Source organism: Sceloporus occidentalis, unplaced genomic scaffold (genome assembly GCF_023333645.1).
Source record: "Sceloporus occidentalis isolate IW3139 unplaced genomic scaffold, rSceOcc1.0.p SCAF_5, whole genome shotgun sequence".
Taxonomy (NCBI): Eukaryota; Metazoa; Chordata; class Lepidosauria; order Squamata; family Phrynosomatidae; genus Sceloporus; species Sceloporus occidentalis.
Genome location: NW_028316985.1, coordinates 3,327,858 through 3,454,286, shown reverse-complemented (window position 1 = coordinate 3,454,286; position 126,429 = coordinate 3,327,858). Strand labels below are relative to the sequence as shown.

The 126,429-nt window shown below is 42.9% G+C and overlaps 1 protein-coding gene across 2 annotated transcripts; it reads left to right on the top strand.

Annotated features, from left to right (window-relative positions):
• The first annotated feature begins 15,240 nt into the window (after positions 1–15,240).
• UBE2H (ubiquitin conjugating enzyme E2 H) lies at positions 15,241–87,949 on the top strand. Of its 2 annotated transcripts, XM_089527405.1 has the most exons (7): positions 15,241–15,561; positions 60,460–60,536; positions 62,975–63,049; positions 77,800–77,839; positions 80,632–80,684; positions 82,064–82,192; positions 83,693–87,949. In XM_089527405.1, exons 1-7 carry the CDS (start codon positions 15,509–15,511, stop codon positions 83,815–83,817), a joined length of 552 nt encoding a protein of 183 aa, XP_089383531.1. In that variant the 5' UTR covers positions 15,241–15,508; the 3' UTR covers positions 83,818–87,949. The 2 variants fall into 2 exon arrangements, with proteins under 2 accessions (XP_089383531.1, XP_089383532.1); XM_089527406.1 differs by lacking the exons at positions 15,241–15,561; positions 60,460–60,536; positions 62,975–63,049 and adding an exon at positions 65,928–65,947.
• Positions 87,950–126,429: the final 38,480 nt, after the last annotated feature.

Below are 126,429 nucleotides of genomic sequence, written 5' to 3'. Positions count from 1 at the left end.
AGCTCCAAACAGTAAATGTTCTCTGTTTAAAGAAAAAGATGGAACTATTGACCACCTCAGTTTATGTAGCAAGATTGCATGGACGAAGACATAAAGCAATGGGTTCAAACTACAGGACAAGAGATTCCCCTTCAACCAGGGTGACCAGATGTCCCAACCACAAAGGAGGACAAGGCACTGCAAAGTGTCGGACATTCAAGAAAAATGGGGGAGACTACAAAATAAAAGCAAAAACTCTAAATATAAATTCATTTCATAGGGTTTCTTTACAGCTGTATGACATAACACTATATTTTATAAGGTACTGAGCCATATTTTTCTAATTAACCTTTAAAATGCTTTGTTTTATGTGGGCTTTCCAGGTTATGTGGCCATGTTCTAGAAGAGTTTGTTTCTGATGTTTCCAAACCCTTTTAATCGTCTTTATGTTATTTATAACAAGACAACAGCAAGAGCTTAACATTGTACTTTAGTAGCCACAAATCCTCAACTGAATCTACATTTCACTTATTCCTTTAATTTGTCCGTTGTGTTGAAATTAAGGGGGGAGGAAACCCCTTTCAATGTTTGCATTGTGTCCTCAAGCAGCCCATTGCCTAACATGTTTGCTGTCCTTTCCCCATCTAAGATACAAATGCACACTGAGCTCTGGGTGCGAATCTTGTCTACTGCTGCTCCTGGGGAAAAAGAACTTTAGAAGGATCCATCCTATCCCCCTTATTTGCAATAAGGACAGGCTGCCAAGTAGACAAATTTCTCAAAGGGGAACAGCAAATGTAGTGCTACTCAATGGGCTTTTCAGTCATGCTCAAAATGGAGGTCATTTTGGAATTCCTCCTGCACAGAAGGTTGAAATGTGGGGCATGGCCTGGAAAAGGAGGGTTTCTGGTCACCCTGGCCTCAACATTAGGAAGAAATGAATGATGGTAACAGTTGTTTAAGAGCAGAAGACACTGCCTCAGAGTGTGGTGGAGTCTCCTTCTTTGGAGAGTATTTTGAAACAGAGGCTGGATGGCCATCTGTTCCAGGGAGGGCTTGGATGGTGCCTTCCTGCATGGCAGAATGTGGCTGGAGTGGATGACCCTTGAGGTCTCTTCCATCTCTAGGATTCTATGAATATGAGAAATGGCATAACAAAGTGGCTGCAGTACAACATTGTTTTTTATTTGAAGGGCAAACTCTGTGCAGCTGTGGTTGGTGATGCTTACTGCATCATGCTTAAAGCCATCATCAGGACCCCTCCCTTGTGACATCACCAGGCATCATCCCTTGAACTCACCTTTGCGCCCTGAAATTGCAGGGCCTGTCATAATCCTGATCTGGTAACCCAAACTGTAAACTATGGTGGGTCTCACTTTAAGAGAATGGCGAGTTATTAGATACAGACACATGTATGTGTATGTACATACACACATATATGTAGAAAGCCAGCATGGCTTAGTGGTTTGAGTGCTGGACTATTACTTCGGAGACCAAGGTTAGATTCCTTGCTCAGCCATGGAAACCCACTGGGTGACCTTGGGTGAGTCACACACTCTCAGCCCCAAAAACCCTGTGATAGGTTCGCCTTAGGGTTGCCATAATTTGGAAATAACTTGAAGGCACACTACAACCTTCTGTGCAACAACCTGTACACTTTTTGTGAATGTAGTGGTGAGACTAGTTTAAGAAAACACAGTCCATATGTCATTATGATACACACCCACACACCCTACCCTGCCCTAGTTCTTGGATTTGGGAGTACTGCCCACTAACCCCATGAATCCCATTTAAAACAATAAAGCATTCAAAGACATAAAGGAACCCAGTAACACCTTTGAGACTAACTGGGAAACTAATTTTTTTAGCAAAAGCTTTCATGAGCACATGCTTCATCATTAGGAAATGTTCTTCATACCTTCTTATGCTAAAATCAGGATCTTCCAAGCCATTGCATTCCCCATCACCATGTACAGATGCAAGAACTGGACAGTGAAGAACGTGGGTAAGAAGAAAATCAATTCAGTTGAGATGTGGTGCTGGAGAAGAGTGCTGAGGATCCTGTGGATGGCCAAAAAGACAAACAAATGGGTTCTAGAACAGATAAAGCTTGAAATCTCCCTAGAAGCCAAGATGAATGAATTGAGCCTGTCATATTTTGGCCTCATCAAGAGAAAGAATGACTCACTGGAAAAGACAATAATGATAGGAAAAATGGAAGGAAATAGAAAGAGAGGAAGGCTGCATGCTGGATGGATGGATGGATGGATGGATGGATGGATGGATGAGGGGGGTCACGGGTATGAATTTACAGGGAGTCCTGGAGATGTCTCATCCACAGGATTGCCATGAGTCAGGATCAGCTGGAAGATGCTTAATAACAAACAACAAATGCTAAAACAAACACAGCTATCTGTTTGACTACAACAACAAACCTGTGAGCCCCATGTCAATTAAGGAGATGGTGAATGAGGCATGAAACAGAGATGCATGCTAGACCTGAAAGGCTACCAAAACAGCTTCCCTCTGCACTGTCTTGATGTTGTTTTTGCCAGAGGGCTTCTCTGTGTCATCGCTGGGTTGCCACACCTTTGTGCAGCTGACTCTGCCACATTCCAGGTCACAGAACAGACTGTAAGCCGGAAGGCGTCAAATAATTCATTTATGTTGCTGTGTCAAAAAGGGGTGGTGCTGATGGTGGTATACCTATGTGTGAATGATGCGCAACTGGCGCGTAGACAGCACATGCCATTAGGTAATGAGAGGGAAGATCAGATGTGGGCACAAAGGAAATTGACAGTCATTCTTGGCAGGTGCTTAACAATGCCCCAAGGAAGTGAAGGATGAGCACACTTGTTTGGCACAGCATGATGGGCTTGTGCCATGTGAGAACTTGGGACAGGAGTTGCGACAGGAAGAAAGGCACAAGCAGCCCAAGATCCAGTGTGGGCAAGCTGCTTCCTGTCTATCTTTCTGGAGAAGATCAAAAGAGAGAGACAGAGAGGGCACAAGAGGAGGGATGGATAAAGAACATCAAGGATTACACCCAAACAACCTAGGATTCAAGTCTGAATCTAGGTTTGTCACTTTACAGATTGTACCTAGTTTGGGCATAAAAAAACCCCCAAACCCAAGTCCTAACCCACATAGCTATTGGAGAAGGATCATGGGACCTGCAGCTGAAAACATCTGGAGGACCACAGGCTGCCATGGCCATTGTACAAAGACCCCTGTTATCCTCATATTTGTGATGGTGTTCAGTGCTATCATTTACTTAAAGACATCATAGTAAATTAATCATATATAGACAAATTAACTGATGCTATCTGTAATATATTTGCATGTGAGGAAATTTAATTGTTCTGATCAGGAAAGAGCATACCTTTGTTTGTCTGAAGATAATTTTGTGCTCTGTCTAAAGGAATACTTCTGAAGGCCTGTCACCTGCAGCTTATTAAGAACGTGTTTTGGAACCTGCTGCCTAGTTAATTGGGGTTAGCTTTTTTTAAAAATCCAGTTCATCCACAAAGCTTTGCAGCCAGATGAGAAACGAACAATCCTTTTTCTATTGCGATGTAGTCATGCCAGGATAAGTATCACTTGTTGAATTTCAGTCTGCAGCTGAAGAAGGTACAAAGAAGGAAGGAAGGAAGGAAGGAAGGATTTTTCATTAGACAGAGATGACAAAAATGCTCTTGAACCAAATGGAAGACAATCATCTGACTGAGTTTAATAGGCTAAACTTTCTGCAAAGGTTCAAGGATAAGTTTTTTAGAGCTCATGAAGAAAGCTCTATATATTGTAGGGGAGAGTTCAAGTGTTTTCTTAGGCAAGGAATCTTCAGAGGTGGTTTTGCCAGTTCCTTCCCCTGAAATACAGCCTCCAGCACCTCGGATTCCTAGGCAGTCTGCCATCCAAGTCCTAACCAGGGCTGACCCTGCTTCGTTTCCAACATCAGGTGGGATCTGGTGCCTTCAGGGTATTTAGGATGTGCAAATAGTTATTATACACAAAACCGGTGTACCCAGGCAAATCCAGTTTGAGATGCCAATAGAAGACAAAATGTGTGTGTCTGTGTGTGTCTTCAAGGTGCCTCTTAATTTATGGTGAGCCCATGAATTTCCATCGGGTTTTCTTAGGTAAAGAATCATCAGAGGTGGTTTTGCCAGTTCCTTCCTCTGAAATAGAGCCTCCAGTACCAGTGTGGTCTCCCAAGATCAGACAGTGCCTTTAGGATATTTAAGACCTCCGGGGATTATACCTCTATAGAAATGCCCATAGTGGATCAGCCACTGCATGTAAGGGCCTGCTTTTCTCTTTGTGGCCAGACTGGGGGATGGAGCTCAGCCTTTACCCAACAGGAGATAAGGAAAATAATAGTATCTGGGGGTCTCATTGCTGCTCCCTCTTTCTAACCCACACCTGCTTCCTTCATTAAAAGAAGGGCTTCGTTAGCCACTGTTTGTACAGATGTGTCTCAGCAAGACTATTCTCTCTTCTCCGAGTGTGTTTTGGTATTCCCTTCCCCCTCAAACAATGGATGAGCTTCCTCACCATCTTTTTCTGTACAAGACCACTCAGAATATTCTCTCTCAAGGAGCTTGATCTATTCTCCAGCATCCAGAATGTTAACATTTTAAGAGCTAAATAGTATTTGTTGAGCGGGGAAGAGATGCTCTTCTATCCTCCCCTCTGTCTGGCAATGGAAGAGGATCTCAAGGTCGACTTCCCCCATTCAGATATGGGCACTTGATTCGGATGGATAAACCATTCATGAAGGGGCAGGGGGTTGCTTTCTCAGAGGAATGAAGAGAACCCATGCTGAAACGATACCTGTTAGTGGAAGCAGTTTCTATACTGTCTGAAAAAGAGACATGACTCTGAGGTTTGTGTATAAATGGTTTCAATTTCAAATCCTAAAGTCTCCAATTAAAAGATAATAATACTCAGGGACATAGCCAAGGGGGAGGTGTCTTGGGGTCCGGACCCCCCCTTCCGTTAGATAAAATGAATGGTGTGTGCTGCCGCGCCACCGCACCCAAGCCCCATTATAATGGTGGCACTTGGTCTGGACCCCCCCTTCCCAAAATCCTGGCTACGTCCCTGTAATACTGTACAGTGGGCCCTTGGCATCCGCTGGGGTTTGGTTCCAGGACCCTCTGTGGAAACCAAAATTGGTGGATGTTCAAGTCCCATTAAATACAATGGCATAGTAAATTGGTGCCCCTTATATAAAATGACAAAATAAATATTTGCTTTTTGGAATATGTGTGTGTATATGTACACACACACACACTCTCTTAATATTTTCAATCTGTGGATGGGTGAAGGAATCCATAGATACTGAGGGACAACTGTAATAAGTAGCAGAAACTGAGAAGCACTTTGCTATGAGATTTTGGGAGTATATAGAATATTAGGATCGATACAGGATTAAAACAAAAATGTTGGAGCATTTTATTATACTCCTATGTCATGAAGCACAAAACAGGCTACATCAGGCAGGCAAAGTGTAGTTCTAGGGCCATCTGTGGCTCACCCAATCTGTTCTTCTGGTGCTTGACTCCCCTGGACTCCATTATTATTATTATTATTATTATTATTATTATTATGCTTTATTTATATAGCGCTGTAGATTTACACAGTGCTGTATATACAAACAATAAAATAGATAAAGGAAACCTGCCCATGGCATATAATCTAAAAATAATAGCATAATACATATACATAATACATAAGAATATAGGAAAGGGTTCAATAAAGTAAAGCAGGCAACAATTAAAAACGTCAAATAACCAACATGGATGACTTGGTTAATGGGGTGCAAGTGGTGGGATCATTAGGTGGAAGTGACCATGTTCTCCTGGAGTTTGTTATACAATGGAAAGGAGAAGCCAGGCAGAGTCAGACATGTATGCTAGACTTTAGGAGAGCGGATTTCAGTAAACTTAGGCCTGTTACAGACTGCCAAAATAAAGCTGCTTCGGGTCTCTTTGGAGGTATGCTATTTAAATGATGCTTGGGTCCTAAGAGTCCGGAGGTCGTGCCAAAGCCACACTCCATTCCTAAGCACTGGAGTGCAGCTTTGGTGCACCTTTCGGATTCTTAGGATGCATGCATCATTTTAACAGCATACCTCCAAAGAGACCCGAAGCAGCTTTATTTTGGCAGTCTGTAACAGACCTCAGAGAAGTATTGAGGGTGATCCCACAGTCAGAAATACTAAAAGGGAAGGGAGTTCAGGACGGGGGGGGAGTTTCTCAAAAGGGAGATACTGAAGGCACAATTTCAAACAGTTCCAGTGAGAAAGAAAAATGGGAGAAGTCTCAAGAAACCAGGATGGATGACTAAGGAACTTTCAACTGAGCTAAGTTTTAAACGGAACATGTATAAGAAATGGAAAAAGGGGGAAATCACGAAAAAGGAATTCAAAGAAATAGCAGGCATGTGTAGGGGTAAAGTCAGAAAAGCTAAAGCGCAGAATGAACTCAGGCTTGCTAGAGAGGTTAAGAACAATAAAAAGGGCTTTTTTGGATATGTCCGCAGCAAGAGGAAGAAGGAAACGGTAGGGCCACTGCGTGGAGAAGATGGCAAAATGCTAACAGGAGATAGAGAAAAGGCAGAATTACTCAACACCTTCTTTGCCTCAGTCTTCTCAGAAAAGGAAAAGGGAGCTCAACCTGAGGATAATGGAGCAGAGAATAGGGGAATTTCAGCACAGAATAAGTAAAGAGACAGTAGAGGAATACCTTGTTAATCTAAATGAATTTAAGTCTCCAGGACCAGATGAACTACATCCAAGGGTACTAAAAGAACTGGCAAATGTCATATCGGAGCCATTGGCAATAATCTTTGAAAACTCCTGGAGAACAGGAGAAGTCCCAGCAGACTGGAGGAGGGCAAACATTGTCCCCATCTTCAAAAAGGGGAAAAAAGAGGATCCCAACAATTATCGTCCAGTTAGTCTGACATCAGTTCTAGGAAAGATTCTGGAGCAGATCATTAAACAGAGAGTCTGGGAACATCTAGAAGGCAATGCCATCATCACAAAAAGTCAACACGGGTTTCAGAGAAAGAAGTCATGCCAGACAATTCTAATCTCTTTCTTTGATAAAATTACCAGCTTGGTAGATGAAGGGAATGTGTGGATATAGTATATCTTGATTTCAGTAAGGCCTTTGACAAGGTTTCCCATGACATTCTTGCAAACAAGCTTCTAAAATGTGGGCTAGACAAAGGAACTGTTAAATGGATCTGTAATTGGTTGACCGGCCGAACCCAAAGGGTGCTCAACAATGGCTCCTTTTCATCCTGGAGAGAAGTGACCAGTGGGGTCCCACAGGGCTCTGTCCTGGGCCCAGTGCTATTCAACATCTTTATCAATGACCTGGATGACAGAATTGGGAGCATACTTATCAAATTTGCAGATGACACCAAATTAGGAGTAGCTAATACTCCAGAGGACAGGATCAAGATTCAAAATGACCTGAACAGACTAGAAAGCTGGGCCAAAGCTAACAAAAAGAAATTCAACACAGAGAAATGTAAGGTACTGCACTTAGGGCAGAAAAATAAAATGCACAGATATAGGATTATGGGTGCCACCTGGCTGAATGACTGTTATATGTGTGAAAGGGATCTGGAAGTCCAAATAGACCACAAATTGAACATGAGTCAACAGTGCGATGCGGCAGCTAACAAGGCCAATGTGATTTTAGGCTGCATCAATAGAAGTATAGTATCTAGATCAAGAGAAGTAATAGTGCCACTCTATTCTGCTCTAGTCAGGCCTCACCTGGAATACTGTGTCCAGTTCTGGGCACCACAATTCAAAAAGGATGTTGAGAAACTGGAGCGTGTCTAAAGGAGGGCAACTAAAATGGTGAAGGGTCTGGAAACCATGTCCTATGAGGAATGCCTTAGGGAGCTGGGGATGTTCAGCCTGGAGAAGAGAAGGTTAAGAGGTGATATGACAGCCCTGTTTAAATATTTGAAGGAATGTCATATTGAGGAGGGAGCAAGCTTGTTTTCTGCTGCTTCAGAGAACAGGACCCGGAACAATGGATGCAAGCTACAGGAAAAGAGATTCCACCTCAACATTAGGAAGAACTTCCTGACAGTAAGGGCTGTTCGACAGTGGAACACACTCCCTTGGAGTGTAGTGGAGTCTCCTTCCTTGGAGGTCTTCAAACAGAGGCTAGATCACCATCTGTTGGGGATGCTTTGATTTGGATTTCCTGCATGGCAGGGGGTTGGACTGGATGGCCCTTGTGGTCTCTTCCAACTCTATTATTCTATGATTCTATGAAATAATAGTCATGCACCACTTTTCTGGGCAAAAAGGGGTGAATTGCCTATCTCTTGTGCATTTGAGTGGGTTGCTGTATGGTCAAATGGCCTGGAAGATGGATGGGTTGAAGGAAGTGATTGATGGCTGCTGGAGGCATGTCCATCCATGTCTGCATGTGTTTGGAGTGGAAAATAAAAAACTAATAATAGTGTGGCACAACTTGCACCTGTGAATGTCCCATTTTGGCAGGTCCATCCTTTCCAGTGAAGGGAGGCAGTGTGGACTGCCCATGCAGGCTGACCAGTAGTCAAAACTGCAAAGGAAGACAAGGTACCTCAAAATGTAAGGCGTTAAAGACAAATGTGGGACATTCCAAAAAGTTAAAAGCACTAATATAAATATATATTAATTTCATATAGTTTATTACAGCTATATTACATGTACCATATTTTATTATATACTCAGCCATATTCTTCAGATGAGCCTGATGAACCAGACGAAATGCCTTGTTGGCCTGCAGTGTTACTTTCCAGCAACAACTTCAGTCAATAATCTACATTCAGTCCATCCCTATCCCCCTCTTTGCAGCAAGGACAGGCTGCCAAGTGGACAAATTTCTCAAAGGGGAAGAGTAAGTGGTGTTACTCAATGGGATTCTTAGTCATGGTCAAAATGGAGAATATTTTGGAATTTCTCCTGAACAAGAGGGTAAAATGTAAGATATGTCAGGGAAAAGGAGAATGTCCAGTCGCTCTGTGCCCGTGGGTGTTGGGCCCGTTGTGAGAGCTGGTGGTGTGGTCAGCAGGTTCTCCCTGTGAAGTGGAAGATCCTGGAGGTAAGCCAGCTTTTCCCCTCCTGCCTCAGATGGAAGATTTTAAATGGAAAGAAAAACACCTCATCTTGTAAAATACAAGCTATGTTAACTGGTATTTTGCTATACCTTTATCTATTCACACTCATACACAGAGGAATTGTAATGCTTCACCAGTTCAGTGAGATAGTTTGCACATAGCATTAACAAAATGAATTTCAACAGAGAGAAATGTAAGGTACTAAACTTAAGCATTAAAAATGAAATGCACGGATATGGGATGGGGACACCAGGTTTGACAACAGTACATGTGAAAGGGATCTTGGAGTCCTGGTAGAGCACAAGTTGAACATGAGTCAACAGTACGATGCAGCAGCTGAAAAAGCCAATGGTCCCAACTAATCCGCTGTCACCCCACTTTTTCAGCTGCTTTTCAAATGGCTCAGTTTCTCTCTCTTCCCACGTTTGGTCCTCAGTTTCTGTTTCTGCAAAATGAAATCAAAGTGCAAAAGTAGTTTGCACTCAATTAACTAAGCAGGGGCCAGAGCTGAGGAGTGACAGTGGAGTCTTGCCCTTCCCAGGAGGCACAGGCAGAACCAAACAGATGTCGCTCCTTCTAGCTTGGCCATCCAGCCCAATCTCCATTCTGCCATGCAGGAAGACACAGTCTAAAGCCTCCCTGTGACAGGTGGCCATCCAGCCTCTGTTTAGAAACCTCCAAAGGAGATTCCACCACCTTCCAAGGTAGCATCTTCCAGTGTCAAACAGCTCTTACCATCAAGACTTTCTTCTTAATGTTTAGGTGGAATCTCTTTTACTATATTGAATCCACTAGTAAGTCCAAATATTTATGTAGCAGAGGAGTGGACAAAGTGCAGGTAATGGGCTGCACGCAGCCCCTCAGACCTTTCTGTGCCCCCCAAATGCTTCCCCAGAATTAAAAACAAACAAACAATTGAGACTGTGGTTTGCCACTAACTTTCAGAGGCAAGTCACTAAATGCCTTGTAGTCAATAGTAGAGTCATTGTCATAGCCAAAACCATTTCCAGTTTAGTTTCTTTTAGTTCTATTTGTTGTTATGTACCTTCAAGTAGACTCTGACTTATGGCAACATAGTTATAGGGTTTTCTCCATTAACAACTTTTGTCATCTTAACTACACTCTGCTACTGCCTGGACACACTTGTCCCCGTTTTGTCCAGAAGTGTGTGCCACTTTTACCTGGCATGGGAGGAAGCAGAGAGGAAGTTCTGGGGTGAAGCTTGTGTGTGAGCCATCCAAATGCACTTCAGGAAGTCCTTATAATGGGATTGGAAGTGACAGGCTGCACAACAGGCTCCGCTCCTTCAACATGAGTCACACACAGGATGCTACTCTGGCTTCAGAGGTGCCAAGCTTTCTGCTCTCCTTGAAAGCTACACTCATCTATAGGTAGTAGGGCTGGAACTCAAAGAATGCATTGCATTTGAGCTCTGGAAAAGCTACATTTTGGACTACAACTTCCAGAATCCCCCAGCCAGCATGCTGGCTGAGATTACAGGAACTGTGGTCTCAGCATAATTCAACGTCTTGGTTATGATGTACAAAGCTCTATACAGCTTGTGTGTGTGCTGTGTGCCTTCAAGTCCTTTTCGACTGATGTTGACTCTATGGCAATCCTATTCTAGAGTTTTCTTGGTAAGATTGGTTCAGATAAAGTTTGTCATTGCCTTCTTCTGAGGCTGAGAGCATGTGGCACATCCAAGGGTCACCCAGTGAGTTTCCGTGGGTGAGCTAGGAATCGAACCCTGGTCTCCAGAGCTGCAGTCCAACACCATGCTTTCTGTCTATACATCTTAGGTTCAGTCTATCTATAAGTCCCTATTTCCCCATATATGACTGCCAAAGTAGTCTGATCTACAGAGGAGGGCTTTCTTTGTATCTCACCACCCTCACAAACTCATCTGATGGAGACACAAGACAGGGCCTTCTTGGAGGCAGTTCCAAAGCTGTGGAATTCCCTTCCACTGGAGTCGGTCTCTTCTTTGCCCTCTGGAAGAACTTTTTAATCCAAGTAGGCCTTCAGCTTTTGACCAGCGGGGCACATAAATGCTTTACAGGTTGACTATACTATTGTTTGAACAAGTTTTTGTTTTAAATTAAGGCTTTAAACTAAATTGGCTATTTTTTAAAAAAAACATTGTACACCAGAATCAGATGGCATAACTATACAGCTGCTTCAAACTACAAAGACAAAATCTACTCTAGTCCTAAGTAAAATCTGTCAACAAATATAGAAAACAAAATAATGGCCCACAGTTTGGAAACACTCAATATATAGGCCAATCCCCAAGAAAGGGGACACCTTGCATTAATTTTCTATGCAAACAAAACCATGCTCAATACTCTACAACAAAGACTTTAACCATATATGCAAAATGAGAAATGCCAGATGTCCAAGTTGGGCTCAATAAAGGAAGAGGCATTAGGGTTCATATTGCAAACACACATTGGGTAATTGGGTAATGGAGCACAGCAAGAATTTCAAAATAAAGTCAGCCAGGGCTTTCTAGATTATAGCAAAGCCTTTGATTATATAGATCTTGAAAAGCTATGGATAACTCTTAAAGAAAGGAGTGTGCCACACCATTTGAGGAGAAGAGTTCTGTGGATATGATAGGCTGCTAGAAATGGGTCCTAGAGCAAATCAGGCCTAAAATCTCCCTAGAAGCCAAGATGCCTAAACTGAGGCTGTTCTACTTTGTCCATATCATGACAAGACATGACTCACTAGAAAAGACAATAATGCTTGGAAAGGTAGAAAGCAGCAGGAAAAAAGGAAGATGACATTACAGATGAATAGACTCAGTCTAGGAAGCCACAGCCCTCAACCTGCAACACCTGACTAGGGCTTTTAAAGTGACTTGGAGGTCTCTCCTTCATGGGATCGCCATAAGTAAGTTGACTTAATGACACTTAACAACTACATCCTGTTTCAGATATTTTGTTCTAACTTATATTGTAAGCTTTTGGGTCCCATATCAGGAGATAGGCAGGAATATACATAAAATTATTGTTGTGTGCCTTCAAGTAATTTCTGACTTAGGGTGACCCTAATGCCAACCTATCAGGGGGTTTTCTTGCCAAAATTTTATTCTGAAGAGGTTTGCCATTGCCTTCCCTGGGGCTGGGAGAAGGTGGCTTGTCCGTGGTCATGCAGTGGGTTTCCATGAATAAGAAATAAACATTTAAAAGGTCACATTTCCAACTTTTGCTGAAACAACAGAGCACAATCTGCCTGGAAGATGTTTCCTACACAAACAAAAGAGTGCTTTCATGGAGCATTTCCCGCTCATTCATTTAAATTATATGGCAGAAATTAAATATGACACTGGATTGTGCTTGGTCCAAATACATATTCAATCATTATTCCGTTGTTGTTGTTGTTAATTCACTTTCCATAAAAGCACCCAGAACAGCTTACAGAAGAAATCAATACAAACAGAATCAAAATTATAAGGATACCAATCCTTTAAAAGAATGGAAGCAGTATTTGAAATAATTGAAAGCAGCAACAGAACCACTTCCGTTTTCAAAGCCAACAAGGAGTTTATCACACAAAGGAGATCGGCAGTTTATCCCATGAATATCCTGGGAAAACCACGTAGTTATGCAAAATGATTTCACACGTTGCACAAAACCCGCCATTAAAGTGGTCACAAAGAAACATTAACGCACACCTTTTGACTTTCTGGATTTCAGCAACAATGCAATTCTGATATCACTTTATTTGAGCCATTGCATGTGATAATCATTCATGCAATTACTCACCATTTCTGCTTTATTTGCGGGATGCTTTACATGCGCTTTAATCTCTCCTTAATGCCAAAATTAGCCGCAAACTCCTAGGTTACATTGAAATAGTTATTTCCTCTCCTCCTAACCTACCTTTCATGGCTGTTGTGTGGATAAAATGGGCTCAAAGAAAAAAAAGATGTAGGATACCTTAAGTTGTTTGGTAGAAGCTGCATTTCTCCTTGGATTAGAAACAGGTGTGGAAGAGAGAGGCCTGGATCAGGACCACAGAGTTGGAAGAAGAGAGATAATGATTTCATTGGGTTTTCTCCATCATAATTACCACTTGCAGCTGCAGTATTGTTGGGGGCAGGAAGACTTCTACTGTACTTTGACTCACCCACCCCATTTCTAAGCACAGCTTGAGGAGACAATGGAAGAAATTGGGATAAGGAGAAAGATTGACCCTTTCTCACCCAGCACTGTGGTTCCAGTCAAAGTTAGGGCCCTCTGAATATGATTTTGAACAAAGGAAAACCCATCAGATGATCTCATTCCCCCATATTTCTGCATCTGGTTTGGTTGAAAGAGACAGACAGCTAGACCACAGTCTGTCTATTCAGCGCAACATCATCTGAAAGTCTTTTGCATTACCATGGTTAATTGCACTTTTCAGACATGTTAATGATGGGATCTGTGCAATGTCATCTGAAAGCCTTTTGCGTGACCATGGTCAATTGCACATTTTGGACGGGTTAATGATGGGATCTGTGCAACATCATCTGAAAGTCTTTTGCATGACCATGGTCAATCATACTTTTTGGATGGGGGAATAACAGGATCTGTGCGAGGCCATATGAAAGTCCTTCCTCAGATTGCGGAGGAAGGATGGGACAGGAATGGGACAAGGACGGGATAACCCCCATGTGATTATCTCCAAGACATTTAGTGCTTTAGTGCTCAGTTGTGTAGCTTTATACTTTCGAATCTTGTCTAATTCTTTCATACGCATGATGCACATCATTGCTGTTGTTTGTTAGCTGCCCTCACCCTGCGGATGAGACACCTCCAAGACGCCCTTGTCCTCCTCCTCTCTACTCAAGTCTCTTGATGCGATAGAAGCATAGAGTTGGAATCATACAAAACGCAGCTGGCCCTCCACATTTGCGGCTTTGACTTTTGCGGATTTGATTATTTGCAGATTTGATTAATATACACTTGTCCCTCCATATTCGCTAGGGTTAGGGGTAAGACCCCCATGAATATGGAAACACCTCAAATAAGAAAAACACCATGTTTTTACCTGAGAGGACACCTCTCTAGGAATCTCTAGGTCCGACAGACACTGACCATAGAACCGCGCTAAAGATGCTACAAATGCCTAGTGGAGCGTTCTTTCTAGGCATCTCTAGGTCTTCCAGTGTAACGTTTAGTTAAAGTTGACCATAGAGTTACACTGGAGGACCTAGATATTCCTAGAGAGAACATAGTAATCAAATTCGAGAATAATCAAATCCGCAAATGTCAAAGCCGCAAATATGGAGGGATGAGTGTATTCTATGAATCTCTAGATCCTCTGGCGCAATTCTGCCAGAGGTTGGCCATAGAGTTGTGCCATAGAAGCTCTTAGAGAAACCACTTCTCTAGGCATTTGTAGGTCCTCCAGCACAACTCTATGGTCAACTTCTGGCAGATGTTGACCATAGAGTTGCACTGGAGGACCTGGAGATTCCTAGAGAGGTGTTTATTTATTTATTTATTTGCAGTTTATCCACATTCACAGGGATGTCCTTCGTCCCTAACCCCAGCGAATGTGGAGGGACCACCACCATGCGTTTTGTACTTGTTTTTTTGGACTTGGTTGTTATCCCTGTTTTGTGGATTTGGGGATGTTATTGTACTTCGCATGTGGGGAGGGGGAAAGCACTCTGCCCATGCTCAGGGGCACTGTTTTTGCTTCTGGAGACCTGGAAACACGGACCTCTTCGACTCATGAATGGCTCCCGCATGCCTAATATGTGACTCAGTCAGAACACTCAAGAGGCCGAAGTCTCGGACGTTACACTACGAAGAAGGCCCTAACAGTGCTTCCATGGAGGGTTATTACTCTACCAACCAAGGCCTCTGTCTCTTATCCCTCCCCTTATCTCCCCTTGTCCCTGTGTTCCCCTCAGAGAGCGAGGACTACAACTCCCGGCATGCCACGGGGCATCGGGTCTGTGGGCGTGGCCTAAGGGGCGTGGCCTGTGCGGCGTCGCTCCCTGCGCGGACCAATAAGAGGAGGCCTGGGGAGTGAGGTCACTGTGGATGACGTCAGGGGTTCAGAGGGAGCGAGAGAGAGGCAGGCAGAAGAGCTGAGGCAGCCAGCGAAGCAGCGACTGGGGAGCGGGAGGGCGCGGGGAGCAGAGCGGGGCCAGGGAGCAGCAAAGGCGGAGGGGGAAGGAAGGAAGGGCCGGCTCTTGGAGGGGAGGAGGAAGGAGAGGCCGCGGAGGGATTGAGGGGGGAGGCAGGAAGAAGGCCGGCCGGCCTCCGCGCAGGCGCAGTCAGCGGGGCTGGGAGCCCCCTCCTGGCAGCCCCCCGTCCCTCCCCATCGCCAAAGGGGTCCTGACAGGAGAAGGGAGGCCGCCTCAGACTCCGCCGGCCGGGGGGGCGCCATGTCCTCCCCCAGCCCTGGTAAGAGGCGGATGGACACCGACGTGGTCAAGCTGTATCCTTACCAGCAGGCCTTCTTTTTTCTTTTGAGGGGGGCATGGGGGAAATGGGGCCCAGGAACACTCCTTCACCCCAAAATTGGGATGTCTGTGGAGGAAGAAAAAGAGGGGTTCAGGAAATGGGGGGACCCCTTTTGAAAGGGCATGGAAGACTTTAGGAGAGGTGCCCCCCCCCCCTCAGATGTGGAGCTGACCCCCAATGAAACAGGACCATTTCTTCCTCACTTGCTTGGAGGGAGACAAAAAGGAACCCCCCCACAGAAGAGGGGTCAAGAAATGGGGACCCCCTTTGAGAGAGCAATGAGGGTAGAGAATTTAGAAGAGCTGCCCCCCTTAGATGTGGGGGTGACCCCCCACTAAGACTGGACGATGGCTTCCTCACCTGGGGGGGGGAGAGACAAAAAGGAGACCCACCCACCCCATAGAACTGGAGTATAGCAATAGAGGGGCCTTTTCCACTTAGGGGTCTGCACCCCAAGTGAGTCGACCCTTCTATTGATATGCTCCATTGACATGCCTTAGGAACACCCCCCTCTCCCAAAATTGGGATATCTGGGGAGAAAGAAAAAGAGGGGTTCAAGAAATGGGGGGCAATTAGGGTATAAAGGAAGACTTTGGGGGGGAAGAGACAAAAAGGAGGAACACCCCCCATAGAACTGGAGTATATCAATAGAAGAGGCTTCTTCACCTGGGGGTCTCTAGTTGGGGGGAGCTTTTCCTCTAGAGATCCCCTTCCCAGGTGAGTAGGCCCTCTATTGATACGCTCCACTTCCATGGCGGCAGGGAGGAGGGGACATGGTCCAAGGTTATTGGTGGTTAGCCTTCCCCACATTTGAGGGGGGCACCACTCCTTTGGAGACCCTTCCCCTGGTGAAGGAGCCCCCTCTATTGCTATCTTCTAGAGAGCACCCCCCCTTCCAGGTGAGGAAGTCCCCTTTGTTGACATATGTTCCCTTTTTATGGGGTTAACCTCCCACCCAATCTAAGGGAGGAACCTCTCCTTTACAGACCCTCAGGTGAAGAAGGCCCCTCTGTTGACATACTTCAGCTCCAGGGAGAACCTCTCTTTGAGAGACCCTCAGGTGAGGAAGTCCCCTTTATTGACATATTTCAGTTCTAGGGAGAACCTCTCTTTGAGAGACCCACAGGTGAGGAAGCCCCCTTTATTGGCATGCTTCAGTTTTATGGGGTGAGCCTCTCCCCCATCTGTGGGGGGGAACCTCTCCTCTAGAGACTCCCCAGGTGAGGAAGCCTCTTCTATTGACATGTTTTAGTTCTGTGGAGGTAGGAGACTCTCTAGGGACCCCCCAGGTGAAGAAGCCTCCTCTGTTGACATGTCCCAGTTCTGTGGGGTCAGCCTCCTCCCTCATCTGAGGAGGGGAACCTCTCTGGAGACCCCCAGGTGAAGAAGCCCCCTGTATTGACATGCTCCACTTCCTTGAGGGGAGCCTCCTTTTTGTCTGTTTGTCCTCCTTCCCCTCCCCCCCAATAATGGTGGTGCCTTTATTCTTGTTTGTTTTTCTAGGTTTAGAAAGAAAAGACCTTTTCCAAAATATGGGGTGAAAAGTAAAATGCTAGGACAGGATGGTTTGGGTGGATTGGGGGGGGGGGGGAGGCTTTCAACTCTGGTAGAGAGTAGTGATTTTCACCAACTCCAGGTGGATTTTATTTATCAGGATTTAACTAATTGGGGCGGAAGAGCAGCGACTCCTGTTAAGGCATTTTGGAAAGGAGCCACAGACTCAAAGAAAGAAAGAAGGAAAGAAAGAAATGTGGGACAACCTAGGTCTGCAAAGAACAAAAATATCCACCCTCCCTCCCTGTAGATATATAGAAAAGACCTACATTTTCAGGCACTGAGAGAGAGGTTCATTTACAGTTTTAAGAAAGAGACACCTTAGGAGAACAAGTAATCTCCCCCCCATTCCAAGAATGGAGAAAACTCTTGTGAACTTCTCATTTGGAGGAAAGAATCAAGAGCACATCTCATGCTGCCCCCCCCCCCCCCCAAAGCAGGAAATGGAAGACATTTTCCCTTCAGCTTTGTACAAACAAGGTTCTGCCTTCTTATGAATCCCAGCCTCCCCCTTCTTTCCCCCAAATATAGACATCTCCAAAACAGGTTTTCATTTCCCCATCCACCTCCCTTGCTTTAGAAATGGCAGAGGTCCCCCTTTAAACCAGCCCCCTTCATGTCTGAGCAAATAATGGGCCCCGCTTACACAATCAGACCTCCACAGTCAGCACCCCCTCCTTGCAAAATAACTGACTTGTGGGGAGCATAGCCCTCCTTTCTGTGTCAGAGGCCTGTTTCCAAAGCCAGGTTTTCTGGGGTGTAAACGGGAACCCTCCTTATTTGCCATCTATAAATAACCCTCCGTGTCTCGGTGAAGGGAGTAAACAGATTTTACTTGGACAATATCCATGGTTTTGTGTGTGTTGGAGGTGGGGGGGCTGTCTCTATTTGTGCCCAGACTGAGTGCACCCCATTTCAGGCTTTGTGGTGGTCCTGGAATCACAACACCCCACACAACCCCACGGTTGCTCTTCTTCCCTCTCCCCTCCAAACCAGAATGAATAGAAGCGGCTTTGTAGAGTGGGGTGCATTGGACCCATACTTAGCTGTGGGGGGGGGGGGAAGCATTGGCCATGTTCAGGGGGAGACTTGGTTGTTGACAGTTACAATCTTGTGATCAGCTTCTGGGGATGTGTTACTATTGACTCAGTTTAGTTCTAGTCTGTTGTTCGGGAAGCTTCTCATGCCAGCAAAGGGGGGAGAGGAATTTAATGTGGGGTGGGGGTGGGGAATCTGGATAACCAAATTCATTTAAGTGGGGTTGCGGGAGGGGGAAGAAGACCAAAACGACAGAAATGTGTCCCCTCTCTTTTCCTTTCCTCTCCTCTGGCTGCCGATTTTGTTTATGTAACACTTCAGTTCCATGTAGATTTTCCCCTTTACTTTTTTTTTATGAGGATCTATCCTTGTTTTTCAAATTACATTTTCTCTTGCCCCTCCTGGGATGTTAACCTAATGCCCATGTCTGCATGTCTCTGTGTGTATATATTTGGAGAGTCAGGCTTCAGAATTATCGCCATGAATTTGCTTATAGAATTGTTTTATTAATAGTTCTGTTTGTCAGGTGATGGTGGTGGGGAGGGAAGCGAAGGCATGGTTGGGGGTGACACAACCACTTGAAATGCGTTTGGAGATGTTTATTGAATACGTTAACCTCCCCCAGGAGTATTTAATGGAGGAGGAATTAACCCTGCCGAGGGGCGAAGGGGTTACAAATGGCATTTCGTTTCCAGAGATAAACAAACTTGCTTAGATTAGGCCTGCTGGGGAGGAATTATTACAGCCAACGGTGACAGTGCATGGTGAGTTTCTAACCTCCTCCTTAACCACCGGTCTGTATCTGTTGAAAATTACAAAAACCTCTGCTTCATACTCTCTTTTAAAATGTTTTTAACAAATAGGAAGTGGCTCATGACTGCTCTGGAATCGAAGCTATTTTTATCCCTGGCTTGAGTTGCCATATGCATGTCATAGCCTCCTTCACATGCAAACTTTTATTTGATGGCAATTTTCTCCTGGTTTGAGGGAGGGTTAGGACTCCAGCAGGTTCAGTGATCAAAAAGTGTAAGTGTGTGTGTGTAGATTCTCATTACATACAAATTGTGAAAAGGCAGCTGGATTATGCCAAGATGAGGCCCCACTGTGACCTAGTCTATCCTTTCTCCCTTCTGCCCTCCCCCACTTTCTGTTCACTTGGTTCCTGCGATAGCATTTTAGGAGACAAAGAGCAGGGTTTTGTTAAAATACATACATGACTTCATTGGGCTCAGGATTGGTTGGTGTGTATAACATGTTATCTGGCAGGAAAAAAGCAAATAGTGTGGCATTCTTCTTCAGTTCATGACTAGCTGCTGATCTCTTTTCCCCTGTACATCAGAAGAAACAAAACAGCTAAAAACAAAGCCTCATTCTAAACCTTTTATTATCATTTATTGTCAGACCACTTTTCTCCTGTGTGAAAAGTTTGTGTGGTTGTGATGACCAAACTGCATTTTTGTTGTTGTTGTTCTCTGTGGTGTTCCCAGCTTGCATTTGTGCCTGTACAGTCAGTGTTTTGGGTACACGGATCTCAGCTACAGTGACACCAACCATTGTTTGCTAGGAAGTCCACTGTTTGTGTTGTTGTTGTTGTTGCCGTATGTCTTCAAATCATTTCTGACTTACGGTGAACCTATCATGGGTTTTCTTGGCAAGATTTGTTCAGAGGAGGTTTGCCATTGCCTATCCCTGATGCTAAGAGAGTGGGACTTGCCTAATGTCACCCAGGGGGTATTATGACTGAGCTGGGAATTGAACCCTGGCCTCCAGGGTCACAATCCAACACTCCAACCACTATGCCACGCTGGCTGTTGGGTACTCAGATCTCTGCTACTGTGATACTAACCACTGTTTGCTAGCAAGTCCCATTGGTTTTTAGTGGGGTTTATGTCCTAGTAAGTATGTCCAGAATAGCAGCCTTGGTTTTATATGAAGTTGTAGATAGAACATTTTTTGTATGAAGAAGTGGATTGTTTCTGGTGGCTACCAAGCAGAAGAGCTGTCGTATATATACAGTTGGCCCTCCACATTTGCAGCTTTGACTTTTGTGATTTCATTATTTGTGGTTTTGATTAATAGGTTCCCTCTAGGAATCTCTAGATCCTCCAGCAGAACTCTGCCAGAAGTTGATCATAGAGTTGTGCTGGAGAACAGAGATGTTCTTAGAGAAAACAATTCTCTAGGCATTTGTAGGTCCTCTAGCATGATTTCATGGTCAACATCTGGCAGATGTTGACCATAGAGTTGTACTGGAAGACCTGGAGAGTCCTAGAGAGGTGTTCTGTTAGGTAAAAAGGGTAGTGTTTCTTTGTTTGCGATTTTTTTACGTTCACATGGGTCCTTCACCCCTCACCCAGCAGATGTGGAGGAACCACTGTATTTTTTTGTTTTGTGTTCTCAGGTTCTGTGCTTTCTCTGTTGCTCATGGCAGCGTCTCCTGCTTTGTCAGGTACTACCTCCCCTGTGTAATCTTCATTCGCAGCCCGTGAGCCTGTACCTAACTTTGGGACAAGGTGTGGGCGGGGAATGAGGACATGGCCCCATGGAAAGTGTGCAGAGTTGTCTCTTTCCTTCTCTGACAGGTTTGGTGGGATGGTTGGTGGCGTAGCTTCCCACCACCTTCCTATTTTTATTCTCTCGACATGGCTTGTGCTTTCTGTGCACACACATCTGTGCAACTCAAAAAGGGAGAGGTTGGTTGGCCAACCTCTCGTATTACATGGGTAACTTGTTCGCTTGTCTAGTTGGAAGCAAACCTCATCTTGGCAATTGCATGACAGTGATCTGAAACTCTGAGTCATCTCAGTTGCTTTTTTGGACGCTTCTCTAAACATTGTGCAAAGCTTTGAAAGAAATGAGAATCTCTCTCTTTATGTGTGTATGTGTGTCTGTCTTTGTATTTCAACCTGAGTTGGGGAATTGCAACCCTTGGTTGGTTTATTTATTTGGCTGTCTTTTTCTCAGGTTTCTTTCTTGTGTTGCAGAGTTAATTATTAGTTTAAAACAAAGAAACTCCAATGTCTTTCTGACTTTGGCAGGGGTGTCCTTCTTATAATAGGCATCAGTGAACTTAGACCTTGAAGTTTTAAGTTCTCCACCACCTCCACCCCCACTTTGTGAAGAGGTTTGGGGAAATGGCGTTTGGTTCCCGGCGGCTGATGAGTAGAGAAATCCCCCCCTTCCCTCCCTTTGCCTGGCACTTGGATTCCCTCTCCTTGCTCCGGAAGGACCCAGGACGGCTTGTTTTGGAAAAGTCTTTGGAGGCTAAAGGCCTTTGGGCAGGCCCTGCAAGCCAGCTCATTGGCTGTTCTGTTACTACCCGGAAACTGAAGCTTAGGCGGAGCTACCCAAACAGCTGATGGAGTGTGTGACAAGCGTGTGTTTATGTACAGGAGCATGGGGGCTGGGAAGTGTTGGGGGGACTTGTTTGGAAGGCTTTGGCGATTGTGAGTAGGACAGTCTGTGCTGGGTCAAGGGTGTACATGGTGCAGGACGGGAAGGAAAAGTTCCCTGCCAGCGGAAGGATGCACTTGTTAATTCTAAATCATTTTAATCTTAAAGGCTAGCCTAAAGGACAGGGATGGGCTCCCTCTGCCTCAATGAATTTGCAATTAAAGTTTGGTTATAAATTGTTGTCTTTGCCCTCAATTTGATCTTGACTCATGGCGACCCTGTAGATGAGACCTCTCAATACTCCCTAACATCCACTGATCTGTTTGGGTCCTATAAATTCATACCAGGGACCTCCTGGTGGGAATACTGTGGCTATAGTATATCTCGATTTCAGTAAGGCTTTTGACAGGGTTCCCCATGATATTCTTGCAGACAAGCTAGTGAAATGTGGGCTAGACAACGTAACTGTTACATGGATTTGTAATTGGTTGACCGGCCAAACCCAAAGGGTGCTCAACAATGGCTCCTTTTCATCCTGGAGGGAAGTGACCAGTGGGGTCCCACAGGGCTCTGTCCTGGGCCCAGTGTTATTCAACATCTTTATCAATGACCTGGATGACAGAATTGGGGGCATACTTATCAAATTTGCAGATGACACCAAATTAGGAGGAGTAGCTAATACCCCAGATGACAGGATCAAAATTCAAAATGACCTTAATGGATTAGAAAGCTGGTCCAAATCTAACAAAATGAATTTCAACACGGAGAAATGTAAGGTACTGCACTTAGGGCGGAAAAATAAAATGGACAGATATAGGATGGGGGACACCTGGCTGAACGAGAGTTATATGTGTGAAAGGGATCTGGGAGTCCAAGTAGACCACAAATTGAACATGAGTCAACGGTGCGATGCAGTAGCTAACAAGGCCAATGCAATTTTAGGCTGCATCAATAGAAGTATAGTATCTAGATCAAGGGAAGTAATAGTGCCACTCTATTCTGCTCTGGTCAGGCCTCACCTGGAATACTGTGTCCAGTTCTGGGCACCACAATTCAAAAAGGATGTTGAGAAACTGGAGCGTGTCTAAAGGAGGGCGACTAAAATGGTGAAGGTTCTAGAAACTATGCTCTGTGAGGAACGACTTAGGGAGCTGGGGATGTTTAGCCTGGAGAAGAGAAGGTTAAGGGGTCATATGATAGCCCTGTTTAAATATTTGAAGGGATGTCATATTGAGGAGGGAGTAACTTGTTTTCTGCTGCTCCAGAGAACAGGACCCAGAACAATGGAAGCAAGCTGCAGGAAAAGAGATTCCACCTCAACATTAGGAGGAACTTCCTGACAGTAAAGGCTGTTCAACAATGGAACACACTCCCTCGGAGAGTGATGGAGTCTCCTTCCTTGAAGATCTTCAAACAGAGGCTGGATGGCCATCTGTCGGGTATGCTTTGATTTAGATTTCCTGCATGGCAGGGGGTTGGACTGGATGGCCCTTACGGTCTCTTCCAACTCTATGATTCTGTGATCCTTTATAGAATCCGACCAGCTAGCATGTGGCCTTCCTCTCGTTTTGCATCCCTCTACTTTTCCCAACATAATTCTCTTTTTAAATAAGTCCTACCTTCTCATGATGTGGCCAAAGTACGACAGCCTCAGCTTCATCATCTTGGCTTTCAGGGAGATTTCTGCCTTGATTTATTGTCTTTTTTGGCTGTCCACAGAATCCTTAGTACTCTTCTCCAGCACCACATTTCAAATGAAATAGTGCTATAAATTACTGTGCAACAATTTGATGCATGGGGTTGAAAGTCTCGTGGGTCATAGGAGCAGTGTTTCTCAAATATTGCCCTCTGAACCTGTTCTATCTTGAGATCTGTTTTCTTTCATTGATTTTTATTCTCTTTCTGGGGGTTGGGCAGTGTTTGTTTTGTTTTTAATACAAGATAATTGGGCCATGTTGATCTTCTGGCACCGATACAGGATTTGTTCCAGTATTTCTGCAACAAGTGGAAATGTGTCCAGATTGTCAATTACTTTTAAAAAGTTTAAAAAAACAAACACTGTAATCTATCTTTGAATAATCTTTCTATCTTTTAATACCTCTGCCAAAAGATCAGGCCATGGTGAAATGGACACTTGAGAAAGAGCTTTGAATAGGGAAACAAGGTGAGGATTGCCACTAGAAGCTGGGGAAGTCTCTCTCCTCGCAGACATAAGGTGTGTTAGTAAGAAAGTCAAGTTCCAGAATAGTACCCATATGGAAGCTGGTGATAAAGAGCTGAATGATGGGAACCCTGGGCTCATCTCTGCTGTTTTGCCTTGTCGTCTAACACTGGACATGTCACAATTTCTGAATATTAGCATTCCCTCCTGTAACATGAAGATAGGAGTAAGCATAGGATTTCTTCATTAGTAGAGCAAGGTATCTTAGACTGGCTTGCTCTTCTACTTGGTCCCAAAAGACAGGGCCAGGATTTAAATATGTCTGATGTGCTCTTCCTATGTAGAAGGAGGATTCTTCCCAGTTCTGGTCCTTCCTGGTTTCAGGAAGCAGTGCATTTACCAAGGTCCACTTAAGAGGAATTATTTTCACCATTCTTTTCATCCCCCTTTCTACCTGTCTATTGAGAACAGATGCCAGAAGGTACGAGAGGGAGAGAGTTCCACATTGTCACTGGGCATTTGATGAGGTGCCATAGGGCTGGAGCAGGCAAAAAAAGGGGCAAGAATGCCACCTATGGAGTTCTTCAGTGGCTGTACAAATAGGCTTGAGGCCCCACAAGTAGTACAGACATGCTAGTCAAACAGCAATAGTTCCAGCAGTGAATTTTGCTTTGAAATCCCACTGGATATAAGGTGCTCCCTAGGAAGGTATGTTCCCAGCTTCAGCTGAATTGCCATAGAATCCTCAACATGAAAATTGGTGGCCTCTTCATCTTCAGTAAAGGCATGTTTGTCCTTTTCTTGAAGGAACCCAATGTGATGTATATCATGTTTGTTCTCCTCCACTTTATCCTCAGCAATATTGTGAGGCGAGAGGGTAACAGGATTCAAAATTGAAAGCAGCAAACCAAATCCAGCTTGATGCTCCCCAATCCTAGTTATTTTTGGATATCTATTTTTTTTAACTCTCACTGGTTTGTAGCAGAATTTAAAAAGCAGTACAGAGAGCCAGCCTAGTGTGGTGGTTTGAGTGTTGGACTATGACTCTGGAGACCAGGGATTGTTTCCCAGCTTGGCTATGAAACCCACTGAGTGACCTTGGGCAGGTCACACACTCTCAGCCTCAGCGGAAGGCAATGGCATACCTCCTCTGAACAAATCTTGCTAGAAAACTATAGGGGAAGGGTGTCATAATTCAGATTTGATGTGAAGGCAAACTGCTTCTGAACAAATCTTGCCAAGAAAATCCCATGATAGATTAATTTTAGGATTGCCATAAATCAGAAACAATTTGAAGACATACACAGAGTAGAAGAATCATAGAATGTACTTAGTGAAATTAAATATACAGTTCTAAAACATTAAACACAAAATGTACCCCATATCCATTTAACTTCAGCATACAGCAACCATTAGTTTCCTGCTCATGACCAGTTCTTCAGGTATTTATATCAGGGGTGTGCAAAGTTATGCCCAGGGGTTGTAATACCCCAGGCCACACATTTGTGGTTACAGAAGCCCCCACATCAGCTCCAAATACTTTTTTTTTAAGTTGGTCCAATTTGGAGGTAATTTTCTATCCCAGACCATGGAGAAAGTATTCAAAGGTATGAAAGTAAGTAAATAAATAAAACTTTGCATACAAATAAAAAATAACCCTTTAAGTACCAAGAACTGCACTACTACCAAATGCATCAGTTTTTCATTGCAGTCTCTCTCAAAACAATGACAGGAAGGAACAGCCCATCAGTTTCTGTCACCATTTTGAGAGGTGCAGAGGAAAACTGTCATTGAGGCATGTTATGGAGGGAATGCAGTCCTTGGGGAAGAGGAATTGGTTCATGGCTCCCACCCAGTTGCCCCTCCCTCATTTACTTAGCAGTTAGTGGGGAAAGGAGATTTAAAGCTCTTTGGTATGATTTATAAACAGCCTTTGAAAATGTAATTAAAGACGCTAGCATGAAAGGGATGCTGAAGGGTTGGACAGACAAACAAGCTATTGAATCAAGTATATTTGACTGAAACAGAATTTGTCCCAATTGTTACAAATCCTTAATTGAAGCACAAACTTAGAATCTTGTTGAAATGCAATATCATGTATACTTTTTCTTTTCTTATGATTGGGGTTGGGGAGCAGGGAGAAAAGTCCTGTGTGTGAAGTGTCCTTTGAAGGCTTTATCACTGTTGTGATGTTCAGAATCAATGTTCGGATGTCCTCTCTCCACCTTGTATGGTGTTTTAGTTGGTTGTCACACAAGATACAGTACTTCCCTTAACTCCCAGTCTTATTGACTCATGCTTTGCAATCCAGTCTTGTTCTTTTTTGCAGAAAAACTAGCCACTTTAATCTGTAGCTGCAGAAAATCCTAAAGAATTGTAAGTGAAAATAGCCATTGTGAACACAAAGTGTTGAAAATGATTATGAAATACACAGTTATACATATGGGACTACTAGCCAATTAATGCGGCTTATAGATTGCCTTATAGCCAAAAATTAAAATAAAATAAAGTTCTATTTTTCATTGTGTATGTTTAACTTAAATTACTTTCCCACTAGTTTTGACTAAACATGGGCAAATCAAATATAATGTGGCAAACCTATGTAGTGAGGAACAGTCTGCTTACAACAATATAAGCAGGGAACACCATTTCACAGAGGGGCAGCTCTGATTAAAAATTCATATTTTTAATCTGCAATTAATGAGTTGCTTGAGCATGCTGATTGATTGCTAATGTGATATCAGCTGTGCATAAATGATAGCTTTCCAGGATTCCACCTCGCTGCTTTCAGAAATAAACTTAACTAGCCTGTGCTAGGTTCCTTGCTTGTATGGAAGGGGGGCTTGGCTTTGATTTTAAATTCACTGTCTCATTGTTGCTTTGTCAGTTTGATTGCGTATCCCATTGAAGCTTAGTCTTGTAACCCAGACTTGAAAGAGTGCTGCATCTACTTATAATATCATTAAAATGGTGATTTGGGGCTGGAGCAGCCTAACACGAATTGGCTGAGAACAGCATGCAATACAAGGCCTCTGCAACCTTTTCATTTTGATCTGTCTTCTAATAAGAGCTTGTTTGTGTGTGGATTCAGCTTCATTAACTGGTACAGCTGAAAGTAGATATTCAGTTGTAGTGCAATTAATGTGTTAATTGGATTTCAAAGATATATAAAATGCATTTTTTTAAAAAGCAGTTGGAATTGGCTCACTTGAAGGGTTAGACAGCAGTCTTGGGAGAAGGTTCCACATCTCAAGTTAGTAAGTAAGACATAGTTTGGGACTTGGAATGGTAATCTCAAAATACAAAAGTGCCAATATCCTAATTTCTTTAGTTGAAAACTAGCAAGATCATCCCATATTTTCATTTGTCGGTCTTGCTATGCATTTTTGATTCTCAAGTTGGGCCTGGACACTGACTGTCATCATCAGATGTCTTAAGAGAGGTTCCTCTCCAGCAGGGTGCTCATCCTGAGCCTCTTGGTTTTTCTCCGTGCAAGGAATATTGGTTCCTGGCTTCCAAGATTGTAGTTTTCTGTCGATCCTGACACCAGTAGCAGGGGCAAACTCTGAAGGTCATGGAGTGAGTTTTTGTTCTGCTGTTCCAGGCACTAGAACAAGAGCCAGTTCAAATTAGAAAATAAAGGATTCCTCTTAAACATTAGGAAGAACTTATTTAGTGTAAGAACTCCTCAACAGTGGAGCGGATTGCCTCAAATGGTGGTGAACTCTCCATATTCAAACAGCTTTAAAGAGAGGTTGGATGCCCATCTCTCAGGCAGTGGAGTCCCTAGTGTTGGTGTCACCCAGTGTGGCTGCCTTGAAGGGATTGGGGGGGAGTGACGGCCTGTGCTTCCCCTCTCCCCTCATCTGATTCACCTGCCCCCCTTCCTGGGTTGCCTGCCACCCGCTCAGATGCCCACCCAGGCCTGCAAGGGGGGGGGTAGGAGGACAGGCAGGTAAGTGCCTGTCAAATTTTAGCTGCAGTTTCCTGCAGCTGTGTGTATTGAGTGATACTGGTATTGTTGTTGCAGTTTTTGAGGTTTTACTTGTAATTTTAGCAGAAGGAGGGAGGGTTAAGGGGGTTAAGTAATATTTTATCATTGCTTGTGAAATTGTTATATTGGATTGTTGTTACCCGCCTAGATCCTTGAAAAGGAGAAGCGGGATATAAATAAATATTTTATTATTATTAGTGAGGCAGCGGGCGAGGATGGAACTGGCATGTGCTGTCCCTCCTTCTTGGGTGCCATGGCTCCCTCATCCCAGAGAGACAAGGCACTGGAGAAGGTGGGAGGGAGGCCCAGGTGTCAGCCCTCTTCAGGTGCCATCTAGTGTGGTATGCACTCTTGTACCCCCTAGTGATGCCACTGCTCTCAGAGATGCTTTAGCTGTGTATTCCTGCATGGCAGGGGGTTGAACTTGATGGAACTTGCAATCCCTTCCAGTTAAAATTCAATGACTTGGGTACAGGAGAGTTTTTTCATCTGCCACCATCCCGTGATCCCCATATCTCAGCTTATCAGGGAGGGATCATAGAATTGTAGAGTTGGAGGAAACCACAAGGGCCATCTAATACAACCCCATTCTGCCATGCAAGAACTCACAGTGAAAGCACCCCCAACAGATGGCCCTCCAGCCTCTGTTTCAAGACCTCCAAAGGAGATTCCAACATCTTTATCAATGACTTCGATGACAGAATTGGGGGTATACTTATCAAATTTGCAGATGACACCAAATTAGGAGGAGTAGCTCATACCCCAGAGGACAGCTCTCAGTGTCAGGGAGTTCTCCCGAAGGTTGAGGTGGAATCTTTTTCTGATTACATCTCCTTGGTTTACATCCCCCTGTGTTAGCACATTGAGGGGTGTAGAGGGCAGAGGGGTTGAGACTCTAAACCCCATATGACACCTAGATGTGGCTGGCAGAGCCAGGAAAGATTGTATAAGCCTGCTGTACAGCATGTGATGGTAGCCTTGGTTTCCTATCACCTGGTAGGTAGTGACATTTCTTGAACTGCAAAATGGAAGTTAGTCTTAATGGGTATAGCATCCTTTGATGTATTCTTTTAGACAAGTGGATTTTTAATTCCAAGGGAACCTTGCAATTCCTCTCAGTCTTATTTTGGAGCTCATCAGCAAGTTCACAAATGGCAGAGGTGCTCCTCTGGTAGAGATATATCCTACCCACCATAATTGATTCTCACCCATGCAATATGCAGCGGTAGTCAGGTTTTGATGAGGTTCTTGGTTCACATAAGGGGAGAATCCTCTGCAACTCATGAGGGTTCTCTGAGAAGTAAGCTGGTGCATAGAAAGGTTTTTCAGATGACAGTGTTCATTCTGTTGTTAGTAATCTTTGGTCTCCTATGGCACCGAAGACCAGACGATGGCGTTTCTACACTGTTGCATAGTAGCTGAAGAATTCCAAAGTGGAGAGGAGAACGAATTTCTTGGTGGAGTTGTGTTAAAGTTCTCACAACCCTAGTCAAAAAGGTGAGCAGATAATGATAATATTCTGAATAATGCAGTGGATTGACTTGGTTGGGCTGAATAGAGAATGGGCCTGAAAAGAGCTGACAGAAAAAAAAATGGTCTGTAGCCTGAAAGCTGTGTGAGACACACTGAAAGCATGGGATTTAAGGGCCTGCTGCCATATGTCAGTGTGTGGGTTCCCAAAACTGCAAAACCAAATGGGAATTTAAATAGCTCAGGGGATAGTCACTTGTACTGGTTATGACCTGTAGATAGCTTGGATCCATGCTATAGAAGGATTGATTTGAAGTTGGTATTTGGTGATATATTTGTGATGGTATATCACATATATGTGTGTGCTGATATAGGATATATGAATGAATAATATCTTTGCATAGTTTTTAATCTGTACTGGGTTTGTACTTTGGGATGCCTGTTTCTTACGGGAGGAAAGGTGGGATGTGTTGTTGTTTGCCATCCCATCAACTTTGACTACGGGTCTATGAATGGGAGAATTCCATGAGCCCCAGGCATCTGTTGTTCTGCTAATGTGATATTCTCTTTGTCTACTGCCTTCCACTTTTTGTGCATTGGTAGCTTTTCCAGTGAGTCATGTCATTGTACAGGTTGAGTCTTCCTTATGAGAAATGCTTGCAACCAGAATTGTTTAGGACTTTGGGATGTCTGTATTTACATATAGGTACATAATGAGATATCTCAGAAGTGGAAACCCAAGTCTAAACATGAAATTCATTTATGTTTCATATACATCTTCTACATATATCCTGAAAATAATTTTATACATAATACTTTAAATACTTAAACAGTTCGTGTACATTGAACCATCACAAAGCAAAGGGATCACTCTGTGAGCCGCCCATGCAAAAAGTTTTGGTTTTTGGAATATTTTGGACTCCAGAATTCTGGATAAGGAAGGCTCAGCCTCTTTGTCCAAAGTACAACAGTATCAGTGTAATCATTTTTGCTTCTTGCGAGTGTTCAAGCTTGAATTGTTCTAGGAACCATATATGTGTATTTTTGGCAATCCATAGCATCTGTAGAACCGTCCTCCAGCACCACATTTCCAATGAGTTTAGTTTCTTTCTGTCTGCTTTCTTCACTGTCCAGCTTTCACACCCAAACATAGAAGTCAGAAATAGTATGGCATGGGAAAAATGAGATATAAATGAATTAAACAATAACAAAGCAGCTCTCTGCAAAGTGTGACCCATACAGACAGCCTCTCCAAGGCCATTCTTGCCACCACTCTCATGCCCCCAAATTTTCAGTTGGAAGAAATCCTGCTGGTGTTGAGTCAGTTTAGTGTGGTTAGGTTAGCCCTCCCAATTTTTTTTTTTTAAAAATCCAAACCACAAGTGAATATCTAATCATATTAGATACATAATCATGGGGTGGCTTTTATTTGGGTTGTTTGTTACATGGGGTGTTGTTGTAGTTTTTAATGTTTGTAATTTTATACTGTTTCTGTGATGTCTGCTGTTGGAATCCAAACTTGTAAGAATCCACACAGAGTCCAATCTTCATGTAGGAGCAGTAAGTTTATTCATCCATGAACTACTGAGCACAGCCAGTCCCAGGAGAGTGAGATGAGGAAGAGAGAACAATCAATCCCTCTCCAACCCTCTTAATAGAGTGTGTGTGTGTGTGTGTGTACACACACACACACACACACACACACGACAGCTGATATTACTAAGGGCTGTGTCTTAAAGGTACCTTACATCACATCTCCTTTTCATAGGAATATAAAAACAATAATTATGCACTTTAGAAAATAATACATTTTATACAGAATATTAGAAACATGAGTAGAAAACATAAATACAAAGAATACAATTTTCCTCATTGACCTAACTTGCACAAATCATAAAAAGTCACCTTAGGGCCAAGGTGCATTTTCAAGGAGTATATCTCTCTGGCCTAAACACTGGTCTACTATATGATGTTATGTATGAAGGTTGCCTATCTGTTGTTGGTGGTGATGTTTGCATTTCATCATTATTCTCAGGAGCACCGCCATATCCATTGATTAATGCATCTTGTCTTACACTTCTGTCACTGATAGTTTCTGGCATCCGTTTTCTTAATTGGCGTCTATTATGCCAATATATCCTACCATTAAGAGTCTTTATTTGGTATAACCGTGGTTGTTTACATCTTTCTATCACTGTGGCAGGAAGCCATCTTTCCTTGGGGTCATTAGATTGCATCCAAACTGCATCTCCCTCTTGTAATGGTTGAAGTGGTCTAGCTGTTTGATCATAAAAATGTTTTTGTCTTTGCTGAACTCTTTGTAGATCTTGATGCACATTAATAGGAATCTTAGGGCATAATAAACCAGTTGTTATGGGAAGTTTACTTCTCAACATCCTGTCCACCAACATTTGTGCAGGCGAATATGACAACCCTGTGACTGGTGTATTGTGATATTCCAAGAATGCTAGATGAAAATCCCCACCAGCCTTCCCTACTTTGTTCATAAGCTGTTTAATAGACTGAATTGCTCGTTCTGCCATACCATTAGATTGTGCATATCCTGAACTACTGAAACATTGTTCAAACCCCCATTCTTTAGCAAATGTTTTAAATTCTTGACTAGCAAACGGCATGTTATCACTCACCACTGTTCTTGGTATCTCATGGCGAGCAAACACAGACTTAAGCCTACAAATTACCATTTTTGCAGTTTTATCAGGTAGACTTATGATTTCTGGATATTTTGAAAAATAATCAACTATCAACAGAAATGGACAACTGTTCAAAAATGTCTATCCCCACCTTTTCCCATGGTACTTCAGGGATATCATGTGGTTTGAGTGGTTCCTTTTGGTTGTTTGGAGCAAAACATGCACAGACACTACAGCTCCCCACAGCCAGCTCAATATCTCTTGTCATCCCAGGCCAATACATTAACTTCCTTGCTCTTTCTTTAGTCCTTTGAATCCCTTGATGGGACTCATGAAGTTGTGTAAGTATGTTTTGTCTTTGACTTGTTGGAATAATCATTCTTTCTCCCATAAAAAGAACTCCATCCTGGCACCACACATGATCTTTAACTGGCCAGAAAGCTTTTACAATCGGACTTACACCTCTCATATATTGTGGCCATCCTTGATCTAGGTATGTTTGAACCATCTTAAGCTGGGGATCACGTTTTGTTGCCTCTTGCATTATACACACTTTGTCTGGATGCATTGCTAAAGCAATGTGAAGTCTTTTAAAGTATTTTTTTTATTTGTGAGCTGCCTTTCTGGGAGAAAGGAAGCATGAAAATGAAATAATTAAATAAATAACCACTTTGGAGAAGGATACTGGGGGTCAAAATTTGGCCCTCCAGTTGTGCTGGGAGTTTCTACTCTTCCTCTGAGGCTTATTGGTTAAAGAGATCCTGTTGACTATAGCTTTGCTCTTGCAGTTGGCCCTCCACATTCATTGGGGTTAGGGGCACAGGACCCCTGTGGAAGTAGAAAACACACAAATAAAAAACCACTTAATTTTCCCCTGAGAGAACACCTCTCTGGGAATCTCTAGGTCCTCCAGCACAATTCAGTGGTCAACAGCTGCCAGATGTTGACCACAGAACCATGCTAGAGGACCTACAAATGCCTAGAGAAGTGTTTTCTCTAGGAATCTCCAGTTCCTCCAGTGTAACTCTTATGGTTAATTTCCAGCAGAGTTGTGCTGAAGGACCCAGCAATTCCTAAAGAGAACATATTAATCAAAGCTGCAAATGTGGAGGGTTGGCTGTATTTGTTTTTTCAATGCAACAAAAGTTATACAGTATTTAAAGTAAAGCAGCAGGGTTTATTTGGTTTGTTTCCCCATTCGTCATGTCATCCTGCTCACCTCTGGGGTTGCCTGTTAATGCTCTTGTGATGATATGAGGAGCCGTTTTATTTGAGCCTGCGAAGGAGCTTTTGAAGTCTGCTGTCTGGCTGACTCCTTGCAGCGTGATCAAGCTGGCCTCTCCAGGGAAACCTGGGGAAGACCTTGGGAGCTCTTGTTGTTGAAAGGGACACCACCATCTTGTAGTTTAAAGGGACACCACATGTTAACAGGAACTATTCTGGGGTGACAACTGGAGGCTGGGGGCAGCGGAGGAGATTGGCTAAGCATGCATTTTATATCTGTTGTGGTTTCAAAAACACACAGAACCCGTGTCTAATCAAATGGCCCCTCTCCTGGAAAATGTCTGTCTCCATGTTCCTAGGCTCTCTGCGTTGTCTTTCACTGGCCTGTGTGAAACTTTAGCAGTTAACATCCTCCAAGTCCAGGAACTGAATGCAAAGCTGGCTGGCTTCTGTTATTGCTGGTGTTGCTGCTTGGAGAAGAGAAGTGGCAAAGGGAGTGAGGGAAAGGAGGCGAGGGTTGTGGAGGGAAAGAATAGCTGCTGAGCTCACTTTTAAAAAAAAAAGTGGAAGGGGCACTTGTGTGTAAAAAGGGCTATTCATGAAAGTGAAGCCTTGAAGTTTTCTGTGTGCTTGTCCTGTTGCTATTATGGTAGCTTTTCCCATGGCTCACATAATGGCACTGGAGTGGTTTAGACTGCGGATGTCAAATTGCATTGGACGGCCCCCCCCAGCCGATACTCATAAATTAAGAGACTCTTCCTCTTCCCGATGGTCGATGGTCACGTCGCATGACCTTTGGTCAACTGTATGGTGAGGCTTGAACCACTCAAACGAGGGTTGGGGGGAATGCAGAGTGATTTCTCAAAAGATAGTTTAGACTCCTGTGATGTTGGAGTTGTCCCAGTAAGATGGGGCTGTTGCATCTGCCAGACCTCATAAGCAGAGCCATTGTTCTAGCAGCAGTAATTGGGGGCCTCAAGTTGATCATTAATCTGAAAGCCCCAGTGCCAGAATAGCACTTGTTCCAAGTCTGGTGTACCCTTGGCGCTCATTAATTAGAGGGAGAGAGGACTTGCGGCAGGATCATGCCCACAGCATCTTAATGCGATAGCGCCTTGTCAGATGTATAGAGCGAATGAGAGGAAGAGAGCAAGAGTAAAGTGGAAAGAAAATAAATACAAAAAAAAAATTAAAGCTCTGTTCAAGGGGATGCAGGTTCTTTGGTTAGTCACCAGGCAAAATCCAAAGATGGTGAATTCTTGGCAAGATAGTCTTGATTTTGAAAGCACATAACTTCAGTAATCCAAGATAGCAAATGGAATGTAAAATGCAGCGCTTAAACACAGGCTGGCCTCAAGAACTGGAAGTTGTTGGCCATCCTTCGCCTTTATTTACATAACAGGGACAATGTTTTGAGCCTGGCTTGTTGATAATTTAGTGAAATGAGCAATCGTTCCTTTGAAGAAGGATACAGGAGAAAGAAAAAATCACACTGGTGAAAAGCCAGTTATTCAGAAAGGAGGGCTGCAGTACTTTTTGGCTCCTCCTAAGTAAAGCATTTGGGGGGTTGGGAGAGGGCCAGATTTTAAGATGTGAGCTGCAGATAGAGACAGGTGAATTCACCCCCACCTCATGTTGTGTTAGCTCACAAACAAGCCAGACTGTTTTCTCCAAACGTTGTTGTTGTTGTGTGCCACCAAGTCATTTTTGACTTAGGGCAACCCTAAGGCAACCCTATCTTAGGGTTTTCTTGACAAGTTTCTTCAGAGGGGTTTTGCCATTGCCATCCTCTGAAGCTGAGAGAGTCTCACTTGCCCAAGGTCACCCAGTGGGTTTTTATGCTCAAGTGGGAAATCGAACCCTGATCTCCAGAGTCATATTCCAACACTCAAACCATTTACCTTGGTTAACCTTGAACTGGCACACAGGGGAAACCCTTGCACTCACCCCTCTGGCAAACTAAATGAAATAACCCCAAGAATGCATCAAGGGATATCCTGTAAATGTATAGTAAAAAATATAGTCATATGTTCCTCACATTTTAAGTGAGACATTTTGACTGATTGGTTTTGTCAGCTCGTATCCTTCAAATATGATACTGTGATAGTCCTGCTTTATCAGTCATAAGGATTGAGTTTATAAGTGACTGACACCTAAACTAATAAACACAAACAATATTTTGAACCAATCCAGAATTCTAGTCTTCTCCATCTATTGGGGAAAAAAGCTGCTTGCTTCAGAGTTTGAAGGAGGATTCAAGTGCTTTTAATGATCACCTCTGCATGAGATTAACTGAAAGAAAGAAGCTGATAGCATGAGCTTTTGTAGACTTCAGTCTACTTCCTCAGATGCATGGGTTGGTGTCTGAAACGTAGACTGAAGTCTACAAAAGCTCTTGCTACCATCTTCTTTCAGTTAGTCTCAAAGGTTCTGCATGATTCCTTTTCACATTGATTTCCCATACTAACATGGATATGTCTTTGAATTCTACATTGATATGAAAAGCACACAACCTTTCATGCTTATTCCCATCCCTGAGGCTTGTAAATGTTGGAATTTGATGCATTGAATCATGATTGCTTGAATATATGGATGGACTGAATTGGCCCAGCTTCTGCATTTACTGCCCTCAGGGGTTCTTACCAACATTCACTGTGGACTTATAGAAAAGGATCCTTTGTCTTAAAGAAGAGGAGCTTTTTCAGCCTGGGATCCCACAGCTGGGATTTTATAACTGGAAAACATAGTTGGAAGAGACCGCAAGGGCCATCCAGTCCAACCCCCTGTCATGCAGGAAATCTAAATCAAAGCATCCCCGACAGATGGCCATCCAGCCTCTGTTTAAAGACCTCTAAGTAAGGAGACCCCACTACACTCCGAAGGAGTTTGTTCCACTGTTGAACAGCCCTTACTGTCAGAAAGTTCCTCCCAATGTTGAGGTGGAATCTCTTTTCCTGCAGTTTGCATCCATTGTTCCGCGTTCTAGTCTCTGGAGCAGCAGAAAACAAGCTTGCTCCCTCCTCAATATGACATTCCTTCAAATATTTAAACAGGGCTGTCATATCACCTCTTAATCTTCTTTTCTCCAGGCTGAACATCCCCAGCTCCCTAAGGCATTCCTCATAGGACATGGTTTCCAGACCCTTCACCATTTTAGTTGCCCTCCTTTAGACACGCTCCAGTTTCTCAACATCCTTTTTGAATTGTGGTGCCCAGAACTGGACACAGTATTCCAGGTGAGGCCTGACTAGAGCAGAATAGAGTGGCACTATTACTTCTCTTGATCTAGATACTATACTTCTATTGATGCAGCCTAAAATCACATTGGCCTTGTTAGCTGCCGCATCGCACTGTTGACTCATGTTCAATTTGTGGTCTACTTGGACTTCCAGATCCCTTTCACACATATAACAGTCATTCAGCCAGGTGGCACCCATAATCCTATATCTGTGCATTTTATTTTTCTGCCCTAAGTGCAGTACCTTACATTTCTCTGTGTTGAATTTCTTTTTGTTAGCTTTGGCCCAGCTTTCTAGTCTGTTCAGGTCATTTTGAATTTTGATCCTGTCCTCTGGAGTATTAGCTACTCCTAATTTGGTGTCATCTGCAAATTTGATAAGTATGGCTTCAGTTTTGTCCTCCAAGTCATTGATAAAGATGTTGAATAGCACTGGGCCCAGGACAGAGCCCTGTGGGACCCTACTGGTCACTTCTCTCCAGGATGAAAAGGAGCCATTGTTGAGCACCCTTTGGGTTCGGCTGGTCAACCAATTACAAATCCACTCAAATGGAAATTCTTCTACTTAATATCAGTAAATGGAAGGCCTAAATACCCTGAGGCCACCAGATCCCTTCTGAGCTTGGAAACTAAACAGGGCATGGCCTGGTTAGTATTTGGATGAGAGACCATCAAGGCATAGCAGGGATTGTAGACTATAGAGGAAAGCAATGGCAAACTACCTCTAAGTAACCCTTGCCTAAAATGGGGCACCTGTGAGTCAGTATAAGTGCTTAAACCAGGTGAGCTGCTAAGATCTTTAATTGCTGCCAGTTTTTTAAAAATTAGGGAGACAGATAAATTTGGGAGCAGAGGGACTGTGGGAATGGGAGTAGTATAAAACCAAATTTTTCCCCCACTGGAGGGGGAAACATCAGCACTAGAACTCTTCTTTGGGGGGATCTGCTGCTTAGAAGGTATGAAAAAGGATATCTGTGGCAGAAATTCTACAATGCATTTGGCCATCATTTTATTGAAGTCTTCTTAAGACCCATGACCATTAGTCTCCCTCTATTTTTAGAGTCATACATACCCAATAGACCTTCACATCTATTGCTACTGTATTGTTTGGACTGTGTGTTTTCTTATATATGGACTATTGATCATTTGATAGGTTTATTATAATTTTCTAATCTCTGTTGATTAGGTATATATTTATTTCCTGACTCTTGTTTGCTTTTGACTGATTTTGTGAGTTAGATCCTATGTCCCTTTCTTTCTTTCATTACAGACTAATTTCTCACTTTCTCCAGGCACAGTTGGGTTCCCCCTTTATTTCTTAAAAACCCCTGCAAGGTAAGTTAGGCTGAGAGGATGAGTGACTTTCCAAAAACTTCTCTGGCCAAAAGGTTTGCAGAGAGCTAAATTTGGAGGACATTGTCCAAATCAGCCTTCCTTTCAGAGCCAGAATGATATGTTCTTCCATGTACAAATGCCAACTGGCAAATTTCTCTCATTTTCTGATATCAAACAAGACTGCAGCGATGGTCTCCTATTTGTTTTGTGAACTTAAATTTGTAGAGTGGGAATTGCAATTTTGCAATGCAGTATTTATTGCATTTTCCCTCTTGGATACTTCTCTGAGAGAGGCCACTTACTCCATTTCTTAGATTGGCTGTACAGTGCTCAAGGTGAGACTTAAGAACCAAGGGTTACTTATTCAAGTCAGATAAATCATAAAGTTGGAAGGAGCCCCAGAATTCAACCTCCCACTCAGTGCAAGAAATCCAGCTAGAGCATCCTAGCAGGTAATATTCATCTACCCTGTTTCCAATAGGAGCTTAGCTGGATACGAAGCATAGAAAATTTGCTTTTTGGATGCCCTTTCCAACATGAGAGTTGTAGTGTCCTCCCCCCCCCCCAAAAAAAAAAACAAAACAAAAAAACAGGAACTTTTCTAAACTCATTGCTGAACAGGGAACTCTCAAGTAGGACTGAGTAGCCATTTTTTGCATTTTCCAAACATCTAGAAGTCAGGCAGGTTTTGTTGTAGACTCTCATGGCTATCACTGGTGTATTATTTGTATTCCCCCCCCCCCCCTTTTCATAACATAAAATCCCACATCGCAGGTTCGCGCCAAGCTATTCACTGGAGTGGACCGCCTGAAACCCATGAACTGATTTGCTTTCCCGGTTGGAACTTCATTTTCTGCCCATTTGCCAAGTAGTGAGAACCACAAAATTGTAAGAGGGTCTGTTTTAATATCTAAATGGGATGCTCAGAGCAGGCTGTGGGGCAATGTCTGCTAGTTGCTAAGTAACTACATTCTTTCCACCTGTTAATCTTTGTGCTTTTTCCTGAAAACTATGCTCTTAACCACCATGCTTCATAGTTAAGGGGTGGGGTGGGGGAACCAAAGATACCCATATCTGTAACTTGTATGCAGGGTGCAGGCTAGGTCCCCCCCCCCCCCCCCCCCAAACACCTAATCTGAGATCCAAATGATTGTTTGTAAATCTAAGGCAGGAAAAGAAGGAGGAAACCAACTTGTTCCTAAGTAGGCCTTTGTGTGTGTTTTTTTCTGGATCTCTGCCCAATCTATTTGCAAGAAAGATGAAAGGCCACAGTTTACTGAGTGACTTGTGAATATTGAATGCGTCTGTAGAGCTGGGTGTGTATATGGAGGTATTTATTTTCTGAAGACACTGTATACCTTTTATTGTGTGTGTTTAGCTACCCCGTTGCCATTGTTTCCTCTTGTTTCGCCTGGAGTCTTGGTGTATAAGGAGCACACAAAGCACCTTCTGAGTGCTTCTTATATGACTTTAAAAAATTCTGTCCTTTTATGCATCTCTTAGCAAGCTAACTGCTGTTTGCATGCCCTGTGTGGGAACATGGGACACCAGCCCTCCCACTCCTCCATTGGAACCTGTTGAAGGTGCTAGGACATGCGTACTAATCCCCAAACAACATAGGACCCAGTTGTAGGTATGTTGCAGTTCATGTAATAGATGTATGCCTATGCATTTTGTTGTTGTTATCCTCTGAGTCATTTTTTACTTATGGCAATTGTGAGGCAAATCTACCATAAGCTTTTCTTGCACGTTTCTTCAGAGGGGGTTTGCCATTGCCATCCTCTGAGGCTGAGAGATTGTGACTTGCCCAAAGTCACCCTCTCGGTTTTTGTGCCTGAGTGGGGAATCAGACCCTGATCTCCAGAGTCATAATCTGACACTCACAATTTATTTATTTTATTTTAGCTATTTATTTATTTACTACTTTAACAGAAAATTTTAATACCAGAGACAAAAATAACATCGAAAGAATAGTGATAGATTCCTGACCTTCACCATAAAGTGAGAGTTCAACATGTTTCAACAAACTTTTTATTCAAAGTGAGCAAGAGACACATCTACTCCATTAATTGAGGTATATGTAGAATTCCCTGTCCAGGGGAGTATGCCTGACCCACAAGCTGGTTTCTAAACATGTATTTATTCACCTGGGTTTTTGAGCTGTAACTTGGGACATTAATGCTTCAAGACTGTTGTTATCTTAGTTTAATGGTTGATGTTTTTAATTATGTGTAATATATTTTTCATTACGCTATCTACTGCCCTGTGTTCCTTTGGGAGGAAGGGTGGTACAGTATTAAAATAATTAAGCCATCCTTCAGTGCCTTGAATAGCTTGGTTGAGCAGTTGAAACTGGAAAATGTCCAGGCAATGGCCCCTCCTCTGTCTCGGGGAACCTGTCCCATAGCCAAAAGCGATATTGCTGTCAGACAGCTTTTGATGGCATGTGCCCAAAATCTTGCACTTTGACCAGTTCTTCTTTGGCTCGGCCACCTGAAGTTCTGCTTTTCCCCCCTTGGTTTTAGAATTGTATTTATTGTCACAGCCTGCCACCATTTTTTTTCCCTCTAGTGAAGAATGCCTTTTATGTATTCTGAGACTTTGAGGAAGAGCAGGTCACTTAACTCTAAACATATGTATAGGCTGTGTTTGGACAGTTGGAATTTTGGCTTAAGCCAAGTCATGCACAGCTTTTGCAAGACGCCTCAGTTAACCATTTGAACAGGGAAACTATAATTAATGGCTTCCGAGCAATGGTTTAAATTTGGCTTCTGTATGCTGGCATGTATGGATGCCATTAATTATAATTTCCAGACATGGCAGGAACAACTGGAAAACTACAGCTTCCTGCTTTTACTACTCATGGGAAGGGAAGGACATTGGGGCCTAGCTGCATTGTACATCTCCTGTCTATTCCACTGAGATAGACTGAAGATGGTCATCATGTTAACATTACTCTGTGCTCAAAGAGAACCCATTCCTGCGTGGATGGTTTGCCCAGTTGAACATGCATTTGCACACCTGTTATTTCATCACTGTTTCATCAGTTTCCATCAAGTTAGCTTTGGTTCCTAGTGACCCCATGAACGAGAGATCTCCAGGAGCTCAGGTCACCAGCAGCTCTGCCCAGGTTTTGCAAACTCAAGGCATCCGTGGCTTCCTTGTTTGAGTCTATCCACCTGTGGTGAAGTCTTTCTCTTTTCCTACTGCCTTCCTTTGTACCTAGCACCATCATTCTACCTAGTTCATATTAAAACCCCATGTGCTGAAGACCAGGAATTAACACAATTTCTGTTTTAAGTGCTCTCTTATACTGGTGCCTTCTAGTATACTTGCTGATTAGTGTGGAGTTTTTCATTTTGGTTTTGGTTTTTTAGTCATACATTCTGGATCCATCTCCAACCCTGGAGTTCCTGAGTGGACCAAAGAATTGCAGACCTTGGGTAAATCCACTTGTCACTGCTAGAACAGACCTGTTAAATGAGTCTTGTTACTCACCACTTATGGATGTCCCATCAGAATGAAGCCCTAGCCAGCACAGCAAGTGGAGAGGAATGGTTGGAGTTGCAGTCCAACAACATCTGGAAGGTTAAATGAGTCCCATTTGTGCCCTATGGCAAGGCATCCAGTGTTATATCTGTTTATCCTTTCACTTGAGGGGGGGGGACTGGTTCGAGAGCATTTGTGGGTGGCACAGAACCTTAGTTTGGAAAAGTTCCTTTTTTGAACTACAGCTTCCATAATCCTTCAGCCAATTTGGCCAGTTGTCCTCCTTATTTCCCCCTACTGCCATTCCTATATGAGCACCTTGTAGAAAATGGTTGATCTTCTCTTTCTTGAACTGGATATGCAGCCAGTTCAAATTCCTTGCACTTCTCCTCATATGTGCTCTTCTGAACTGCACAAATCTTGAATTATGATGTCAAGAATGCATGCAGTCTGTTGACGTCTTACCTGTATTCTCCCAAGTTTGGGGGTAGAATCTATTATGTCCTCTCTCTCTCTTTCCTTCTTAAAATTGCTATTCCCTCTTCATGGTTCCATAGTCTTCAGACAGCTTTGAGATCCTTGTAGGCTTCTTCCTCACAGACATCCTCTAGGAGACTAACTCTGTTGAGGCTTTACTCGTGTGTGGCGGTCAGTTGTCAGGATTGTAGGAGTACATCTGACTGTTGATATGCAAGGGAATTGGGGCTAAGTTAGTATGCCTTCCCAACAACAGTGGTGTCTGTGTACCAAAGTGAATAACCCTGTGAGAATTCAGAGCAGGCTTTTATATTTTATTGTGATAGCAAGAAAAGATGGAAATTGGTTTTTTAAAAGCTCATTATTCAAAAGGCAATTCTAGGCTATAGCCACATTGCACAATTTAAAGCAGTTTCATGTCACTTTAACTGTCATGGCTGTATCCTATGGAATCCTGAGATTTTTAGTTTAGTGGAGTAAACTAGAAATCTCTGTCAGAGAGTTCTGTTACCTCTCCTCAACTCTAGCACTAGCATTGTCTAGCAAAGGATTCTAAATCTTTCCCCAATCTACAAATCCCAGGGTTCCCCTAGAATGGAACCATGGCAGTTAAAGTGGTACCGAAGTGCTGCAAATGTGCACTGTGGGTGTTTGTTTGTTTGTTTGTTTATAGCCTGCCTTTCTCCTGATATAGGGACTCAAGGCAACCATGATCGAAGAAATAGCTGCAGTTCAGGTTATGGGTTTTCAGTTCCTACCTGAAAACACTCCATTCAACTCTGTGGAACCTATTCCTTGATTAGGCATGTTTAGGATTGGGCATCTGGGATAGAAATCCATATTGTCTGAATGGTAATGTTATAAATCATATGCAATCCATATTTGTGCAGTTTCAGTAAAGGTGTAGCCATCTGTTGGCAAAGGAAAATGAGGACCAGTTTTGTACATACAGATTCCACATGGCTTAGCAGCATTTGTGTGCAGAATTTTATTTACGTCTTACCACAGTCTGGGCTGAGTTTGGAAGTAGGAGCAGAAAAACTTCCTGTATGTTTGTGGTTTGATTGACCAGGGTTTCTAGCAACTTTGAAAAGTTGTTTGACTGTTTTTGCAAAGCAGATGCCAGGGATTCTGAGGAAATGCCTTGTTTCAGAGTCACATAAAGACTCGGGCAAAAATTCTTTGGTAACAAACAGAAAAGAAATGAAAGTGGATTAACTGAATTTGGATATCCATTTGGGCTTTCTTCAGGAGCGGCTGCTTAATAATAATTTGGTTCATTTTTTTATAAATATTTGTATAGACTTAAGATCATACGACCAAAAATTGTGGAGCGGTAAGGAGACCCAAAACCAGTTGTTAATCCAGATTAGCGTATGCCTGTTGAATCAATGAAACTTCATAAAGATTTTACTGTTGATTCAGTGGGTCTATTTGAGTTTAGACTGGCAGTTGGGTTTCAGCCTAAATGTGTGTGTGTAAATCATAACGACACATTCATTGAATCCAATCTGTCTTGCATGACAAGCACCCAGCAATCTCCCATCCAAGCCCAGACAGGCCAGCATTTTAAGTGTCAGCAGTACAAGCACATCAGTTGTGTAACAAGTGAATCTTACATTAAAGAAGCTCAAAGGTCAAGATAAAAAGGGCAAGTAATTATAAGATGCCACTTAGCATTCTTAATTCTGAACAGAATTTTCTGTGCAGAATTTCTCTACAGCCTTCAGTTTGTTTGCTCTTGCAATGCCTGTGGCATAGGTCAGTGTCCCCCCCCCCCTTTTTTTTTTTTTTTCCAGATGGTGAATTGAGGGAGAGGGGCAGTTGGTCTTGTCAAAGGCTCCATCAATATTTCCTAATCTCCAGGTGCTGATACCCAGTATTGTGAACCACAGTGACCTTCATTGGGAAAATACACCATCAATGCATGCCGCTTGAATTATGTTGGGTCTTGAATTCAGAAAGCAGCATGACAGATTTAAGATGAGGATGCTCCTCTTTGAAGAGCTTGGTTTGGTTGCTTCCAGGATGGATGATTGCTTAGGAACTCAATGTACATAGTTCTTAAATGAAAACGTAGCAGTTTAAAAACTGGGCTGACTGAATGCTTATGCCCATAATATGCATTGACATTAGGAGTTAATCATGTGAAACGATGGATCTCATATTTTAGTCTTCTGGTTATATGATTGCAGTGAAGCTATGCTGAAGCTCTGTTACGCTACTACTTGTTTCTAGGATCCTCTGTGGATGCCAAAATCCATGGATGCTTAAGTCCCATTATTTACAATGGTGTAGTAAAATGGAGTCCATTGTATAAAATGGTAAAATCAAGGTTTGCCTTTTTCATTTTTTAAAATATATATTTTCAAGCTTTCTTCTGCTGACTTGTCCTGTGGGGCGCTTGTGAATCTCCACTCTTCCTCACCAGTTCTTGTGTTCAGTTTGGGCTTCTCTCTGCTTGCTGAGTCCCATTTTCAAACTGGTGTTGGGAGGAACGGTGTAGGAAAAGCAGCCTTTCCGACTTTTCTGATACTCTTTAAACTGGGCCCTGGCAGAGACTGTACCTGCAAAGCAAGCATTGCTTACACAGGGATCTTAGGGATTAAGATCTACAATATCTAGTCATTCTCCGTCCTTACTAAAGTCTTAGGCTAGTGACCCCATCTTCAAAAAGGGGAAAAAAGAGGATCCCAACAATTATCGTCCAATTAGTCTGACATCTATATCAGGAAAGATTCTGGAGCAGATCATTAAACAGAGAGTCTGTGAACATCTAGAAGGCAATGCCATGATCACAAAAAGTCAACATGGGTTTCAGAGAAACAAGTCATGCCAGACAAACCTAATCTCTTTCTTTGATAAAATTACCAGCTTGGTAGATGAAGGGAATGCTGTGGATATAGTATATCTTGATTTCACTAAGGCCTTTGACAAGGTTTCCCATGACATACTAGCAAACAAGCTTGTAAAATGTGGGCTAGACAAAGGAACTGTTACATGGATCTGTAATTGGTTGACCGGCCGAACCCAAAGGGTGCTCAACAATGGTTCCTTTTCATCCTGGAGAGAAGTGACCAGTGGGGTCCCACAGGGCTCTGTCCTGGGCCCAGTGCTATTCAACATCTTTATCAATGACCTGGATGACAGAATTGGGAGCATACTTATCAAATTTGCAGATGACACCAAATTAGGGGGAATAGCTAATACCCCAGAGGACAGGATCAAGATTCAAAATGACCTGAATAGACTAGAAAGCTGGGCCAAAGCTAACAAAATGAAATTCAACACAGAGAAATGTAAGGTATTGCACTTAGGGCGGAAAAATAAAATGCACAGATATAGGATGGGTGACACCTGGCTGAATGAAACTACGTGTGAAAGGGATCTAGGAGTCCAAGTAGACCACAAGTTGAACATGAGTGAACAGTGTGATGCGGCAGCTAAAAAGGCCAATGCTATTTTAGGCTGCATCAATAGAAGTATAGTGTCTAGATCAAGAGAAGTAATAGTGCCACTGTATTCTGCTCTGGTCAGGCCCCACCTAGAATATTGTGTCCAGTTCTGGGCGCCACAATTCAGAAAGGACATTGAGAAACTGGAGCGTGTCCAAAGGAGGGCGACAAAAATGGTGAAGGGTCTGGAAACCATGCCCTATGAGGAACGACTTAGGGAGCTGGGGATGTTTGGCCTGGAGAAAAGAAGGTTAAGAGGTGATATGATAGCCCTGTTTAAATATTTGAAAGGATGTCATATTGAAGAGGGAGCAAGCTTGTTTTCTGCTGCTCCAGAGAACAGGACCCGGAACAATGGATGCAAGCTACAGGAAAAGAGATTCCACCTCAACATTAGGAGGAACTTCCTGACAGTAAGGGCTGTTCGACAGTGGAATGCACTCCCTCGGAGGGTGATAGAGTCTCCTTCCTTGGAGGTCTTTAAACAGAGGCTGGATGGCCATCTGTCAGGGATGCTTTGAATTGGATTTCCTGCATGGCAGGGGGTTGGACTGGATGGCCCTAGTGGTCTCTTCCAACTCTACGATTCTATGATTCTATGACCTGTCCATATCTCTGGCACTAGTAACAGGTGTTTCTGGATTTATTTCCATATTTGCATGGGAAGTTACATGTGTGGAATGGAGAGAAGTGTTTTGTGGCATGGAGAAAGTTGGATGGGTTGACCTGTGTGATTGACTTAACTTTGCTCTCCTTCCATTGACCTTTTTGTATAAACAGGCATCTGGCAATGAACTGGTCGTGTGTGTGTGTGTGTGTGTGTGTGTGTTGTGCCTTCACGTCATTTCCAACTCTAAGGTTTTCTTAGCAAGATTGGTTCAGAGGAGGATTGCCATTGCCTTCCCTTGAGGCTGAGAGAATGTGACCTGCCCAAGGTCGTTCAATGGGTTTCATGGCTGAGCTGGGAATCAAACCGTGGTCTCAGGAGTCGTAGTCCAACACTCAAAACCACTACAGCACTATGCATGCTCATACTGTACTTTGTTCTAAATGCTATTTTTAAATGCTTTTTAACTCTTCAAACAGTAGCATTTTTAATAGAATAGCTTTTTAAATTGTATCTGACAGTGTTATATCATCATATTTTAGAGTGTGCTTTGTTTGAATCTCTTTTGTAAGCTGTTGAATCCCCTTTTAGGAGAAAGATGGGATATAATTAAAATAAGATAAAACAAGTAGAAGCACCTGGTGGGAAGCTAATGCAATCCCAGAGCTGCATGGCCTTGGAAGCCATCTTGTTTGAGCAACAGAGCTAATCACAGTAAAGTTGCCTTGAGCAATAGGATATATTTCCCACTTCACACCCTCCCCTAAAACTGCAGTATGTGGGCAGTTTTGTTTTAACTTGTGAGGTCCTTTGAGGGTTGCTTGAATGTAATTTATTTATTTATTTATTTAGAGTATTTATACCCCGCTCTTTGCCCAAAAGGCTCTCAGAGCAGCTTACAAATTGTTAATTAGACAAATGTGCCAATGTTAAAGATACAATTGAACCCGATTATTACAAAACAATAAATTAAACCATTGAAACAAAGTATACCACCTGCTGTTAAATGCCCCTTCCTCAGCAGCCCTAGTGCCAAAAACCCATTGAATACTCTCTGGAAGAAGGACAACAGGGAAGGGTCTTTGGTTTAAAGTGTTTTGAGTACTTCAAAAGTGATGTGGAAATAGGAAGTAGGGTTGCCAGGGTTTTTCTGACTCCTTTAACAGGACAGCTCTTTTCTGTTCTCCAGCCAGATCAAGACTTTGCAGTGCAAGTCAGGCAGGCCTATATGAAGTCTCAAATATCTCAAATATTATGAGAAGAGACCCTCAAGAGTTCCAGGCTCCCACGAGATTTGCGAACCACTGTGATATAATGGTTGGCGTATTGGACTACCACTCTTCTCTTGGCCACAGGAACCCACTGGGTGACCTTGGGCACATTCTCTCAGCCTCAAAGTAACTCCATGGCAAACCCAACCTGCCTCTGAGCAAACCCTGTGGTAGGTTTGCCTTCGTTGTTGTTGCTGTGTGCCTCCAAGTCATATTTAACCTAATGGCGAACTTTTCATAGGGTTTTCTTGGAAGGTTTCTTCAGCGCCAGTTTGCCATTCTTATCCTTTGAGGCCGAGAAAGTGTGAGTTGCCTAAAGTCACCCAGTAGGTGTCTGTGACCAAGTGGAGAATTGAACTCTGGCCTCCAGAATCATAGTCCACCTCTAAAACTGCTGTGCTATGCTGGCTCTCAGGTTTGCCTTAGGGTCACCATAAGTCAAAAATAACAAAGGCACACAAGAAAAACAAATAGGTCTGAGTTACTTTTAAAGCTCATCTCATTCTGAAATATCGGTCTTGTGTGTGTGTGGATGTGCTCCCACACACATGAAAATGAGGGCATTTTCAAATGACATAGCCTGAGGCCTGGTGCCCCCCATAAGATCTGCGCCCCTTTCCTTTTCCTCTAGATCACTGGTTCTCAACCTGTGGGTCACAACCTCTTTGGGGATCAAACAACCCTTTCACAGGGGTCGCCTAAGACCATCTGAAAACAGTAGCAAAATTACAGTTATGAAGTAGCACGAAAATAATTTTATGGGTGGGGGTCACCACAACATGAGGAACTGTATTAAAGAGTCATGGCATTAGGAAGGTTGAGAACCACTGCTCTAGATGAACAGTGGGCTCTCCACATTTGCTGGGGTTAGGGGTGCAAGACGGCTGTGAAAGTACAAAAAATACAAATAAAAATACTTTTTTAAATGTAAGAGGACACCTCTAGGAATCTCTAAGTCCTCCAATGCAAGTCTCTGGTCAACATCTTCCAGAGGTTGCCCATAGAAATTGTGCTGGAGGACCTACAGATGCCTAGAGAAATGTTCTCTCTGGGAATCTCTAGGTCCTGCAATGCAACCTGTGGTGGGCATTGACCATAGACTCAAACGTAGGAGCTAGAGATTCCTTTGTTATTGTTGTTGTTGCTGTGTACCTTCAAGTGATTTCCAACTTATGGCGACCCCTAAGGCAAACCTATCCTGGGATTTTCTTGGCATGTTTTGTACAGAGGAGGTGTGACATTGCCTTCCCCTGAGGCTGAGAATATGTGACTTGCTCAAGGTCACCCAGTGCGTTTCATAACCGAATCAAACCCTGGTCTCCAGAGTTGCAGTCCAACACTCAAACCACTACAGCATGCCAGTTCCAGATAGAACATATTAATCAAATCCAGGAACAACCAATGCCACAAATGTGGAGGGCCGACTATACCTTCAGCAGTTTTGTGGTGGGAAGCAGTGTTTTGTACCTTCATTGGGCCTGCAGAAACTTCCTAGTATATAAAGATCTCAGCAGCTTGTAATTTGCAAGGGTTTCTGGGCCCCTATTGAGGGCCTAGGAGGCCTCATAAGCTGCTGTGACCGCAGAGCCTTGCTGCCAGAGGGCTTGGGAGTTGAAAAGGAGGATCAAGATTGATTATGAGGTGAGCCAAAATATGAGGCGTTTTTGAGTTGGATTGCAATAGCTAAAAGTACCTAGTATCTCTCTGCCTCACCTTTAATAAAACTAGAATTGGCAAACTCCATGAATGTACATATTCACCCAATGTATGGTTTAGGTGGTGACTTAGACTACTGGGGTGAGGATTGTGGCATGTAGTAAGAGCAAAGAGGAGGGCAGAGAAGCAGGGCAATTCTATATCTGGTGAGAGAAATTGAAATCCTCATAGGAGAAGTCTGCCTACCTATTCCATGCTCCCCCCATCACAAGATCAACTGGGATGGCAAAGTCTCAGCTTTTGCTTTTTTAAAAAATAGCATGTTGCTAGAGCTCATGATGTGGTGCCTTGTTGCAGGTGCTCCGCTTTCCAGTCCCTGGAAAATCCTGCCACTTCCAGCATGGCAGCTGTCAAATTTTCCAGTGGTCCTTCACAGTTTTAAGGACTGGAAAGGGCTGGGCAGGGCAGAAGGTGAGAGTGAGTAAGTACATGTGCCTTGGAAGTGGGGTTCCACCTGAATCTTTTTAGGCTCAACTTAAATTAAATCCCTCCACCACAAGAACCTCTGGGAGCCCTTGGACTCAGGCTGAACAAATCACATGCGGAGGGCTTGCCTTTCTTGTAGAAACGTTGCCTCCTCATGAGAGCAGTTGTGTCTCTGCCACAGTAGACTTAGCAATGGTAGGCTCCGAACAGGACTGTTTTGTCTGAACCAGACAGCTGGGCTCCATCATCTGTGAGACAGATGTCTTTTGTGAGTTGACACATCTGGCAAAGGTAGCTGGGGCTGGGAGAGGAGAAAGAAGATTGCCCTCAGGTTTCCCTGTGGTCGTTGTGCGGATAATGTTGTTGATCCGTTTATGTTGGAAAACAGGCCCTCCAGCTGGGAGAGAACCTGCTGATGATTGGCCAGCCCCCAAATGCCTACACATCCCTCCCCCCTCCCTTTTTTTATGACTCCGTAGTGTGTTGGAAAAACATTCCTTTTTGTCAACATCTTTTCCAGGGAGGAAGGAAGGGAGGCGGTGTAATCCAAGTGTTCACTCCAACCTTGGAAGTTCAATAACAATTCTTCTTAGAATTCTGAGCATATCTCTATGTGTATGTTTTTTTCCTCATGTTATGCCAGCTTCCTGCCTCTCCCCAGTAGTTAATACTAATGCTTGGCAGGTGCCACCAAGACACTTACAGTGGCTGCAGGAAGGCTGTGTATTACAATAAAATGGCTCCAAAAAGCTCTTTGAGAAAGGTAATTAAACTGACCCTCCATGGATTTCTTTATTATCAAGTCTTAGCCACATAACCTTCATCTCTGGACGTGGTTTGGATCTTGATTATTTTGGGGCAACCATAGTAGAAAGTCCTTGTCCTTTTTCTGAGTATGCTGTCTTAGAAAGTGATGGAGTCTCCTCCTTTGGAGGTTTTTAATCAGAGGCTGGATGGCCATCTGTTGTGGGTGCTTTGATGGTGTATTCATGGCAAAATGGGGTTGGATGGGATAGCCCTTGAGTTCTCCTCCACCTCTATAGTCTATGAAAGTTTTTGTCTTACAACTGCAGAACTAAACTTTGCAAAGTTATTTGTTTTGGATTATAGCTCCTAGCTTCCTTCAGCCACCTTGACAGACTCTGAGGTTTTAGTTCCTCCCAAAAAAGTAGTTTCTCCAAGCTTTGGGAAGCAGTGTGGTGGATTAGATAGGGTGTTGGGGGGGTCTTATTTAGGTGTCAATGTTTATCGTTTTCCTCTGCTTGCTTCTAGCCTGGCTTCTGAGCTTGTTTACATCATCTGTTGCCCTGAGATAATGCCACCTTAATTCACGTCTGTCTCTGCCTTGTACAGTACCAAGAGGTTATTTGGGGCCACTTCAAGGCTTAATGTGTTGATCAAAGCTGTTCTTCAGGTTTCCCATGGTAGCCAGTTTTTAAAAGACTAATGGAGGTGGTGCAGCTGTACTTAGTGGATTCTGCTTTCTGCTTGCAACAGTCTCAGCTTCCAAAGGTGCTTCACTTCTGATGGAGAAGTGAATGTGAATGTCAGAATGTGAAGCCAACCTTTCAGGTACCAGATTTAGGGGGAGGACCTCTAAATGAGAACAAGCAGCTAAGGACAAAAGACCCTGAAATGAGGGGTATGTGAGGAGGGAGGTTGGGGTTAGAAACGTGAAATCTGTACCCTTGAAATTTTTGTGGAGAGAAATGGCTGGAAAGAGTGTTTTCTAATTCCCTCCAATTCCCCACTCCTCCCACCCCTTTGAGACCTTCACATTTCTAATCAGATTTTCTCTTGGTAGTGTCTTAAATCTGGGGCTGGGTTTTAAAAAACTGAAGATGCCACAATGCTGTGTACTTCTTTTTCTATCCTACATTTTGTTACTGCCCTACTCTTGTTATTCTGCCCTATGCTTCTGAAACAAGTCTTGGCAAGCTTTTTGCCTGCTGGTTGTGATTTAAAAGCCTGCAAGACCTGTTTCACCAGAGACAGGAGTGTGACAAGAGATGTATATGAGACCAGTATGATGTAGTGGTTGGAGTGGTGGACTGTGACTCGGGAACAGGGTTCGAATCTTGGTTCAGCCACAGAAACCCACTGGGTGATCTTGGATAAGCCAGACATTCTTAGCCTCAGATGAAGGCAATTGCTAAATCTCTCTGAACAAATCTTGCTGAAAAAAACCTCATGACCTTAGGGTCACGATAAGTTGAAAATGATTTGAAGGCACACAACAATAACATGGGACCTTTATAAATGGTCTTTGTATCACACTGCTTTCTTTGGACTGTTTGTTAGGGATGGTGCCTTTCAAGGGGGAACAGAACTAGATAATTGGCATTCATTCTACAGGCTGAACTTCTCAAATATTCAGAGAGTTGGACACACATGTTTAATTCTGATGACTCGGAGGACACTGTGTAGTGCAGTGGTTTGAGTGTTGGACTAAGAGTCCAGGAGACCAGGGCTTGCTTGTCGCTCGGTCATGGGAATCCACTCTCTCACCTTTAGAAAAAGGCAATGGTGGCAAAACCGCTTGGCAAGAAAGAAGAGGGTTGCAATGAATGGGAGTCAATTTGAAGGCGCATAACAGTAACAAATAGTGAGGGAGTTAATCTTTCCCCTTTGATCAGTTTTGTAATCAATATACCCTTATGTTTCTGCTCCCCTCCCATCAGTGGCTGGGAATTTATCCCAGAGGGTCAGTTTGGACCGGGCAAAAGACCCAAGAGGTTGTGTGGCTGGGCCCTTTCCCCTCTTGTTGACCAGATTGCACCCCCTGACCCCCACCCTGGCTGCTCCTGCACCCCACTTCTGCAAAATCCAGGACACTATAGGTTTTTCTTTTTCCCTTTATGGAGCAGGAAGCAAGAAAGCAGATCCTCCCTGGCTGTTAAAGACAAAGGCTGGCTGCCCAGCCTACACATATGCCCCCTCTCCTGCAGGGCATTATGGAGCTATTCTCTAAAACTGGCATGTTTTTGCTATGAACAGACATCCTCTGCAGAAATCTGACAGCACCTGACAGAATGTTCTCCATCAGCCACCGTCAGAATTGGGGACAAATCCAGAAAGGAAAGAGCATGTGATAGAAAAGAATAGCATGGGGCAAATAATCATAGTGAAGATAGGAATTAGGGATACATAAGAGCTGTTGGGTATGTCCAGGCCAGAGGTTGGAAATGTTACTTTTTGGACTGCGTTTCCCAGAATCTCCTGACTTGCATGGCCTACAGATGTTCTTGGGAATTGCAGTCCAAAAACTAGACTTTGAAGCTTTGAATTGATAACATGAATAAAACATCTGACTCCTGGAATTACATACATACATATCCATGTTCTATAGGTGTGGTGTGTAGTAATGTTGGTGTTGGCATCTTTAGGGTTTCCAAGCGCACTTTGTGTATTTTATTGCCATAATTCTTTAACTGTTATTCCACAGCCTGGTGCCCTTCCTCAGGATGGTGGAAATTGTAGTCTCAGTACATCCAAAGGCCACTAAGGTGGGAAAAGGCTGCCTTAGAACAACCCAGTGGGGATACTATCCCGCCTTCATATTGCGGATGAGTGGCTGAGATTGTATGGACTGTCTGGGGCTACAAAATGAGTCCATGAGGTGACATTTGAAAAGGGAAATCCACAGCTTTCCCTTGGCAGAAGGGCTAGGCCAATTTTAATTCTTTTGATTGAACAGGTGGATCCAGCAGCCCCCAGAATTCTTGAAGGAGTGATTTTTCTTGTTGTTGACAATATGAAAAGTTGTTGAGAGAAGGAAAAGGAAGGAAACCCTAGCACCTTCTTTGATTTAGACTTCTGAAAGCATTTTTTGTGAGTCTGAGAGATTTAATGAGGCCTGGATTTATTTTGTGAGATCTTTGTACTTTTGTATTTTTGCAGTGGTTTTTGGGTCTACTGAGTTGATATTGCCTAAGCAGAGGAACATGAAGGCAGAAACCATCTTGACACCGAATTGTATGTTTCTTTCCATGGCAAACAGCAACAGTTACTTCAGCAGTTGCGAACTTTTGCCTGTCCTCCTGGGACACCAACTAAGCCAGAGTGTGTTTGAGGAATTCAAGATGCAAATACAGTCTGAGTTTGATTATCTCTTGCCTTGAACAAAATGTGCTCTGTTCAAGCCCACAGAGGTCCAGCCAGTCTTGGGATTAACCCTCCACCCTTCTCTTCCAAAGCTATTTGTGTGTGAAAATGTTTGCCAGTTCTTTCACTAATAGGGTACTAAGAATAAGGAATGTCTTCTGAATCTGCCCATTTTTGAAAAGGATATGGCCCAGCTGAGGCTGCTTCAGGCAGTGTTCTTATTTATTAATTCATGCATATTCTGCCTCGTATGTGGCTCTTCTTGTCTCTATTTTTTTTTAATCAAAACCCTGTAAAGTACATCAAGCTGAGAAAAAATGACTGGCCCAAGATCACTCAGTCAGTTTCATGGCTGCATGGGGACTTAGAGGCGAATATCCCAAGTCCCAGTCCAAGACTCTTAACTGGCTGTCACTGGCTGTCTATCTAGAATTAGATAAAATAAGGAGGTAACAGATTGAGAACTTCAGTGATCAAATAACATAAAATACCATTTCTGGATTCTATTTGGGCTGGTCTTCAGTGGTTCGTGGGGGTCAGAAGCAAACAGCCAGATTTGGGCTGGATTTAGCTGGGTTTTGTATGAAACATCACCTCAAAATTGTCACAAATTTTTGCTTTTTTAAAATGAGCCTAGGAGGGCTTCAGAGGCTACACTTTGGAGTTCCAAGAGCCACATGGAGCCCATATTTTGCCCATCCCTGATTTAAGGTTTGCTGGTATGAAATGAACAAGGGTTTTAACTCAGGATGGAGAAATGCTTCCATTTTTAATTCTGCCAAACTGGCACAGCGCTGTCTAAAATAGGGGGCCACTGTGGCATTTCTTGGCAAGAAAGTACGTGTGATATTTTCAGCTCTGGCCAACGCTATTTATCCTGTGTTTGGAATCCTCTTGGATGAATATGATAAATGTTACAGGGTTTGAACTGGGTGTGCAGGTTTTGACTTTCCTTGTGGGTTTGGGTGTGAGGGTAGAATGAGATTGTGTTGGCTTGGCAAAGTATAGTGTCAGCTCTCTTTTTTGCCAGTTTGCTTATTTGTCTGTTTTGTGCCCTGTCATTGGCCTTGGGCACTTTATGGGGAAAGAGTTCAAAAAGAAGAGAGATGGTGCTGCCCTTTTTGGGTCTGTATGGATTGAAAGAAGTATGCTGAATGAGTATCCCTTACCTGAAATGCTTGGGACCAGAGATATTACAGATTCCAATTTTATTTCCCCAGATTTTGGAATGTTTATATATACATAATGAGTTATCTTGGAAATGGGACCCAGGTCTAAACAGAAAATTCTTTTATGTTTCATACAGTCGTTAGACACATAGCCTGAAAGTACTTTAATACAAAGTTTGTGTACAGTACATTGAACCGTCAGAATGCAAAGGTGTCACTATCTCAGCCACCCATGAAAAATGAAAAAAGCCATTTTGGGTTCTGGCCTGGGAGAAAGACGGCATATAAAGTAAATAAAGAAAGTGAAGTAAATAACAGTTTCAGATTTTGGATTAGGGATACTCGACCTGCAGTTTATATTCTTAGTTTAATTCCCACCATTTCTTCAGAACTTGGATTCAGGAACAGTTTACGAAAACAGATACTGAAGCATATAAACAGTTCATGTTAAAACATAATATTTCTGTTCAATTAAAAGCCGTTTAAAATATATCAGTTAAAAAGGCAAGAAATAAAAACAATAGAGCACTTTCCTTATTTAAAAACAAAGTCAGTTCCCAAAAGCCTTTTGTAAATAAAAAAAATAATTTCAGCCATTGGCAACCAGACAAGGAAGTCTGTTGTACCTGGGAACGGAGTGGTAAGCTGTATGTATGTGGATGCAGCCCACATGTGCAGCCCAGGGGTGCAGAATGTTTGCCAGCATGGGCACTGCTGAGGAATTGTGCAAGTTGTATTTCCAACAATATCTGGAGTGCCACAATATGGCTTTCCCCTTTCTAAGTGAGTTGTGACTCCTTGTCCAAGATAGAAGCCTTTCCTTACTTTCAGCAGGATGGAATTAGGATCTGAACCTCTGGTTCCTTGGATCCAAACTAAAATCTGTTACAAATTTGGAACACCAAATGTTCTTTTCTTTGACTTGGGAGGGTTAGGTTTTAGGGTTTCTTCTCAAGAACTTTGGGGGTAACCAGAGTGCTTTGGCCTCTATGCATTTTATTTATATATTAAAATAGTGGTATGCTGCCTTGAAGATCTCAGGGCAAAGTGCAATATATAAGGCAATAAATATGCATAAGAATAATTTTAGAAGGCTAAAAGATATATTAGATTGTTCTTCACTTAAAATCAGACATTTTAAAACCAGGTAAAATAATCTGCAATAATGTTGACCCACAAGCTATTGGCTAATTTTGATGAAACTAAATAGACCCGGAGGCCTTTGGAGATCCAGCATAGTGGTTTGAGTGCTGGACTCTGGAGACCAGGGTTTGACTCCCAGCTTGGACATGAAACCCACTGGGTGATCTTGGGCAAGTCACATGCTCTCAACCTCAGGGGAAGGCAATGGCCAAACCTCCCCTGAACCAATCTTGCCAAGAGAACCCCATGATACGGTCACCTTAGGGCTGCCATAGGTCAGAAACAACTCAAAGACACACAACAACAATAATAAACAAAACAAACATGCTTCATTTATATACCACTTCATACCTCCTAAGCAGTGTCCAAGTGGTTTACAACTGTAAGCTCATAAAGGCCTTCATAAAAAGCCATGTCTTGACATGGTGTGGGAATGACACTGGTGTTGGTGCCAGTTGGGCCTCTGAGGGGAGGATCTTCTGTAACCAGGGTGCCAGAGTAGAGAAGGCTTCTGTACATACATTGGTCTCCTGTATATGTCCCCTTCTGTACATATATTGGCACCAGCTCCAGGGAACTGTGGAACAGCACAGTATTTTTCCATCTTGGCTTGTCATCCAAAAATCACAGGGTTTCAGAGTTTCTCCCTCTCTATTTTGCTCCTGTTTCAGCAACTAAAAGCCAGCCTGAGTCGGTCTTACTGCACTTCTAAAAAATGTACTTTTGCATTCTTCCCATCATCCCCAAGAAACTCAAATCAGCAGCTGCCTGCTCTGAAAATAACATGTCTATTGTCTCATGCGTGGCTTCAGATTTGGCATGACTTGTACTTGGAAAGAGTTCCTTTCAACAGGTTATTTGAGGGCAAAGGAATTTTGTTAGCCTTGCAAGTGTAATTTTTTCTCCCTGTCTGCTTATGTGTGGCTTTCTCCTGCAGGGAATTTACAGTGGGGGTGGTGGGGGAATTGTGTACTTCAAGTTCTGTTTTATGGGTAAGGCCTGCTCTCAGGGATGATAGTAATCTGGCAGCCCTCTGGCATTGAAGTGTGTTTGCTTAACAAGGTAGAAGCTTTGTTTGAAATGTGGTGCTGGAGAAGAGTTCTGTGGATTCCATGGAGAAATGACTGTGTCTTAGAGGAAATGAAGTCTGACTTTCTCTAGAATCCAAAATGACTAAACTGAGTTTGTCATACTTCGGACATATCATGAGATGACATGACTCAGTGGAAAAGATGATAATGCTTAGTAAAGTAGAAGGCAGTAGGAACAGAGGAAGACCACATTACTGAGAAGGCTCAGCTGCCCTGAGTTTGCAAGACCTGAGCAGGGCTGTGGTTGACTGAGGGTCTTGGAAGTCTCTCATTCACAGTTGATTTGATAGCAAAGTGCAGCAACAAGGTAGAAGCTATGTCCTGTCTCCTGAAGAGAGAACAGTTTACATGATCTTGAAAGTGTAGGCCAAGGCGGGGAGACAGATGTTTTGGGGACTAGCTCTTATAAACCCTAGCCAGCATAATCAGTGGTGAGATATGCTGGGAGTTTCAGTCTAGCAACATCTGGACAGCCGCATGATTTTCATTCCTGGTATGGGCATTGCTTTTAGCACTGTTTTTAGCACTGTAGTGATCTTAGATCTATATTCTTTTCTCCCTTGGGGAAAAGTGATGGCAGTGTGTTCCTTCCCCCCGCCCCCATTGCTTAGCAGGTTGCAAAACAGCGGATACATTCAAGTAATGCTTTTTCCAAGCTGGGAAACAGTAAATGCAATGTAGGAAAGCCAATTTTCTTAAGTGCTGGTCCTGAGGCTTTCTGAAGGAAGGTCAAGCACCTTAATTAAAATCCATTTTTTATCTCAAACAGGTACCCTTTTAATAATTGATTCCATAGTTTCCCAGCCACCAAGGACTGAGACCTGCCTGAGATTCCCTCTTTTAAATCCCACCAATGCAGGCAAAATAGCAAAGGAGGGTCATCTCTCCTGAGACACTCCACTTGTAGAATATCCTCCTCTTAGAAAGTTGAATGATGCCAGCACTGGTGTCATTCTTGCAGCACACCAGAAAAAAAGCATAGCTTTGTTTCTTTAGTGCAAGAACCAAACCTTAGTTCCTCATGTGTTTTGGACTTCAACTCCCTGAAGCTCTAGTCAGCTGGGTCAACGGTCAGGAATTCTGGAAGCGGAAGTTCAAAACATCTGGAGGACCAGGTTTGGGAATTACTGCTTTAGAGTCTCATTAATTCCCTCCAAAACTGTACTTGTGCATGGCTTTAAGTTGTCCCAGACTGTTTCAACTCATTTTAAACCATCTTGTTTTATCATGTCAGATTTTTAAAATAGGCTGTTAGTTCTAACAGTTTTAACTGGTTATAAACTGCTTAAATTGATTTTATTGGAACCTTCCCTGAGATGTAGGTATAAATGTTTGAATTGTACATGTTGCTATGACTTCCAGATCTCTAAGCAAACCAGGAGCAATGCAAGATCTGCTGTCTAGGTGGTGTGCCACCAACATAGCATAGTGGTTTGAGCATTGGGCTATGTCTCTGGATACTGGGGTTCGATTCCTTGCTTGGCCTTGAAACCCACTGGATGACCTTGGCCAAGTCACATGCTCTCAGCCTCAGGGGAAGGCAATGGCAAACCTCTGAACAACTCTTGCCAAGAAAAAACCCATGATAGGTTTGTTTTAGGGTCGCCATAAGTCAGAAATAACTTCAAGGTACACAGCACACACTTCCTGTGGATTCTGTGCAGTTGTTGAATGCACTTCCTCATTCAGAAATGCTAACTATCAAAGTGGTGGGTAGGCCTCCCTCGCAGACAGTACTGTTCAGTTGAGGCTTTTCTTACCTTAGTTGCTACTCGATTAGTTAATAATCCACTGTAACCTCTTCACAGTTCCACGTAAAGAGTGCATAGCAGTGCATAGCCAAATAAAGATTATGTTGTGGTGTGAAATCCTTGTGAGTAAGAGTCCTGTAACTGGGTCTTCACAGGATGCATCTAAGAGATATTGAGTATGCCCTCCGGCTCCTTTTTCTCTTGATTTAAACTGCAAAAACAGCTTTAAGAATGTTTAAAATTATTTACTAATTTATTATAACATTTATATCCCATGATCTCAGGGTGACATACAATAAAATCAGTTTATACAGGCTGAGTCTTCCTTATCCGTTATTCCAAAATCTGAAATATTCCAAAAATCAAATTTATTTTAATGGCAGCCAAAATAGTGACCCCTTTGCTTTTTGATGATTTGATGCACACAAACTTTATTTCAGGCATACAATTATTTACAATATTTTATAAAATTACCTTCAGGCTATGTATATAATGTGCATGTGAAACATAAATGATATTTTGTTTTGTTTAAATGAGGGTCCCATCTCCAAAATATTTCATAATGTACATATATGCAAATGCAGGTATTTCAAAATCATCTCCTGCTGCTGCTGATGATGATGCAAACTCACAAGCATTTTGGATAAGGCAGACTCAATTATATATAATGTAAACAATATAGATAAGAACTAATTTTATAGATTAAAGGATTTAAAACAGTTTGATAAGTTTAGACAATTGAAATTAGTCAAAACATTTGAAATCAGTGCTGCAATAAAAGGCTAGATTTAAAAAAGACATGTTTTTATTTAGTGCCAGAATGACACCATGGTTTGTTTAAACCATCCTGTTTTATCTTGGCAGATTTTTAAAATAGGTTTTTAGTTTTAACTGTTTTAAGTGGTAATAAACTGTTTAAATTGATTTTATTGGACTATGCCCTGAGATGTAAATATAAATATTTTTCCCTTTGCTTAGCAAGTTGCAAAAAGAGCAGGGACAACCAAGTAAAGCTTTTTACAAGCTTCACGTATTGTTTACAGTGGAAAAAGGGAAGACAAAAGCCTGTAAAGAAGGGCCATTCACAATTTGTATGCTACAGCAAAGAAGTCCCTGTTCCCACATCCTCCCATAATGTATTGCCCCCATTGATGGGAGACATTGATGTTAGGGTGTGTATGTATAATTTCCTTTGCCCACAGACAGTGTGAGCCAGGCCTGCCTTCAGAAAGCTCCCTATTGTTATAACCAGCTAACCTAGCCTGACTTGAGAGACCTTACAAGTTTACCTGAGGATTGCAAATATCCAAGGGTAATGGTGGCGGCAAGTCCTCACTCCCTTCCTTTTGAATGTGAATTAATAACTTAGGCACATCTGGGCCTGTGGGCTAGGAAGAACTCTTGTGGGCTTGTAACACTGAGGACTTGTATATAAGGGTCTCTTATGTTCTAGGCATTGTGTCACCATCACTGTAAGAAAACCAAAGTATGTATAATTCTTTTAAAAATATCTTGCATTGTCTACCCTGTTTCTGCTCCTGGCCCTTCCTCTTACTTGCCTTTCTTGAATTTTAGTTTATAAGCAACTAAGCAACTGTGGGGCAGGAACTGTCCATTTTTCTTTGCAAAGATCCATGCACATTCTCACAAAAATAAGATGGCTTTACGGAAATGACCCAAAAGAACTACACAGAGATTGCCTTATTTGGACTCTTATTTGTTGTTGTTGTTTTTCAATATGTTCAACTGGTTTCAAATGGTATAATGGTTTTATTGCTTTTTAACTTTTATATGCTGTGAAGTTTTACTACATATGTCTGTTTTAAATGTGGTAAACTGCGTTGAATCCCAAACTGGGGGGAATACAATAAATAAAAAAATTGTAGTTATTCTTTACTTGAACTTTGTTGTCTTTCACCTGTATTAACTGCACTTTAAACATGTCAAATGTATTCTGAATGGAGTTCATTGACGGGAGGATTAATTCATATTTGTTTGGGAAGTATTGTAACTATTTAAGCTGTTAGCCATTCCTGAGGCAGAAGGTTCTCAAGTGACCTGTTCAACAAGCTTTCTATGTATAAACTATTTCCTTAACTTTGATGCATCCAGTATTGAAAGTAAACATGAGGTCACAATCCTAGGAGGACTCAATGAATTTGTAGTAAAGTTCTATGGACCACAAGGAAGTAAGTATGCAAATATGCTTCATCTCTCGTGATGCTTTATGTAGCTAATGCTTAACAAAATCTTAATTTTTTTTTAATAGCTAATGTTGGGGAAATGCAAGATGGAACAAAACAAAAAACTAGAAAGCAAAGACTGGGGTGATGAAAATAACAATCTCCAATCTTCATATCATCTCCACATCTGTTCTCAAATCCTTTTGATGCCTATACTTATGGCCTTTTTGCCAAAGTGACCCAGCAATTATCCGCATCTTCATGTAACATTCACAGTGGAAAAAAGAGAAGACCAAGTCCCACATGCTGTGTGATGATCAAAAGTTTTATTTTTAAAAAAGCTCAATGCATTTTGGCCTTGTTGCCAACTGGTCTACATCAGGGGCAATTCAATCCTCAGACATTTCTAGGGGTACAGTCTGCAGTCTCTATACAAGTGGACAGTTGATTGAAGGAAAGACATTTGGGCAGCTTTTATATATGCCCAGACTTAACTGGACAAAATTTCATGATTGGTTAAGCTTTCTTCAATCAGATGATAGCCCTAGTAATTTTGGCTTAATAATTAAGACCAGAGCAGGGCTATTAATGGTAAAGTGACTTGGAGGTCTCTCATTCATTGGGTCGCCATAAATCAACGTTGACAGCAGTTAACAACAAAATTAAGGACTTTTATGATAACTTTGAAATCCTTCCTGTTCTTTTGTACTAATTTACTAGAGCACTTAAAGGGGTTTGGAATATTCCAGACTGGCTTCTCTAGACATACATATTCCACAGCTGTCTTAGTAGATTTCCATTGAAGACTTTGGCCTTTTTCAAAAGACATTAGCCCCAGAAGAAGCCCTTTTATATTACCAGTGTGGATATTAAGACATAACAGTTCCTTCATAACCTCAGCCCTACTGTCCCTGGCTTTGCTTCACAAGCTGCTCTTCAGTGTTTAAAACTTTTAAAAATGAAATCTTTTCTTGGGAGGAAGAACCAAGAAAGAAGCTAGATGCATAACTTTTGTCAAAGGAGGAAGGAGCAAGGGTGAAAGCTTTGGATTGCACTTTCCTTAAGAGTATGCAGGATTTGTACAGCAGCTGTTCAACTTAACCAAAACTGGGGCACTGGGTCAGCCCTCTGATGTGATGGCCTTTCTATCGGTCAGTTCTTATGTCTTGCAAGTCATAGTCAATCTTTCGTCTTCGCGTACATACTGATACACTCAGGTGCAGCACTACACAAGTGAATGCTTGGATTTTTTTAAAAACATCAGTGTTTCATAGTACCCACATTCAGGGAACCAAGCACACCGACCCTTCTCTTACCAAAAAGCTGAAGAAGGTAATGGTGATGCATCTCAAAAATCTGCCATCTTCGGAAGGAGATGATTTGGAACAGGGCGCCTCAATTGCAGGTCTTAAACAGGAAAAGGTATCCTTTGGACTAGTGTTGAGTGTGCCTTGTCAGTGCAGTTCTTATGTTCTTTCATTGCATTCATAGGGAGGACAAATTTGAAACTATATTTTCATTGCCACCTGTCTCAGAACCTTGCACTCCTGGGTTTCGAACTCAAGTTCATTAAAGTGGATGTCTAAATTATTTCAGGGGGATACCTTTTTATTGGTTGAGTTGGATAGCTAGGATATTGAACTCTGGGTGCCACTGGCATTTTAAAACATGCTCCTGTATCCTTCTAAAGAGTCCATGTGGGGCAGTAGTTTGAGCATAGGACTAGAACTGAGGATAGGATTATGTTCAGTCATAGAAGCCCACTGAGTAATCTGGAGCAAGTCACACACTAACTCTAAGGCAATAACAAACCTCCTCTGAATGAGTCTTGCCAAGAAAACCCTGTGATAGGCTGCCATATATTCAGCCTGAAGGCACATAACTACTGCAACAATTCTTTCCAGATAAAAGGATGCAGGGCAGGAGTGAGTGACTTCCTCTCACTTCCTGTTGTCATCCTGAGTGGAACTGTAGAGGAAAACAGATATTTAGGTGTGTTTGGGGGTTCTGGTATGTTTGTAGGGGTGACATGGGGATATTTCACACATTTCTGTGCATTTGGGGTGCTTTTCTGGTTTTGGGTAAACTTTCCCAAAAATTGCCAAGAATTTTTTAATGATGTGGAACCTTTGTTGGACTGGTGGTGGATTCAGGGACCACCACCATGTGGTCCAGTGGTCACATGTGGCCCACAGGCTGCAATTTGTACATCCCTGATACAGAGGATCCTCAGAATCCAAGAGCTTGCTCTACCAGGAAGGTCTTCTGTACATGCAGAAGCAGTGCTCTTGGATGATTCTTTTAAGACTTGTTCAGGAGATACTCCCAGTGGACTTGTGCCATCTCAGGCCATATGTCTGTCTTAGATGTCTGGCTAAGCAAGACTTTTCCAGAAATCTTTCGTGGTTGTGTACAACTAACATGCTTTCCCCCTCTTATTGCAGCCCCATACGAAGGTGGCGTGTGGAAAGTAAGAGTGGACCTTCCCGACAAATACCCCTTCAAATCCCCATCAATAGGTAAGGGTTCAGAAACAGTCACATTACATGTTTTTCCCATGGGGTGAGTAGCCAGATGGATCTAGAGGGCAGTTTTCTCTCCCTTGGATCCTCCAAGGGCCAAATGGACTTCCAAAAATGTCCAACATAACAAGGCAAAAAAGGGAAGTGTCTAAAGCCCACTTTAAAAAAACACACAACACATTTTTTAAAAATGTAAAACAGTGCATGGGAGCCCCTGTGATCTAGTTAAAAGATTATTTATCATTCCTGGGGCATTCAGGAAAGGCACTCCAAGGGCACTCCAAGGGTATCTGGAGGGCTCAGGGGTCACAAAGCCAGTGAGAGAGCACATGCAGTCATTCTTTGCCACCCCTGTCCTAGAGTAATGATTACAGAGCAGCTGAGTAACACTGATGCTAACAGGATTCTGGGTGCTTTTTAAACAAAAAAAATAAGGTGTGGTACCTTGGAGGAGGTTTAGTGTCAGACTTCAGAGCTGGACCCAGGAGATGAAAATAATATCCTCAGCTATGTCTTATTTACAAGGTTCATATGGGAGCTGATTTGGATTACCCTGGGAGCCATGGCAATGGCTAGGTGACATTACTGTGAGGGACACTGCTAATTCGGTATGAAGCAGTATATAAGTGAAGCTGGTTGAATGGCATGCCACACTTCTTGTTGCTGTTGTCCAGAATCCAGGTGCAGGTGTTCCTGGCTGAACCTTGTACACCAGCAGTCTGCACAGCTGGCTTTCTGTGGTGACTGAAGTTGCCCTGGAGGGCTACATGTCTCTGCCTGTCTCTCTAAGCCAGATAACCAGAGCTTGCAGCATCTGAGGAAGTAAACATAAGTCTGTGAAAGCTCATGCTGCCAATTTCTTTCTTTCAGGTAGTCTCAAAAGTGCTACAAGATCCCTTAACATACTGATTTTACAGATTAACACGGCTATATCTTTGAATTCTCACAGCCAGAGACATATGTCCCTGTGTTTTTTCCCCAACTGGATGAAGAAATTCTTCCTACCCTCACCATCAGATTTGTGAATTTCTGATTCCTTAATGGCCAAGATGAAATGTTAGTAGCCAGCTTACTTCACTGACAATGGGGTTGCTTCCTTGTGTCAAGATGATACACTTGGTGAATTGTGTTGTGCGGATTACAGAGCCCAATGGTGATTATTTTTCATTAGTAGATTTTACATTTTCATGTCCAGGGTGATAAATCCATGGATTTCAGTCCCTTTCCTGGGGGACACACAGTTTATCTGTGTATTTGTATCCCCCAAAATACATATGTGATCCTGTTGCTTCCCAACTCTAAGGAAGGTTTGCCTCCACTTCCACTGGTGCCTGTCACTGCCAATCCTTTTAATATTTTCCCATCTTGATCAGCAAGAGATCTGCATAACATGCAAAGTATGTATAAAAAGAGCAAAGGAAGGAAAGTAGAGTCTTCTGACACCTTTCAGACTTACCAGGTTATTTCAGCATATACTTTTGTGAACTGTGGCCCACTTTCAAATTCAGGGAGGTTGCAGCCTACAAATGTTGAAGTAATAATAAATTGGTGACTGTTAAGGTGCTGTAAGACGTCCTCTCTTTGGTAACAGAGCGTACAACTGTCTCTTTGAAAATACGATAATATGCGGCTGACCTCTAGAGGACAGGAGGGCACATCACACTTGGAAGCAAGGCATGATGAAATGATCATAGTCATGGATAGGCTTTCTGTATTAATATCATCCATGTAATATGGAATATTTTTTAAAATATGTTTACCAGCAGGTTATCAAATACAGCATTTTACATCCCCCCCTTGGGAATAAGTGATGACCACGTTATCAAATGTAGCTGTGTTAGTCCATGTGAAGAAAAAGCCCAACCGTAGATTGTACCTTTACTATCCTAAATATTACAGAAGCACACAAGCATTTTCAGTCTTCAAAAAGTTTTTGAGTACTGAAGAACTGTTCATTGGGTGATACAAAAAATTAATGCATGGGAGAAGGAAACAGGAAGGTTCAAATTTAGACCAGATGTTCTAGTCATGAGGCCTTCAGCTAAACATAGTCCCAAAATTAAGATGGCTGGTTGAATGAGTCACCATGGCATCTTCCCTAAGCTCCTTGTCCCAGATGTTTTGGATGATAACTCCCATCTTCCCCCAACCAGCACTGCCCACATTTTTAATTTTTTTAAAATTTATTTGCTGAATTTGTATCCTGACTTTTTCCTAAATTGGGATTCAAGACAGTTAAAATCAGAATGTGGTGGAATATTGGGAATGGCTTCCTTATGCTATTTGTTTGATATAAGTATAACCTTCAGTAGACTTTATAGAAGTGGAAAATGCACATAATTTAGGGCACACCCTTGTTGTATACAGTTTCTAAACAGTATCATTTGTTTTAAATTGTGGCTAAGCCACATTGTTTGAAAATGAGACTTGAAAGAGAAAATTAGCAGTTTGTTCCTTTCGGTTTTTGAAAGGGAACTGCTAACTCTACACTGATTAAACTCTTTCCAGTTAAGCACAGGTTTATAAGTCTGCACATGGAGAGACTTACTAGAACTCTTGCCTCTTAAGGTAAAGGAGAGGTTTGATGAGGAATTGGTATGGAAATGCGACAACTCCCAAGAGATGTTGGCAAGCCAGACCTCTTATACACATACACACACACATCCCTACAAACACCAACATCCTTATTTGAGTCAGCAGGTCCAGGGTGTTTGTACTACTTAAAATAGACCTTTGCATAGAATCTATTTCTAATCTGTTTGCCACTTAGGCATCCTTGGTTTGCTTTTTCAGCGCTGTTATCAGCCGCCTTTATTTTCTTGATGGCATTTTATACTAACTTTTTAAAAAACAAAATCTCAGTACAGAATGCAAACATTGAAAAAAAATGAAACGGTAAGATCCATTTATAAACAATTCATTGTAAGCTAGAAGTAATTGATAATCATAGAATCATAGAGTTGGAAGAGACCACAAGGGCCATCCAGTTCAAACCCCCTGCCATGCAGGAAATCACAATCAAATGTTGAGAGCCAGAGTGGTGGTGTGGTTTGAGCATTGGATTAGATTCTGGAGAACAGGGTTGGGATCCCCACTCAGCCATGAAAGCCACTAGGCAACCCTATGTAAGTCACACTTTCCCAGCCTCAGAGGATGGCAGTGGCAAACCTCCTCTGAAGAAACTTGCCAAGAGAACCCTGTGATAGGGTTGCCATAAGTTGGAAACAACTTGAAGGCATACAACAACAACAATGATAATGTTAACAGTCCGTGTCTTTAATTCAGAGCAGAAACATCTAACAGGAGCCTTGCCTAATCCCAGTATGGAAGGTACTATTCCACATAGTGGGGAGGCCACAAGAGAGGAGGCCCTGCTCCACAAAACTGTCAAATAAACTTCACTAAGTAAACCCAAATGTAAACCTTATGGTGGTCTTTTCTTGTGGACAGTCATCAGGAATGTGTCCAAACTTGCATCCCAAATGAACCTAGGAGTCACTGCTCCACAGTAAACCCCACTAAGACTGGGTCTCAGTCTATTCAAGATAAAACTCTTGAAAGCTTTTAGCATGTCCTATCTGTTAAGATTGTTGCATTTACTGAAAACTAATCTGTACTGAAACTAAATTTTAATTGCATTCAGAATTAACAACCTAATTGGCAACTTAGATAATAGGAATTGTATCTCAGTTATGAAGGGTTGGAACTGGAGTTAGGGTGACTGGTTCCATTTCCTGATTTTTCAGATGTTTGCCTTTTGTGTGTTTATATTTATAACATTCAATCCCAGGGTATGACTTTGCAAAATTTTGGGGAAATTTTCCACTGAGCTTTTACTATCTTGTAGTCTTGCACATCCACAGGAGACTGAAGGGCGTCCCAAGCCTTCTGCTCTTGAGTCAGCTTGCATTTCAACATTCCTGTCATGTTCTTTTCAACAAACACAAATAGCAGTTTGGCAGCCTAGATGAAGAGGTGACTCACGTCATGCTGTGGTGAGGGAAACCTGGTCAGAGTTGTTCTCCTTTCCTTCCCAAACTAGACTCTTCCATGAACACAGGTTAGGAAAGCAATGGTGTGTGTAATTTGCTCTTAAGTTACCTTTTCAATTTGGATTCAGGCATGGGACCCAATCCAAAGAGATCATTCCTCCTTTATTTACCTCTTCTGGTCTTCCCATTAGCCACTCGTCTGCCTCATTCTAGTCTTGCTTCTTTTAATCTTGATCAGTTTTTATGCTGAAAAAGGATCCACAGAAATAACCAAGTAAGAAGAGTTGAATCGTCATAATCATAATCAATTTAGTCCTTAATTCATATTATTATGTTTGTTGTTGTTGACTTTATGTATGTTCCACCTTTTCCCCCAAGAATGAATGTCAAGGCAGGTTACAAAATAAAATGACTACAATATTATTAAAAACATACAAAAAGTCAACATTGAAATTGAATTTAAGTATCAACCATATTAAAACAGTTTAAAAGATAAACTTGGTAAGATTAAACAACCCAGTTGAAACAGTACAGTACCCTTTTACAGCCATCAGTTCTAAAATCCTGTCTGCATTTTCATTTTTTAAAAAGTCTGTTTGCCAATGGGAAGCCAACAAAGAGGGGGGCATTCTAGCCTTCCTAGGGAGGGAGTTTCAAAGTCTAGGAGTAGCCACTGAGAAGGTCCTCACTTGTTTTCCTACCTGTTGTATGTAGTGGTGGGATTGAAAGAAGAACCTCTCCTGTGGATCTCAGTGTTTGGAAAGACTGATGGGGGAGATACGGTCTTTCAGATAGTCTGGACCTAAACCATATAAGCTTTTCTAGATCATAACCAGTACAGGGACCAGGGACAAAAGGAGGGCAATAAGGGGAGGGGGGGCTACACACATTTTAAAAATTCACCTCATCTGTAGGATTCAGCATTCCCTAGTGCAGAATTTACAGTTGGCTCTCTGTATCCACATGTTCCTTATCCACAGATTCAAACACCCATGGCTTGAAAATTTTATATAGCCTTGATTTTTCCATTTTATATAGGAGACACCATTTTACTGTGCCATTGTACATAATGGGACTTGAGCATCCACAGATTCTGGTATCCATGGAGAGTCCTAGAACCAAACCCCAGCAGATTTCAAGGACCCATTGTATGTTACTTTGTCTGAAAACATAATTTTCCTTTTAGAGCATAAAATATGTTCCAAGAGCAAAGAGAAACTGAGGAAGAGTTTGCGAATGACATATAATTGGTGGCTCTCTCCTGTCAATCTCCCCTTCAAATCTTTGTTCTCCATAAAAAAAAAGGTGGTGTTCCAGCAGTAAGAGGAGGCCATCTGCCAACTGTTATTTTCCAAGCCCTTGGCAAGCGAGAAGAGCTGGCTGGACTTTGTGCAGAAGGCACCGCAGCAGTTCTTTTGACTCTGAGATAACAGAGGCAAATGTGACCTGAATTGACTCGCTGAGTGCATTGTTCCCAGATTTAGCTCCAGCCAGGATTGGTGCTGGTAATTGAAAGGAAACCTCCATCATTCTACAGCAAGGGAACAGTCCCATGAGACAATCCCCTGCACAGACTCCCTTGAAATGAACGGGACCTGTGCAAGAAGAGCATAGTCATCCTATTTGGATTTCTAATGCAGACAGAACAGCAGGAGAGGTTACTGGAAGCAAAGGTGCTCCTGCAGCATGACAAAAAAAGGAGACAGGCAAGTTCTAGAGCCAAGAACAGCAGCCAGAGCTTAGACCAGAGCTTGGGAAATGTCCTTTTTTGGAGTACAGTGGGATTGTCAGTCCAAAAAAGTAACTTTGCCTCAATATGTGACTGGATTCTGAAGAGCAGAGATGGAGTATACCATCTATTTTGTGCTAGCCATTTGTTCACTTGCCCACATGCAGTTCCTGGTTGCCTTGTGATCATAAAGATGCTTAAAGAAAAGGCTGTTTTAAAATACATTTATATGGCAAAAGCAGCCATCTCATACCAAGTCAGGCCATTGGTCCATTGCTCAGAGCTTGGAAAAGTTGCATTGTACTACTTGGTGGTTGTTGTTAATTGCCTTAAAGTCAACCACATCTCATAGCAACCCTCTGGATGAGACATCTCCAAGACTCCCTGTCTGCCACTGCTCCGCTCAGGTCCTGCAAATTCATACCTGTGACCGGGATCCCTAGTTGAGTCTGGCATGTCCATCTGGCATGTGGCCCTCCTCTCTTTATTCTGATCAATACCTTTCTTAGCATTATTGTCTTTTCTAATGAGATATGCCTTCTCATGATGTGACCATAGTACAGTGGACCCTTGTTATACGCTGCGGTTTGGTTCCAAGATCCTCCGTGGATAACAAAATCCATGTATGCTCAAGTCCCATTAAATATAATGACATAGCAAAATGGTGTCCCTTATAAAAAATGGAAAATCAAGGTTTGATATTTGAAACTTATACTTTTTTTTAACATTTTCAAACTGTGGATGATTGAATCCGTGTATAACAAATCCATGTATAAGAAGGGCTGACTGTACGATATCCTCAGTTTAATTATCTTGGCTTCCAGAGAGAGTTCAGGCTTAATCTGTTCTAGGATCCATTTGTTATTTTTGGCTGTCCACTGTATTCTCAGCATTCTTCTCCTGCGCCCCATTTCAAATGAGTTTATTTTCTTGTTCACTTTTTTCACTGTCCAGCTGTCTCATCTGTACATGGTGATAGGGAATACTATGGCTTGGACGGTTCTAACTCTTGTGCTCAGTTGTATATCTTTAGGATCTTGTCTAGTTCTTTCATAGCTGCCCTTCCCATTCCTAGTCTTCTTCTTAGGAAGGCTGTACTACTACAGCCTCCGCAATCCCTCAGCCAGTGTGTCTGTGGTCATGCTGATTGTGGAAGTAAATCTGGGAGGAGATGTTGGAGTAAATTCTCAAAGCCCTGACTTGGATACCTCTGTATGGGAAGGTGGGTTAACTAGACCACAGATTTTGTTTTTGAGGGGAAGAGGTTGTTGAGTTGCACTAAGCTTTGGCATGGGAAAGGCCAAAGCCAGGAACATACATGCTTTTCACCATCGCACAAATATAGGCCAGTGCAGTTTTGTTCGATTGCACAGTTGTGCAACTGACACCAAGACCTTAGGTTCACCTGTTGTGCAATAGTCAAATAGCTCCCCATGCACCAGATTCTATATGAGAGGGAGGAAGAGCTGGGTGTGTGTTTATAGAAGTATTTCCTTCTTAGAGATCACATTTACTCTACCTCTTGAGAAAGCATGGCTAGTTTTGTAACTATTTTTACACCAGTGTAGTGTCTCAACAGGATACTGGCCCTAGACCCAGTGTCTTGCCCAAGAGCTGCAGAGTGAGCAGACTGGAGGAGCCAGCCACACAGAACCTGTTAGCCTCACTATAGTCGAGAACAGAAGGCAGAGACAGAGGAAGAGAGGAAAGTGATTAGGGTTAAGGCTCCAGGGTAGGAAGGACAAAAGGGAAGGCACCAAGCTGCCAGTGGGTGGTTGCAGGGAAGTAGGGTGATCCTAACCCATCCTGACCTGGTGCCTTCCTGCCATGTGGCTGCACCTGTTAGCATCCATAACCCTATTAGTACCTTTTTTTTTATATATATATTTTTATTCTCATTTTGTATACATAAAAGAAAAAAAACATCGCACAAACATAAAAAGGAGATACTTCATCTATTCTGTACATGAATCATAGTGTTTTGTAATACATCTAATCCTTTAAATTATTCCCTTGTTATAGTTCCAAACCCTTCCTTAACCCATATTACTCAATTGTGTCTAGTTCAAACTACTTGTCGGATTTTCCTTTAATTTCTTAATTCTTTTTCCTTTTGTCTATCTGGAATTTACATCCTTTATTAATCATTAAATATTTACAATACAGCTTTAATATTGTCATTTCGAACTATCAATGTACCTCTTCGTTTAACCACCTAGCTTCCCAAAATTGTTGAACTGGGTACCAATCCTTTTCTATCCTGTCCATGTTTTTAAATTTTAAATATGCTGTAAGTTTGTCCATTTCTGCCATGTCCATGAGTTTTTGGAGCCACAAATCTATATTCGGAGTATTGTAATCCTTCCAGAATTGTGCTATAAATAGCCTCGCAGCTGTTATCATGTACAACATTATTCTTCCTTGTACTTTTTCAATCTCTATTGGCAGCTTATTTGTCATGTTTAGGAGGTATAATTCTGGTTTAAGTTCAAATTTTATATTTAACATGTTCTCAATTGTTGTGTGAATCTTTTTCCAATAGATTTTCAATTTAGGGCACCGCCACCACATGTGATACCATGTTCCTTTTGCCTCGTTGCATTTCCAACATTTATTAGATCTTTTATTATCAATCATTGCCAATCTGCTCGGAGTTAGATACCAGCGATTCTCCATCTTCCAATGGTTTTCCCTTAGACTTTGCGAATATGTAAACTCCTTAGTCTTCTTTCTGGCCCGTTCCCAACTTTCTATTTCAATGGTGTGCCCACAGTCCGTAGCCCATTTAATCATTGCATCCGATATTATTTCTTTTTCTTGGTCAATTTTTAATAGAAATTGATATAATTTGGATACTCTTTTTTTTCTTCTCCTAATAATATTTTATCAAGTTCCTCCATATTTCCTTCAATTCCATACAGCTTTACATCCATTTTATAACGTTCTTTTAATTGTGTGTATAAGAACCAGTTCATCTTCGTATCTATAAGAGTTAGTTCCTCCAATGTTTTCATTTGATAGCTGTCATCTTTGTTTTTGTTTAGTAAATCTTTATAATTTAGCCATTTATCAGTTAATGTCCATCTTCCAAAAAAGGCTTCTTGCGTTGATGTCCATTGGGGCAATTTTCTATAGATCTTCTTTTTTATTTTCTCCCACGTTGTTAATAACACTTTTCTAATCATGTGTTGCATAAATTCTTTATGGACTTTAGCTTTTTCATAACACATATACGCATGCCAACCAAATCTGTTGTTGAACCCCTCTAATTTTAACATGTTTTGGTTTTCAAGTTTTACCCAGTCTGTGATCCAATTTAGTATATTTGCTTGATAGTACAACTCTAAATTCGGCACTCCTCCTCCTCCATCCTTCTTTTGTCTTGCCATTGTCTTCCATTTGACTCGTGCTTTTTTATTTTCCCATATAAAATTTCTAATATCTCTGTGCCATTCTCTGAATGTAGATTCTTTGATGTGTATTGGTATCATTTGGAATAGGAAGTTTATTTTTGGTAACACCATCATTTTTATGGTTTCTATTCTTCCTGATAGAGATATGTCTAATTGGGACCATTTTTTAAGATCTTCCTTGATTTTCCTCCAAAGTTTTTTATAGTTATTTTCAAAGAGATCCGCGTTCTTACTGGTTAACCATATTCCTAGATATCTTACTTTTTTTTCCACTTTACAGTTTGATATCTTTTCCACTTCTTGCTCTTCCATTTTGGAGAGATTTTTGGTTAAGATTGCAGTTTTGTTTTTATTGATTTTAAATCCTGCCACTTTCCCGAATTCTTCAAAACTTTGAAACAGGTTGTTAACTTGTATTATGGGATCCTCTAATATTACCACTAAATCATCTGCAAACAGCTTAAGCTTATATTCTTTATCTTTTACTTTGGTCCCAAAGATTTCCTTGTTTCTCCTAATATTATTAGCTAGAATTTCTATAATAGTTATGAAAAGTAGCGGTGACAGAGGACAACCCTGACGCGTTCCTTTACATATGTTAAATGTTTTAGTTTTCCTTCCATTGATTATTAATTGAGCTTTCTGTTCCAAATAGATATTTTCAATATAATTTAGAAAGTTCGCCCCTACTTTCATTCTTTTTAAAACTTCTTTCATGAAATTCCAGTTCACTTTGTCGAAGGCTTTCTCCGCGTCCGCAAATATTAAAGCCAGCTTATCTCCTTTATTTATTTCATAATACTCCAAAATATCTATTATTGTTCTCATGTTTCCTTTTATGTATCTGGCAGGCAGAAATCCATTCTGGTCTATATTAATATATCCTTCCAAAACTTTTTTAAATCTTTTTGCTAAAATTGATGTCAAAATTTTATAATCCGTATTCAGAAGGGATATAGGTCTATAGTTAGTCATTTCAGATTTGTCCTTTGATTCTTTTGGTATTAATACAATGTTCGCAGTTTTCCAAGTTTCTGGTAGGCCATGATTCCTTATATCATTTAGAGTATTTAATAATGGTACTTTAAGTTCTTCTTTGAATATTTTATAGTAATATGCTGAATAGCCATCTGGGCCTGGCGCTTTGTTGGATTTTAAATCTTTTATAGCTTCTTCCACTTCCTCCATGGAGAAGGCCGCATTCAGACTTATTTGCTGATTTTTGGATATTTCTGCTATTTCTTGTTTGTCTAAATATTTAGTTATTTCCTGTATTGGGACTTCCTCATCTTTGTATAAATCCAAATAATAATCTTTGAAGGCATCCATTATGCCTTCTTGGGTTCTTTCCATCTTCCCTTTGATCTTAATTTCTATAATTGTGTTTTCTTCTTTTTGTTGTCTTAATCTGTTTGATAGCCATTTCCCATTTTTGTTCGCTGATTCAAAATGTTTTTGCTTCATTAATTTTATTTTCTTGGCTACTTGTTTCGTAACTTCCTTATTCAATTGCTTCCTCCAAAATTTTAATTGTTTATCAAGTTTGTCGCTTGTGGGTTCTTTATTAAGTTGCCGTTCCACCATTTTGATTTTCCCTTCAATAGTTTCAAGTTCTTGATTCCATTTTCTTTTCATCTCTGTTCCTTTTTGAATAAAAAAACCCCTCATGACCGCCTTAGAAGCATCCCATACTGTTTTCGTTAATACCTCTCCATTACAGTTTTCTTGGAAATAATTCTTCAACATTAACTTGGCTTCTTCAATTATTTTGTTATGATTTAAAAGAAAATCATTCAATCTCCAGTTGAACTGTTTCTTTTGACCTTCTATAGTCATGGTTAATAAGTTATGATCTGAAATTAATTTAGGTAGAATGTCAATATTTTTAACTTTTGTATTAGTACCTTTGAGGAAGCATGGTTTGCCCAATGTGAGTGTTTGATATGTACCAAAAATAACTTGTTCCTTTGGGAATGTATCCATGCTCCAGAAATAAAGCAGTTTGACACCACTTTAACTGCTATGGCTCTGTCCTACAGAATCCTGGGTTTTGTAGTTTGGTGAGGCACCAAAGCTTTCAGACAGACCAGATTGAATACCTCACCCAATTGCAAATCCCAGGATTCCATAGGATGCAGTCATGACAGTTAATGTGGTGTCAATCTGCTTTATTTCTGCAGTATGAATAGACTGGGTCTCAAGATGCAGTCTAATAGTGAGCCCCTCCCCCCCAGTTTTTAAGGGGAAATAATTGAGTTGAAGCCCCTTGTATTATTATTACTCTTTTTACTTGTACCCTGATGTTTCCTCAAAACTGGGACATCAGGTGTTTTACAAATTAAAATTACTGCAATATCGCTGAAAACAAAAAAGACCATTGAGCGGCCAGCTAGGCCAGGATTTTAACCAGGGCTTGTCCCCTTGTGGGTTCAGGTGTGCCTTTTGCTCATCCTGAATCCACAACCCCTCTCTCTCTCCATATCCACCACCTGAAAAGGCTGTCTTCAACAAGCTATCCTGTTTAGGCTGCCACTTACTCCAGCATCACTCCAGCCATCTTTGCTAATCCAGTGTGTGTGTGTAAAACAGAGCTCTTGGAGTGGAGATGGTGGGAGACTGGCTTGTCTAGACCGGCCTGGGCCACTGTGTACCTCATTAAGAGGCACTGGCTTTCCAGCGAGGCAATCCAGGCTAATCGGGAACAAAAGGGTGGGCGCTAATTGCTGTCAAGGCATTACTGCTGCTAATTATTGTTTGTGCTGGGAGAAATGCCCATCATCATGATGGGCAGGCTCTCTGTATCTGTGTGTGCATGCGTGAACACTTCTGTATTTGGAAGATTTCTGGGGTTGCATTGCACCTGCATGCAAATGCACTGCTTCTCTCATGCTGTGGCAAGTGTGGGTCAGGCCCATGTTGGCGGTGGAGAGCTGATTTGTGTGTTCTGCTTTCTGCAAGGACTGAATGACAGCCATTCTTCAATACAAGGGAGTATGAATGGAGATTTTTATTGTTATTATTGATATATAACCAGCCTTTTCCTCACTATTGGGACTCAAGGCAGCTTACAATATTTTAAAGTCTGAACAGAAACCATAATATAATATATATATAAGTTATTTTTAAAAGTAAGTAATAAAAACCCCATGATAGGTTCATCTTAGGGTCACTGTAGGTCAGAAATGTCTTGAAGGCACACAACAAACAGCAGAATTAAACCATTTTTTAAAAAAAACCTGTTAAAGTCAAGATATACAGTTGGGCCACTGTTTTCATGGGATTCGTTCCAGACGCCCCTCCCCTGAGCGAAAATGGAGGCTCTCACATATTCAAGCTCCATAGGCTTGAATGGGACATGCGCTCCATTGAAAATAGGGGAGACTGCCCCTCTGCAGATTTTCAAGGTCGCGGCATTCAGATGCATGAGTTAAGAGGGGTGACTGTATATGTGTGTATGTGTACACACACACACACACACATTGCCACTGTTGGAAGCCTATTGCAGGCCTATTGCAGCCTGCTTGAATAAGAACGTTTTCACTCTGTGGTGGAAGGAGAGCAAGGAGGAAGCTGTTCTAGCCTCCTTAGTCTCAGAGCTCAAGCAGGCTCTTTTAGGGAGAAATGATCCTTTTGATAAGAGTGGACCCAAGCTGTACAGGGCTTTTATACAGCATAACCAGCATTGGACACAAAACGAGGAGTGAAAATAGGAGGAAGGCACATCAACAGTCAAAAATATGCAGATAACGCCATACTACTAGTGGAAAGCATCATGGACTTGGAACAATTATCAAAGAAGGTCAAAGAAGAAAGTGCAAAGGCAGGCTTAATGGTGAGTATAAAGAAAACTAAATGACCACAGAAGAACTGCATAAATTTAAACTAGACAATGAGGAACTGGAAATAGTTAAAGAGTTCTTCTACCTTGGATCAAAAATTGATCAGAATGGAGACTAGTCAGGAAATCAGAAGAAGATTGGGAATGGGAAAGACATCCATGAAAGAACTACCTTAACTTAGCTTTTTGTGGTCAGGAAACATTGCCACCAAGTGATCGGATAGGGAAGCTTTATTGTTGGTTTCTTCTCCCCTGCTCCCCCAAAACTTTTCAGATTGCATAGGCCAGAAGAAAAAAATATTAACTAGTAACTTGTATTGCCCTTATTTGTTACACTGCTTTAGCCAAGCCACATTCTCTCCTGCTGTGCATCTTTTTACCTCTGTTATTGCTTTCTTGTTTTTAGTTGAGGATCTCAGGAAGAAGGCATTTGCCCCTCTCTTACTCCAAGCTACAGCTTGGTGGTGGAGTACTTTCTTAATGTGGAAAAGAGACGACTGAGAGAGAACATGATAGCTATCTTTAAATAGATACATGGGTGTCATGCACAGTGTGGAGCGAACTCATTTTCTGCTGCTCCAGAGACTAAAACAACAACAACAACAACAACAATGGTTTTAAATGGCAAGAAAAGAGATTCCACCTAAAACATAGGAAGAACCTTTTGACTGGATTGATTGATTGATTGATTGATTGACTGTAAGAGCTGTTTTGCAGTAGAAAATATCTTTGGGGTGGTGAGAGTGATGTTGGTGGACTCTCCTTTTTAGGAGGGCTTCAAACAGAGGTTGGATGACCATTTTTGAGACCTCTTTAGTTATGTGTTCCTATATGGCAGGAAATGGAATTAAAGGGGTCTTGCGGTCCCTTTTAAGTCTTAAGATTCTGTGATTGTTTGAGAGGCACATTTCTGCATACTTTAATTCCTGTGTATATAGTAGAAGACGCCCCAATTGTTCTCAGAGGGGCGGGATACAAATTATTATTATTATTATTATTATTATTATTATTATTATTATTATTATTATCGAAGTCCCAAATATTCTAATATTCAGTGTTAGTCTGATGTGGGACTACATAGACACCAGTGGAAATTCTTTGCAAGTAGACTTAGTTTCTTTGTGAACAGTTTTGTTCCCCTTCCCACCCTTCCTGATGATTGTAGAAGGAAAGTCCTGTGATTTATTCCCAGCTAGTTTAGTAGGATTTTGAGTAGACAGGCTGGAAAACCTGGGAGTTGAGATATACCAGTGACTTTAGTTACAGAGATGGCTTTCCGCTGTTTTGCCTCAACATCAGGCACTTCCTTTTCCCTATAAATCTGGACTGGAAAGCTTTTGTGAGTCCAGGGGCCACCATCCAGAATTCACTGTTAGGATGCATTGGCTCACCAAAACAGGAAATGACTGGAATCTCTGGTTTCCAGAAAGCCTTTGGGCAGAGAATGGAGTAAAAAAAACCAAACCAAAAAAAAAACCTAGGCACATAATATGTGTATTTGTTTTAAAAGAAAAAATGTATTTCCTTAACACTTCCAGATTTTCTCTGTAGATTACACTTAACAAATTCAGTTGGAGATGGTAGTGGATTGTTTTGTCATGCTGTATCCAATTTCTTTTCTTGCTGTGTTTGAATTAAAGAACCTGAAATTCTCCTCTGTGGTCTTTTTTTTACAAAACAACACAAGCTCAATGGTTCCAAAACTATTGGCTTCAGAAAGAACTGTGATACAGGGACCTGACTGCTAACAACTTTTTTTTTTGTCTCTGTTACAGGATTCATGAATAAAATTTTCCATCCCAACATTGATGAAGCGTAAGTGACTTTTAAGATGTTTTGCACAAAAGATTCTTATTTTGGGCAGGAGTGAAGGGAAAGATGTCTTCATTTTCAGTTGGGCAACTTCTGTTCCAGTTTGAAAATGAGAGATACATTAAGGTATTTAGATATGAACAGGCTGAGGGAAAGAAGTGCATATTGCCCACCCTGTCCGCTTGGATACCTTTACACCCACAAATGGGTACACTTACTATTATTATTATTATTATTATTATTAACCTTTATTTATGAAGCACTGTAAATTTACACAGCGCTGTACATGCAATCTTTTTAGTTAGACGGATCCCTGCCCTCGGGCTTACAATCTAAAAAGACATGACACAGAAGGAGAAGGGAGTGGTGGAGGGAAAGGGTAAGAGGTCCAGCAGTTCCTCTCTACCTCCAAGGCCTGGACCAAGGCAGATGGACTGGAGGGAGGGCTTGGCTTCATAATGGATGGTTAATCATTTTCCAGGGAAAATACATACTCTCAAATAGGATAATGCATATACAGTACATAGCAATACAGGAAATGGTTTGATAAACAGGCACCAAAAGAACATCAAATAGTAAGCGACAATTATGCAATGCCTGGGAAGGCTTCTCTGAACAGGATGGTTTTCAACTCCGTTTTGAAGCTGGTTAAAGAAGTGATGGCTCTTGCTTGTGGGGGAACCTTAAAAAAAACCTTTAAAAAAACCTTAAATTTTTTTGAAGGGAATCAAAACATTATATTTCACCACTAAAATGTCCAGTAATATCAGCCAAAGCTACTGGGGGTACTACTGGCCTTTGGGGGCTATACTCACATTGGTAAGGCTCAGAGGAGGTCTTTTCCAAAATAAGGCTCCTCTAGACCTGGAACAGGTGAGGAAGGAATCCTTAAAGTCCAACCAAACACACTAAAATAGTCAGTAGTGTCTTCCAAAGACACTGCTAGCCACAAAGTTAAACAAAATGAATGAAGAGGGGAAATTAGGGAGTGTCCCTTTATGGCCCCAAGGAGCATTAATGCAATCTCCAAAACAATTGAATAGTCAGTGGCATCAGTAGGATTGATGTCACCCCTTTGCAGTGGCTCACGTTGCTACTCCCAGGCATGCATACAGCTACCCACAGTTCTGATGAGTGGGAGCTTCTGACAAAGAGAGGATCTACATTTGGTTGCCTCCTTCTGCTCACTTAGCAAAGATGGGTGAGTGGGGCCATCACTGCTGTCACCAGCACCTCCATCTCCTGGCACAGTCAGCAGTCCTGCCAGATGTAGAAGGGGCTGTTGGAGAGCTGCAACACACCACTAGCAGTTACAGTGGGCAGATGGCAGAGGTGCTCCGGCTAATGGAGGGAGGTGACCAAAGGGTCTTGGGGGCAGATGGTGAGTGACTGCCACATGGGGTGTTTATTCCCTTCTGAAGTAATATCTGGTGCGAGCCACACCTCCCTCCAAAGATTTGCTCAGGCCCTACAACCCTGGTGGTATGCTGACTAAACTTAGAGTGTTTACTATACATAGGGGTCTTTCCCTTCCTCTCCAGCAGACATATAAACATGGAACGCACCCCTGGATAAAGTTGCCTACCCCTGTTTTACATTTCCAGACATATAAAGGATGTTGGGAAGGTAGTGAGCACTCATGTCTTTCCTAAATCAGCACTGGGGAGGATGTGGATTGCAGGCCATGTGCATCACCCACACTTCACTTTTCTGGTCCCTGAAGCCTACTAAGCACCCACATACCTATTAGTTTTTTTTAGGAAAGATACATGATTTTAGATTAATTTTGACTTAAAAACCATGCAGCAAAATCCCCTAAACACACAAAAATACCCACACAACTCCACCCCCAAGGCCCTGCTACTTCTAAATACCTTCTACATTTCCCCCTCTCTAATCCCTCTCATAATGGTGACAGTAAAAGATCCAATATCACTTCCAGTTGGCATTTTAAGAGAGACAGAGGAAAACAGGTATTAGGATTTGCTGGGAGGTGCAGTGCCCCATGGGAGGATCAGGAAGATTTTGCCCTTACCCATCACACAATTGTGCATCAGTATCCTAGACAATAGGATAAGAAGCCATTGGTTTCACCTTGTTTTCAAACCTCCTGGTGGGCCTTTTCCATGTTCACCTGTCTGTTGGAGGAGAAAGGAAGGACCGCTATGTGTAGTAAATACTCTCAGTTCACCAGGGTTGTAGGGCCTGAGCAGATCTTTGGAGAAATTGGGAACATACTCTAAAAAACATAACCTACTGGTCCAATTAAATAGTATGGTGTGAAACATCAGTTCTTTTGAAAATAGTAACCATGACCTATCTGTATCCCTCCATCTCACCAGCTCCTCTTGAGCTAATAGGCATGTATAAATAATGCCATAGCTTTAAGGGGCAAATTTGTTTAGGGTGAGCAGACCTCTGGATGGCAGGATTAATGTTCTCTTTTACTTGAACATGAGATCTGCTGCCAAGTTCCACACTGTGGCTGGGGGGAGCAAGCATATTCTCAGAAATCAGGAACAGAGTGCCTCCAAGGACTCACTCAACTCATGAACTTGTTTTTAGCACCAGAGCTGAGCTCATGATACCAAACAGAAGTCCCCTCCTCACTGTCCTCCTCACTCCCTGCCATCATGCTGGTGGAATGCATTAACAGCAGAGGTGAGATCTGAGCTGGCTACGGCCCAGACTATTCTCTCAGCAACTCTGCCAAACCAACACTGCTCAACTCTACATTGAAGCCATTACTTCACATGTGTGTGTATGTGTGTTGGTTTTTTTTTTTCTTGTTTCAGGTCAGGAACCGTATGTCTAGATGTAATTAATCAGACTTGGACAGCTCTTTATGGTGAGTTGTTTCTAGAAGTGACTTTGTAAAGTACAAAGAGATAAAAAGAAATCTAGTAGCACCTTTGAGACTAACTAGAAAAAATAAATTTCTAGTAAAAGTTTTCATGAACCCATAATTTCTCTGGGGAAGTAAACTGGAGTCCAGGAAAGCTTATGCTGGAAATTTATATTTCTTAGTCAAAAACAGACTGCAAAATAATCCAGTTTGAGACCGCTTTAACTGCCCTGGCTCAAGGCTAGGGAATTCTGGGAACTGTAGCTTTATGAGAAATCTAGCCTTCTCTCTCAGAGAGCTCTGGTGCCACAATAAACTATACTTCCCAGGATTCCCTAGTATTGAGCCAGTCTCAGACTGGATTATTTCTGTAGTGTGTTTTGGACTTGGTCTCAAGCATCAATCAGGATTTTTTTATATCTTTTTAATGTCTTGGCATATTACATTGTAAAATATAGTATGTATTTATGTTATTACAGTGTATAGGCTGGGAGTGATCTACTGTATTCCTTGTTAAGTTGTAAACTCTCACAGACATTCTTTTAAATGCATGCTTTGCCATTGCAATTCTCAACTGAGCATGCATAAAATGTGCTGTAGTAGCTCACTATTTGAATTCAGATGGTGACATGTCTCTTCCCAAGCATCAGTGAAGGATTTTAGTGAATGAAGATATCTGCTTCACAACTAGTCTGTATTGTTGTGGGAGCCCCTCTAATTCTGGGGTGTCCGTATAGTGAATCCATTTTCCCACAGTCTTTGTGCTTCATTTTATGGTTGACTTGCCCAATATGGAGTATACAGATGCCTGCATACTGTTCCTCTGGCTTTGCTGTGTTTTGTCTTACTAGGGTAGGGCAGAGCTTGAAAAAGTAATTTTTTGTATTGTATGCCACAGAACCACCACCTCTAGCTAGCGTGGCCATTCTGAGATTGTAATGCAAAAGGGTAACCTTTCCAAGCTTTGGGTTAAAGTCACAGTCACTTTGGTTGAAACATAGAATATTGAAATGAAATAAGTGTTAGTGATAGAGGAAGAGAAAGGATTAGAGAAAAACCTGCCCTCAGTAGGGCACTTCAGATACAGTCTGCCCTTGCCTTACGCGGGGGATCCATTCCGGACCCCGTCGCATAAGGCCAATTCCGCCTATGCTCGAGCCCCATTGGAAACAATGGGGCTCATGAGCGGCAGCGTGGTGGCACACGGGGTGCCATGGACGTGCGCGCCCATTCATTTGAATGGGACGCGCCATCCCTTGCACCCCGCATGTGCCCTGTGGCTTGAGCGCATACGCTCAAGACCACGTAAAGCACGCCCGCATATAACACAGGGGCACTGTATTACATGTCTCTCATGAATTCTTCTTTGCTGATATTTTCAGATCTTACCAATATATTTGAGTCGTTCCTGCCCCAGTTGCTGGCCTATCCCAACCCCATAGACCCCCTTAATGGTGATGCGGCAGCCATGTACCTTCACCGACCAGAAGAATACAAACAGAAAATTAAAGGTAAGGACTTTGATGGAAAATGAAATGGTCAGTGTGCTTGTCTTGGAGAGTCTGGATTGAGACAACTTGTACCCTTCAGTTGACAGTTGTTGAGTTTGGTTGGGAAGAGTTGTTACTTCATCAAAAAGTCAGTTCCTAGATCCATGTCAGAAGATCCACAAATGAATGAAAATATATTGCTCTGGGAAGCAAGTCCCTGATATATACTAGTTATGTATGTAATGCAACCTTCCTTCACTTTAAAAAGGAAGAAGGGAGGAGGGGAGAGGGAAAGGAAGGTAGCAGCACCTTTAAGACAAACTGGTTTTTATTTTGCATGAGCTTTTGTGGATATGCATCCATTTCTAGAGATGTTCATAGACTGGGCATTTTAAGCCTTAGTCCCTCCCAGACCTGTAACTCCCACCACATCACCATTGGCCCATGTTGGTTGGAGCTAATGAGAGTTGTAGGCTGAAACATCTGGAGAGGCCCAATTTGAAGGAGGCATTCCATCTAGTAAAATCAGTGTGTGTACGTGGCCCTTTATAGGAAAACATAAGTCTGAAAAGTGAGTTCTGCCACACACAGTTTACATTTTTAAAAAAGCTGCTGATTGAGGAGCCTTCAGCTAACCCACGCAAGTAAAGCTCACAAACTGTCTTAGTAACATGCCTATGTTGCAAAGACAGATTGTGAGCTTTGCCTGAGTGGATTTTCTGAAGGCTTCCCAATTGACAGGCAGAGAATCATAGAGTTGGAAGAGAGAATCATAGAATCATAGAATCTTAGAGTTGGAAGAGACCACTAGGATCAAAGATACTTCACGTGTGTGTACATGTGCACACAATCACTTGCCTAACTTTCTCTGTCTGCTATTTCTCCCTTCCTTTCCTGGCTGTTTTTATCCCAGGAGTTGAGAAGGCAAGAACAGGGGGAAATAACCAATTCCATAATGAATTCCATGGGTGGGCTATGCTTATAAAAATTAAAAAATAGTTTAATACTCTTTTAATCTTGATCTGTGTATGTTTTTAGCCACTCATGATTTTATACTGGCACCTTAGTATCCTCAGGGGATCTGTTCTGGACCCTTCCCCCCCCCAACGGAGACCAAAATCTGTGGATACTGAAGTCCCGTCCCCAGTGGGACACGTGCAGTCCCATTGTCCCTAATGGTGGCACAGCCATGTGCACATGCTGCCACTGGGGACAATGGGGGCTGTCCCTAATGGCAGTATGGCCATGCCCCCATTGGGGACAATGGGGGCTTGCCATCCATGGATGATGAAATCCACAGATGGTAAGTCCGTGCATACCAAGGTCCCTCTGTACTTGTATTTCCTTTAATCTGTAAGCCATCCGGAGTCCCAGCTTGAAAAGAAGGCAAGATATAAATAAAGTAATTGATTGATATTGATACACCAACTGGTTAGCAATGCATCATTGGTCTCAGATGTTCCTCGTGTGTGTTGACCATCCTCCTTCTCACCCCCACCCTGTTTCTTTCACCCCATGCAGAATACATTCAGAAATATGCAACAGAGGAAGCACTAAAAGAACAGGAAGAAGGCACCGGGGACAGCTCTTCAGAGAGCTCCATGTCTGACTTTTCAGAGGATGAGGCCCAGGATATGGAATTGTAGTAAAAGAAGCACCCTGCTTTTCAGAGAGACTGACTTCCTAACCATGCGCTGAGAAGCAGACTATAATATTCATATTTAAACAAAGCAATTTTTTATTACTAAAGGTTTTTATGAATAATAGCATTGAGATATATATACATATATATATATCACCCTTTAGATCTTGATTTCTTGGTCATTTCTCAGAACCCAGAGTGCATCGTAGCACATTTCCCACATTCCACATGGTAGCAATATGAAGCCCAGATGCGCATGCATGCATCCCATTAATAATTCCATTTGAGCTGAGTCAACGTGTGGGCTACTGAACCGTCAGTCTAAACAGCTGCTTTGCTAGGGAGAGGGTCTGGATGTCTCCCTTTCTTCTACTGCTTCTGTTTCTTTTTTTTGAAAAATTAATGGTTCCAAAGACAGCAGGCACCCTTGGATGCAAAAAACAAACAAACAAGGAACAGCACTTTGAGAATGTAAAAAAGAGATGTGTTGGGGATAAATTGCTAGCAAGACGAGGCAATGAAGTCAGCCTGCTCTGTCATTTCAACTTGGCTGCTTGCACTTTGAATGGCGTTTTATTTAAAAATGAAACGAACAAAAAAGAAAAGCCACCACCTGAAAGCACGGAGATCTTTTGAAGTGTCATTTTTACGAAGCGGCTTTTGGTTTGGTTTTGGTTTTTTTAAAAAAGAAGTACATTTTTTATGGATGTCCTGCCTGCCTCTAAAGACTGGTGATGATTAGTCTGCTTGGGGAAACCTCACGAAAGCCGATGCCTGGGCCATTAAGTCACCTTTACTGATCTGGATTCTCAAGTGAGAGAGAGGGAGGAAGCAAGCACTGTCCAAAATTTGTCTTAACTTTCCTGGAATCCGTGGAGTCCAACCCACTTTGGTTCCACCACCAAAGCCTCCAGCATTATTGATAAGTCTTGTGCACCCATGCTCACCCCTTGCTGTTTGCCGCAAACACCGTACGAGTGATTTGCTTGTTCAAAGAGAGTCTCCAAGCCAGGTGGATTTCTCCAGGCCCTTGTTGCTCATGGATGGTCTTGTTGACTCCTTTTGCCACTGATCCTAATCCACTCCATCGGCACGTGTGCTTGCTTACTTGCTTTTTATTAATCAGCAGGCCAGACAATCTAGGAAAATCCAGTCTAATGGGCCAAGGAGGGAGATTCCCCCCCCCCCTATTTAAAAGAGAGGAATTGATCAGAGTTTTGGTTTCAGAGATCCTTCTAATTGGAAATGTTTAATTTTATTTTTCTCCGCTGGTGCATTTTGAACATACAAAGCCTCTCCCCACCCCCTGAAAAATTAATGGTTAAAGAACCATAAATGCCTACCTGGGACGTTGATGATACTTGAATATGGATACTAGCATGTTCGCCTAACAAGATGGATTTCCAATCTGGATGTTTCCTCTGCTGTCTTTGTAAAGGGTTTTTTTCATCAGGATGTGAGGAGCAAAGAGGTTTGGTGCTGCTTCTAAGGGGCAGTGCTTGGAATTTAAACTTGGGCGATGCAACAAAGAACACTGAATGTCAATCTAAGCTCCATAAATTGTATTTTCCCCTCAGTTTCTTCTTAAAACGCCGTCAGTATGTATATGTTGGGTAGGGTGGGTTTGTCAGAAGGAGAGTGCAATCCTAAAGCGTGATCAGTTTGCTTTTCCCCCCCTTTTGGAAAGATCTTCTGTAAAGTAGGATTTAACTTTGGCATGATTATTTTTTCCTTTAATAAAGCAAAAGCATACCAAGTATTTGAATTATGGGCATGAAGCAAAAAAGCAAACAAAACCACACAACAAAACTGAACTTTACTTTTGCCATTTTAAAACAAAAGGTTATTTAGGGCTGAGCTAAAACTCTCTATTCTAACAGCTACGGCTTGTTGGAAGGTATAGTATTAACTGTGGGACACGTAACGCGTACCATAACTCTTAACCTAGCCCTTTTCTTGACTTTGAAGGAGGGCGGGCAGAGCCTTGTTTTGACGCTCTGTTTGCCGTCTGCTTGGGCAATGATGACCTCTTAGGTGCTATTTAGGTATAGATTTGAGTGCTGAGGTGGCAGTGGTGGTGATGGTGGTACCAATTTAAACAAGAAATAAATTGTATTTTTTCAATATTGTATATATACAAATATTAGTGTTCTAATTCCCTTTTCTTTATGCAGGTAATGCCTTTCTTTTCTTTTTTTAAAAAGATAAGCAAAAATCTCAGTCCTGATGAAGGATCAGATTTTAACCATTCATGACACACATCTATTCTCTCGTAAGCGAGCATCCATTTCTTTTTAATTTCCCCTGACAAAATAGCCCTGGTTTTAGTTAAGTATAAGTATGCGAAAGATTCGCAACACACATATGCTGGAGGTACAAAATGGAGTCCTCAAAAATGCAACCCTGGCTTTATCTCTCCTCTTTTCTCCCTTCCATTGCCCTGGTGTTTAAAATTCAGAAGAGGGGGAACAGCCGTCCTCTCACATATGGCAGCATCCTTCTCTTCAACGGGGACAGATGTTAACCCAAACAGTGCCTTAGTTAGCTCTTGGCACATGGTTGCAGAGATCTCTGGCATTGTACTGACTTCCAAAGTGATCCTGGCAAGCCACAGAGGTTGGCCAGATGCCCATCGTTTAATAGAAGGGATTGACTTTGAAAGAGGGCCATTCTTATGGAACTATCTCAGAGGCACTGAAGTAGCCTGGACCAGCTTATGGCTTCCTCATCCTCCCTGCTTCCCCCCACCATCCCTTTTTCCCTCGGTTTGCTGAGATCTCCTTTTATTTGGTTGCTGCCTTTCCACCACATGGGCTCTTTTAACTGCTAGTCCATTTGACTTTCTTCTGAATTGCTCATGTTCCTTTTCAAAGCACCTTCCCGCTCTGGTCTCTTCAAAGCTACGCACACCCTGTTGCTAAGTTAACAAAAACTCCAGTCCAAATGGAGCAGTCCCACAGGCTGTAAATGGTATCTTGAGTTCACACACATGATCTTCCCCCACATTATTCTTTGGCAAACTACATCAATAGTAGAGGAAACCTTCTGTGTTGTTTTTGGCCCTCAGTCTGTTCCTCTTAATCAGAATGCCTTCTAGGCCTCTGCAGTTTTTTCCTTGACTCATTTTTTTAATTCCAGTATTTTCCTCTCCTTCCAATCTCCCATCTGTTTGACCTTCCATTAGCAGTTCTTGTCATGTCTTAAGTTAGTAGATTTAAAAAAGGTGGAGGGAGCCTGAGAGTAGTCTTTTAAGACAGAGACGGAGCGGTTGGAGCATCCTTTGAGTTTTGTTCCAGTTGACTCTGAAACTGGTGGGTGGTAGAGACAGGTGCGAGATGCCTTCTCTCTGCTCTGCTGCTGCAAGTTTAGGTTGGCAAGATGAATCTGTAAAAACCAAGCGTTCCAGGACTCCTTCTGTAATCTCTCTTGTATTTGTGGTTAGTGGATGTTTTCCTACCTCTTGCTGGGGGCAGGATGGGGGCGGGTGGGCAGGAACTCGTGCCAAGAAGGTAGATCCAAAAGTGCGTAAGAGATGAGAAATGCTTTAACTTTTAGGGGGCGATGCAAGCTTTCTTCAGCTCGACTTAAGAACGGACAGCGGCAGAAGTATTTAATCTGGGAATGTCCAGAGACGACTCCTGCTATCCCATCTTATCTCACCATTGCAGGAGTCGGGATCTGGGAATGCTGGTTTTATAAATATATAAATATATATCTAACATTTTTCTCTCTTGCTTCCTCTTGCTCGTCTTGAGTTGTGCCAGCACTTTGAAGCAGGAGTCTGTGCCGCATGAGAAATGGCCATTTTTTTCCTTTTTCTTTTTGAAGTTTTATTTTACTGACTGTATTTGGTACATATTGTGTGAATACTTGAAGAGATAAAACACCGGGCATCTCGCCCTTCCATTTGAGTCTGAACTGCCCCCCACCCGCCCCATCGCCGCCTCCTCTCTCTCTCTCCCACCCTCCCTTGCCCTCCCTTGCCCACCTTTTCCTCTTTGCATTGTGATGATGTAGTGGGCATGCCTGATGCCACGGCAAATGCCTCTTCTAAGAATTATAACCTCTCTCAAATAGTTGTGTATAATTAAAGAAACTGTAAACTTTTTTTAAAAATAAAATATGTATATACCTTGTCCCTCGACTGGTTATAATTAACCCCAAGAGAGATGAGGTGGTCAGCTCACTAGCTGGAAAGGAGCCCTGTGGAGCAGCAATGGTCGCGTGGAATAAATAAGGCGTCTCTCCTTCCAGCATCCCATCCCAATGCTTTGACAGCTACAGATGTTTGCAGGGGGAGCTGTGGTGGCCATAATACAAAATACACATTGTGGCGAGACCTTTATAAGGCCAACCAGAAAGTGCAAAATTCCTTACCCTGTCAGTGGTTTTCCAAACTTGGGTTCTGCAGGTAATTTTGGACACCAGCTCCCAGAAGCCCCAGCCAGCTTGGCCAATGGTTGGGAATTCTGGGAGCTGAAATGAAAAATACCTGGAAGACCAACGTTTGGGCTCTATTACCTAGATGTATGTATGTTTGTTTTAAGCTAGTAGCTTCAACAGACAAGGAATGTTAAAAAATCATGCAGAGGATGAAGTGTGATGTTAAGGGTCATAAGTCTGTATCTTTTTGTATCTTTTGTTTCTTGATAAGGCATGTAAATCCTTACCTATTTGCATCCTTGTGTGAAAGGACAATTAACTGCAGTAGTTTTCTCCCTGGGCAGCATTCTCCCCATTTTTAAATGTCTGACAGTATTGGGCAGAAGTATTCTGCAGAGAAAAACACACATTTTTTTTTGCACAAAACCATTTTCTGTGCAGAAAATGGGTTTCCACCACAAGGAATTAAGTTTTTTACAATTTTTGTGCACCCCCCCCCCAATAATTTTTCTACACAGAATAATTTCTCTGCAGTACTTTTGGATGTTGAATACCTGGAGAAAATTGTACAAAACTCTTTATTCTTCCCAGCAGGGCTTCCCAACTGCCAGGAAACCAATTTTTCAACCCAGGAACGAATAATCAAGAATATTTTTTCCGTTGCTATTTGAAATGTTAGCAAGGGTCCCACACATGTGGATATTCACCCACACCCTAAAAATAGAAGTAGAAAAGCAGTAAAAGAAGGCAATAATATTTCCTTTCTTCATTAGCAGTCACAAATTATCTGCCTTTAAGATCTGGGTCAGTCCCTGTCCTATATAAAGCCACATGTCCCTGTTTTGGCACAGTGCTCTGGTCATCTCAGGAAGCCTCTCTGCTTTCAGGTCTGGAGTTAAATGTAGATGTTAACAACAGGCAAAGCATGCTGATCGGATCCAAATTTAGATATCTTTGTCCTGTTCTGGAAAAATCAAGGCCCAGGGAATGATGGCAGCCCATTGCCGCTAGGATTCCCCTGTTTTAGTGTCTTAATTCCACAACAAACATTCCAAAATTAAAAGATATAGCTGTGTTAGTCTGTGGAATCAGTATGTAGAGAGATCTTGTAGCATCCTTGGGACTAACTGAAAGAATGCTTTCTATGGCTGAGCCAGAATTCAAACCTTGGCTACAAAAACATTAATTGTGCAATGGATTTGCTTTCAAGTTGCTTGTTGACTTATATGATCACATGAAGGGTTTTCTTATAGAAGAAATACTCAGAGGTGGTGTGCCATTGTCATCTTTTGAACATGGCCTACAGCAGTGCTCCTCAAAGTTGGTGGCCCATGGGCAGCTGGCACTCTGTGGGCCATTGGCTGCAGATGCTCAGCATTGCCAATAAAGAAAGAAACAGGTATAGCCAATGGACACAAATACAAGATTGATCTTGGCATATTAGGAAATAAAATGGGTGAGTTCCCTAAATCAGCCTGAGAAGCACTGCCATGCCTCATTCCCAGGACCCAAATTCAGACTCTGGCACAGACAGTGAAGCAGAGGCACAGCCTCAACAGTACATGCTACAGCTGAATGTAGATGATAGACGGAGGGGTTGTATTGTTCAGAGCATTGATGCAGGAAATGCTCATTAATCAGGAACGAGGTGCCAAGAGGCTGCCAGACCATAAATATTCCAGCAACTCCCATGGGAAATTGTTGCTGACAACTGACCATTCTGGAGGAAGCAACACTTTCCTCTCTTGATTCCTGACTTATGTTCCTGAAGATCCTTGGACCTTGCATCATAAGCTGACCGTAATATTCAACACTCACTTGGACTGACCCCTTTGGATTTACTGCTGTACTCTACTGACCAGGAAAGCTGGACTCAGAACTGTAACTGACAGGTAAGCTGGGGCTACTTTTGTCTCATTTCTGATGGACTTTGCTTGGTATTTACCCCTGGCTGGCCTCCAAGACAGGACATGTTGGTCCATAATGCCTAGCATTCCTTGGCGGTCTCCCAAGTGTCAACCAGGCCTGATTCTGCTTAGCTTCTGAGTTCAAGCTGGACACAATGTCTTCACAGTATTTAGGCAGACACAGGAACATTACATTTGTTTTCAAACTTAGGGCATCCCTAAGGTGATCCTATCATGAGGTTTGCATGGCAAGAACCCCTCCCTCTTTCATCAGAAAGTACTCCTAATGTTGAGGTGGAATTTTTTCCCTGTAGTTTGCATCCATTGCATTGTGTCCTAGTCTCTGGAGCAGCAGAAAACAAGTTTGCTCTATCTTCTCCATCTCATCCCTTCAGGTATTTGAATGTGACTATCAGGTCTCCTCAGTCTTCTCCTCCAAGCTAATGTTGTTGAGAGATTGCTTCATTTCCACTTGGATCTGGTGAATCTGTCTTTAAAGCACTGTAATTATATGCCTATGTATTTAGCTGGTAGGTCCATGTCATTGGGGTGGTGAATTCACATCAGGTTTTGGGAGTGGTTTAAAAGCCCTATGCAAGACGTTGGAGCTATTTAAGAAAAAGATTCAGCACCTTGGACAGCTCCTTGAAAGGTTTATTTAAAGCCTGCAGTGGATTCACTGCTCCACTGATATGGAGCGCCCAATCCACAACTCTTTTACTGAAGAAATTATTCCATTAAAAGGAAAAGGAAAAAGTATGATTCCGTTGAAAATAAATCCTCATTTGCATTAAAAAGGAAATGATACAATGATTTTTTTAATCCTCATTTTTTGTTTTCATATTGTAGAGAGATCTTGTAGCACCTTTGAGACTAGCTGAAGCAAAGAAGTTGGCAGCATGAGCTTTCCTAGACTTCAGTCTACTTTCTCAGATGTGTTTGGACTGCAATATAGGTGGAGCGATAAAGGGTGCATCTTCATCCAAATGCATCTGAGGAAGTAGACTTAAGTCTAGGAAAGCTCATGCTGCCAACTTCTTTCAGCCTCAAAAGTGCTACAAGATCTTTAAATACTGATTCTACAGTTTTCACTCTTCCATTGCTTTCACTCTTGGGAAGCGGGTGGCAATGGCTCCCTTCCACCAGAAGGTGCTGCTCTTTCTCTGTTGAAATTTTCTGGTGGCCGGTTTATACAAATGGATTGCCACATAGAGATGTTCTCCACCTTGGAGCCTGTATCTGTGGGACTGCAATTCCCAGAATCCCTAGCCAGTGGTGAAGGATTCTGGGAGTTGTACTGCAACAACACCTGAGCAACAAACCAAGGCTGGGAATCACAAGTCTAGGGAATCTGTCTCTAACCTGGATCCTCCTGGATGCATTGGGCTGTTTCTATTTACTAATTTAAAAAGTGGTGTCAAACTGCATTATTTCTACAGTCTAGATGCACCCTTAGTCAAAGAAACCATGACTTTCTCCCAAAAGTGGGATTGGAGGGGATTCATGATAAAGCTGAATTTTAAAAAATGGAGTCAAAGACCAATGGACACTTAAATGCAGTTGGCCCTCCATATCCATGATTTTTTTTATTCATGGATACAAGCATTCACGGCTTGAAAATATTAAGCAGACCTTGATTTTGCCATTTAATTTACTTTGCCATTGTATTGAATGGGACTTTGGTATTAATGGGGGGTCCTGGAACCAAACCCCAGTGGATACCAAGGGCTCACTGTAATAGAGTTAAATTTGAAAGCAGTGGCAAACCTCCTCTGCACAAATCTTGCCTTGAAAACCCCAATAAGTCCACCTTAGGGTTGCCATAAGTCAGAAGTGACTTGAAGGCACACAACAACAACAACAACAACAACAACAACAACAACGAGATATTTGGAAGATGGGACCCATGTCTAACCTGAAATTCATTTATGTTTTGTATACACCTTATACACATAATCTGAAGGTCATTTTATACACAATATTTCACAGAATTTTGTGCATGGAACAAAAATTTGTGTACATTGAACCATCAGAAAGCAAAGATGTCACTTTCTCAGCCATCCATGAATAAAGCTTTTAGTTTTTGGACTATTTTGGATTTTGGAATTGCACATATGGGAGACTCAACCTGCAATAAAGCGACTTCACTCTTAGTTATGTTGCTTTTGAAATGGGGCTGTGTTGTATGTTTGTGTTGTTTGCCTTCAAGTTATTTATGACTTATGGCAACCCTAAAGTGGTGAACCTATCAAGGGGTTTTCTTAGCAAGTTTCTTCAGAAGGGGTTTGTCATTGCCCTCCTCTGAGGCTGAGAGAGTGTGACTTGCCCAAGGGAACCCAGTGGGTTTCATGGCTGAGCCAGGATTTGAACCCTGCTCTCCAGAGTCATGCTCTTAAGAGCTGTGTCACACCCTTGTTGCCCCCCCCCCCCCCAAAAAGTAAGTCTTTAATGCAGCTTCCAAACTCTGCAAGGGAGTGTACTTTTAACACCAGAATTGTGGGGTTGCAGGGCATGCAGATAGTAAAAGCAACAAAAAGTTGCCACTTTAGTTATTTCTGAAAAACAATTAAGTTACTTTTAAAAACTGAAGTGCAACAGTCCCTTGGGGATTGAAATTATAACTAATTGTTGTTAAACAGTGACATTCTGAGTTCAGATCTCGGTCTAATCCTGCACTGTATTGTGTTCCCTTTCTTTAAGGTGCACGCAGTATTTTCCTTGGCCAGCAGGGGGTGCTCCTGCTCTGTCCTTGCAAACCTCAAACACCATCCAAACCCCACAAAACAGGGATACCTTTGTTGGCCAACCAAATAAAGGCATCACTGTTTTGTGGATTTGGGTTGCTATTGCATATAGCTACATGGCTAACAGGACTACCCCTGGATCTGCTTGCAAATCTCAGAGAGACCTAAGTTAGAACTGAGGTGCAAGAAGCAATGGTTGTTGTTTGGTAACAACACGATGTAGTTAGAATCATAGAATCATAGAGTTGGAAGAGACCACAGGGGCCATCCAGTCCAACCCCATTCCGCCATGCAGGAAATCACAATCAAAGCATCCCCGACAGATGGCCATCCAGCCTCTGCTTGATGACCTCCAAGGAAGGAGACTCCACTACACTCCGAGGGAGTTTGTTCCACTGTTGAACAGCCCCTGGACTATGACTCTGGAGACCTTGGGTGAGTCACACACTCTCAGCCCCAGAAAACCCCGTGATAGGTTCATGTGAGGCCAGCATGGTTTGAGCATTGGACTAGGAGACTTAGCAGACCACGGATCAAATTGCAGCTCAGCCATGAAAACCCACTGGGTTTATTAAGGGATTCTGGAGGCCACTGCTTCTTACCTTGCCTGCTATAGGCCAGCACACATGCATACTTTAGGACCAGGTAGAGCAGAATTGAGAGCCATTGTGTTGTAGTGGTTTGAGTGTTGGACTAGGACTCTGGAGACCATGGTTTGAATCCCAGCTCAGCCATGTAAACCTTGGGCAAGACACACAATCTCAGCCTCAGAGGATGGCAATAGCAAACCCCCTCTGAACAAACCATGCCAAGAAAACCCCATTATAGGGTTGCTTTAGGGTTGCCATAAGTCAGAAACAACTTGAAGGCACACAACGACAACAACCAAATACCCCACTAGAGAATGAACATTGGCAGAAGAAACCTCAACAGATTAAGATACGCAGATGACACCATACTACTAGTAGAAAATAGCCAGACTTGGAACAACTACTGAAGAAAAATGAAGGAAGAAAGTGCAAAGGCAGGGTTATAGCTGAATATTAAGAAAATGAAAATAGAATTGGCCCTCTGTATCAATGGAGTCAACCATCCACAACTTGAAAATATCACACACACACACACACACAATAAAATACAAAACAGCCATAGGAGTATCTGAATGAAAAAGTCTTTGCCTGCCTGAGGAAAATGAGCAGACAGGGATCAACCTTGTCTCTTATGGGAAGGGACTCCATATTCTGGGAGCAAGAAGGCTGTTCCTCATGTCTTCGCCAAACCTGTCAGTGATGGTTGGGGAGAGTGAAAGGAAGACCCCCCCCCCCCCCGGCTCATTTCCCATTTCCATGGTCAACATTGGATGCATCTGCTGGTCCAGGCGCATGACGTGACGAAGGGGGACATCATCTCATCCTTTGCATCAGTATGCCCTCCATTAAGCACCACTGCATACCTTGCGCTGTATTTTGAGGTCCTCATATTTTCATATATCTGGAGATAACATGTTTTTGAGAGATCGACAACCTTTCAAAAAGGTCAGGTTCCCATGAAAAAAGGATCATTCCCACCCTCAAGGCATACGGACGTCTAGGTAAACAAAACCATCAAATCTAAAGCGCTCCTTCCTTCCCCAAGTAATCTGCGTTTCCTCTCAAAACTCAAGAAAAGATCTTTTTGCGCCCAAATCTCTGACTAACCCCCCGTTGCGTCCCTAACCAAATTTCCCCGTCCATCCAATCACAGTTTTCATTACACTAAAATTAAAACCAATCAAAAAATTAAAATCAATCCATCCGGAATACCATTGTTGATTCCTAGGACAAAACTTTGCTACCTGGCCAGACAGCCCTTTGCTTAAGGCTAGTTTTAAGGTATGAGTGTGGTTTCAAAACCTAAGCTCTGCGAACACAACTGACATATACACACACCTGCACTCTGTGTATGTTTTGTGTTGCCCTCAGATCTCCCATTCTGAGCCACTCCAGGTTTCCATGGTCTTCTCATGAAACAGGCATTATAACCCCACTGTAACCCCCTCAGACTCCACTACTTTCCCTGTTTGCATTCTGGGTAGCTCTGGATGCTGTGTCTGTGTTTGTATGCATTGCTGACTTATGTGTGTGATTGCACTTTGCATATTTTCTAAATAAAACTCTCTTAATTCACAGAAGACCTGGAGTCCTCCCCAGTCACTATGCATAGACACGGGTGCAAATGGTCCAATGGTTACCCAAGCCTCTTGCAAAGCAAATTTCCCCAAAACTTCGAGTAACACTCATAGTTGGTGGGGACTCCACTATTCTTTGGGAAACACTTCCAACTGTCCTGATTTGCAAAGGACAATCCCCATTAATCTTGTTGTCCCACTTTTTCAGTTGGTGCTCAAATGTCCCCATTTCTCTCTCCTCCTCCCGTCTTCAGCTCCTTCCATTGAAGCAAACCAAGTTTAAATTACAAAAGCTATTTGCATTGAATTAATCCCACAGTGGGGAGAGGAAAGAGGGGGCAGAATCTTGTCCTTCCCAGCCCGCTCTGGAAAAAGCAAACTGCTGCAGCTTCTTCTAGCTGATCTGTTGTTCCTCATGGATAACTTCTGCCATCTTTGACCACACTTCTATATTGTTAGGCCACATGTGTCCTGGTTTTCATCTGGGAAATGTTGGAGGGTATACATCAGGTGGCACTATATCTCAGCTTAGCCCTGAGCAACTGTGTGTGTGTGTGTGTGTGTGTGAGAGAGAGAGAGAGAGAGAGAGAGAGAGAGTTATAGAGACGAAGAGAGAGATGGGGGCATGGATGGAAAGAGGTGGAGAAGACTAGCAGGGCAGCTTAGCCTGTCTCCTAATGAACAGCGTGTGGCATGAAGGCAGCTTAGAGGCTTAGCAAGGTAAAACCAGGTGGCACCGTTATTGCCAGAGGCACAGAAAGAAAGAGACAGGAGAACCAGGTGCTGCTGGCTTTTGTAAGAGATGGGAAGCAGGCTACACTCAGCCCTCTGCATCCGTGGATTTTTTAAATCCACAGATTCAAGCATCCACAGCTTCAAAATATTTTAAAAATATATAAATTCCAAATAGCAAACACTGACTTTGGCATTATATACAAGGGACACCATTTTGCTATGCCACTGTATTTAATGGGGCTTGAGCATCCATGGAAGGTCGTGGAACCAAATCCCACCAGATACCAAGGGCCCAGTATAGTAGTAGTAGTAGTGGTAGTAGTAGTCTCATAGTATATATGAAAAAACTAGAAAAGATCCTAAATCCTTCTGCTGGAAGTTGATCAGAGAATACTGGTCCCTTGGTAATAACCCCATTATATATAATGAGACAAGCATCCACAAATTTTGGTATCCATGCAGAGGGGGGGGGGGGTCCTGGAGCCAAACTGAGGTCCCACTGTATTTCTTGGGGAGGAACATATCCTTAAAAATCTCACCATCCTCCCATTCTTATTTCTTGACTACTCCTCATTCTGATCAATGTTTGATCCAAGGTCCAGGAACACTTTAGCTACAGTATTTCGATTTCTTCCTTGTGTAGATTGAATTTCTGTAGATCCTCTGTAATTGTTATTTTTGTTGCCTTTACATTCAGCAACAAGCCTGCCTATGAACTTTCTTTCTTGACTTTCCTTAGTAATTGCTCCAAGTCTGTGATGTTTTCTGCTAGTATTATGGTGTCATCTGTATATAACAGCCCTCCTCTCCCTGGAAGATCGGGGCAGGTTGCAATCAAAATAAAACATAACAAAATAACATATATCTCCGATTATTGGTGGCCCTTCCTTCTATCCTCACTTCTACCTCATCTGAGTCTAAACCTGCTCTTCTTATAATATTTTCTGCATGCCAGTGGAAGAGGGAAGGCGATAAAATGCAGCCTTGCCTGACCCTTTTGCCAACTGGGAACCACTTGGTTTCTCCTGTTCTAACAGTTGCCTCTTCCCCTAAATGCAGATTTCTCATCAGGACCATCAGATGTGCTGCCACTCCCATGACCTTAAGAGCCATCCATTACTTTTCATGATCTATACAGTCTAATGCTTTGCTGTAGTCTATAAAGTAATGCAGTAAGGCAAGGTAATGTAATGACCTATAATACAGTCTTCCTTTTTCCCTGCTGTCTTCTAACTTATCAAGCATTATTGTCTTTTTGACAAAGTCCTTTCTTCTCAAGATATGGCCAAACCACAACCTCTGTTTAATCATTTTGGCTTCTAGGGAGAGTTCGGGCTTGATTTACTCTTGGATTTATTTTTAGCAGTCCAGAATATCTGCAGAACTTTTTTCCAGCCCCACATTGCAAATGAGTGGCATGGATAACCCTACCTTTAGTAAACAATGATATATTTTTGACACATTAGGATGATATATTTAGAAATGGAACATGTTAGAAGTGTGATGCTGTAGCTAAAAAAGCAATGGGATTCTTGACTGCATCAATAGAAGTATAGTGTCTAGATCAAGGGAAGTAATAGTGCCACTCTATTCTGCTTTGGTCAGGACCCACCTGGAATATTGTGTCCAGTTCTGGGCTCCACAATTCAAAAAGGATGTTGAGAAACTGGAGCCATGTGTCCAAAGGAGGGCTACTAAAATGGTGAAGGGTCTGGAAACCATGAAGTCCTATGAGGAAGGACTTAGGGAGCTGGGGATGTTTAGCCTGGAGAAGAGAAGGTTAAGAAGTGATATGATAGCCCTGTTTAAATACTTGAAGGGATGTCATATTGAGGAGGGAGCAAGCTTGATTTCTGCTGCTTCAGAGACTAGGACCCAGAGCAATGGTGCAATCTCCAGGAACAGAGATTCCACCTCAACATTAGGAAGAACCTCCTGACAGTAAGGGCTGTTCAGCAGTGGAACACGCTCCTTCCTCGGAGTGTAGTGGAGTCTCCTTCTTTGGAGGTCTTCAAACAGAGGCTGGATGACCATCTGTCAAGGATGCTTTGATTGGGAGTTCCTGCATGGCAAAACAGGGTTGGGCTGGGTGGCCCTTGGGGCCTCTTCCAACTCAATGATTCTAATCCTCTGCCAGAGAGCTCTAGGGCCTAACCAAACTACAAATCCCAGGGTTCCCTAGGATGTAGCCGTGACAGTTAAGATGGGATCGTAGTTCTCTAGTGGTGTGGTATGTGAAAGGGTTTTTAGTACAAGGCTACCCCCAAAGTGGTGGTCTCTAGATGGCTGCTAGTCCCTGGCAAGTTGCCCAGAAGGAAATAAAGAAGCAATGGTACCCAATGGGCACAAATTTAGTGCTTTGTAGGAAGAGAATAATTGCTGGCCCCACATCAGATAGCCTGAGTAACACCACTTTATCATACAATCCTAGAGTTGGAACAGACCCCAAGGGCCATCTGGCCCAACCCTGTTTTGCCATGCAGGAACTCTCAATCAAAGCATCCCCAACAGATGGCCCTCCAGCCTCTGTTTAAAGACCTCCAGGGAAGGAATATCAAACTACACTCCAAAAAAGTGTGTTCCACTGTCAAACAGCCCTTACTGTCAGGAAGTTCCTCCTAATGTTGAGCTGGAATCTCTTTTACTGTAGCTTGCATCCATTGTTCCGGGTCCTAGTTTCTGGAGCAGCAGAAAACAAGCTTGCTCCCTCCTCAATATGACATCCCTTCAAGTATTTAAACAGGGCTATCATATCACCTCTTGACCTTCTTTTTTTCAGGCTAAACATACCCAGCTCCTTCAGTCGTTCCTCACAGGTCATGGATTCCAGACCCTTCACAATTTTGGTCACTCTCCTCTAAGACACGCTCTTTATTGTTTTCAATGGAAATGTTTATTTAATAGTAAAAAAGCCCAAAACTTTCTATCCAACAGGTTTTAGCTATAGTTGGTTTTAATCCATTGTAAGCAGCCTTGAGCCAGCATGGGATAGTGATTTGAACATTGGGCTATGACTCTTGAGACCAGGGTTTGAATCTCTGCACACTGGGTGACCTTGGCCAAGTCACACTTTCTCAGCCTCAGTGGAAGGCAATGGCAAACTCCACTCTGAATAAATCTTGCCAAGAAAACCCCAGGATAGGTTTGCCTTAGGGTTGCCATAAGCTGGAAATGACTTGAAGGCATGCCACAACAAACAAAGAAGCTACTTTGGATCCCACACTGGGAGAGAGATAGGATGTTAAATAAACAGACAAATAAATAAATAAATAAATAAATAAATAAATAACCTGAAGCCAGGCCCAGTTCTGGGTCAGGAGTGGGGATTCTGCAGGGATGCACATGTTTGGTTAGCCATATGTGGCTACATGTATCCTGAACTCAGCACCCCTGGGGAAATAGCTCTTGGATCTCCTGCCTGTGTCCACCCAAAGAAACTGGACGGTCCGAAGCAGGTAGTCTGGGCAGCTTCTCGCAGGTTCCTTGTCATTTTTGTCCAGGTCCCTCCTGGAGGCTGCTGGTATGCCAATCTCCTTTGTGAATGCAGACACTTCTCTCCCTGCAACAACCAGCCCCCAGATTTGCCTGGATCAAAACCTGCCAGGAAACTGATCCCTGCCATGACACTTGAGCCGTTCCCTGGGCCATGAGTTCGGGTTACGTTTTGTAACCTTTCCCCCAGCTGGAAAAAAGGCCTGCAGATCAGTGGCCATTATTAATGCATGATGTTCGGATGGAAGCAAAAAAACTGGGGAGGGGGAATGTTCAGGAACCAGGACAGGAGCAATGTAGGGATAGGGAGGGGGACGACAATCCATATTGTGTCACAGAGAGGTTTTTTGGAGAGACTGGGAGCCAAGGCGGTTGTATCGAGGCCCAGCCTACACCCTAAAAAACGATTATGGCACCAAAGAGGCCCAGTTTCAGTTCTCAAGAATCAAAAGATGCTTCGGATACAAAATGGTTCTGAGATTACAGCAGGCTTCTTGTTCCCCAAATGGAAAAGTAACCTTTTCTGCCTGTCTTGCTCCCATAAATTACAAGGGGTTTACTCTAGGAAAAACCCTGAAAGTATCACCAGAGGTGAATCCCACGCCAGGGGTGGCAGAGTGAATCTGCTCTGGGTTTTAGCTTGAATTTAGTCTGAATGAGCAATCCAAGGTACTGAAAAACAGGGAGGGAAAGGAAAGGAGAGAGAGCTGAAGAAGGAAGGAGGTTGGGAGGAGCAGAGGGAAGGAAGGAAGGAAGGAAGGAAGGAAGGAAGGAAGGAAGGAAGGAGGGAGGGAGGGAGAGCTGCCCAAATATCCCCAAAATCCACATAGAGTGATGGTTTGTCTTTCAAATCCCCCAAACTACTAAAAATAAATGAAGAAGAAATAAACCAAAACTAGAAGCCAGTGGTAGATTTTCAGGTTGACGTTTTGGCCAAAACTGGACTGCTGCAGCTGGCCCTCTGCAGAGTGGCCCTCTGCCCCTGCCACAGATGCCCATGCTGCAGACAAGGACTGTCTTTCCTCAGCCAGTCCTCTCCCTGGAAGAGGCCAAGATGATCAAACTGAGGCTGTTGTGCTTTGGCCAGATCATGAGAAGGCAGGACTCATGGGAAACGGCAATAATGCTAGGAAAGGTGGAGTGAAGCAGAAAGAGAGGAAGGCTGCATGCCAGATGGATGGACTCAGTTAAGGAGGCTACAGGTATGACTTTACAGGAACTGAGCAGAGCAGTGGAGGGCAGGGAGCCTTGGAGATGCCTCATCTACAGGGTCACCATGAGTTGGGATCGATTGGAACACAGTTAACAACAAATACTATTTCTCAAGTACTTTCCTTTGTTTTTCCCCACACTGATCCCACCTATCACAAGGTACCTCCAGGGTCCCAGTCCCCTTGGGCTTCAACCTGCTTCCCTTTTGACTGTCCTCATCTGCTGCTTCTCTTGCCTTCCTCCATCTCCTGTCTCCCAGTCTTCCCTTCCTTTGCCAGGAGGGTGATTTCATTTGTTCTCTGGGCATGCAAGACTCCATCAATATTTCATGGTTGTAAGTCTATCACTGCATCCCACCACAGGGACGGCGGTGGGGGGGGCTTTCACAGCAGTGACTGATAGTGGCTAAGCACATTTGTTTGCTATAAAATCCAGCCTCCTAAAGATTGTGGCAAGGCATGTTCAGCTTGTACGCCAAAAATATCATATGGAGAACAAGTTTAGATTCAGAAGGAGAAGGAGTGAAGATAGGAGGAAGGGACATCAGCAATCTAAGATATGCAGACACCACCATCTTCCTAGTGGAAAACATTGTGGACTTGGAACAACTATTCTTTCTATGACATTTTTCAGAATACAAGTTGAACCAAGTTAAAGAAAAATGTGCAAAGACAGGCCTACTGCTGAACATAAAGAAAGCAAAAATAAAAGATCACAAAGAAACGAGATAAATTCAACCTAGATAATGAGGAAATCAAAATAGTGAAAGATTTCCCATAGCTTGGATCCAATATTGATATAAGAACGGTGAATTGATATAGGAACTGTTAAATGGATCTGTAATTGGTTGACCGGCCGAAGCCAAAGGGTGCTCAACAATGGCTCCTTTTCATCCTGGAGAGAAGTGACCAGTGGGGTCCCACAGGGCTCTGTCCTGGGCCCAGTGCTATTCAACATCTTTATCAATGACCTGGATGACAGAATTGGGAGCATACTTATCAAATTTGCAGATAACACCAAATTAGGAGGAATAACTAATACCCCAGAGGACAGGATCAAGATTCAAAATGACCTGAATAGACTAGAAAGCTGGACCAAAGCTAACAAAATGAAATTCAACACAGAGAAATGTAAGGTATTGCACTTAGGGCGGAAAAATAAAATGCACAGATATAGGATGGGGGAGACCTGGCTGAATGAAACTACGTGTGAAAGGGATCTAGGAGTCCAAGTAGACCACAAGTTGAACATGAGTGAACAGTGTGATGCGGCAGCTAAAAAGGCCAATGCTATTTTAGGCTGCATCAATAGAAGTATAGTGTCTAGATCAAGAGAAGTAATAGTGCCACTGTATTCTGCTTTGGTCAGGCCCCACCTAGAATATTGTGTCCAGTTCTGGGCGCCACAATTCAGAAAGGACATTGAGAAACTGGAGCGTGTCCAAAGGAGGGCGACAAAAATGGTGAAGGGTCTGGAAACCATGCCCTATGAGGAACGACTTAGGGAGCTGGGAATGTTTAGCCTGGAGAAAAGAAGGTTAAGAGGTGATATGATAGCCCTGTTTAAATATTTGAAAGGATGTCATATTGAGGAGGGAGCAAGCTTGTTTTCTGCTGCTCCAGAGAACAGGACCCGGAACAATGGATGCAAGCTACAGGAAAAGAGATTCCACCTCAACATTAGGAGGAACTTCCTGACAGTAAGGGCTGTTCGACAGTGGAATGCACTTCCTCGGAAGGTGATAGAGTCTCCTTCCTTGGAGGTCTTTAAACAGAGGCTGGATGGCCATCTGTCAGGGATGCTTTGATTTGGATTTCCTGCATGGCAGGGGGTTGGACTGGATGGCCCTAGTGGTCTCTTCCAACTCTACGATTCTATGATTCTATGATTCTATGATTCTATGACCACAGTCAAGAAATAAGTGGAAGAAATGGGAAGGGCAGCCGTGAAAGAATGAGAAAGGATCCTAACGTGTAAAGACATATAATTCAGCATTAAAGTTAGAATCATACAGGCCATTGTATTCCCCATCGCTATGTATGGATATGAGAGCTGGACAGTGAAGAAAGCAGATAGGAAGAAAATCAATTTGAGATGTGCTGCTGGAGAAGAGTGCTGGGGATACCATGGACAACCAAAAAGACAAACAAATGGGTCCTTGAACCGATCCAGCCTGAGCTCTCCCTGAAACCAAGATGACTAAATTGAGGCTGTTATACTTTGGCCACATCATGAGAAGGCACGACTCATTGAAAAAGACAATAATGCTTGGAAAGATGGAAGTAGAAAGAGAGGAAGGGTGCATGCTAGATGGTTAGACTTAGTCAAAGAGTCTGCAGGACCTGAGCAAAGATAGTGAGAATAGGGGGTCTTGGAGATGTCTCATCCACATGGTCTCCATGAGTTGAGGTTGACTCGAAAGCAGTTAACAACAACATATTTGGAAACTAGCAGCGACTGTTGGCTCCATGGCGGTGTATCCACTTCACATTTTCACTTTGAAATCCAAAGGTTCTGAAACCACTTTCTAAACAATTTTAGCAATTCAGAGACTCTGGAATGGATTCACCATTACATCAAAATGAGAACCACTGGCTGCTACTAATGGGCACTGGGGACTGAACCTGATCGAGGCCGCAGCAACCACACATGAAGAAAGGAACATCAAAAAGCGGCTCCTTTCTGCACACAGCAAGGGTGCTGTAGCCGTCAGTGTTGTGGCTTTTCAGTGCTCCTTTGGTGCTGCATCATCCAGACGCAGCGCCAGAGGAGCTCCATGATGCCGCCAGCCGCGTGGTGCTGTGTGCGGCATCACACCGGCCTGGGGTTGGAATTGGGGCATGCGTCATGTGGACACCATGCCCCGACTCTGTCCCCAGGCCAGTCTTAATGGCCGGTCTGTACAGCCTCTAAGTCTGATAAACGTCAAGTTACGGTTTTGTAAACACATTTTGATTGATTCAGTTACATCTAAGATGGAGTGAAAGAAAAGAGTCATAGGTCCAAAACACACTGCAGAAATCCACTTTGAGACCACTTTAACTGCCCTGGCCCAGTGCTAGGGAAACCTGGGAATTGTAATTTGTTGTGGCACCAGAACTCTCTGACAGAGAAGGCAATGTGTCACACAAAACTATAGTTTCCAAAATGCCCTAGCATTGAGCCAGGACAGTTAAAGTGGTCTCAAACTGGATTATTTCTGCAGTGTATTTTGGACCATAGTATCTAGAATTGGCATGAACCTTAAAGGTAATCTAATCATCTCTTCTACAATGTAGTGACCAGTGGAGTCCCACGGGGCTCTGTCCTGGGCCCAGTGCTATTCAACATCTTTATCAATGACCTGGATGACAGAATTGGGAGCATACTTATCAAATTTGCAGATGACACCAAATTAGGAGGAATAGCTAATACTCCAGAGGACAGGATCAAGATTCAAAATGACCTGAATAGACTAGAAAGCTGGGCCAAAGCTAGCAAAATGAAATTCAACACAGAGAAATGTAAGGCAGAAAAATGATATGCACAGATATAGGATTATGGGGGAGACCTGGCTGAATGAAACTACATGTGAAAGGGATCTGGGAGTCCAAGTAGACCACAAGTTGAACATGAGTCAACAGTGCGATGCGGCAGCTAAAAAGGCCAATGCAATTTTAGGCTGCATCAATAAAAGTATAGTGTCTAGATCAAGAGAAGTAATAGTGCCACTGTATTCTGCTCTGGTCAGGCCCCACCTGGAATATTGTGTCCAGTTCTGGGCACCACAATTCAAAAAGGACATTGAGAAACTGGAGTGTGTCCAAAGGAGGGCGACTAAAATGGTGAAAGGTCTGGAAACCATGCCCTATGAGGAACGCCTTAGGGAGCTGGGTATGTTTAGCCCGGAGAAAAGAAGGTTATTATTAAGAGGTGATATGACAGCCCTGTTTAAATATTTGAAGGGATGTCATATTGAGGAGGGAGCAAGCTTGTTTTCTGCTGCTCCAGAGAACAGGACCCGGAACAATGGATGCAAACTACAGGAAAAGAGATTCCACCTCAACATTAGGAGGAACTTCCTGAGAGTAAGGGCTGTTTGACAGTGGAACACACTCCTTCCTCAGAGTGTAGTGGAGTCTCCTTCCTTGGAGGTCTTTAAGCAGAGGCTAGATTGCCATCTGCTGGGGATGCTTTGATTTGGATTTCCTGCATGGCAGGGGGTTGGACTGGATGGCCCTTGCGGTCTCTTCCAACTCTATGATTCTATGATTCTATGAATGTAAATATCTGCAGGTAAAACTGCCCTGAGAAGTGGCCCTCCAAGCTCTGTTTAAATGCCTCCACTTTCCAAAGTGAAACAGCTTTTGACTCCAGAAAGTTTTTCCTAATGTATACCTAAAAGCTCTTGTAACCTGAATCCTTTAGTTTGATTCCTATCCTCCAGAACATTGGTCCTTTGGGTGTTTTGGACTTCAGCTCCCAAAAGCCCCATCCAACTAGGCCAATGGTCAGGGATGCTGGAAGCTGAAGTCCAAAATATCAGGAGGAACGTTTGGGAACCACTCTAAAGCATCAGAAAACAAGCTGGCTCCATTTTCTACACACCATCTTTTCAAATATTGCGTGGAATCATAGAGCTGTAAGAGACCCCTAGGGCCAAACAGTCCAGACCCATTCTGCCATGCAGAAGACACCATCCAAGCCTTCCTTGTGACAGGTGGCCACCCAGTCTCTGTTTCAAAACAGTCTCCAAAGAAGGAGACGCCACCATCCTCCCAGGCAGTGTCTTCCAGTGTAAAACAGCTCTTACTACAGTATTAGGAGGTTCCGCCTAATGCTGGAATCTCTTTTCCTGTAGCATGAATCCATTGCTCCATGTTTTATTCTCTGGAGCAACGGAAAACAAGCTTGCTCCTTCCTCAATATGACATCCCTTTAAGTGTTTAAACAGGGCTATCATATCACCTCTTACCCTTCTCTTCTCCAGGCTTAACATCCCCAGCTCCCTAAGTCATTCCTCATAGGGTTTCATGGTTTCCAGACTTTTCACCATTTTAGTCGCCCTCCTTTGGACATGCTCCAGTTTCTCAACATCCTTTTTGAATTGTGGTGCCCAGAACTGGACACAGTATTCCAGGTGGGGCCTGACCAAAATAGAACAGAGTGGCACTATGTATTCTCTGGATCTAGAGACACTACACTTCTGTTGATGCAAACTAGGATCACTTTGGATTTTTTGCTGCTACATCACACTGTTGACTCATGTTCGGCTTATGAGCCAGATCCCAGATCTCTTTCGCATATACGAGCCAAGTTTCACCATTCCTATATCTGACGCAGCCACCACACACCATATGTATTGTCACATTGTTTATAGCTTTGTTATTGGGTTTTTCCTTAATGTTGTGTTGAGTTCTTCCCAACCCATTTAAAAAACTAGGAGTTTTTGTGATCACAACTCCTTGGTTTTTGGTGGTGGTTTCCACCTTATCCAATTGCTCTGCTCTTTTTCAGGGGCTGTTTGGAGCAATTTCTTGAATCTACACTAAGGATCTTCCAAACATTAAAACAAAAAAAGGTGCAGTTTGCTGAGTTAGTCTTATGGTTTAAGATCCCATCTGATCTTGGAAGCTAAGCAGGGTCAGCCCTGGTTAGTCCTTGGTTGGGAGACTGCGGTAGGCAATATTTCAGAGGCAAAACCACCTCTGTGGATTTCTTGCATAAGTGAACAGGTAAATTGAAGGTACACACACATGCACCCTAAGTTGCCTAAATACCCTAAAAGCACCAGCTCCCTTGATCTTGGAAATGAAGTAGGGTGAGCCCTGGTTAGTATTTGGATGGGACACCGCCAACAAATCCCAGATGCTGTTGGCTATGTTTCAGAGGAAGGAACTGAAGCCATCTCTGAGTATTTCTTGTGTAAGAAAATCCTTAGGAGAATCAGCAAAACTCCTCTGAACTCCTCTGTGGGATGTTTCTCTTCTTGTGGGATGTTTCTCTTCTGTGGGATGTTTCTCTTCTTGTGGGATGTTTCTCTTCTTGCCTACAGAAGTGGAGAACTTCACATGCACCAAGTGCAAGTTGGTAGCGCTCTTGGAGGAGAAAGTGCAGCAGCTGGAGTCCAGAGTAGCTACACTTCAGCAGATTAGGGAACAAGAGGATTTCCTGGACTCAATAGAACTAACCATCTTGGATGAGTACCACGCAGAGGAAGATGCTCGGGTGGAAGAGGTCACTTGCCAAACAGAGGAGGCAGACAGCTGGAGGAATGTCACAAAGAGAAGTAAGCCAAGAAGGAATTGTTCGGGGAGCTTGCAGCTAGAGAATCGATTCCAAGCTCTTTCCCTTATCAAGGAGGATGAAGAAGAGCAGCATGGACAGACTTCAGGGACGGAGCAGGGGAGCCTGAGAGTCCCACCCGAGGGAACAGTCACTGCTAAGCCTCGGAGGAGGCGTGTGGTCGTAGTGGGGGACTCCTTGCTGAGGGGTACAGAAGCAGTGATTTGTAGGCCTGACAAGATGTCTCGAGAGGTGTGTTGTCTTTCAGGTGCAAAGATCCGTGATGTGACAGAGAGGCTGACAAGACTGGTCAAGCCTACTGACCAATACCCCTTCCTTTTGGTCCACGTGGGAACTAATGATACTGCAAGACACAGCATTCAGAACATCAAAAGGGATTACGAGGCGCTTGGTAGGAAGCTGAAAGGAATGGATGTACAGGTTGTCATCTCATCTCTTCTGCCAGTTGAAGGGCATGGTCCAGGAAGGGAGAAGAAAATAGCAGATGTGAACAACTGGCTTCGCAGATGGTGCCGCCGAGAAGGATTTGGATTCTTCGATCATGGGCTGCAGTTCCATGAGGAGGGACTTCTTGCAACAGACGGGTTGCATCTCACGCCAGTTGGAAGAAATGTTTTTGCCAACAGTCTCAAGAACTTGATCAGGAGAGCTTTAAACTGAGTTCCGAGGGGAAGGGAGACAATATTAAGGAAGGCGAAAGGGATGGCGAAAATAGTCAAACTGACATAGAGGAAACAAGGCAAACAGTGCAAGGACCCAGCAGTGGGAGGCAAAAAAACTTGCACAGGCAGCAAGTAAAAGGGAACCTTGGTCTGCGATGTCTCTACACTAATGCACAGAGCATGGGAAATAAGCAAGATGAACTCGAACTCCTAGTACAACAAAGCAAATATGATATAATAGGCATCACTGAAACCTGGTGGGATGAGTCTCATGATTGGAATGTGGAAATAGAGGGGTATAACCTTATTAAGAGAAATAGGCCAAACAGGAAAGGAGGAGGAATAGCACTATATGTCAGAGATATTTACACCAGTGAAGAGATCCTGGACATCAATCATGGAAGCCAGGTGGAGAGCATCTGGATAAGAATTAAAGGGGAGGGAAACAACAAGGGTGTTACGGTGGGAGTCTACTACAGACCCCCAAGTCAGACTGAGGAATTGGATGATATCTTTCTAGAACAGATGACCACACAGTCAGAAAAGAGAGATGTTGTAGTGATGGGCGACTTCAACTATCCTGATATTTGCTGGAAGTCAAACTCAGCAAAATCCTCAAGGCCTAGCAAATTCCTCACTTGCCTGGAAGACAATTTCATGGTCCAAAAGGTGGAAGAGGCAACAAGGGGGTCAGCTATTTTAGATCTGATCCTAACCAACAAGGATGACTTGGTTAATGGGGTGCAAGTGGTGGGATCATTAGGTGGAAGCGACCATGTTCTCCTGGAGTTTGTAATACAGTGGAAAGGAGAAGCCAGGCAGAGTCAGACACGCATCCTAGACTTTAGGAGAGCGGATTTCAGTAAACTTAGAGAAGTATCGAGGGCGATTCCATGGTCAGAAATACTAAAAGATAAAGGAGTTCAGGACGGATGGGACTTTCTCAAAAGGGAGATACTGAAGGCACAATTTCAAACAGTTCCAGTGAGAAAGAAAAATGGGAGGTGTCTCAAGAAACCAGGATGGATGACTAAGGAACTTTAAACTGAGCTAAGTTTGAAACGGAACATGTATAAGAAATGGAAAAAGGGGGAAATCACAAAAAAGGAATTCAAAGAAATAGGGCTAAAGCGCAGAATGAACTCAGGCTTGCTAGAGAGGTTAAGAACAATAAAAAGGGCTTTTTTTGATATGTCCGCAGCAAGAGGAAGAAGAAGGAAACGGTAGGGCCACTGCGTGGAGAAGATGGCAAAATGCTAACAGGAGATAGAGAAAAGGCAGAATTACTCAACACCTTCTTTGCCTCAGTCTTCTCAGAAAAGGCAAAGGGTGCTCAACCTGAGGATAATGGAGCAGAGGACAGAATAGGGGAATTTCAGCACAGAATAAGTAAAGAGATAGTAGAGGAACACCTTATTAATCTAAATGAATTTAAGTCTCCGGGACCAGATGAACTCCATCCAAGGGTATTAAAAGAACTGGCAAAAGTAATATCGGAGCCATTGGCAATAATCTTTGAAAACTCCTGGAGAACAGGAGAGATCCCAGCAGACTGGAGGAGGGCAAACGTTGTCCCCATCTTCAAAAAGGGGAAAAAAGAGGATCCCAACAATTATCGTCCAGTTAGTCTGACATCAATACCAGGAAAGATTCTGGAGCAGATCCTTAAACAGAGAGTCTGTGAACATCTAGAAGGCAATGCCATCATCACAAAAAGTCAACATGGGTTTCAGAGAAACAAGTCATGCCAGACAAATCTGATCTCTTTCTTTGACAAAATTACCAGCTTGGTAGATGAAGGGAATGCTGTGGATATAGTATATCTTGATTTCAGTAAGGCCTTTGACAAGGTTTCCCATGACATTCTTGCAAACAAGCTTGTAAAATGTGGGCTAGACCGGCCGAACCCAAAGGGTGCTCAACAATGGCTCCTTTTCCAACTCTACGATTCTATGATTCTATGATTCTAACACATCTTGCCAAGAAAACTCCACCATACGGTCACCATAAGTCAGAAATGACTTGAAGGCACACAACACAATGCACAAGGAAACCCTTGGAGATTCATGGGGTCACCTTAGGTCAACAGGCAACTTGAAGGCACATACACACAAACACACAAATGAAAATCAGAATGGCATAGCTGAGCATAGGATTTGGCTTGCAAGTAGGAATTTTAAGCATGAACACTGCAACAATCTGTTGCAGCTCCCATCTTTCAAATATTTAATTTGGGTGCCATTTGAAATATATATTTGGCAGCAGGAATTATCTAGGAGCAGCCAGACACGCCGGGTTGTCATCTGCTGTCCTAATGGGAATTCTTATCTTTCAGTGTTGTCTCAGGTCTCATGGGTATCTCATCTCGCCCTCCGTTTCTCACTAGGAGGCTGTTGCATATGCCATGGCAATGAACGGCGTCTTCTACAATTCCACCACAAGCCATGCTCTGTGAATAAAAGCTCCATGTTACCAATTGCCAGGAAGCAGGATGGATAGTCTTTCTGTCGGGGGTCTGGAAATATATTTAGTTATAAAATATTTGACTGAAATCTTGTCAGTTAGTAACTTGAGTAGACCCATTCAAGCAATGGTTGAATGTTGAAACAACGTATTTTAAATTCTGCCATTCATGCCTTATTTTTAACTCGGGCATCCATGGATTTTGGTGTCCATGGGAGGCCCTGAAGCCAAACTCTAGCAGACACCAAGGGCCCACTGTAGTAGTAGTAGTAGTAATACCACACTGTACTTAATAGGACTTGAATGTCCACAGATTTTATTTATTTATTTATTATGGTATTTATACCCCGCTCTTCAGCCCTAAAGGCTTTCAGAGTGACTTTGGTATTTGGATTTTGGTATCCATGGAGCCAAAGCCCAGCAGATACCAAGGTCACACTGTAGTAATAGTAGTAGTAGTAGTAGTAGTAGTAGTAGCAGTCCATTGTATTTAATGGCACTTGAGCATCCACAAATTTTGGTATCCATGGGGGCCCTGGAACCAAACCTTAGTGGGACACCAAGGGCCCAATGTATTTACAAATTATTAGCTATCCATTAGTTATAGTAGTTAAGTGGCATCAAAGTGCTATGATTCTCTAGCAAGGGTCCACTGTACAAATGTACAGATTGGTGAAGTAACCATTTTGTTAGAGGATGGCCCAACAAGCAGCCATTTTGTATCTTGCTAGAGTTGAAAATGGAAGCTGAGAGCTTTGCCTCTAGAGATCAGAAGAGAGAGAAGAAAGAAAAGAGGAACCCATAAGTGGGTTAACTGGGTGCATGCAAGAATTGGTGTTGCAAACCAGCCCCATGGTTTGCATTCTGTGCTTTTCAGGATTATAGTTTGCAAGTGGAGGGAGTTTGTAATAAAAATATCAGTGGATGATGAAGATTTGGGCCGAGGGAAGGCTGCAAGCGAAAGCGATCAATGCCTGCAAAGGCTGCAGATGGGAATCTGTGATGAGGCAGAGACACATGTCTGGGCCTTGTGTTTTGCCTTGCCAGCCACCCAAATGCAAACAATGCTGCTTTCTTCCCCAGCTTCATTTAGATTATATATCATATGGCCCCCTTATCTTCATCAGCATCTCCGCCGCCGCTTTCTCCGCTTGACCCCAGATGACAGACTGGGCAGCGGATTTTAAGCCTGCCGGAAACAATGGCATAAAATTTTTAACAAAAGACAACAATAACCAGGCCTCTCTTCTCTGCAGCAGCAGCAGCAGCAGCAACACTATCCTGTGGCATGTGCCAGGGCTGGGAAAGGAGACAGAGAGAAGAGAAAGGCTCTGGAGAGCATGGCAGAAACATGAGAGCATCACTCGGTGTGGGCAGGGGGTCGGAAAGTGCGCGGATGGCTGGGTGAGAAGGGATCAGGCGGCCGCCAGGCTCAGGCCCATCCCTTTAATTAATTTAAAAGTCTGCCTTTCTCATCCTTTCCTCTCCAGGCAGGAGAGGCTGACTTGACCCCGGTGAAATTTTTTAGAATTCAAAGACATTGCCATGTTCGGCTGAAAAACCTGTATGCAAAGGGGCCTTGCAGAACCTTGCAGACTGACAGAAAGAAAGAAGTTCAGTAGACTTGAGCCTACTTCCACAGATGCATCTTGTTACTGTTTTTCTTGTTGTTCTTGTTGTGTGCCTTCAAGTCATCTCTGGCTTATGGCAAAACTATCATGGGGTTTCTTTCCAAAAATTGTTCAGAAGGGGGTTTGTCCTTGCTTCCCTCTGAGGGCTGAGAGAGTGTGACTTGTTTGACGTCACCCGGTGGGTTTCCATGGCCAAACAAGGATTCAAACCCTGGTCTTCCCAGGGTCCTAGTCCAATACTCAAGCCACTACATCGCACTGGTTCTCAGAATTATGGCAACTGTCTCCTTTTCTCAGCAAGATTTCCTCAGAGGAGGTTTGCCCTTGGGTCCCTCTGAGGAAGAGAGAGTGTCACTTGCCCAGGGTCACCCAGTGGGTTTCTCTGCTCAAGCGGGGATTCGAACCCTGGTCTCCCACCAACGCGCAGGTCACTATACTACACTCAGAATTATGGCCACTCTCTCCAAGAGCTTTCTCAGCAAGATTTCTTCAGAGGGCATTTGCCCTTCTGTCTGAGGCTGAGAGAGTGTGACCTGCCCAAGGTCACCTGATGGGTTTCCACGGTCAAGTGGGGATTTGAACCCTGGTCTTCCCAGTATCCTAGCCCAAAACTCAAACAACTACCCCACAGCCACAGCTGCTAAGACTTCCTCCCTCTATGCAAGTTTCATTGTGCAAATATTGCACTGGAGTTCTCGGAACTTGAGTCGTTTGTTGTAGTGCCATAGTAGCTCTGCTGACGCAACAGACTACAATTCCCAGAATTCCCATAGCATTGGGCCATGGCAGTTAAAAGTGGTGTCATACTGGATTATTTCTGGAGAGAAATGGTGAATTCACTCAGGGGTTTCTTGGAGGCTGTGAAGGCGCTGTCCAGGCGCTGGCTCCGGGGCAGAGTTCAGCACCTTGGAAAGCTCCCAAGAAATATGAAACATAAAGCCTGGAGTGGAGTCCCTGAACCCCTGACCTGGAAGCCCTCCCTGCTGTCTTCCATCCCGACTCAGTCAAAAGGGCTCCAAAGAAGAGTCTTGTGGCCCCTTGCAACTAGCCCTGTTGCTGCTTTGCAGGCGAGCAAAAGCTTAGGACCGCTTTGATGGGGCTCTTCGCCTTTCATGGCATCGATTCTAGCTAAAAGCAAACACCCTTTTCTATTATTCTCTGTTCTATTATTTTTCTATTCTCTCTCACACAACAACAACAACAACAACATGCATCTGTGGAAGTAGGCTCAAGCCTACAAAAACCCATGCTGCCAGGTTCTTTCATCGTTGTCTTTGGGCCAGTCGCTGCTGCTTAGATCAAAGTCATTTGCAATAAACTTGTAGTACACTTTGGTGGGAGAAAGAGAAAGGCTGCATGCGCACTGTAGAAACCATCTATTTTGACACCACTTTAACTACCACGGTTTAATGCTATGGAATTCTGGGAACGGTCGTTGCTACTACTACAGCTCTGGTGCTACAACCAACTATAGTTCCCAGAATTCCACAGCATTGAGTCATAGCAGTTAAAGTGCTGTCAAAATGGATTATTTCTACAGTGTGGATGCAGCCACAAAGGCCTCTCCAGGGATGCTCTGCACATGCTCAGGAGTGCTTTATTTTTTGTTTTTAAGGCCAATTGATGGGACTGAAAAGAGATGTAGGAGGGCTGGGGATGGTGGGAGTTGTAATCCAATGCATCTAGGGCAGGAAGGCCTTATGGAAACTTGGCTGATATCTTTCGTGTTTCCGAAAAGAACAGATCTAGACTGTGTTTGAGGACAGGATCCAGCAGGCCTCCAGATATTGTTGGACTGTGATACCCAATGGTGAGGGGATGCTGGGAGCTGTAATCCAACAATATATAATGATTCGGTTAATAAAAGCATCAGGCCATGCACCTGAGTTGTAACCTACTGCAACAAAAGGGAAACTGTTAAAGACCAGATAATTTAAACCTCCTGTTAAACAATATGATTGGGGGGGGAAACTGATTCTGGTGCTAGTTGTTTTAAATCCTGTTTGATTTATCTTCATCTTGGGGGAAACTGATTAAATTACCTTGAGCTGCTAGAAAACTAAATGTGTTTTAAGGGATGTGTGTTTTTAAAACTGTATTTGAAATTCAGTTGAACCTTCTTCCCATTCAATCCAATGTTAGGGCAATTCTGCTCTGTTGGACCTTGTTTCATTGTGTTTTGATATTCTAATTTCTTTGGGGTTTTATTAAAAACATCATTTTGTTTGTCTGGAAGAACAAACAAACAACTATTTAATATATTAGTGTTTTTAATATGTCACATTTTATTTATTATGTCTTGTTTTAATATTTTTAACGTACGAAATTTTATTATTGATATGCCACATTCTATTCTTTTTAATATGTCACATTTTACATTTAATTATTGTTGCTGCTTTTAATAAGCCATGTTTTATGACTGATACGGTTGTTGCTTTTAATGTGTTACGTTTCACTATTGATACGCCACATTTTAATACCCTTGTTATTTGTAATGTCCATGTTTTATTACTGATGTGCCACACTTTACTATTATTTAATATTTTATTTTCAATATTTTATTGTTTAAGGTATACCGCAAGAGAGATTTTCCCCATCTTGACTCAATCCCTTTCCAAGAAGACTAGAGAAGAAGAAATATATAATTTCCATTATCTACATATATATATACACACACACACATTATCAGAGTGGAAGAATAGAAGCTTAAATGGGAAGACAAATGCAAGTCAATGCTTTAAGAAGTGGCTAAAAAATCAAAACCTGGGAAGGAGAGGACTCTGAATTTACTGGCATTTACTGGAAATTCAGAGATTGATGATTTCAGGAGAGAAATTGGCATTTTATGCGTTCATTATTGGAAGAGAGCTCTCGAGTTTCAGCAAGGAAGCCATCAATCTGTCTTCCATCAGTTTCAAATGGGAGGAAGAGAAACCAGGTCCTTATTTTCCACTTTCCTTCTTTCACAAGATTCCTGACATTGGCCAACACTTTTTTTCTTAAAAGGAGGTTTTCCCCTCCTTCTGTCTTTTTTTTGGTAGCTTTGGTTTCCGATAGATAGATAGATAGATAGATAGATAGATAGATAGATAGATAGATGCAGATAAATAAAGAGAAATAAAGACAGTTTCAACTTTTGTGGCCAACTAGGAACCTTTAAAAACAAGATGGTTCACACAATACTTGCAATTCCTTTGCAAACTTTGAACAGTGAACATGAAAGTAAAATGGGCTTTAAAAATTATCAACACAATTTCAGTTTCATTGCGAAACTAAGTAGTTTCATATATTTTTGCAAGCTATGAACCTTAAAAACTATACACAGACAATTTCAGTTTCTTTGCAAAATGCAGATTTTACTTTAAATCTTTCTACATTGACATTTTATTCACAGCCAATGTCAATTTCTTTGCAAACTACAAACCTTTAAAATCACACACACAGCAATTTCAGTTTCTTTGCAAACGAGGAACCTTGAAATATTTATACACAGTCATGCAATCTGAGTTCCTTTGCAAACTGTAGATCTTCTTTTTTTAATACACACACAAATCTATACAAAGCCAGTCTCAATTTCTTTGCAAAGAGTAGATCTTATTTTTGACCATATATATGTATATGTATGTGTGTGTGTGTGTGTGTGTATACTGCAAATTTCAGTTCCTTTGCAAATGATGAACCTTACAAAATACACACACTCATACAATTTCCGTTTCTTTGCAAACTCTGTATTTTCACACACACTCATTTATTTATTTATACATGGCCAATTTCATTTCTTTGCATCTAATGGACCTTAAAACACACACATACACACAATTGCACTTTCTTTGCAAACTGTAGATCTTCATATATATATATATAATACACACACACACACGATTTACCCACACTTGCAATTTCAGTGCCAACTATCAGCTCCAAAACTCCCATAAACCTCATGCCAAGGCCTTTGCCAAAGAGTGACCCTTTGCCATAAAGCCTGAAGCCTTTCGTTGGGGGGAAGCGAAGGGAGAGAGAGAGAGAAGGAGGCCTCTGCGGCAGCAGCCTCCAGGGAAGAAGGAGGAGGCAGCCCTGGGCAACCCGATCCCCTCCGACCGGGGCTGCCCTCCTCCTCCCCCGACCAGTCCGACTGGTTTGGGGTCCCAGGTCCCCCCTTTCCATCCCGGACCCAACCTTCAGCCTGCCTCGTTTCTCTCTCTCTCTCTCTCTCTCTCTTAGCATCCTCCATTCATCCCTCCTTCCTGCTCCTCTCTCCAGCCCCAGCCCCAGTCCTTAGGCCCCGCCGCAGACACGGGAGAAGAACGCCTGCTGCACACGTTACCTGAGAACACGCCTCATTTCAGCAGCCTCACCAAAAGCTGGGCTCAAAGAGACTGCAGGGGACACAGGGGCTGGCAGCACCACTCCTTCCAGAGATAGATAGATAGATAGATAGATAGATAGATAGATAGATAGATAGATAGATAGATAGATAGATAGATAGATAGATAGATAGATAGATAGATACCATAGCTCAAAAATGACTTGAAGGCAAACAACAATCTATATCTATCTATCTATCTATCTATCTATATCTATATATCTATATATCTATCTGCGTGTGTGTATATACACACACACACACACAAACACACACACAACTATCTATCTAATTCCATATCAATATATATATCAATATTTTTATACACACACACACACACACACACACACACACACACACACATATATATATATATATATATATATTAAGCAATCCTGTGTTCCAACCTTGGAGGAAAAGTGGGGCATTAATTTTAATGATTTTAGCTGCATCCGCATTGCTTAAATAATCCACTTTGACACCACTTTAACTGTCCTGACTAATGCTATGGAATTAAAAAGAGATAATTAGATGATAGATAGATAGATAGATAGATAATACGGGTAGATATAGACACAGAGATAGTGATATATAAATACATAGGGAGAGATCTAGATAGAGACATATAAATATAGAGCTAGGGATATATAGATAATATAGATATAGACATAGAGATGTACCTATAAATAGAGAGATAGAGGTAGCTAGCGATAGAGATAAATAAATATAGAGATAGAGGTATATAGATAATATAGGCTGAGAGAGTGTGACTCACCCAAGGTCACCCGCTGGGTTTCATGGTCAAGTTGGGGTTCGAACCCTGGTTTCTAGAGTGGCAGTCCAACACTCAAACCACAATGCCACACTGGCTCTTGTTGTGTACCTTCAAGTCACATATGGCATTTATGGCCACCCTAAGGTCACCCTATCATGATGTTTTCTGGGGCTGAGAGAGTGTGACTCGCCCAAGGCCTCCCAGTGGGTTTCCATGGCCAAGCGGGGATTCGAACCCTGGCCTCCAGAGTTGTATGTAGTCCAGCATTTAAACCACTAGACCACATTAACTGACCCCCCCTTAAAATGGCTTTGGGTGGGACCCATAATGGCCCTAGATAGGCCTCCCTTTCCCCCTCCATCTTTGGCCAGGAATCAGGGAGATGAAGAGGGCAGCAGAGATGTCTTTCCTTGAAGACATCTGTCCCCCCATGAACCCCCTTCAGAAAATGGAAGGGAAGGAGCAGGGGCCCTTTGGCATCGAAGGACTTTATTCTTGACATTGGAGTCAATGGATTGACTGGGTTGATTCCACAGGATTTTACAGCTTCCATTTCTTCAGGAGCCACAGACTGCAAGTGGCCTCCCTAAAAACAAAAGCAGGGCTCTTCTGTTTTCGTGGCAATGGAGGAATATATCTGGACTCTCAGCTTTAAGGCCATATATAATTTCATCCAAATCCTACAAAAATGGGGGGCAAGAGAGTCTCCCCTTGTCTATGGCCAAACCCCACAAAGATGGGGGGCAAAGGAGTGTCCTCTTCTCTCTGTCCAATCCCCCTAAAATGGGGGGACAAGAGTGTCTCCCTTTCTTTTGGGGTGAGCAAATGCCCCAAATCCCAACTGGGACTCTGCCATCTGCCCCCCCCCCCACTTTGAAGGCTGGCAGAAGAGGAGAAGGCAGGTGGCATCAATATTTCAGCATCCCCCTATTGAGAGGCAGCCAAGGGGGTGGGCATGGGGGGGTTGGAGATCTCCTTTCCATGCCCCCCTCCCTGGAAGAAACCGGATCCCAAGGAGCCCAAAAGGGGGGCTCAGGTGTCTCTTGTCTCTGCCCAGAGGTGTCCGGTTTGCAACAGCAGGTAAGTGGGCACAAAGGAGGCAACAGCCCAGCCCTCGCCCCCCCCCACCTTGGAGCCCTCCCCTTTTGGGGGGCTGGCAAGAGGGGTATATAAATCCCATCCAGCTGGACCCCGGAGGGGATGGGAGCCAGCAGAGGGGGCTCAGCCCCGGGGTCGCCCCAGGCAGGGAGAATGCCATCCAGGTAGGGTACCATCCAGTTAGCAAGCCAGGTAGAGTGCCATCCTGGTAGGGATATAGGTATGGCGCCATCCAGGTAGCAAGCCAAGTAGGATGCCATCCTGGTAGGATGACATCCAGGTGGGGATCAAGAGAGGGTGCCATCCAGGTAGGCTGCTCTCCAAATAGGAATCAGAGAGGGTGCCATCCAGGTAGGATGCCATGCAGGTTTGGCTCCAGGTAGGGTGCTATCCAGGTAAGGACCCAGATAGGGTGCCATCCAGATATGGTACCATCCAGGTAAGGAATGAGCTTGGTAGGAAGCCATCCAGGTAGGTGCCATCCAGGTAGGGAGACATTCAGGTAGAATGCCATCCTTGTAGGAGGCCATCCAGGTAGAGTGCCATCCAGGTGGGGAGCCATCCAGGCAGGGCGACCCCTCTCCTCTTCCCCTTTGCCCTTCCTAGCTATGCCCAGTTCCAGGGCACTCCCCCAACTGTCACCCTAGGGCCAAGCATCCCCAGAGGTGGTCTGACGGCTGGAGGAAGGACGATGGGACTGGCAGTGTCCACCTGCCCACCAGAAACCAGGTATGTGGTGCGTGGCATCCTCTCTCTGCACCTTTCCTTCTCTTTCTGCTCCCATAAGACTCTTTCACACACTCCATTTATAGCACTATGACTCCACTTTAATTGCCATGGAGTCCTGAGATTTGTAGTTTAGGGAAGGGCATTTGGAATTGGCAGGGAGGGAGCTCTAGTACACCACCTAAATAGAAGCTTAAATCTAGAAGCTTATTCTACACTGCACTACAGGAGGGTTAATGCAGTTTGAGACTGCTTGAGCCGCCCAGGTCCCATGCTATGGGATTCTGGGATGTGCAGTTTGGTGAGCTGTGGAGCCTGCTCTGCCAGAGAGCTCTGGTGCCTCAATGAACTAGAAATCCCAGGTTTGTAGTTTTTGGTGGCACCATTATTCTCTGACAGAGAAGGCTGGAGAGCTCACAAATCCACAAATCTCAGAATTCCATAGCATAGAGCCAGAGAATTAATGCAGTTTGATGCTGCTTTAACTGCCATGGCTCCATCCTATGGGATCCTGGGATCTGTAGTTCGTTGTGGCACCAGAGCTCTCTGAGAAAGAAAGCAAAATATGTGACAATCCTACAAATCACAGAAATCCATAGCTTCAGCCAGGGCAAGTAAAGCGGTGCCAAACTGCATTATTTCTGCAGTGCAGATGCACCCTGAGCCATCATACCTTTTGGACAGGTGGGGACCTACCTGTCTCTCTGGCCCTGTGGATTTTTTTAGGGGGAGGTTCAGGTGTCCCATTTTACAGCGGGAGTAACGGGTGGGAGAATAAATGCTGGTTTGGGGGGTTCAGGGGTCCTTTTGGGGGTTCCCAGCCTCCTTACCTGTCTTGAGAAACACCTGCAATGTTGCAAAAGTGAGAGCGAAAAGAGAGAAATGCAGGAGCGAGGTGAGGGAGGATCAATGGTCTTTCTTCTCCTCCAAACTCCAGATTGTACTGGATTGCAACTCCCATCATCCCTCTCTAGCGTGGGCTGGGGATGATGGGAGCTGCTGCCCAAAATAAAAAGGTGATCTCATCCGACTAAGAAGGAGAGAAACAATTGTGGGGATCAATTGGCTTTCTCCTTCTCCAACCTCCAGATTGTGCTGGACTGCAACTCCCATCACTGCTGGCTGGCATGGACATACCGTCTGGGGATGATAGGAGCTGTCGTCCAAGGTAAAAGGTGTTCTCAAGAGGAGAGAGGCACACAGAGAACCCTCACAATGGGGAACAATTGTCTTCCTTCTCCTCCAACCTCCCATTGGGAGACTGCAACTCCCATTATTCCTCGCTGGCAGTGAGCAATAACATTCATTGTGAAAACCCTTTTTTCCCTTGAGGGACCAGCAGGCTTTCTATGACAGCAGGAACTATCTAGAGACAATAATAATAATAATAATGGAAACTCAGATTAATATTTTATGTTTTACTATAACCGATTATCTGTTTTATTCTGTATTTGCACTGTGTACATGTACAGCCTTATAGAAATAAACTATAATAATAATAACAATAATAATAATAACAACAACAATAATGAATAAGTTGGATCCACCCCACTCGCCATGCTGGCTGGGTTTTGGAGTAACTGTCCCCCAAAGTAACTTTCCCAAGCCCTGCACCTCATTTGCAAATATTGACCCACCTGAGAAGCAAAAATAGCAAAGTGGTGTAAGTCAATTGCAAACATAAGGTGCATCTACATTGTAGAAACAGCCCAATTTGACACCGCTTTAAGTGTTGTAGCTCCATCCTATAGTATCCCATCCTGGGACTTGTAGTTTTGCAAGGTCTTTAGCCTTCTCCGCCAAAGAGGTCTGGCGCCTCAGAAAAACTACACATCCCAGGATTTTGCAGGCTGGAGTTAAAGTGGTGTCAAACTGCATTATTTCTGCAGTGTAGATGTGCCCATTGATCCAAAAGAGACTGCAGAAATAAACCAGTTTGAGGCCGTTTTAACTGCCCAGGCTCAGTGCTAGGGAATCCTGGGAATTGTAGTGTATTGTGGCACCAGAGCTCTCTTTGACAGAGAAGGCTCAATGTCTCACAAAAGTACAGATCCCAGAATCCCCTAGCTTTGAGCCAGGGCAGCTCAAATGGGCTCAAACTGGATTATTTCTGCAGTGTGGATTGGACCTTTGACTCTGCTTGAACTGCCATGGCTCTTTCCTATGGAATCCTGGGATTTGTAGTTTATGGGGGGCATACTTAGAATTTCCTATTAAATTAGATCTCCCATATGCAGAATCCTAAGTGTCTGCCCAAACTACAAATCCCAGGGTTGGGTAGAATAGAGCCATGACAACATAAGGCACTATCAAAGCGCTGCAATTGTCTGGTATGGATGCAACAAGAAATTTGGAACCTGATGATGCTTCGTGTTAATATGAATATTAATCTTCTAAAATGCATCATGTTGAAAGGCACAAAAGCAGGACATTTGCTTATTTCTGCCCCTAATGTTTGCTTATTTGCCCCCAATTGTCCAGAGTGTGGGTCAGCAACCTCTCAGAGAGCATCCACTGGTGGCATTTGCTGGGGTGGATGCTGGGTCTTGCAGTCCAAATATAAAAAAGGGGGAAAGGGGGAACTTTAAAAGCTCTGCAAAGCCACTCCTTTAGGCAAGGGCTCCAGTCTGCTGCCCAAGAAGCCCAGAAACTAAGGCAGCCCCCAGCCCTCCATCTGGCCCCTGTCACTCGATCCCCTGAATTCTGGCTGGATTGTGGCAGCTCCTCTTAAAGGGCCAGGCGCCTCTGCTGGGGCAGGTGGCCTGGCCAAGGCAGAGGAGCCCTCCCTGGGACAGATGGCCACCCTGCCTCTGCTTAAAGGCCTCCAAAGGAGGAGGCTCCATGACACTGTCCAACAGCTCCTGCTCTCAGGAAGGTCCTCCCAATGTTCCCCTGGAATCTCTTTTCCTGGAGCTGGCATCCATTGCATCCTGTTCTCTGGAGCAGCAGAAAACAAGCTTGCTCCCTCCTCAATATGACACTCCTTTGGACACTCTCTAGTTTCTCCACGTCCTTTTTGAATTGTGGGGCCCAGAACTGGACACAATATTCCAGGTGGGGCCTGACCAGAGCAGAGTACAGTGGCACTATTACTTCCCTTGATCTAGACACTAGACTTCTATTGATGCAGCCCAAAATCACATTGGCCTTGTTAGATGCCGCATCAAACTGTAGGCTCATGTTATCTCAGCATTTCCACCTCCATCCTCTCTTTCACAATCTCTGCATTGTTTCTGTTATTGTGGGTGTGTTGTTGTGTGCCTTCAAGTTCTTTTTGATTTATGGCGACCCTAAGACAACCCTATCACTGGGTTTTCTTGGCAAGATCTGTTCAGAGGGGGTCTGCCATTGCCATCCTCTGAAGCTGAGAGAGTGTGACTTGCCCAGTGGGTTTCCATGGCTGAGGAGGGATTTGAACCCAGAGCCCTCCAGAATCCAGTGCTCAAACCACTAAGTAGATATTACATGATTGTTATCCAATGTCATTTTAATTTGTTGCCTGCTATATTTTATTGCTTGAATGTTAAGATGCCTTGATACGTATTATGTTTAATTATTTGCGTAGAATGTGCGCCAGAGGCAGGTTTGTTTTATCTATTTTAATTGATTGTATGCACAGCGCTGTGTACATTTACAGAGAGCTTAATTATAATAATAATAATAATAATAATAATAATAATAACCGCAATAACTCCTTCTCCTCCCTTGGCTGCATCAGCACTTCAGAAATAATCCGGTCTGACGCCGCTTTAACTGCCACGGCTCAATGCTATGGAATCCTGGGATTTATAGTATGCTGTGGCATCGGAGTTCCCAAAATCCCACAGCACTGGGCCAGGGCAGTTAAAGCGGTGTCAAACTGGGTTATTTCTGCAGTGTGGGTGCAGCATCTGTCCTTAACAGAGGTCGCTGTTGTCCCAAAGGATCCAGCAAGTGAAGCGTACTTCCCAGCATCCCCCATTCTGCAAAAAACAAACCATCATCCCAGGCTGCAGAAGAATTTAATCATCTGTTTTCATCTCCGTCCGCCTCCCTTGAGAGGGATTAAAACTGGGGTTGAGGGAAATAGGCAGGGAAAGGCAATGGAGCTGGAGGGCATGCAATGCTCCTGGTTCGCCTCCTCCAACCTGGCACTCCTTTCCAGACTACAAACCCCATCATCCCTGCCTCTTGGATGATGGGGTTTGCAGTCCAGCCCTTCTAGAAGTAAGAAGGCGCTGACAGGGATGCTGCAGAAGAACGGGTTTTCCATTGGATGTGCCTTTGGCAAAAAGTCACACTCTCTCAGCCTCAGAGGAAGGCAAAGGCAAACCCTCTCTGAGCAAATCTGCCCAAGGAAAGCACCCCAGGATAGGGTCGCCATATATCAATATATATCAATATACACATTGATTCCCACGTACACGGATTCCGTGGCTTTATGGATACTGCACTAGATACTTTATGGATACTACACACATACTCTCTCTCTCTCTCTCTCTCTCTCTCTCTCTCTCTTTCAATGGATTAATTACCTAATCTATCTACAGACTGGATTATCTAATCTACATATAGTAGAGAATATATATATATATATATATAGATCATCTATTATGTTAGCTATAATCTTTACTATATATAGATTAGATAATCCAATCGGTAGATAGATTAGATAAGCGATCGACTGATATATTATATATATTGATCTCCAGGGATGAAGAGAGCCAGTGTGGCATCATGGTTAACTTGGATGGACTATATATACATTGATTTCCATGTAAGGAAATATGTATGGACTATGACTCTGGTGACCAGGGTTCAAATACCTGCCCAGCCATAGAAACCCCCTGGGCGACCTTGGGCAAGTCACACTCTCTCAGCCTCAGAGGAAGGCGTTGGCAAACCTCCTCTGAACAAACCTTGCCAAGAAAACCCCAGGATAGGGTCGCCTTCATAAACCAGAAAGCACTTGAAGGCATACAACAGCAAAGATGTGTGTGTGTGTGTCTGTGTGTGTTTCTGTGTGCACAGATTTCTATGTATATGGAATCCACAGTTTTGTTGATATTCGTTATTCCATATCTATATCTGAGATAGATACTCAAAGGCTTGCAACATGTAAGTGTGCATTTTGACTGCCCCAATAAAGGTATCATTGTTTGGATGCTATTAGATGGATGGATGGATGGATGGATGGATGGATGGATGGATGGACAGACACATAAATAGATTTATCGATTTCCAGGGATGTAGTAACTGGGGAAGATCCATAAAGCTGTGGAATTGTGGCTCTCTCTCACAGTCCTGCCTATTTTAAACTGAGTTTATTTTCAAACTGAATTTTAACCTGTATTTCTAATGTGGTTATTTTAGTCTTAAGTGTGATTACGTATAAGGTTACTATTATTTTAGTTTAGGAAAGGGATAAGGGATATATAATGTTGATGATGATGTTATATTATGTATTCCATGTATTTTATGTCTTAATTCTTCGGGGAAAGGCAGGATATAAAAAATCATCATCATCATCATTATTAAACCAATCACCAATCAATAACCAATAATCGGTCAATAAAGCTGTGGGAGGGAGGGCACCTGGGTTGGAAACCTGGGAAAAGAACAGAAAAGGTGCAGAAAGTGGGGGGGGGGGGATCAGGGGGAAATCAGATTATTTTCCTTTTCAAATGCGTTTATTTCAAGGCTGGGAATCGGAGAAGGAGGGAAGGAGAAAGGCTGGCTGCAAAGACAAGGTGCTCTTTGTCTCTTGGCCAGAGAAAGAAAGCCTCCTCCTCCTCCTCCTCCTCCTCCAAAGAAGGGATGGAGACAACAAAACCCAAAACCAAAGGGAGGCTGGAAACAGGGCTGCGAGTTCGAATCCTCTCCGAAGAACCCTCAGCAAAGACCTGCTGCTGCATCCTTCCATCCTTCCAACAGGCGAGTGATGATACCTTTCGCTATGCATTGCTATGGAGGATTAGACCTGTGGCATAAATAGACCTTGGCTGGCTTTGGAAAGCAAGGGTTGGGTTGCAATTTGCAGGGGGTTTTAATATTGGAGCAGCAAAAGGGCAATTCAGACGGACACGCATCTTCCGTGTCAAGGCTTTACTCCCGAGGAAGCCCTACTGCTACAAACCCTTCCTTTGGGGGAAAAAGAGAGGAGGTTTTGGCATATTTACAATAGTTGGGAAAACAATGAAAGACTTCATTAAAAAATAATACTTTGGGAGCCTTGAATGCTTATATTGTGTGTGTGTGTGTGTGTGTGTGTGTGTATATATATATATATATATATATATATAAAATAAAAAAACTATTTTACCCCCCCCCAAAAAAAAATATTCCTATAAGAATTCCTATTAAATTAACATTAAAATCATTTTTAAAATAGGGAAATGTCACTGGGAATTTTTTTAAAAGGAGTTTGAAAAAATGAAAGGATTAATCTAGAAACGGATTTGAAAATGAAGGGTTTTAAAGAAAGAAATAGCTTGAAAATGAATATTAAATATTAAATATTTTAAAATGAATAAATATAAAGAGGCATTTTTCTGACTGCATTTGCTTCCCTTGGAAAAAAAAAGGGGGGGAAACGGGTTGGAAAAATGAAAATATTAATTTAAAAATACTGTGAAAATGAAAGAATTTAATTAAAAAATAGTTTGAAATGAAGGAACGAATTAAGAAATGGTTTGAAATTAAGTAATGAATTAAGGAAGGAAGGAAGGAATTTATCTTAAAGACTGGCTCGAAAAGGAAGATATATAGATTAAAAAGTAGTTTGAAAATGAGGGAATTGTATTAAAAAGAATTAGAAAATAAAAAGATGGGGATTTTTAAAAAATAGCTTGAAAATGAAGACATTCAGATGAAAAATTACTTCAAAAAGGAAGGAATTGATATCAAAAACAATTAGAAAATGATGGAATTGATATTTTAAAAAACAGTTTGAAAATGAAGACATTCAGATGAAGAAATGCTTCCAAAATGGAGGAATTAGTATAAAAAGGATTAGAAATTGGGTTTAAAAAGTAGTTTGACGATGAAGGGATTATTTTCCAAATCAATAGTTTGGAAATTCAATGGAGAGAGAGAGAGAGAGAGAGAGAAGGAAAAAGAAGTCTGGGGAAAGGAAGGAATCTTTTGCTTTTTCCTTTGAAAAAAGAGAGTTTGACAAACGAAGGAACTGTTTTTGTTCAGGAAAATCCTGTTGGGAAGCTCTCTGCCTCAGAAATAATCCGGTTCGACGCCGCTTTAACTGCCCAGGCTCAAGGCTATGGAATCCTGGGAGATGTAATTTGTTGGGGGGCGGGGGGGGGGTAACCAGAGAGGAGCTAATCCGGTTTGACACCGCTTTAGGCTGCTGCCCAGGGCTATGGGATCCTGGGATTTGTGAGTGGAGCTCTGGAGCCCCAGCAACCCACAGTTCCCGGGATTCCATAACAGCTTTGAGCCTGGGCAGTTAAAGCGGTGTCAAAGCGGATTATCCTGCAGTGCGGATGTAGTTGCTGTTGTTGTTGTTGCTCAAAGGAGGAGGAGGCTTTTAGGGAGCTCTGTTTTCCGCGAGAGGCTTAAAGGGCGGCTTAAAGGTTTGGAGAATCCTGACATCAGGGAAGCGGAGGGGGATCAGAGGAGGAGGACCCACAAAGACCCCCCTCCTCCATCTGCCCAGATGCAAGCCTTGCAAAGGCGCCTCCGCCGCAGGCTTCCCAAGCCCTTCTTCCAGAGAGAAAGGGCAGCCCTTTGGGGAGGATGGGACTCCGGGGGACACGATCCCCAGGAAGCTCAGCAGCACCAAGGCCGCGCGCGCGCCTGTGTTTTGGGAGAGCAGCAGGAGCAGGAGGAGGACTTACACGCGAGGAGACCCACCGGCTGCCCTGCCCTCTTCCCCCCTCCGACCTGGCGGAGCGGAGCCCAGACCCTGCCTCAGCCCCCTTCTCTCTTCCTTCCTTCCTTCCTTCCTTCCTTCCTTCCTTTCCTCGCCTTAGTCCTCC

What these genes read in the sequence shown, in the direction of transcription:
- UBE2H (XM_089527405.1), top strand. Translation starts at nt 15,509, where the DNA reads ATGTCCTCCCCCAGCCCTGGTAAGAGGCGGATGGACACCGACGTGGTC. An exon ending in CATCCCAACATTGATGAAGC is followed by an intron (nt 77,840 to 80,631) that starts GTAAGTGACTTT and finishes TTCTTGTTTCAG; the next exon opens with GTCAGGAACCGTATGTCTAG. An exon ending in ATACAAACAGAAAATTAAAG is followed by an intron (nt 82,193 to 83,692) that starts GTAAGGACTTTG and finishes CACCCCATGCAG; the next exon opens with AATACATTCAGAAATATGCA.